The sequence below is a fragment of the Pyrus communis genome, chromosome 15, assembly GCF_963583255.1.
Source record: "Pyrus communis chromosome 15, drPyrComm1.1, whole genome shotgun sequence".
NCBI lineage: Eukaryota > Viridiplantae > Streptophyta > Magnoliopsida > Rosales > Rosaceae > Pyrus > Pyrus communis.
In genome coordinates, this window is record NC_084817.1 from 6398162 (window position 1) to 6507997 (window position 109836).

The 109836-nt window shown below is 37.4% G+C and overlaps 10 protein-coding genes and 2 pseudogenes across 13 annotated transcripts; 8 read left to right on the plus strand and 4 right to left on the minus strand.

The window, feature by feature from the left end:
* Positions 1 to 4172: 4172 nt before the first annotated feature.
* Positions 4173 to 5011, minus strand: LOC137716954 (uncharacterized). Its single transcript, XM_068456293.1, has 2 exons — positions 4682 to 5011; positions 4173 to 4592 (listed from the first exon to the last, which is right to left on the minus strand). The coding sequence occupies exons 1-2, from the start codon at positions 5009 to 5011 to the stop codon at positions 4173 to 4175; spliced, it is 750 nt and encodes a 249-aa protein (XP_068312394.1).
* A 5896-nt stretch (positions 5012 to 10907) lies between these two features.
* Positions 10908 to 13847, plus strand: LOC137716848 (putative disease resistance protein RGA3). The gene has a single exon (XM_068456215.1). It carries the CDS (start codon positions 10908 to 10910, stop codon positions 13845 to 13847), a length of 2940 nt encoding a protein of 979 aa, XP_068312316.1.
* A 5151-nt stretch (positions 13848 to 18998) lies between these two features.
* Positions 18999 to 24788, plus strand: LOC137718672 (putative disease resistance protein RGA3). Its single transcript, XM_068458220.1, has 2 exons — positions 18999 to 19638; positions 22357 to 24788. The coding sequence occupies exons 1-2, from the start codon at positions 19049 to 19051 to the stop codon at positions 24767 to 24769; spliced, it is 3003 nt and encodes a 1000-aa protein (XP_068314321.1). The 5' UTR covers positions 18999 to 19048; the 3' UTR covers positions 24770 to 24788.
* Positions 24789 to 25506: 718 nt separating this feature from the next.
* Positions 25507 to 28224, minus strand: LOC137716955 (protein ROOT INITIATION DEFECTIVE 3-like; annotated as a pseudogene).
* A 4942-nt stretch (positions 28225 to 33166) lies between these two features.
* On the plus strand, positions 33167 to 34819 carry LOC137717238 (ribosome-inactivating protein SNAIf-like). Its single transcript, XM_068456536.1, has one exon. The coding sequence runs from the start codon at positions 33167 to 33169 to the stop codon at positions 34817 to 34819; it is 1653 nt and encodes a 550-aa protein (XP_068312637.1).
* Positions 34820 to 50324: 15505 nt separating this feature from the next.
* Positions 50325 to 55246, plus strand: LOC137718070 (probable E3 ubiquitin-protein ligase RHG1A). 2 transcript variants are annotated; one of them, XM_068457582.1, is made up of 6 exons: positions 50325 to 50556; positions 51814 to 53641; positions 54059 to 54112; positions 54389 to 54487; positions 54593 to 54730; positions 54812 to 55246. In XM_068457582.1, exons 2-6 carry the CDS (start codon positions 51905 to 51907, stop codon positions 54941 to 54943), a joined length of 2160 nt encoding a protein of 719 aa, XP_068313683.1. In that variant the 5' UTR covers positions 50325 to 50556; positions 51814 to 51904; the 3' UTR covers positions 54944 to 55246. The 2 variants fall into 2 exon arrangements, with proteins under 2 accessions (XP_068313683.1, XP_068313684.1); XM_068457583.1 differs by having other exon boundaries at positions 54062 to 54112.
* A 6545-nt stretch (positions 55247 to 61791) lies between these two features.
* On the plus strand, positions 61792 to 64808 carry LOC137717851 (transcription factor SPATULA-like). Of its 3 annotated transcripts, none has more exons than XM_068457343.1 (6): positions 61792 to 62427; positions 62615 to 62716; positions 62812 to 62877; positions 63031 to 63096; positions 64093 to 64416; positions 64495 to 64808. In XM_068457343.1, exons 1-6 carry the CDS (start codon positions 61999 to 62001, stop codon positions 64576 to 64578), a joined length of 1071 nt encoding a protein of 356 aa, XP_068313444.1. In that variant the 5' UTR covers positions 61792 to 61998; the 3' UTR covers positions 64579 to 64808. The 3 variants fall into 3 exon arrangements, with proteins under 3 accessions (XP_068313444.1, XP_068313446.1, XP_068313445.1); XM_068457345.1 differs by having other exon boundaries at positions 63031 to 63090; XM_068457344.1 differs by having other exon boundaries at positions 62618 to 62716.
* Positions 64809 to 66722: 1914 nt separating this feature from the next.
* On the plus strand, positions 66723 to 68160 carry LOC137717292 (transcription factor bHLH95-like). Its single transcript, XM_068456598.1, has 3 exons — positions 66723 to 67028; positions 67505 to 67927; positions 68062 to 68160. Exons 1-3 carry the CDS (start codon positions 66723 to 66725, stop codon positions 68158 to 68160), a joined length of 828 nt encoding a protein of 275 aa, XP_068312699.1.
* Positions 68161 to 70662: 2502 nt separating this feature from the next.
* LOC137717850 (probable serine/threonine-protein kinase At1g01540) lies at positions 70663 to 73982 on the plus strand. The gene is made up of 7 exons (XM_068457342.1): positions 70663 to 71577; positions 71846 to 71950; positions 72128 to 72250; positions 72329 to 72499; positions 72608 to 72737; positions 72816 to 73025; positions 73463 to 73982. Exons 1-7 carry the CDS (start codon positions 70889 to 70891, stop codon positions 73616 to 73618), a joined length of 1584 nt encoding a protein of 527 aa, XP_068313443.1. The 5' UTR covers positions 70663 to 70888; the 3' UTR covers positions 73619 to 73982.
* Positions 73983 to 74816: 834 nt separating this feature from the next.
* Positions 74817 to 79949, minus strand: LOC137716956 (subtilisin-like protease SBT1.8; annotated as a pseudogene).
* Positions 79950 to 80208: 259 nt separating this feature from the next.
* LOC137718662 (subtilisin-like protease SBT3) lies at positions 80209 to 83055 on the plus strand. The gene has a single exon (XM_068458213.1). It carries the CDS (start codon positions 80315 to 80317, stop codon positions 82631 to 82633), a length of 2319 nt encoding a protein of 772 aa, XP_068314314.1. The 5' UTR covers positions 80209 to 80314; the 3' UTR covers positions 82634 to 83055.
* Positions 83056 to 91755: 8700 nt separating this feature from the next.
* Positions 91756 to 93226, minus strand: LOC137716728 (heat stress transcription factor B-4-like). Its single transcript, XM_068456107.1, has 2 exons — positions 92836 to 93226; positions 91756 to 92728 (listed from the first exon to the last, which is right to left on the minus strand). Exons 1-2 carry the CDS (start codon positions 93082 to 93084, stop codon positions 91823 to 91825), a joined length of 1155 nt encoding a protein of 384 aa, XP_068312208.1. The 5' UTR covers positions 93085 to 93226; the 3' UTR covers positions 91756 to 91822.
* Between the last annotated feature and the right edge of the window lie 16610 nt (positions 93227 to 109836).

Consider the following 109836-nt stretch of genomic DNA (forward strand, 5'->3'; position numbering starts at 1 on the left):
CTAATTTTTTTAATTTTCTTTGGATATTTTTTAGATATGTTAATTTCCCATCTACCACAAAAAAGCACTGCCATGGCATGCGATCTCTCCAGAGCCAAAATAATTGGTTTAAAGCCATTCCTCTGGTTTTACGGATCTGCAATCTGTGTGTCCTTTTGTGTCACATTTCGTCACCTTGTCTTGAGAAACTTTAATCGTCTCAGAAACTCATTTCCTTGCTATGTGGCAATCTTGCTTCCTCAACTCAAAAGCACTTATTCAAAAAGTACTTACTAAAACAACTCCCACCAGTTGGCCTAGGGGTGGGCATAGGCCGGGCCGAGCTCAAAATTGAAGGAACCGGACCGGACCTGTTTGTAAATAAAACGGGGCAGGGCGGGGCGGGTTTTGGGTTTTTCAAAATGGGATCCGGACCTAACCTGACCCTTTTGAAACGGGCCGGTCCTACGGGTCCATGCGGGTCCAAGTGTGGGTGCCTCAGCTTCCTAGCAAGTCCACGTCTCCTCCATCCTCGGATACCTCCTCGAGTCCTTCATCCACTTCACCATCACGATAAACTCGAACTCCATCACCGCCTTGTATGTACTTCCCATTGTGGATCCATACATATAAAATCATGGCACCCTTTATCCGAAATCAACAAAATCAATCACTTTGTCTCTAGTTCCTTTTCAAAATCAACAAAATGGATTTGGGTTTATACCCTTTGATTGCAAGATCCCTATACAGATAACAACATGCAAGAGACATTGTCCTTCAATTTTTCCTTAATCTAAACATTAGAAACAAAATCGAAGAAGGATAAGACTAAAGTCTAAACTCCACAACAAATTCAGAAAAAAGAAGGAAAAAAAAAAACCCCATCTCATATTTCCCACAATACGGTACCTACAGATTAATGAAAACCCAGATAGGCTAGATGCCCAATCTTGCATAAAATTAAGATATGAAAGGAGACATTGGAAGACTAAGAACAAAGAGCATGGTGGTCGACTTCGACTCGCATAGCGCTGACGATGGTGGTGTTTGACCATCTCGAGGTGCTGATGATATGGGTCTTCATTGAGGAGGAGAATCAAGAGATAGGTGGTGCGACGGTGGCGGCGGTTCTGAGTTTAATGTCGTCGAGGTCGAGGAGGAGAAGACGAGTAACAGGGATTCTGCGGGTGGGAGGAGACGAGAAAGAGTCTGAGTTACAGACTGGGGGATGGGATCTTAGATGATGGACTAAGAAACGGGCCGGTCTGGGGGCCCGTTCTCAATATTTGGACTCGGGCCCGAACCTTAATTGCCATTGCCCCGCCCCGCCCTGCCTCGTTTACTCTCCAAAAAAATTGGAACTGCCCTGACCCGCGATTCCACTACCCGTTTGCCCACCCCTAAGTTGGCCTCGCTTTCATGTGCAATATCATTTTCCCACATTTGATTCCCACCTTGGCCCATATGCCCACACCAGCTGATGAAATTGTGTTATTTGCAACCCCAGGGATCATGGGTTTTGTTCCCTTGGCATAATTTTGATTCCATAACTATATCATTTGAACCAAATATGAGTTAGGTCAGTTAGTTAATGTAGTGTCTCGTTCCTTTACACTCAAGTTCGTCTCTCTTGAGTAGTTTAGATTAATATATTCTTCAAAAAAAAAGAACATTTCCGAGGGAATTAGTATTACTATTATCTTTGATTTTGCACCTCAACCAACTCATTTATAATTAGTGTTTGAAATTTTTTCAGTGCAAGCCAATATTTTTATGGAAAGATCGGAAAAATGAGAAAATGATAAGGGAAAGGGGGTAAAGTCTAAACGTCACTCTATATCAGAGAAACTCTTAATTTTTGGTTAAAATGGATAAATTTCATGTATATTTTCGACATATCAGTAATATCGACAAACTGCCATATGATATTCCCTGAAGTTTCATTTTAATTTTTCACGTTTTTGAGCAAATTTCCACCATTTCCATCGAAAGCAACCGATATTGATATTTTCACAAATTTGCATATCGATATTTCTACCTATACCAATATTCTAAATATTGATGCATACTTGCCAACAACCACCGCAACTTGAAACTCACCGCATTACTCCACTAACTTGACGCAAATTTTGTTTATTGCAAGTGTGAAATTGCACAAGTTATTAGGGGGTATAGTCAATTTGGATTTCAGAGGATTTTAATGGATTTTTTAAAGTGATAGACGTGTGAATTTGTTTTTTATTAACATATTTTCAAAAGTAGAACCTTCAATTATATTGTTCACTTTTATCATAACACGTAAAATGATATATCACGTAACTTGTGTTTACGATACTTATAAAGAAAATCACCAATAGAAATGACACGGAAGTGGAGCTTAGCATATTTTCGTGGCCTCAAATTAGAATACAAAAACTATATGAGCAAGATAAAAAGCAAAAGCCAAAGCCTAAGCAACCACCTTTGAAAGGGCAAAAGAGAGAAGATAAGAGAATATAATCTCTGTTTACTACCCTTATGTTTTGTGGTTTTCAACATTTAGTACATCAAGTTTTTTTTATCTCAGAGTTATACCTAAAGTATAAATTTTGGGATAGTCTCATGCATCCGTTAGTCAAACTGTTAACTGTGACGTGGCGCCCATGTGGACAATAACTGGGAGCCATGTGAGTCCACGTGGAATTTTTTTTAGGGGTTCAAAAAAAAAATTTCCAGCCCAAAATTTTTTCCCCACAACCATGTACCTTACATTTTTTCCAGCCAAGATTTTTTGAAAAAAAAATCAAATTAAATAGGAAAAAAAACCAGAACTTTCTATTCCAAATCTGCAAATTCAATTCCAAACAAACTTTGAATTCTAAATATGCAAATTCATCATTTAAACTACCAACAAAGTTGAATTGTCAACAACTTTCAATTCACACCAAAGTTCAATATACACCCTCCAATTCACACAAAAGTATCAAAAGACCACAACTTCTACAACTAATGGGTCAAGGTGTTCTTCCAAAAACACTAAAGATCTGTCCAAAACACTAATGGGTCAACTTTAACAACTAATTGAACTCTGTCCAAAACACTAAAGATCTATCGAAAAGTTGTTTCCAAAAAAACTAAGGGCATGTTCAACTATAACAAAATGAACCCTTAAACAACCTAAAGCATTAAAGTAGCATCATGGAACCTTCCTCCTCCTTTTCTGACCTCTTGCAATAGACTTTGAAATGGTTTGAGAGGCTTGAATTGGCTGAGATGAAGGTTGTGGAGCTTCCTGAGTGCATGGTTGTGATGACTGAGAGAGTTGTGATGCCTTAGATGTTGAGGCCTAAGTAATGAACCCATATAGCATTAGCACTGACAGATACTACACTTCACAAATAACAAATTCACTTAAGAAATGAAAAATCAACAAAAAATATCAAAATTATACCTCATTTTTTCTTGCTTTTTCTTCATTTTCTAGCAGCTGAAGGAGGATGAGTGGTAGGGCATCTGGCCTTGTTGTGTCCCGAGGCCTTGCAAACACTACACTTCACAATTTTTTGCCTTCTTTTGTTTAACTTGAATTCATTTTCATCACCATCTCTATGTCTCATCTTTTTTGGTCTTTCCGGTTGCCTTTTAAAAGTTGGAGGAAGAATGCATTTGTTTTCAGATGGCTCCCAAAATTTCATGCCTTGGACGAGTTGAATCAAGTTTTCGTAAGCTTCAAAGTACTTCTCCTTCTTGTACCAAGAAGAAACAAATTCCTCAGGCTGTCTCCTTGCATAATAGATGGCCGAGCAACCATGTATGCAAGGAAAGCCTGTCAAATCCCATCTTCTGCATGAGCAAGTGCACCCATTCAAATCCACCACAAATACATTGCCTCTGCCTTTATCCACTTCAAATTTTTCTCCTCCAAACCATGTAGCTATAGTGTGTGAGCTTTTCAGTTTTTACTCCTCCAACTTCTTCTAGATTTTTGGGCAGATAGCTCATTTATCCTTCCTCATTGCATCTCTTCTCAACCATATCTTTCTCATCAATAAAAATCTTATAGTTTATAGTATGATAATAATAGGCTTGTCCCTAGACCTTAGGATAAAAGAATTGAAGCTCTCACAGAGGTTGTTTAAGAGATTGTCACACTGAGTGTGTGTCTCAAAGTGTGACCTACTCCAATGCAAGGCTGGTCTCTTCTCCAACCATTTCTAAGCTTCTTCATTCAGCCTATTCACCTCAACCATACTCTTCCTAAAATCAGCGATGGTTGTTGCCTTGGTAGCATTCCACAAGGCATCCCTTAATCCTTTCCCCTTAAACCCATTTGCCTTGTAGTTGGTGTATAAGTGCCTAACACATAACCGATGATTACAATTAGGCAGCACCTTCTCAAAAGTTGGTAGTAAACCCTTTTGTTTGTCAGAAATGAAAGTCCAAGCACGTTGTTTCACAATTCCCAAGTCAGCAGCTAGCAGTTCCAGAAACCAAACCCAACTTTCCTTGTTCTCGAGCCCTACTATAGCATATGCAATAACCCAAGTTTGATTATTTGCATCCCTTCCTCTGCAGACAGTAATTGGCCCTTGAACACTCCCTTCAAGTGACAACCATCCAACCCTACAAGCTGCCTACATCCATTCTTAAATCCATTTTTGCAAGCCCCCAAACAAATATAAATCCTCTGAAATATCACATGAGCATCATCATAGGGCAGCACCTTCATCTGAACTGTACTACCCGGGTTTGTCCTCCTAAGCTCATCACAGTACTCCCACAACTTTGTGTACTGATTTATGTTACTCCCCTCAAGGATTTTCAAACACTGTGTTCTCGCTCTGTAGGCTGTCTTGATGTGGATCTCAACCATTCTTTCCTCTTTCATTGTCTTCATAAATGTAGTGATGGGCATGCTTGGGTTGAGTCTGAATTTGTCCACATACCTTTTCACAAGCCATGCCACTTTGCAGTTAGGATTTTCCCTCCAAATCCTCCGACATTCATGTTTTCCAACATAAGTTTTCACTTGTATTGAATCTTCATTGTACATCTTGGAAGCATACAATCTTCATGGACAATTTTTCTTACACCTTGCACTAATCTTCCATTTCTCATTCCTTTTTAGCTTAATAGAAGGTGCACTATGCTTAATTAAGTGAGACCACACTGCCTTTCTCAACTATGCAGCATCTCTAAACTTCAATCCCTCTTCAAACTTTAGATCATCCCTGTCCGCTTCTTCATTAAACTCAGGGTAGATGACCTTCTCATCACATTCTAAACCTAAATCGTCAACATTATGTAGGCCATCTGAGTCTTGTCTCTCATCATCAAGGGGAACGTCTTCTACATCCCTTGCATTCATAACGTCTTCTGGATGTTGGTTCCCAACCCTTTCACCCCTTTCAGCATCTCTAACGACACTTTCTACAGTTGTATCATCTACTGCACGACGATCATCATCTTCCAAACTGTAGTCACTGTCCACAAACTCACTATCTGTAGTGTCATCCTCTGCATTTACTACCACAAACAATGCATTTTTGTTTAAAACCTAAACTTTGCAAAAATAATTGAATACTGAAATTAAATTTGTAAAAATAAATGTTTCAAAAATTTTACCTTCATTAGCTTCTACTTTGGTCCCTTCATTAACTTCTTCAGCTTCGTGACCTTCTTTAGTTTCATCACCTTCATCATCAGTATTGAGAGGACCATCTTCAGACTCATCTCCACTTCCTTGTCCTCCCTCAGTTGCTTCAGCCTCATGTTCATCTTCACCATTGTAGGCTATCTCATTCAAAAGACATAGCCGTTTTTCTAAGTCATTTGCACCTCCTTGTGCTCTACCCTTCTTCAATTTTGATCCACTTCCCTTTGTAATCGAAATCACCACCCTCAATTCCTCAATATATTCTATAATGACACCTTTTTTTAATATGGCACTCTCATCTAGATTCATCAAAAACTTATGTTTCAAGGCAGCTTGCTTCGGACTTAGATGTTCTAGGTACATTTATATTTCCCTAACCCTTGGAACATACTTGCACATTTCACCCACATCTTGGTCCCGTTCAATAAGCCTTGATCCCTCCCAATAAGACATCTTAGGAATCCTATAGTGATACAACATAAACCCATCATATCCTAACTCCTTAACCATTTCATCAATCTGGAAAAAAGACATGATGTCTTTGTTTACGTAATCAAACCAAGCCTCAAACCCTTCCATATATGCACTTTCAAACCACTTCCCATCGTGGTTAATTTTAAGGCTAAATAATTCGGGCATGGCTGCAAAGTCAAGGAGAAAGGTGAAAACAACATAAAATCTTGGAGGCACATGGGGAAAAAGGTGAAAACACTAGTAGGACCATGAGGAAAAATGTGAAAACACTAGTAGAACCATGAGGAAAAAGGTGAAAACACTAGTAGGACCATGAGGAAAAAAGGTGAAAACAAAACCATGGGGACCATGAATACAGTTCCACCTTTTTTCCTGAAACCATAGAAAAAAAGGTGAAAACAAAACCATGGGGACCATGATTGAAGACAAAACCACATGCACAACCCACTACAAAACACAATTCCAGAAACCATAGAAAAAAAACAAAAGCCTAAACCCATATTATCTACAGTTCAAAAAAGGTAGGTTACTTACAATAAAGTGGTGTTTCACCCACTTCGATCCTCCTTTTTTCCCAACCCATCGCCAGCGATGGCTTCACGACAATCTTTCCCAGAAACGTGTGCGCAACGTATGATGACGTGAGAGGTGGAGCGATGGTGAGGTCGAGTGACGGCCCGTGGGTAGGGTTTTGGACGGAGATGGAGGGTCGCGAATTTTCAATTTTGAATTTTTTTTGTCACTGAAACCCCTAAAAAAAAATTCCATGTGGACCCACGTGGCGCCCAGTCATTGTCCACATAGGTGACACGTCACAGTTAACGAGAGACTTAACAATTTGACTAACGGATGCATAAGATTGTCCCAAAATTTACACTTTAGGTATGACTTTGAGACGAAAAAAACTTGATGTACTAAATGTTGAAAACCACGAAACATGAGGGTAATAAACATAGATTTACCCAAAGAACAAATAGAACCAAAACAAACGTAAGAAAAGAAAGAAGAAGAGGCCCACGATTGAGATATGAACGGTAGGCAAGGAGGATTTATAAAAGAAGTCAGGGGAAGAAAGTGAGAACCTTGCTAGGATACTTAATTGGCTTAGTGTGTCGAAAATACAATTTGGTATACTAAGTGTCATAATATAAGTAGTTAATTTTTCTTTTTAAGTATTTAACTACTTATATTATTACACTTAATGTACAAGACATATTTCTAGCATACTGTAAAATTCCCTCTTAATGTCTCTTAAAGGAAAAACACTATAAAAGGGGTAAATTAGATCAACGAATAGAACTGATTACAAATATATACAACGATAAAAATCTAAGATCACTAAAGATGCATTACAATCAGACACGATTTGATGTCTATCAAGTTCTATTTTTTATTAAAAAAAAATGATTCTACATGTGTCTATTCTGCCAGATAACTTCGGTGTTCCACACTAGACTAGAGAATTGAATTTAATTACAATTTTATAGGAATCAAACTCATAAAATGACTATAAATTTTGAGAAAACACGTATAGACAAGTCCCATAATAAATTGATGGGAGTTTTAACGAAAAACTCACGATATTATTCACTTTAACGAAAAATCACATTTTTACTCTAAAAAGTCAATCCTAGTACTATCCACTTTACCCTTTATTTTGTCCTTATCATTAAAACTCAAAATTTTCAAGCTATTTTCATTAGTTTTTTTTAAATAGATTGGACTCAGCTTTATCAACTCACGCTACTATTACAATAATGTTATAAAAATCAAACTTAAAGTGCCACAAACTCAAGGTGTCTGATTTATATATATAAGAATCAAACCCTATAAGAAGACCTTTATAGAAATCAAACTCATAAAATGATAGATAAGTCCCACAATTAGTAGATTGGGCTCAACTTTATCAACTCACACTACTATTGCAATACTGTTATAGAAATCAAATTCAAGATGCCACAAACTCAAGATGTTTGATTTCTATATATAAGAATCAAACTAACTTAAATCATTATAGAAGACCTTCATATTATAATTAGTTTGAGACTACTCATGTAAAGGTTAAAATTGTTTTCTAACAACTAAAAGTGTATACGTTGGACAAAAACTTAAAATCGTTTATAGGTAGTAGAATTTTTAATAAAAAGTTTAAGAATTTTTGTTAAAAATTTATAATAAAAAAAAATAAAAAAAATCCACATAAGCAGCTTTTTTTCTTTTTTTTTTTGGTCGAATCCACATAAGCAGTTTAAACCAGACCTTATTTTCTTCAGATTGATAAAGCACCACCAAATCAGCCATCTACCAATTTGACCCTAAAATTGAACCGACAAAAGAAACTTTTTTTTTTAACAAACGAAATTATCTACACTAAAGAAAAAAGGTGGTAGACTTAGCCTCACGATAGACTATTAATAATGTGATTCAAATTCACATTTGACGAGAATTGAACCCAATACCTCACACTTAAAAATAAAGAAGAATATAAATAAACCATAATACTAAGTGACTAACCGTTGGAATAATTAGATGAGCCATAACATATGGTAAAATTCAAGTTGGTGCACTCTTGTTCCCTCATACCCAAAAGACTGATTTTTGTTTTTCCTTTTCTTCTACCAACTGTGAGAGTTAGGAATTACGAGCTCCACAAGTACTATGAATTCTGTCCGACACCAGAGACAGCACGGGCAGACCGTCTCAAGGAATTCTTGGAGAGGGTGGGCGAGTGGCACTGGCTTTGCACCCACTTTGAGACCGAAAAGTTCCAGGTAATATTTGTATTTTTAATTTTATCTCGACCCCATCTTACAAGGGTCTAGGAACAGCGGGAGGTTGGGGAGAAGTTCCCGGAGGTGGTGGTCTGAAGGAAAACCTATGCCAACTATGGCAACGAGGTCGCAGATGGGATTTATTTAAGTATCCTTCCATAACTTTGTATCTTATTTTTAAAGGCTTTAATTATGGTTTAAATTCCAATGGATGTAACTTTGTATTCTTTGTTTTTTTTTTTAGGCTTCAATGGTACAAAAGAAGGACGAGTACCTCGCCACTCTCTCCTAGCAGCATCCTGACGTGCCTATGGAGGAGCTGACATCTTTCTAGGTGCTGATGGACAGGGTTGGCCGAAGAATGGCAAGGAAATACGTTGCCTCGAGGTGGGTCGGGTCTGGGAAGTCGGCTCATGTTCTTCATCGAGCGCTCCACTGCAGCGACCGAGATTGACTCTCGACGTTAGCAGGTGAAGGAGAAGTTGGCATGTCAAAGGGAATTAGTCTGCTAGTATTTCATGATCGTATCCCAGAGCTTATCAGCTTCTGGCATCATGATTCCACCGCCGCCGCCCGAGCTTGTACAATCATCCCAGGAGCCTCCCCAGCATTTGTCCCACGAGCCCCCCGTGCAGCCGTCCGATGAGCCTCTCCAATAGTGATCAAGACCTCCCGTAGCTTACAACTCTTTATTTTTATTTTTATTTTAAATTTTGTATTCTATTTGAACGAACAATTTTTTTTTGGATTGCATATATTTAGTTTCAATTTGACCATAGCTACTTAGTAGTACGGTCTAATGGTATTACTCTTCATTAGTAAGTGAGAAGGCTTAGATTCTCGTCAAATACGAATTTGAACTATATTATTGCTAGCTCATTGTGAGATCAAGCGCACCCTATTTCCTTTAGGGTAGATAATGTTCGAAAATTATTTGACAATATAATTTTTTTTTTAATCTTGATATTTAATATTTTTATTTTCCAATTATATTTTTAATTAATTAATGCATATATATATATATATATATATATTTTTTTTTAAAATATCATATAAATTTACCGGAACAGTCATCTCTTAAATCACTTATTCCCAATGAACGATCTCGTTGGATTATCCCATAGTTTATTTTAATATAAAATGACAACCAAACAGAATCCGTCCATTGAGATCATCTCCATCGCGTAAATTTATTTTTATGTAACGAACCCTCGTCTAGTAAAAGAGTAGTTAGCCGACGGAATCTCATGTCCGTTGCATAAAACTCTGTGCAGCGACGAGCTTGGCCTACGAACTTTGACCGACGACCTACCGTCATGTGATGGCAATTTAGACGAACGGTGGACTATAAAAAATGAATGAAAAACAACGGTTGACAAGTCTGCTCAGCACTACTTGGTTGAACGTTGGAGTATACAGACAAGGCTTGTATATTATTTTATTCTGTGGTGTAAGATGATGAAATTTTAAAACTTTAAGGTGTAAATTGACAGGCAAAAGGATCAATGCATGGCTGTCATATAAGTTGTTCAAGAAGTGAGTGAGATGACATTGCAGCGACGCGTGGATAATGTTGCTAGTCTGTACTAAAATTCAAGCAAAAGTTTCTTGTTTACCAGCTGTAACCTCTCTAAAACGCCCTCCCATTCGCTTGTTTTTGTACTAAATAACAGATAAATATTTTTACACGCACAACGTTTGGGCCCATGGCTAGCATTCTATATTTTCTAGCTTAGCGCAGATCTTTAGGTTTTAAATTGACAAGAAAGAGAATATTTTGACATAAAAAATTGTGTTGTTGCTTTTTATACTGTTAGCGCACATCTTTAGGTTTTAATTCACAGGAAGGAGGGTTTTTTTAATGTTCAACTAATTAGCATCAATAAATGGTTGTCGGACAAGTTGTTTCCATTAGTATTAGCATTATTATTTGTCTAGCCGGCCCTTATTCTTAGCTCAAAATTTTGGCAAGAAGAAAATTCCTTACCACTTCTGAAATTCTTGGTTCAGATCTCTTGGTTTTCTTTGTTTCCGCTGCTAACAGAAAGATGGCTGAGGCACTCATTTCCGTGCTTCTCGAACAACTGGCTTCGGTAACTTACCAACACGTCGGAGAAGAGGTGAAGCTGGTTTTGAATGCGGAGAAAGATGTTAAAGAATTCGAGGCCAAACTTAAAGTGATTCGTGCTGTGCTTGAGGATGCGGAGCTGAGGCAAGTGAGGGACGCCAACGTCAGAAATTGGCTGGAGCAGCTAAAAGATGTGTCGCACAAGATGGACAATGTGCTGGATGAGTGGAACACTGAAATACTGAAACAACAAATTGAGAAACAAGAAGAGCACGGTGGAAGTACTTCTCTTGTTACTGAGAAGAAGATGATGCCGGTATGTTTCTCCATTCCCTCCTCTTGCTTTTGTTTCGGGCAAGTCCATCGGATAATTCTTCATCGTGACATTGCTCTTAAGATAAAAAATCTGAATGAAAATTTAGATGAGATTGCAAAGCAAAGAGAAACATATAACTTTCGATTCGCAGAGAGAATGATCAGTGAACACCCTGAGCGAGAGAAAACTTCTTCTTTTGTTGATGAATCTATCATATTTGGTAGAGAACAACAAAAGGATGTTGTGGTCAGCAAGTTGTTGAATGAGAGTAGTCAAGAAGAGAGGGGTCTCCTTGTCATCCCTATTGTCGGGATGGGAGGAATGGGAAAAACAACTCTGGCTCAACTGGCTTATAACGATGAAAATGTTAAAGCTTGTTTTGGAATGAGAATATGGGTTTGTGTTTCAGACCCTTTTGATGAGATGAAAATTGCTAAAGCCATCATTTCTGGTGCTAAAGCTATTAGCCCAAATTCAGATGAGTTGGAAGATTTCTTTCAATGTATGTCTGAATCCATTCAGGGAAAGAAGTTTCTCCTTGTCCTAGATGATGTGTGGACTGAAGACCAAAGAAAGTGGGAGAATTTGAAGTTGCCGTTAATACAAAGTGGCACGCGTGGCAGTAGAATATTGGTGACCACTCGAAAACATGAGGTTGCTGATATGATGGGAGCTCCCACTCACACGATCTATTTGGAGAGGTTGAGTGAACAAAATTGTTTGTCAATATTCAACCGCATGGCATTTTATAATAGGGATAAGGATGGTGTGTTGGAAGTCATTGGTGAAGAAATAGCAAAAAAGTGCAAGGGTTTGCCTCTTGCTGCAAAGACTTTAGGTAGTCTCATGCGTTACAAGAAAACAAGGAAAGAATGGCAAGAAGTTTTGAACAGTAAGATATGGGATCTCGAAGAGGTTGAGCAACAAGTTTTCCAACCACTATTATTGAGTTATTTTGATTTGGCACCTGCGGTCAAACGATGCCTTTTATATTGTGTTATCTTTCCAAAAGATCATCTGATCTATAAAGATTATTTGATTGAGTTGTGGATGTCACAAGGTTATCTCTATTCAAAAGGAAACATAGAGAAAGAAATAATTGGCCAAAGGTTTTTTGATAATATAGCAATGCGATCTTTCTTTCAAGACTTTGTAAAATACAGTGATGGAAATATCTGGAGGTGTAAAATGCATGATATTGTGCACGACTTTCTGCAGTATCTTACTCAACATGAATGCTTTACAATGGAGGTTAAGGGTGGGAACAATACAATAAAGCCCTTGGGTGATAAGATCCGCCATTTGACCTTAATGCTTGCACCTGAGGGTCCACTCTCATGTGTTTCGTTTTCCAGCTGCGATCTACATACTCTTGCAACTTTTGATTCAAAATTTAATGTTCTGGAGTCAACATTGATCTCGCAGTTGAAACATCTTAGGACATTGAATTTAAGTGGTAATTGTATTGAAGTGCTTCGGGAAGAGATAGGTGAATTGGTGCATCTGAGGTTTATTGATTTGTCCAACAATCCTTTGAAGAAGCTACCGAATACGGTGTGTAACTTATACAATTTGCAGACATTGCGCCTTAATATGTGTAGGGAACTTGAAAGTCTACCTCAGAGCATGGGAAAGTTGATTAAATTAAAGCATCTTTATGTTGAGAATTGTTTTCAGCTGAAGTATTTGCCGAAAGGGATTGAGAGATTAACAAATCTAAGAAGACTAGATGGGTGCCCTGTTGGCGGTGGTAAAGACGACGATGAAGCGTTCAAATTAGGAGATTTGAGAAACTTAGACCAACTTCGTGAACTTGGCATATATGTTTATGGGGAAGTGAAAGTTGCTGCGGGTGAGGGTGAGAAAGCATCACCCCTGGGGAACAAACAACAACTCTCAAATTTGGGTATAAGGGTTGTTGGTTGTGGAAGAAGTGCAGAAACATTGAATTTTTTACGACCGCATCCAAATTTGGAATCTTTAAATATTAGAGGACATAATGGAAGCATTGCCCCCAACTGGATCATGTCATTAAACAATTTGAGATTTCTTAATCTCAAAGAATGGAATGAATGTGAAGTTTTACCTCATTTGGGAAGATTGCCGTCCCTCGAAAGACTGGATCTTGGGAGTATGAAAGGAGTAAAAAAGGTTGGAGTTGAGTTTATGGGAATAGAAAAGGAAACGTCATCAGCATCATCATGCATTATATTCCCAAAATTGAACGCACTCACATTTACCGTAATGGAGGCGTGGGAAGAGTGGAAAGGAGTGGAAGTGTGGAAGGAAAAGGATTCTGATATTACCATAATGCCATGCCTTTCTTCTTTAGTGATTCACAACTGCCCTCAGCTAAAAACACTGCCAGACTTCTTGAGGAAAACACCACTTCAGAGACTTAAAATCATTTATAGTGATTATCTTGCACAAGGTTGCCGAAAAGGCAGAGGAAAGGAGTGGCCCAAGGTTTCTCACATCCCGAAGATCACAGTCTTCCCTGAATATTCTAATTCTGATGATGAGGGTGAAGGCATAGTCGAAGCAGAGGATGTTGTTGAGTTAACTGAGAGGCCTTCCACTTGTGGTGAGAGGGTGATGGCATAGTCGAAGCAGAGGATGCTGTTTAGTTGCATGAGAGGCCTTCCACTTCTGGTAATTAACCTCTTTTCTATTTATTTACCAGCTCACTCTATTCATTTTACATCGATGTTCTAATTTCTGGGTAGAGCTTTTATTATACTTGTCAAATTACAAGATTATTCCAACTAGACAAGTATAACTCTATATATAATGTTGCAATGGACTTGTAACTCCCAGTATCATGATTTGCAATGCTCTAGTTTTATTTTATTTTTAAAATCTCCAAAAACTATATGCAAGAAAGTAACAATTTATAATGTTGCAAGGGTAAAAAGACCATATTCTAGTTCCCCAGGTCGATTCCTCCTCTCCCAATATCGTGATTTGCAATGCTCTAGTTTTATTTTATTTTTGAAATCTCTGGATTTGAGACTATAAGGAAAACTTTAAACCGAAAATTATATGCAAGAAAGTAACAGTTTATAGTCAAAAAATTTTGCAAACCTTTGTTTGATTTAGCTACTAGCAGTTACAGGGTGTACAAACAATGCTACCTGAAATAAACCAAAACCACTACATTGGAGCTGAGTTGGGGCGGGTGCAAAAATCATCCAAAAGGAAGAGTGCAGAAACAGGTAATCTCAAAATTAATTGGGGTGTTTAGTTTATGCAGGCATGTTTCGTTGACCCTTTGAAGTTTTTTTTGTTAATCCTACCTGCCTGACTGTTATGAGCGCTACTAATGGGCGCAGGGCTCACGCATTTTCTCTTTAGAGGAAGTGAGATGGAAAGGGAGAGAAAGCTGCATGCATTACTAGAACCGGTGGTTGGCTGCTACATTTCAGATTTCATCGGAATGGTGTTTTCTTTTGCTTTCGGGCATAATGAAGATCGTCTGGACATAGGCCCATTAATTGTCTCTGTGTGTGCACAGTATAATGTAAAGAGCTCCAGACTTGTCTAAGACCTTCAGTATATTTCTCAGAAAATTGTTGTTATTCATTAGACCTGCAGAGTACGGTACAAATTTTATGTAAATACTAAACAAATTAGTAAAGTTTGGCAGATTGAACATAAACAACTGAGATAGTCGAATATAAACCCAAGGAAGGAAATAATTCAATTAGCATTGAGATAACCTTTTGCATGTTTGAACACGCAAAGAATGTTATGAATTCTAGCGTCCTAAACTTGAACCATGCCATCTTCCGATCCAGATATCAAATAATTCCCAAAAATGCCGTATGCTAAGCAAGTAACAACTTTGTTAAATGTGGGTTAAAAGAGTTTTACTCATTCAAAATATACTAAAATGAATATTACTTGATTCAGTTCATCAAAAGATTCCTATAGGAAAATAGAGAAACCTGTGATTCGAAAAACAATGAATGATATGGAACCCATACTTGCTGTTAAGTGGGCCCCCAACATTAAGTGCAGCAACGTATATCTTGCCATCTCTACCACCGGCAAAGAAGACATTTTCACCAGGATCTAGTGCAATCGCATCAATTATAGTAGGGAAAACAACATTTCTCAACAATCTCCCATAATTATATCCAACAGATATTTTTGCTTCTTTAAGGGTGTCTAAAAAAGATTTCATCACAAAGCCCAAAGGAAGCCACAAATGATGCCGAACAACTAAAGATTTCATCTTCTTCACCTTTCTATGTCTGTAAAGTCCTCCTGGTTTCATTCTAGTGTCTTTGCTGTTTTCTTTAGCTGTTCGGCCTCATTTGTGGCTTCCTTTGGGCCTTCCTTTGGGCTTTGTGATGAAATCTTTTTTAGACATCCTTAAAGAAGCAAAAATATCTGTTGGATATTATTAACTTGTTTAATTCGTGTCCTTGGTTTGATTAAAATTGTTTTCTGTCAACTAAAACGCTTATCTTCTGCAAATTATTATTTTTTATTAAAAAAAAAGGAGATAATTAGTGACAAAGCCATGATGGTATCTTTGAGCTCGAGGAGGTTTTGGGAGAATGGTCATCATCAAGCAAACTTACCAACTCAGAACATCAAATCTAGAACGTTTTATATTTTTTTTATTTATTTGGGAGCCGTAGTCTATAATTTTTCTTTGAGGTAGATCGGCTTTTGTGCCGAATGCACTGTTCCAAAAATAAGTAACAAAGTAAAAGTGGTATGTGTGGCCGGTCATGCAATAGTAGTTTTTAATTTTTTTAGCAATAGCAGTCCTTTTTTTAAAACTTATTTGGCTTAAAAACGACATCGTTTAACATAAAAAAAATCTTCTTCGCTAAATACCTAGTCATTGCACATCCATGGAGGCATAAACTACCTCTCCACCAACACTTGTTCAGATCGTCAGAGGGTTCTTGGAGGTCTTTCATATGCAAATGACAATCGATGAAAATGACAATTATACCGTTAGTGCAATTTAACAAAAACGCTTACAAACAGAAATTTACAAAAATTTTCTCCCATGTTTCAGTATAAATTTCTAGTTTATTTGGTTGTTTTAAGTTCCTAGAAAATCGCAGCAAATTGCCCTTCTCCCCATAACAAATGAGAGGTGGATTGTCTGGCCTTCTATTTCCATACTCTCCTCATGCCTTCCTATAATGTGTGGTTATCATTAAATTACGTTAATATTTTATATTAATTTTTTTATATAAATAATAAAACAAAAAGTAATAGAAATATAAAATGTTGACGTGACTTAAACATGATCACACAAACAAAAAAGCATATGAATAATATGAAAATAAGAGCGCTGACAATCCACCTCTTCGCAAATGATGCTCGAAAGTCAGACAAATCTGGGATTGTGTAATTTAAAAAAGTCAAATCAACTGTGGCATCCGTACATGTCTACTTTGTTTATCCTTTCAATTCTCTAAGTGATTTCCCCTCTTCTCTTCCCCAACTTCTGTCTAACCCCTGTGAAAATTATTGGAAAATACTATTGTGTTTTAATTATATATTTTGAACCAGTCTCTTCTACAACTAACACAATTTCTGATTATGTTACATCCACATCCGATCTTTTAAGGAGGAGTCTGCTAATTTGTAGTTGGAACGAGATTCATTTCAACACTCATATTAATAGCATAAATTAACATATCAACAATGGTTTTTTTTATTTAAGATTGTCTATGAGATTGACATAATTCTTCGCTTTGGTCCCTGTGATGTATAATCAATAGACGTAATCCCCGATTTTGTCCACATCAATTATTTTGATCATTTATTGAAAAAATTTCTCTAAATAAGGATAAAATAATAAAAATACTCTTACTTTTGTCAAATCATTTGGCCATTGTTTATTAAATAAAACGTATGTTTATCATTTTAGTCCTATTTAATACCGATCTTTCGCGGAATGACCAAAATGATTAAGGGTGGACAAACTCAGTAATCAGTTCTATTGATTTCAAATATCAGAGACCAAAATGATGAGTTATGTCTATCTCAGGAACCATTTTGATCAATACATTTGTCAATAATTGATATTGTGTCGCTATGACTATCGATATGGATCTCAATTCAGCTACAGTTGAATATAAAAAAACATTAGTTGTTTGTTAAATGCATTCATTAGTGATCAACTTTAGGTAGGGAGTCCTGTCAGGAGTTCAAATTCATTCGCATTATATTGGGAGGAAGTTGCATTTGTTAATTATCCTTCACAAGTCAAGTGGTGAATGCTTCTGACCTTAAATTTTGCAGGTAGACCTCTATGGAATACCGATTCACCTCTAATCTTTTTAATTTTCTTTGGATATTTTTTAGACATGTCAATTTCCCATCTACCACCAAAAAAAAAAAAAAAAAACCACTGCCATGGCATGCTATCTCTCCATAGCCAAAATAATTGGTTTAATGCCATTGCTCTGGTTTTACAAATCTGCAATCTGTGTGTCCTTTTGTGTCACATTTCGTCATATTGTCTTGAGAAACTTTAATTGTCTCAGAAACTCATTTCCTTCGTATGTGGCAATCATGCTCCCTCAGCTCAAAAGCACTTAAAAAAGGAAAACTAATTAAAATAGTTTGAAAACTTTGAATTTTAACGATAAGGATAAAATAAATGGTAAAGTGAATAGTACCAAGATTGACTTCTTAGTGTAAAAATGTAGTTTTTCATTAAAATGAATAACACCGGAAACTTTTCGTTAAAATTCTCTATTAAAAAAGTACTTATTGAAACAACTCCCACCAGTTGGCCTCTCTTTCATGTGCAATATCATTTTCCCACATTCGATTCCCACCCTGGCCCATGCCCACACCAGCTGATGAAATTGTGTTATTTGCAACCCTAGGGATCATGGGTTTTGTTCCCTTGGCATAATTTTGATTCAATAACTATAACATTAGAACCAAATGTGAGTTAGGTCAATTAGTTAGTGTAGTGTCTCTTTCCTTTACACTCAGGTTCATTTCTCTGGAGTAGTTTAGATTAATATATTCTTCAAAACAAAAGCATGTTTCCGAGGAAATTAGTATTACTATTATCTTTGATTTTGCACCTCAACCAACTCATTTATAATTAGTGTTTGAAATTTTTTCCGTGCAACTGAAATTTTTTATGGAAAGATCGGAAAAATGAGAAAATGATATGGAAATTGGGTGAAGTTTAAACTTCACTTTATATCAGATAAACTCTTAAATTTCGGCTAAAATGGATAGATTTCATCTATATTTCCGACATATCAGTAATATTGACAAACTGGCATATGATATTCTCTAAAGTTTTATTTTAATTTTTCACGTTTTTGAGTAAATTTTCACCATTTCCATCGGAAACAACCGATATTGATATTTTCACAAATTTGCTATCGATATTTTTACCAATACCAATATTTTAAACACTGATGCATACTTGCCAACAACCACTGCAACTTGAAACTCACCGCGTTACTCCACTAACTTGACGCAAATTTTGTTTATTGCAAGTGTGAAATTGCACAAGTCATTAAGGTTTGTGATGAAATTTTGATGCATAATTGAAACCTACGTATGGTCAAGTGTGAGATCATCTCCGTCGCGTAAATTTATTTCTATGTGACACACCTGCTGGTCGAGTAAAAGAGTAGTTAACCGACGGAATCTCATGTCCGTTGCATAAAACTGTGAGCGAGCTTGGCCTATGAACTTTGACCGACGACCTTCCATTTGGTGATACCATATACCATACCAATCCTCTTCTTCTCACTTCATATCTCTTGTTTTTCTGTGTATCCACTGCTAACCGAAACATGGCTGAGGCACTCATTTCGGTGCTTCTCGAACAACTGGCTTCCGTAACTTACCAACACGTCGGAGAAGAGGTGAAGCTGGTTTTGAATGCGGAGAAAGATGTTCAAGAATTCGAGGCCAAACTTAAAGTGATTCATGCTGTGCTTGAGGATGCGGAGCTGAGGCAAGTGAGGGACGCCAACGTCAAAAATTGGCTGGAGCAGCTGAAAGATGTATCGTACAAGATGAACAATGTGCTGGATGAGTGGAAGACTGAAATACTGAAACAACAAATTGAGAAACAAGAAGAGCACGGTGGAAGTACTTCTCATGTTACTAAGAAGAAGATGAAGTTGGTATGTTTCTCTATTCCTTCCTCTTGCTTTTGTTTCGGCCAAGTCCGTCGGATAATTCTTCATCGTGACATTGCTCTTAAGATCAAAAGTCTGAATGAAAATTTAGATGAGATTGCAAAGCAAAGAGAAACATATAACTTTCGATTCATAGAGAGAATGATCAGTGAACAACCTGAGCGAGAGAAAACTTCTTCTTTTGTTGATGAATCTATCATATTTGGTAGAGAACAACAAAAGGAAGTTTTGGTTAGCAAGTTGTTGAATGAGAGTAGTCAAGAAAAGAGGGGCCTCCTTGTCATCCCTACTGTCGGGATGGGAGGAATGAGGAATGGGGAATGGGGAATTTAGCGTATACCAAAAATGCCCCTCTAAAATCAACCAGAGCTGAACAAAGGTGCCATCAAAGCAATCTCCTTTCTTTTACCCAAAAAAAAAAAACTAATGAAAAGATCTTGAAAACTTCGAGTTTTAACGATAATAATAAAATAAAAGGTAAAATGAATAGTACCAAGATTGACTTTTTAATGTAAAAATGTGGTTTTTCGTTAAGGTAAATAGTATCGCCGGCTTTTCGTTAAAATTTTTCAAAAAAAAAACGTAATCTCTTTTTTTTTTTTTTTTTTTTTTGTAACCCTTTTACTTTTTATACGATCATTGTCAAATTTTTTCTCTTTAGTTTAGTTTAGTTGAGTTTTATTTATTTATTTATTTTCTCAGATTTGTAAAACGCTGAACACCTCCTCTTTCATAATTCTAGTCAAAGTCAGATATGCCCACTCCTCTGAAAACTCGGAAAGTGGTCCATTTTCCTTGCATACATTTCAATCGCAGCAACGGAAAGTAAAAGCCTTTATTGGCACTCATCAAACCATCCTCATAGCTCGTGGTATATACCTGATTAAACCCTAGCACATATCACAACCCTTCAAATGCTTTGCTTCACCATCGACACGTACTTTTAATTTCTATTATGACATCACATGTGTGATTGAGTTCAATCTCGTTCATATGCGCACTCTTGTAATAGTAATTTTTAAGTTTAAATTTATTCACATTTTTTCACATTACTACATTTTATAGCTTTATCACCTTCCGAGTGTCAACCAGCAAAGCTCGATTTGGAGTTCAAGTGGACATTCCGAATCGGGATGTGTCACTAACTCTCTCCACCAATGTTAAACAAAAATAAAAATCATAGGCGATTTAGTAATTACATGTAACATGTTATAGATATTATATTAAAATGTGATTGTATAAATCCTAAATACATTTGGTCACTAATTATTCTTTCCCTAGGATTGTATTTACTTGGAGGACAAATATTTCTCACCTCTTTACTATTATAAATAAAGACATTGTATAAGGAGAATAACATCTCATATATACAGAGAGATCCCTACACTTTCTCCACGCTCTCTCCCTTGGCAAATAAACTGGCCACAACACATCATGCATTTTGTTGTTTTTTACACTACCTTCACAACAATATAAACATAGCAAGCCTTAGTTAAAATTTAAAAATAAAATAAAAATAAGTAAATTTATTCTAACCTCTTTCAAGCACATTCTTAGTTGTACGGGTATGTACAGTTTGGTAGTATATGATACAAATAAGCTGACAACTGACAAGGTAAAAAGTATCAAAATTTAGGGCAAAGTGCTTTTCTGCACTCCATTTTTGGGGGTGTTAATCAAAATGGACCACGACCTAAAGTTTTTAAATTGCACCATTTTATGCCTTTTGTTGGTTTAACCATTATGTATGCCGTTAAATTATTGATGTAGCTTTTATAAAATCTATCTTGAGTTGACATGTCAAAGAAAAAATTGCAATTTAACGACATACACATAACGATTAAACTAACAGAAATCATAACATGATGCAATTTAATATCTTAGGATGTAAATTGACAGGAAAGATGATCAATAATGGTTGTTGAAGAAATAAGTGATGGATGACTCACCTCTACCCTACCATTATTATTTATCTAACAGCCCATCCTCTTATCTCAAAAGCATAAATAATTACATTTACATAATTTTCAGATTAAAGTTTAGGTGAAGAATTGTTTCTTCCACTTTACTCATAATTTTCAGGTGAGTGTAAGAAATAATTACATTACTCAGAATCCGACAATTGTTTCTTCCACGACACCCAACTTTAAATGTCTTTGTGTGAATTGTCTATGTAACTTTTGAGTTTGACATAAGATTCCTGCTTAAAAAGATAATAATTGTTCAACAAGTGAGTGTGAGATGACTCATCTCTACCCTACCATTATTATTTGTCTAGCCACCCCATATTCTCATCTCAAAATTTGGCCAGAAGAAAGGTGATACCATACCAAACCTCCACTTCTCACTTCAGATCTCTTGGTTTTCTCTGTTTCCATTGCTAACAGAAAGATGGCTGAGGCACTCATTTCTGGGCTGCTCGAAAAATTGGCTTCGGTAACTTACCAATACGTCGAAGAAGAGCTGAAGCTGGTTTTGAATGCGGAGAAAGATGTTAAAGAATTCGAGGCCAAACTTAAAGCGATTCGTGCTGTGCTTCAGGATGCGGAGCTAAGGCAAGTGAAGGAGGCCAGCGTCAGAAATTGGCTGGAGGAGCTGACAGAGGTGTCGTACAAGATGGACAATGTGCTGGATGAGTGGAACACTGAAATACTGAAACAAGAAGAGCACGGTGGAACTACTTCTCTTGTTACTGAGAAGAAGAAGAGGGCGGTATGTTTCTCTATTCCCTCCTCTTGCTTTTGTTTTGGCCAAGTCAGTCAGGTACTTCATCATCGTGAAATTGCTCTTAACATTAAAAGTCTGAATGAAAATTTAGATGTGATTGCTAAGCACAGAGGAGACTTTCAATTCAGAGAGAGAATGATTATTGAACAACCTGAGCGAGACGAAACTACTTCTTTTGTTGAAGCATCTATCATATTTGGCAGAGAACAACAAAAGGAAGATTTGGTTAGCAAGTTGTTGAATGAGAGTAGTCAAGAAGAGAGGGGCGTCCTTGTCATCCCCATTGTCGGGATGGGAGGAATGGGGAAGACAGCTTTGGCCCAACAGGCTTTTAACGATGAAAATGTTAAAGCCTGTTTTGAGATCAAAATATGGGTTTGTGTTTCGGACCCTTTTGATGAGATCAAAACTGCCAAAGCCATCGTTTCTGGTGCCAAAGGTGTCGGCCCAAATTCAGATACTTTACAAGATTTGTTTCAGTGTATGTTTGAATCCATTAAGGGAAAGAAGTTTCTCCTTGTCCTAGACGATGTGTGGACTGATGAACAAAGAAAGTGGGAGAAATTGAAGTTGCCGTTAACACAAAGCGGCGCCCATGGCAGTAGAATATTGGTGACCACTCGAAAAAAAGAGGTTGCTGATATGGTGGGAGATCCCACTCACACGATCTATTTGGAGAGGTTGAGCGAAGAAAATTGTTTGTCAATATTCAACCACATGGCATTTTATAAAAGGGATAAGGATGGTGTGTTGGAAGCCATTGGTAAAGAAATAGCAAAAAAGTGCAAGGGTTTGCCTCTTGCTGCAAAGACTCTAGGTAGTCTCATGCGTTACAAGAAAACAAGGAAAGAATGGCAAGAAGTTTTGAACAGTAAGATATGGGACCTTAAAGAGGTTGAGCAAAAAGTTTTCCGACCACTATTATTGAGTTATTTTGATTTGGCACCTGCGGTCAAACGATGCCTTTTATATTGTGTTATCTTTCCAAAAGATTATCTGATCTGTAAAGATTATTTGATTGAGTTGTGGATGTCACAAGATTATCTCTATTCGGAAGGAAACACAGAGAAAGAAATAATTGGCCAACAGTTTTTAAATACTTTAGCAATGCGATCTTTCTTCCAAGACTTTGAAGAAGACAATGATGGAAATATCAGGAGGTGTAACATGCAAGATATTGTGCACGACTTTCTGCAGTATCTTACTCAACATGAATGCTTTACAATGGAGGCTAAGGATGGTAACGATACAATAAAGCCCTTGAGTGATAATATCCGCCATTTGACCTTAATGCTTGCATCTGAGGGTCTACTCTCATGTGTTTCATTTTCCAACTGTGATCTACGTACTCTTGCAACTTTTGATTCAAAATTTAATGTTGTGGACTCAACTTTGATCTCGCAGTTGAAACATATTAGGACATTGAATTTGAGTGATAATTGTATTGAAGTGCTTCCGGAAGAGATAGGTGAATTGATGCATCTGAGGTTCATTGATTTGTCTGAAAATGATGGTTTGAAAAAGCTACCGAATGGGGTGTGTAATTTATACAATTTGCAGACGTTGCGCCTTAATTGGTGTAGGGAACTTGAAAGTCTACCTCAAAGCATGGGAAAGTTGATTAACTTAAAGCATCTTTATGTTGAGGGTTGCCGTCAACTGAAGTACTTGCCGAAAGGGATTGGGAGATTAACAAATCTAAGAAGACTAGATGTGTGCCCTATTGGCGGTGGTAAAGACGACGATGAAGCGTTCAAATTGGGAGATTTGAGAAACTTAGACCAACTTCAGGGGGAACTCGAAATATATATTGATGGGGATGTGGAAGTTGCTGTGGGTGAGGGTGAGAAAGCATCACCCCTGGGGAACAAACAACAACTCTCAGAATTGAATATAATTTTTGAAGATCGGGAAGATGACGAGGGAAGAAGAAGCAGTAGTAGTGCAGAAACACTGACTTTTTTACGGCCGCATCCAAATTTGGAATCTTTACAAATTGCAAGGCAAAATGGAAGCACTGCCCCCAACTGGATCATGTCATTAAACAATTTGAGATTTCTTCGCCTTGAGGAATGGAATGAATGTGAAGTTTTACCTCCTTTGGGAAAATTGTCGTCCCTCGAAACACTGTTCCTTTTTAATATGAAAGGAGTAAAAAAGGTTGGAGTTGAGTTTCTGGGAATAGAAAAGGAAACGTCATCAGCATCATCATGCATTACTCTATTCCCAAAACTTAAAGAACTCGAATTTCTTGACATGGAGGCGTGGGAAGAGTGGAAAGGAGTGGAAGAGTGGAAGGAAGAGGATTCTCATATTACCATAATGCCATGCCTTTCTTCTTTACAGATTGGGTACTGCCCTCAGCTAAAAACACTGCCAGACTTCTTGCTGAAAACACCACTTCAGAAACCTAACATTGTAGAGTGTAGGAGCCTTGCACCAGGTTACCAAAAAGGCAAAGGAAAGGAATGGCCCAAGATTTCTCACATTCCCAACATCGAAATCAGACCTCCACTTGATTCTGGTTTTGATGATGATGGTGAAGGCATAGTCGAGGTGGAGGATGTTGTTGAGTTACCTGAGAGGCCTTCCACTTCTGGTGAGAGGGGTAAAGGCATAGTCGAAGCAGAGGAAGCTGTTTAGTTGCATGAGAGGCCTTCAACTTTTGGTAATTAACCTCTTTTCTAATTATTTAGCAACTCACTCTATTCATTTTACTTGACAAATTACAATATTCCAACTAAACAAGGGCATATTATCATATTCCAGGTCCCAAGTGCAGACTTGTTTGAGGTCTTAAAAAACTCCAATTTTACTTCACGGATGCGTGGGAAGAGTGGAAAGTAGTGGAAGGAAGAGGATTCTCATATTACCATAATGCCATGCCTTTCTTCTTTAGAGTTCGATCACTGCCTTCGGCTAAAAACAGTGAAAGACTTCTTGCGGAAAACACCACTTCAGACACTTGTCATCAACAACTCTGGTGATCTTGCACAAGGTTGCCAAAAAGGCAGAGGAAAGGAGTGGCCCAAGATTTCGCACATCCCAACATCGAAATCATAGGCAGAGTCGAACCAGAGGATGCTGTTGAGTTACCTGAGAGGCCTTCCACTTCGGGTAATTAAGCTCTTTTCTATTTATTTACCAACTCACTCTATCCATTTTACATGAATGCGCTAATATTAGGGTTGAGGTTTTATTATACTTGCACAAGATCCCATGTTCCAACTAGACAAGTTATTATATAGAAGGTTGCAAGGGACTTGTAACTCGGTTTAAGACCATATTCCAGGTCCCGAGTTCAATTTTCCCGACTTGCAATACTCTAGTTTTATTTTATTTTTAAAATCTCCAGAAAGTATATGCAAGAAAGTAACAATTTATAACGTTGCAAGGGTAAAAAGACCATATTTCAAGTCCCCAGGTCGATTCCTCCTCTCCCAATATCGTGATTTGCAATGCTCTAGTTTTATTTTATTTTTAAAATCTCTGGATTTGAGACTATAAGCAACTTTAAATCGGAAATTACAGTTTATGGTCACAAATTGCCTGACTGTTGCCAGTGCTGCTAATGGACGCAGGAAAGGAAGTGAGATGGAAAGGGAGACAAAGCTGCATGCATTACTAGAACCGGTGGTTGGCTGCTGCATTACAGATTTCATCGGAATCGTCTTTTCCTTTGCTTTCGGGCAGAATGAAGATAGACATAGGCACATTAATTGTGTGTGTGTGTGTGTGTGTGTAGTATATTGCAAAGAGCTCCAGACTTGTTTGAGGTCTTCAATATAATTCTCAAAAAAATGTTGTCGAACGACTAGAATATTATTCACTGGACCTGCAGAGTACAGTGCAAATTTTAAGTAAATACTATACAAATTAGTAAAGTTTGGCAGATTGAACATAACAACTAAGATATTCGAATATAAACTGTATTATGAAACAATGGTACACTAATTAGCACTAAATTTGCTTTAATAGCATCAAATTTGCATAAACCCGGGGAAGGAAATGATTCAAATAGCATTGAGATAACCTTTTGCATGTTTGAACACACGGAGAATGTTATGAGTTCCAGCATCCCAAACTTGAACCATGCCATCTTCTGATCGAGAAATCAAATAATTCCCAGAAATGCCATATGCTAATCAAGTAACAGTTTTGTTGTTCAAAAGGTATAAAATTGTCACTTAAAAGAGTTTTACTCATTCAAAATATACTAAATGAATGTTCCTCGATTCAGTTCACCAGAATGCAAAGCCTGTCTATCATAACTAAATGAAGAATGCAGGATTCTTAAAACGTGCAACAATGTTTGGCAGTTATACTTTGAAATACAAAAATACAGAGTTAAAAATTAGAGAAGTCTTAACTGAAGAAAACTCATCTAAATACCAAATAAAACTACAAACTGGAATATCAGTAAGTTCATCAAAAAGGTCCTATAGGAAAAGAGAGAAACCTGTGATTCGAGAAACAATCGATGATATGGAACCCATACTTGCTGTTAAGTGGGCTCTAGCATTAAGTGCAGCAACGTATATCTTGACATCTCTACCACCGGCAAAGAAGACATTTTCATCAGGATCCAGTGCAACCGAATCAATTATAGTAGGGAAAACAATATTTCTCAACAATCTCCCACTTCATGCGCTCCAAACCTAAGAAATGTACATCCAAATCAAAACTATAATACACGTGCAATTTCAAGAATGCATTTCTTTTTTGTTTATTGGGGATGAAAAAGAATGCATCAGTACATAACATGCAAAAGACACGTAATAGATATTGAGGGACTTGCAAGGAATACATGCTACAAAAAACTGAGAAGATAAATCTCAACATTTAACAAAGTAAAAGATCAACAAGTCAAGACAAACAATCTATGTGTGGATGGTAACTTACACGTGCGATCCTGAGATGCTGACACAATAATGGCTTTGCATCCACCATATCCTACAACAACAACCGTTAAACAGAGTGTGCTCCGTAAAGTTATGCATGCACAGGTTGTTTTCCTGTTGACTTTGATTATCATCAAATAATATGTGAGATTCAACAGATAGAGATATGTTTTCAGTGCATAATTAAAAACAATATAAAGATACAAAAATATAAGATAAGAAGTGGTTACCCGAGACCAAATTCTAATGCCTCCATCCTCCGACCCCGAAATCAGCAGGGAGCCATCATCGGAGAATACCAAGCAACTAACACCTCTGTAGTGACTAGTGAGCATGCCATTTCTTAAGCAGTCTACCAGCATTAACCTAAATAAGTACCCAAAAAAAATAATAATAAGTTCATTAGCATTTCAGAGCTCAAAAGAAGATAAATTCAAAGAAATAAAGAAAAATGATTAAGAAAATTAACCTCCCACAAGTATATATTCCCCATTGAGCCTCCGCCAACAATGTACGAGCCTTCACTGTTTGCAGCGAGCGGATTAATCGATTCTTCTAGGAAGCTCTTGACATCAACTTGCTGCTGCACATCAAAACTCCCAAAATTCAATAAAATTGAAAAAAATTCCCAAATTCAATGAAAATGGAAGCTTTTTATCAATTAAGGCAATTCATCAAACATGTTGTGTGCATAAGAAAGGAGATGATCTTACATTGGACCAGGACCGGTACTGGATAGAGCTAGTGGAGGCATAAGGCTCGCGGAGCTAAGAGGAAGCGATAAACCGTTTGCCAACACAGATGAGGCCGTGAGGCGGAGAGGCGCAGATTTTGTAGCGGATTTGCTCGGCGCCTGTGCAGAGGTCCCAGCAGCCGATGAGGTTTCTCACAAGGGTTTTTATTGAGCGTTTTGGAATCTCGGACAGAGTAACGGATACCTTGGTATATTAACCCGCCACATATTATTGAATACATAATATATATTTAGGAGATTCCACATTTACTTAATTAAAATTTATTTTAATACATCCTGTATACTTTTTCATAAAATTTATCTACACACCCTACAGTAGTTGTTGAATTTGTAATATTTTATAGTAAACTAGTAACAATGCATCTTGTTACTTGTATTTGATAATTTAGAGAATGCATCTTGCACCCGAAATCATGAGTTCAATTCACCTTTTTTCCGATCATTTATGTTAGTCTCTTAAGATAAAGCTTATTAATTATATTTTCCTTCTAAAAGCTGAGGGAATACATTTAATGGCTTATTTTTGGTCAATAGTGTACTTAAAGTGTGTAAGAAAGAATTTATGTAATTTACTTTTTAGTCCGACTGTCTAAAACAAACTTCTCTATTGTTCTTCAATTTCGACTTTATTTGTTCAAACTCACTGCAGAATTAGCAACTTGTTTACAATTGTTGTAACATTTAATGGGGTTGGAGAATTTTTCACTGAAGGGAAACTTAACAGTTGGAATCACCACCATGGAGGATGAGAGGGATTTTGAATGTTGAAGAAGATAAATAATCTTGGATTATTTGGGATGTATTCAATATTGAGTAAAGTGCCGATTTGCTTCCTAAATTATCACCCAACTTTCAATTTCTCTCCTAAACTTTTTAATTGGAAAATTAAGGACTTAAACTAATTTTTTTGGCCGATTGCCCTCCTACCGTTAGTTTTTCATAGATTTCATCCAAATTAATGTTAACTCTTATCATGTGCAAACCACGTAAATCTCATTTGTGGACAAAAGCGTCACTTCACTAGACATTCAGACACAAAAGCTATAGAATCACACATATTTGCACAGGTTAATATTTTAGAAATCTAGGGTTTTCAATTATTTTAAAGAATGAATCGACCGAACTACCCACAAATGTTGTGCACATGCTTCCATTTAACAGAAATTCGGTTGGAATGAATGAAAAATTAACAGCAGGGGGCAAATCAGCCAAAAAATTTAGTTCAAGTCCTTAATTTTCCAATTAAAAAGTTCAGGGGGGAATTGAAAGTTGGATGATAGTTCAAGGAGCAAGTTGGCAATTTACTCTTTAACATTAAGTGAGGTGCTAATAAAAAATAAAAAATAAACTAACGAAAAGTTCAAAAAGACTTTAGTTTTAATGAAAAATGACAAATAAAGGGGTAGTAAATAGTACCATGGAAAAATAAAAATATGATTTTTCATTACAAATGAACAGTACCGAGAGTGTTTCATTAAAATTTCCCCAAAAAAAAAACAAAAGAAAAAAAAAGCCATAAAATGTTGATGGTACTGCTCTATGAAATTTTTGCTAGGGTTTTTAAATGGCCTGTGGTCAGACACAAAAGGCCGAGAAGGTCCTCAAAACGATGCCGTTGGCGATTGTTCGAAAATTTCTAATTGTTGTACCAATTGTGGATTAATTTTGTGATATTTTTTTCATTGTTCAAATTTTCATATATGATATTAACAAAAATAAAAAAGGTTTTTAATTGTCGTCTTTGTTGTAAACTTTCATAGTAATCCTAAATTAGATTTTATTCTAGTTATCATTTCCTATTACAACTTGTATTCCTTGGGGATGAAGAAATATATTCTCGCATTTTACTACTATAAATAAAGACACTATGTAGGAGGGATAACACATACATTCCCCTACAATTCTACAAACACATCTCTCTCACTCTCTCTTCTCCTTGCCACCGGCCACAAACACATATATGATATATTCTCTCACTTTGACTTGTGGACTTCCTCTTCTCTCTAAAAATTATAAGTAGCATCCTGAAACATATATGGGACCTAACACCCAATAAGATTATACCACATGTAAAATAAATGTAATCATAAATCTTCATTATGAATTAACATTAAAAAAATCAGAGAACATTAAGTTAAAAATAAATAAATTAAAGAGATGGAAAAGAAAATTTTATTAGCCTGATGCATCCAAATCAAACATTAGGAAGAAAAAAAAAACAAATCTAAGATAATGTGGAGTTAATTTTGTGTTTTATAGAAATGACTTTCAAGTTTCAGAGGGCAAAATGGGATTAAAATCGAGTTACTAGGGTAAAGTGGAGCGAACTTTGAGTTTCAAGGAATAAAGTGACGACTTTTGAGTTACAGTAAGCAAAATGAGATTAAAATTAAGTTTCAGATGATGTAGCTAAACATAAGCCTTGATTATATTCTTTATATCTTCTTTCCCGATTCACGACGTTTTCCATTCTAGTTAACTAAATTTGATTATATTCCTTATATCTTCTTTCCCAATTCACGATGTTTTCCATTCCAGTTAACTAAACGTGCTATAATAAAACCCAAACCCAAGTTTTAAGTTTTTTAACCCCTCCCCCACCCACCACCCAAAAAAATGCAGAAATCAAGACAACCTAAGCGGCCCCTGAACTCAAACCCCACCCCCACACCCCACCCCCACCCCCCCAAAAAAAAAAAAAAAAAAAAAAAAAAAAAAAAAAAAAAAAAAAACAACAACAACAACAAAAACCCCCCACCCACCCCAACCCTCTTGAATCCTGAATAATACTTGGTTGACCCCAAAAACATAAATAAACCAACAACAACAACAAAACCCCCCACCCACCCCAACCCTTTTGAATCCTGAATAATACTTGGTTGACCCCAAAAACATAAATAAACCAACAACAACAACAAAACCCCCCACCCACCCCAACCCTTTTGAATCCTGAATAATACTTGGTTGCTCAAAAGATGAGTATGAATTTTAACTAAAAATTGTTCGTTGCCAATTCATTGAATTTTATGTTTATGATCTAAACTGTTCATCGTATAAACCACCATATAAAGATAGTATTTACAAAAAATAAAGGGCAAAGTACAAAAAACTACCTCAACTATTGGGGTCACGACAGTTTCATACCTCATCTTTTAAAAGTGACAATGGCATACCGCATCTTACGAATTTGTGACAATGCCATACCTCCGTCAATTTTTCTGTTAGTTTTTCTGTTAAATGCTGACGTGGCAAGAGACGGGGACCACTTTATATTAAAAAATTAATAAAATATTATTAAAAACTAAAAAAAATATTTAATATTTTTTAAATATTAAAATAATAAATAAAAGTAAAATTAAAAAAAAAAGGATAAAGTACAAAAAACTACCTCAACTATTGGGGTCACGACAGTTTCATACCTCATCTTTTAAAATTGACAATGTCATACCGCATCTTACAAATTTGTGACAATGTCATACCTCCGTCAATTTTTCTGTTAGTTTTTTTGTTAAGTGCTCACGTGGCTTGATTCGGGACATACTTTCTATTAAAAAATTATTAAAAACTAAAAAACAATTATTTAATATTTTTTAAATATTAAAATAATAATAAAAAGCAGAGAAAAAAAAAACCATCAATTCGTCCCTCCCCTCCCCCTCCCCCTCCCCCTCTCTCTTCTCCCCATCTTCATTTTCTTCCCCCCACCCGCAAACCCAAAAAAATAAAAAAAATAAAAAAATTTTGAAAACCCAACAACCCCCCTGCAGAAGAACAAGAAGGAGAAGGAGGAGGAGGAAGAAGAAGAAGAAGAGGAAAAAAAGGAGGAAGGAAAAAAAAAAAATTCCCCCCTGTCGGCGCGGAAAAAGAAGAAGGGAGAAGAAGAAGGAGGAAGAAGAAGAAGAGGAAGAAAAGGAGGAGGAAGAAAAAATAAAAATAAAAATTTGAAAACCTATCAACACCCCCCTACGGAAGAAGAAGAAGAAGAAGGAGAAGGAGAAGGAAAAGGAGAAGGAAAAGGAGAAGGAGAAGGAGAAGAGGAAAAAAAGGAGGAAGGAAATTTTTTTTTTTTTTTTTTTTTTTAAAACCATCAACTCCCTGCGGAAGAAGAAGAAGAAGAAGAAGAAGAAGAAGAAGAAGAAGAAGAAGAAGAAGAGGAAAAAAAAAAAATTGAAAACCCATCAAACCCCAAATCCACCACTTTCATCCATTCTCCACATCCTCTTCCGCATCCATCCTCCACCTTCTCTGCTCACCCATCTTCCCGCCGACGAGATCTGGGTTTTTTTTTTTTTTTTTTTTCTGGGTTGCAGGAGGGAGAAGAGTGTGGGTGTGGGTGTTGGGAAATTGAGTGTGGGTGTGGGGGGGAAGACAAATTGGATTCTTTTTTTTTTTTTTTTTATTGGGATTTGCAGGTGGGCGAAGAAGATGAAGATGGGGAGAGGAGAGAGGAGGGAGGAGGGAGGAGGGGGGAGGGGAGGGACGAAATGAGGGTTTTTTTTTCTTCTGCTTTTTATTATTATTTTAATATTTAAAAATATTAAATAATTATTTTTTAGTTTTTAATAATTTTTTAATAGAAAGTAGGTCCCGAATTAAGCCACGTTAGCACTTAACAGAAAAACTAATAGAAAATTTGACGGAGGTATGACATTGTCACAAATTTGTAAGATGCGGTATGACATTGTCAATTTTAAAAGATGAGGTATGAAACTGTCGTGACCTCAATAGTTGAGGTAGTTTTTTGTACTTTACCCAAAAATAAATTAAAACTAAGGTCATTTAGTCATTGAACTGTATAAAGATGATAGAATTAGTAAAAGTATTACTAACCATCTATGTATTTGCTATAATAGATTAACTAAACAACTTTAATTTTAATTGATTTTTTTGTAGAGATTATCTTTACAGAGTGATTTATAATATGAACCGTTCTGAGCATAAATGCAAAACTTTGTGATTCGAACATGAAATTTTTTTAATAGAAATTCATATTCATCCTTAAGTAACTAAAGCATTGTTCTTGAATCCTCCTTCCCAACACCTAGCAATTTATTTCAATATCTTTATTAGGAAACTGCCCTCTATGACCATTCCTCTCGCTATGAACCCAATACTAATTCATTGGGCTTAAGTGTTAGGCTCAATTCCATTTAAAGGCTCCAAGACTTTAAGGTTTGGTAATGCATAACTTCCAACAAGAAGTAGGTACTAATTTTTCTTTACAACTGCCAACTCCAACTGCTCGCTTTATCACTCATTTACTTAATTGCATCCAACACATTTTGCAAATGCGAAAAATACTATTTGAACCAACTATAAAATCAGACGCATATTACCTTGCTGATCACCAACAGAAATACATTACGTACCTACATATATAGCAGAATGACGAGAGTGCTAGCAATATACATTACTCTCGCATTTAGCCTCTTTCTCTATGGCACCGAGTGCAACATCTCATTCTCCACAAATGGAGCTACAAGCAACTCATACAACAAGTTCATAAAAGCACTGCGAGCCCAACTCACAAATGGAGCGACCAGAATATATGATATACCTGTCCTGAACCCATCTGTGCCGGACTCACAACGCTTCCTCTTGGTTGATCTCTCTAACAATGGCAACAACACCATAACCGTGGCAATTGACGTGGTGAATGTTTCTGTTGTGGCTTATCGCACACGTGCAGCTAGATCTTACTTTCTTGCTGACGCTCCTGATGAAGCTTTGGACATTTTATTCAACGATACCAGAGGGTTTTTTCTTCCATTCACAAGCAACTACATTGATCTTGAGAAAGCCGCAGAGAAATCCAGGGACAAAATCCCATTGGGACTCACTCCACTACATAACGCCATCACCAGCTTGTGGAATCATGAGTCGGAAGAGGCTGCAGCGTCGCTACTTGTGATCATTCAAACAGTCTTTGAAGCAGCAAGGTTCAGGGTCATTGAGCAGCGAGTTCGCAACAGTATAAGCTCCAAAGCTAACTTTATACCAGACCATGCAATGCTGAGCTTGGAGAACAATTGGTTGGCTATCTCTTGGGAGACACAACATGCACTTAACGGAGTCTTCAGTAAGTCCATTCAACTTCGCTCTACCAACAACAATCTTTTCCTTGTAGACAGTGTTAGTTCAAGCATCATGGCCGGTGTCGCATTCTTATTCTACAACTGCCATGCTGTGACCTTTCCCAACATAATCAAAATGCCTGTTAACGTTGTGATGGGCAAGGAAATTGACAATGAAATATGTGCGGTACAAAACCGCACAACACGCATAAGCGGTCTAGAAGGATTGTGCATTGACGTGAAGAATGGTCTCGACAGCGATGGGAATCTAGTCCAAATTTGGCCATGTGGGCAACAGCGCAATCAGAAGTGGACATTCCAACCAGATGAGACGATCCGGTCAATGGAAAAATGCATGACTGCATATAGTACTTCTAGCCCTAAAAATTATGTCATGATATACAACTGTACTACGGCTGTTCCGGAAGCGACTAAGTGGGCATTATCTACCGATGGCACAATCACACATCGTCGCTCCGGACTTGTTCTCACTGCCCACGAAGCTACGCAGGGTACCACTCTAACTATAGCTACCAATAGCCATTCTCCTAGGCAAGGTTGGAGAGTGGGAGATGATGTGGAGCCCACAGTGACTTCCATTATTGGGTATAATGACATGTGCCTTACTGCCAACGACGATAAGAGTCGAGTATGGATGGAGTATTGTGTGCCCAGCAAGAATCAACAACAATGGGCACTCTATAGTGAAGGCACTATCCGAGTAAATAGCGATCGCACCCTATGTGTCACATCCAATGGTCACAACTCATCAAATGTAATCATCATACTGAAATGTGAATTAAGAAGGGGCAACCAGCGTTGGGTGTTCAAGACAGACGGTTCCATTTTAAACCCTAATGCTGAATTGGTTATGGATGTGAAAAACAACGATGTGTATCTGCGAGAGATCATTTTGTATCCATACCATGGGACACCCAACCAGCAATGGCTGCCGTTCTTCTAATTAAGCGGCCGGCTAGAATGACTACACTAAATATGTTCAGATGAACCCTAAATAAGTTTGGACGTTCTTCATCACACTATTTTGTCTTGTATCCACACATGGGTGTGTATTACTAAAATATTCAAATGAGACATTTCTGGGTTTTTCATTACACTACTTTGTCTTTGTATCTCTTACTTCAATTGTCTTCGTCGGGATATCCAATTAATTAAGTTTGTTTTTTATTTAATTATGATTCTTAAATTTCAAATTTTAGGGATTTTAATTTGATTGATTGACATTCTAGGTTGGTTTTAGATGAGAAAAATTAGTATAATTTTAATACTTAATTTCATATTGTGTCACATCCCGGCTCAGGGTCCACCACATCCCGGGTCCGATCCACCACCGTAGCACGATATTGTCCGCTTTGGGCCCCAACCACGCCCTTACGGTTTTGTTTCCGGGAACTCACACGAGAACTTCCTAGTGGGTCACCCATCATGGGATTGACCTCTCGCGCTACTCGCTTAACTTCGGAGTTTCGATGAACCCGAAGCCAGTGAACTCCCAAAAGGCCTCGTGCTAGGTAGAGATGGGAATATACATATAAGGATCACTCCCCTGGGCGATGTGGGATCTTACAATCCACCCCACTTAAGGGCCCAACGTCCTCGTCGGCACACCACGGCCAAGGTTAGGCTCTGATACCAAATTGACATATCCCGGCTCGGGCCCCCATCACATCCCGGGCTCGACTCCACCGCAGCACGATATTGTCCGCTTTGGGCCCCAACCACGCCTTCACGGTTTTGTTTCTGGGAGCTCGCACAAGAACTTCCCGGTGGGTCATCCATCATGGGAGTGCTCTCGCGCACTATTCGCTTAACTTCGGAGTTCCCATAGAACCCGAAGCCAGTGAGGTCCCAAAAGGCCTCGTGCTAGATAGAGATGAGAATATACATATAAGGCTTACAGGATCCTCACCCCTAGGCAATGTGGGATGTAACAATCCATCCCCCCTTAGGGGCCCAACGTTCTCGTCGGCACACTTCTTGCTAGGGATTAGCTCTGATACCAAATTGTCATATCCCGGCTCGGGGTCCACCACATCCCGGGCCCGCTCCACCACCGTAGCACGATATTGTCCGCTTTGGACCCTGACCACACCCTCACGGTTTTGTTTCTAGGAACTCACATGAGAACTTTCCAGTGGGTCACCCATCATGGGATTGCTCTCGCACGCTACTCGCTTAACTTCAGAGTTCCGATGAACCCGAAGCCAGTGAGGTCCCAAAAGGCCTCGTGCTAGGTAGAGATGAGAATATACATATAAGGCTTACAGGATCCTCACCCCTAGGCAATGTGGGATGTAACAATCCATCCCCCCTTAAGGGCCCAACGTTCTCGTCGGCACACTTCCTGCTAGGGATTAGCTCTGATACCAAATTGTCATATCCCGGCTCAGGGTCCATCGCATCCCGGGCCCGCTCCACCACCGTAGCACGATATTGTCCGCTTTGGGCCCTGACCACACCCTCACGGTTTTGTTTCTGGGAACTCACATGAGAACTTCCCAGTGGGTCACCCATCATGGGATTGCTCTCGCACGCTACTCGCTTAACTTCAGAGTTCCGATGAACCCGAAGCCAGTGAGCTCCCAAAAGGCCTCGTGCTAGGTAGAGATGAGAATATACATATAAGGATCACTCCCCTGGGCGATGTGGGATCTTACATATTGAGACAACACTTTCTAAACATTTCATAGAGAGATAAAAATTAATACATTTGGAAAATGATATCATTTGGTTTTTATTTTTGTAGTGTAAATTGCAAAAGTACTTTTTATCTTTGATAATTTTTCGCACTTCTCTCTCCTGCTCACTTCTTATTTTTTTAATGAAAATGTGATAATAGATTAGGCAAGCTAAGCTACGCATAGGACTTGGTTGTCAGACTACAATAGTCGAAACCTTACCCTCTAAACCGCACAATGTGGAAATAAAGAAACCAGACCCCAGGATTAGCCGTCAACTACAAGTAGGCTACTTTCTTCATGCTCAAAGTGATTAGAAAGGGCTAACTCCTTAATAGAACGACCCCTCATGTGAAGTCTAGTTATATTGTTTGGCTTCCCTTGTCAAATGTTATAAATTGTACCACACATACTATAGTTAGTTTTCGGGTTCAAATACTTCTTTGGGATCATGTTGCTGGAAATATTCATCTCAAAAGCTTAATTTTGCTACATCAAGGGTTCGTTTATACATATGCATTTCATGTCATTATTTCCAGTTCATTATGTCTAGTGGCTTTGTCTAGTCAAAACTTACAGCTACTTTCACGCGAGCTGGGCACACACTTTAAGATTACTCACGTAGGCTTCTTGACAGCTTTTTTCCCCAAGAGTGTTTTTCAACCCTAAATCTTTTCTGATTGCTTTTGCACATGACACGTGTTCCTTCCATGCCCTTTCTTGTCTGAAACAAAGCTTACTATAAAAGCTTCATCTAGTGTTTCTTTTTTAGTTAGCTAGGAGATTGATATTTTTCTAAGAATGATTGTTTCAACTGGGAGTTGCTTCTTTTGTTCTTACTTGAAAACCTTCGCCAAAAAATCACAATCATGCACTAAATACCCACATCATTGCATACTAGGGCAGCATGATTTTGATCTTTGTTTAAGCTTCTTCAGTTTCAAATCTTTGAGCTGACCTCTTTTTGGATTCGTGTTAGTTTCATCTTTTAAGTGTTTGACTGGTGAAACTAACTAGACGATCGAATCCAGATTTACATCAACTTTATCATAACATCATTTGCATAAGTTGATTGGATCTCGATGCCACAAAGTGAAAAGCTCAAGATAAGCTATCACTTCATGAAGATTGAAGGAGTTCATCTCGTGGAAGATAAGGTTGCACAAAGGTACAAGCTGCTCCATAAATTAGGATCTAGGAATTGAGCTTGTGTGGTTACTTTGTAAGAATCTTGATTTCACTAGTGGATTGGATTCAGTGGAGAGTCCCTGGTTTGTTAACCCAGAAGTGAGTTTTTCAGGCCAAAAACATCATGTGCAATTTATCATTTTTTCTAGTTTACTTATCTTACATTTACTTGTTATATACATAGAGTGGTCTCTGGGAGCTACTAGTATTGGGTGGATTCTCACCATGGATCGTGATCGTGTTGCAAGATCTTGCAACTCTCATCCTTTCTTTGATAGAACAAAATATGCCACATGGAGCGAGAAGTTTCAAATCTTTCTAGAAGCACAAGATCTAATTGTTGTGGATTATCTTACTTTTGAATGGAAGGCCTCATCGAGGACAATTGATGGTGAATTTGTGATAAAGGTCAAAAGTAAGTGGACTCAAGGGGAGATTAATTCCGCTATATCTAATAGAAAAGCACGGAATGCCATTGTTTCTGCCATCTCACCAACTCAATTTGCACAAATATGTTATTGCACTACAACAAAACAAGTATAAGACAAACTCCAAATTCTACATGACAACCAAGTGAAGGATCTTAAACTCCAAATAACTCTTTCAAAGTTTGAAGATTTAAGAATGTTGGAGTCTAAGACCTTATCGGTCTTTTATGAGAAAGTTGAAATGTTGACTAATGAGGCATTGGGGGTTAGGAAAACCTATTGATGAGACAACAATTGTCCAACCTTGCCCAAGAGATTTCAAGCAAAGAAGGCTACTATACAAGAATTTCAAGACTTAAATGAAATTAAACTTGGAAAGTTGGTTGGCAAACTCATCACCTATGAGATAGAGCGAGACTTGCATAAAGGTGAGTCCAAGAAGAGAAAATAGGTTGCTCTTCAAAGTATTGACAAATCTCAAACAATGAATGAATCATGTGTTCAATCCCCTGATGAAGATCTTGTCGTATTTGTTAAACAATTCCAAATGACTCTCAAAAAAAAAGGAAAAGATGTTAAAAAGGTTGGGGAATCATCAAACAATTCTCTCGGTCAACATCATGATAAGCTTACTTCTAGACGAAGTCAAATGAGGTTTGTTGATAGGAGGGACAAGTCTTCTTCAAGTGTACCTGGAGGTATTTGTTGGATCTATAAAAGAAGCCTCTACTAGTGAAAAAGATGATGTTTTGAATGTTTCTAAAGATGTAATGCATCATGATGTGTCTGATGTGTACGACTCTCTGTTTGAGGAGATTCATGTTTTAAAATTGGAAAATACGGAGCTGATCGAGAAGGTGTTTGAGCGGCAAAAAGAAATTGAGTCTCCATGTATCAAAACAAAGTTGAATGAGAAAGTTACTTTTCTTGAAACTAAACTTCATAGATTGAATGAAATGGCTCATGTTTGCATTGGTGAAGATGAAAGATTATTGCATCTCTTGATGCTCAGGTTCAGGAATTGATGATATCTCAAGTAAGACTACTATAACAAGTTCATGAGTTGAAGGTCAACAACGAAATGCTTCATGCAATCAACTTGAGGTTATCATCTAAGTTGAATGAGGCTGTGTACAAAGTGGATTATTTTACTCTTGATGCTAAAAAATTTAACAAAGTTCCATGTGTTAGAAGTCAATATGATGTCAAGAATGCTGTTGTTTTTGTGGAAAGTGGACCTAGGTGCTGAAAACTATTCTCAGAAAAGAAGAATGACATGAAATGTAAAGTTGATCGACTAGATATAGAAGTAAAAAGAATGGCTCAATTGGTTAATTCTTTAAACTTTGGCAATGTCAAGTCATATCTGAGTCATCCTCTAAGGGTTTCTGAAAAAGTCTGGTGACTCACTGTGCTTCTTATGCTTCTAAACCCAATGTTTGGTACTTTGATAGTGGATGCTCGTGTCATATGGCGGGTGACAAAGAGGCATTCCTGTCATTTGCACTTGCTAACAACAATATGATTGAGTTTAGGTTGCATAGCTTACATTACTGAAAAGGATATTATCAATATTCCTAAACTTCCCTAGCTTGAAAATGTTTGTTATGTGGCTGGGTTGACGACAAACCTTCTGAACATCAGCCAATTGTGTGATGATGTTGCTAATGAAGTTCGTTTCTCAAAGGGGTGTTGCAAAGTTGTTGGCAAAGATGGAAAGATTATGCTGGTTGTTCTAAGATCAAAGGGTAATCACTATTCTCTTATCATTCCCAAAGGTGGTGAGCATACAAATTGGAACAAAGAAACTGATATATCATGGGTTCTAAAGGGGCAGCCATATCTCTTATTCTCTCAATGTTTTTTGTGTGAATCATCCAACTTGGAAAAACATATGATGTCTTGCATGAAAACAATCTATGTTGTTAGTTGCATTGAAAAACAAAGGTATGTCCATCTCTGTCATGCAATTGCAAATTGTGACCTTGTTTTGTATCCTTGTGATATTCGGTTGTGGTTGTTGTATGTGTTGCATTACTTTGGTGTAAAACTATTGGCTATTTGCTTTCATTGTAATAATATGTATGAAATTGATTTTTGAAATAGCCCCATCTTTCATTGAAGCATAAATTATTTTGTAACTCAATTTCATTTCATTGGTGAGATTTATGGAAAGAAAAGCATGTGCTTTTAGTTTCGTTTGAGAAACAGCTAATTAACTATATCACAAGCATTTTGGACCATCAATGGCATGAAAATCTTCGATAGTCTGTTGCTCTTTGTGCCATCAACTGAATAGGTCAAACAACTATGCTTCCAATTTTCTTTACTGCATGTATAGTTTAATTAGTTATATGTAACTAGACAGCCTTCTCATCAGTCAACTCTGTTGTTCATGTTACACATCTCTTAACTGCCATACATGGGTGATATTTTTTGGATTAACCTTGAATAATATTTCCACTGTGATGTTAAAGGTTCTCTCTTGTTTGGTTGATAGTCTTTGAAAAATCATTCCTTCATTTAGCAAAAACTTATGTTGATTGTGGGGTTAAACTTACTTTGGTCTTGATTGGGTTGTAGTGATTCTACTTACTCCAAAAATTGAGTTGAAGTATCAATTCCAGTGCAAAACATCATCTGTTGTTGTCTTGCTTTCTTGCTCAATGCTTCACAAAAGAAAAATCATTAATTTGAGCATCATTACAATCACCTATGAGCAATCTTCTCAAAAGCTTATCCAAAAAGGGGAATCTAAATCATTCTTCCCTACAAACATGTTCTCACATGCAATGTCATGTTCAATCAAATCATTCCCACTTGTCATAAAAAGTTCAAAAGTGTTTTGAGGTGCTTCAAATACAACTTGCACCAACCATATCAAATGACTTGGATTTCTTACTTCCATATGTCATCTCAAAGTTCCATTTGGCTTTGGCTTCCCATTATGCATAGTTTTGTGTTTTGCTCCTTAACCCAATTTATGTTCCAAGTGTTGTTTCTTGAACTTGATGGATTATTAAAAGTTTGGTTAGTCTTAAAATTAACTTTGATCTTAGTGGAATGATGTTATGATTTAAAGTTGGCTACCTCTAATCTCATTCCCTTACATTGACACATCATGGTTGCCTTATGAACATGTGTTAATCCTTACTTTACTGTCCCTTTATGACTTTGAAGACTTTTATAGATATCACTGCATATCATATTTCCTTTCAAGTCTTTATTTAAGTTTAGTTCTTTTGCTTGGAAGGCAAGGTTGCACAAAGGTACAAGCTGCTCTGTATATTAAGATCTAGAAATTGAGCTTGTGTGGTTAGTTGTAAGAATCTTGATTTCACTAATGGATTGGACTCGATGGAGAGTCCCCAGTTTTTTAACCCAGAGGTGGGTTTTTCCGGCCAAAAACATCCCATGCATTTTATCGTTTTTCTAGTTTACTTATCTCACACTTTGTTTGTGTTGTATGTTCATTATTATTTGCAAAGAGCTAAGTCCATGCAACTAAGATTATCAAACTTAAAATATGCACTAAAATGGATCTTAGTTAAGGAATGTTTTAGTAAACTGAGCTTAAACTTGACTACTGCTGTCATGAGTAAACTAACATATCTGATCTTAGTTGATGAGTGTTGTTGACTAGGGGTGGGTTCGGTTCGGTTCGGTTCGGTTTTTGGCCAAAAGCGAAAACCAAATTGAAATTACTGTTTGGTTCGATTTTTCTTAGGTTTTTTTCAATTTTGGGTTTTTTCGATTCGGTTTCAATTTGGTTCGGTTTTTCCCATGATTTTTTTTTTTTTTTTAAATCTGAAGTTAGCCAAAGAAGACCCCAGAAGAGTGAAGGAGGAATTGTTGCCATCTTGGTCTGTCAGAGAGCGAAATCCCAATAAGGAACCGAGCTTGCTCTTCGTTCTTCATCGATTTCAATTGGTTTTCTTTTCTCACAGACAAATCATCAAACAATAATTATAAAGCAAATCTGAAGGAAATCTGCTACCAACAAATCATCAAACAATAATTATAAAGAAATATGTTCTTGCTTTGTTCCCGAGATCCCTCTTTTGCATCGGGAATAAAGATGGTGGATTGTGGCCAGCTTCTTCTCCTTGCTACCAAATTGAAAGATTATAATATGCAAAACCCCAACAAAATAATTAAAAGAAAAACTCATTTTAACTAAGCAAAATCACAATATAAATCATATTCGTTTTGATTCAAAAATTACCTGTGAAAGATATGAAAATCTGGATTAGAATCTTCCAATTTAGATGGGTTCCGATTCAAAGGGGGCGAGGGAAAATCATGGTTTGGAAGAAGGAATATGCGAGGAGGACAGGAGAAGATTGGAGAAAAAAGTGATTTGGAGGAACAAAGGAAGGAGAGAGAGACTAAGGAACAAAGGAAGTATAGATGAAGAAAGTAGCGAAGGGGGAGAGAGAGAGTGTAGAAGAAAAGTGAAAACTAAAATGGAAGTCGGCTAGGGTTTGTAAACTTTAGAAATTTCATAAAGCATAAAGATTAGAATACCTATAAATAACTTAGTTGTACAATTATAGCAACACAAAGCTAACAGCAAGTTGGTTTGAAGCAATTATCCGAACTAGAGGGAAGAGGTTCGAATCCTCAAGCCACCAGGTTTTGAGGTATTTGTATATGATTTTCATATATCGGTTCGGTTCGGTGCGGTCCGGTTTCTGGACCTCAAAAACCAAAACCGAACCAACCAGATTCGGTTCGGTTTTCGATCCGATTTTTTTCGTTTTTCGGTTTTTCCAACCCACTTCTGTTGCTGACTAGTCAGACAAACACATATATAGATTTGAAATTGCAAGTTATTCCACCTGGTACCAATTTCATCCCCACCCCGATCCCCTATCTCCCTTCCTTTTCCCCATTTCATATAGTAAACAAACAACCAATATCTACATAGCATAAAAACGATAATGTAATTTAATTTCACCAAAAGCAAACAATTGAGTTTTTCAATTCAGGAAAATTAAACAATTGGGTATCAAAATTTAAAAATAACAAATGAGTGATAAAGCACCTGGGTAAAGGAGAGAGCGTGACGAGCATTGAGAACAACATAGAGTTTGTTATCTTTCAATGAATGACTTTCACTTGTCATCAAAGCGAACTTTGGAACCTTGAGAATCAACTCTCCTTCTCTAAGATGATGAGCAACACCCATATTACCTTTCATTAAAATCCAAATTAAGATGAATTCCAAATTAAACAAATCTTCAACCAGAAGATCTTGGTCTTGCTTTTCTCCCTCAAAATTCCACTGTTATATTTCACTATGTTAACGAAAAACATCTATCGAAAATTTATTTAATGAGAAAACCACAATTTGAATTTGTAAATGAGAGTGAGACAATCTCACTTGCACACGGTGGTTTTCTGCTGTTTATCCAAAAACATACTCGTTGAAATCTAAAAAGCTCGGTTTTTTTCCTGATTTCCTTCAAAACGAACCAGAAAGCAACATGAATGGCCAATTCGTCAAAATTCGGCCAAAAACTTGCTGGACAATTCAAAAATTTTGAGATTTCACATTCTATTTGCTTTTGTATCATCTTATTCATAATTTCCAAATTTGCGATTAGATTGGGAACAACATATTACCAGGTGATGCATCTTAGCCCTTGGATGATATCGGACGGCCAGAAAAACTTTGGCACAATGCCGATCTGCACCAAAGAAAATTTGTTATCTTCTGACAAAATGTTTAGCAAAAGATTTTCAAAGAACTTTTAGCTGTGACCTAAAAATGCATTTGGAAACTGAATAAAAACTTCAGTTTACTTTTAATAAAAACACTTATAAACAGAAATTCACAAAAGACTGTAAATATTCTTCCGTGTTCCAGTATAAATTTCTAGTTAATTTGGTTTTAAGCGATATCGGAGGAGGCATGACAATTGGAGTCACATATGGCGTTGAGATAGTGCTGCATTAGCTGAGCGAATATGTTTTTGTTTGAAGTTCCCATAAAATTGGGACAAATTTCTCTTCTCCCCATTACAAATGATAAAGAAATTTTTAGTTGTGACGGGAACACGAATGGTACACCACGTGTTATTATATAAGTGAAATTTTTTTTTAATTTTTAAGTTATTAACCTTTTAATACACATATTCCACCTTTTAATATTGAAAAATCTCTTCAAATGATGCTCGAAAGTCAAACACATCGGGGATTGTGTAATCTAAAAGTCAAATCAACTGTGACCTCTATACATGTCTACTTTGTTTTTCCTTTCAAGTTCTAAAAAGCTTTCCCTTCTTCTCTTCCCCAATTTCTGTTTACCCATGTGGAAATTATTGAAATTTGCTATTGTGTTTTCTTTATATACTTTGAACGAGTCACTTTTACAACTAACACATGTTTTTTATAATGTTAGAGCCATATCAGATATTTTAAGAAGGATTTCAGAAAAATTGTAGTTGGAACGAGATACATTTTGACACCCGTATCAACAATCATATAATCATATAAAAAAAAACATAAATTGACATATTGATAGTTGGTATAGTGTCTGTAGAGCAAAAAATAATCCTTATTAAATTGACGAAGTCTACAAGATTTTCGTGTGCATTCCAACATTTCGGGAGGCTTGAGCAGCTTACTACAACATCGTCAAGCTCCCTTAGCCAATCGAATGCAGTCACATGTTAGGGCAAAGCCCTACACATGTGGCCGACCCTAGCTCTATAAGTACCCCATCTTTACCAATTTATAGTAAACTTTTGCTACACACTTAAGCCCTAAACTCTATAGAGAAACTGATTTAGGCATCGGAGATCTATTGACCAAACCCTCCAATCTCGTTGGGCACGTGAGGCTTCGCCCTTGATTAAAAGTGTTATTTGTTTTATATGTACAATTTTATCAAAACTGAAGACGGCGAAAATTTGCTGTGTCAATATGACAATCAATATAGATCTCGGTTCAGCTACAGTTGAATAAACAAAACAGGGGTTGTTTGGTAAATGCATTCATTATTGATCAAGTTTAGTTAGGAGTCCAGTCTATGAGTTGTGCAAGTTAAAAGCTGACAAATTGGTACCATAAATTAATCTGGATTCATTCATTTTGTATTGGGATGAAGTTGCGTTTGTTAATTAGCCCTCACAAGTCAATTTTGGTGATTGCTTCTGACCCAAAATTTTGCAAGTGGACTCTGTGGAATGCCGATTCATCTCTAATCTTTTTGATTTTTTTATTTTGATATTTTTCAGATATGTCAATTCCCCATCGACCACAAAAGCACTGGCATGCTCTCTCTCCTTAGTCAAATTATTTGGTTTAAACTTTAATGCCATTGCTTCGGTTTTTACAAATGTGCAATCTGTGTGTCCTTTTCGTGTCACATTTCATCATCTTGTCTTGAGGAAATTGAATTGTATCAGAAACTCATTTCCTTGCTATGTGGCAATCTTGCTCCCTCAGCTCAAAAGTACTTATTCAAAAAGTACTTATTAAAACAGCTCCCACCAGTTGGCCTCTCTTTCATGTGTTCATATACAAAAATTAGGGAAAAAGATATAAAGAGCTTTCTTCCATGTGTAATAGACCGGAACTGCCCTCGCCTACCTGCACTGACTTCCTTGCCTTACGAAAAGCATTTAAAAAGTTTAATTTTCCCTCCCCCCTACGCTGGCGAATGCCTCCTTTCTCTTCTCTGAAGTCTACAACAAACAAGTGGGAGAGGCAGGATTCGAACCTACGTAGAAAAACTTCAACAGATTTACATATCATTATCCCACATTCGATTCCCACTTTGGCCCATATGCCCACACAAGCTGATGAAATTGTGTTATTTGCAAACCCTAGTAGGGATCATGGGTTTTGTTCCCTAGGCATAAATTTGATTTCCTAACTATACCGTTAATCAAATGTGAGTTAAGCCAATTAGTTAGCATAGTGTGCTCATTCCTTTACACTCAAGTTCATCTCCTTTCCATAATTTAGAATAATATATAATACAAAACAAAAATACATCTTTGAGGAAATTAGGCCATCTCCAACCGAGAGTTGGCCAAAGGGCTGGTTTTAGCCCTCTGGCCCTCCAAGATATTAATATTTTAATGAACAGTACATGGCCATATTTGCCTCCGTCTCCAATCGAAGGCCAAAGGACCATAGGGCTCGTTTTAGCCCTGTCACAAAAAACCGTCTTCAACCAAGGGCCATAGGGCCAAACATAATTTATTATTTAAAAACTACAACTTAAATTCAAATCCAATAGCTAAGTGACGTCAGCTAGCCGTTGAATTTTTTTTGTTTAACTTTGTTTTATGTTACTTAATTTAATTTAATGTTGTATAATAGCTTAGGAAGTTATAGGAAAAAAATATAATTTAAAAAAAAATATGAAACAAATTTTGTGAAATAGAAGTTATAGGAAAAAAAATAGAATTTAAAATAAAATGAAACAAATTTGTGAAATAGAAGTTATAGGAAAAAATGGAAGTTAAAAAAAAATATGAAACAAATTTTGTAAAATAAAAGTTATAGGAAAAAAAAAATTAAAAATATATATGAAAAATAGAAGTTATAGGAAAAATTTTGTAAATAAAAAATAATAATAAAACTGTAAAAAAAATCAAAAAATCAAAAACCAAATGCAACGGCTAGCTGATGTCAGCTAGTCGTTGCATTTGAATTTTAGCTTAAGCATTCTTGTCGATTATAACCGACATGAATACATTTATATTAAATAATATAAATGTATTCGATTATAACCGACATAATTAATGTTTTTTCTGGCCAACCCTTTGGCCCTTTCAGATTCCGTGGGGCCCTCTTAGATTCCACGAGCCCTCTGGCCTAGCCCTCGGTTAGAGACGGTTTTCGGGCTATTTTCGACCCTCTTGATCCTTCGGTTGGAGATGGTTTTAGTATAACCCTTGGTTTTGCACATCAACCAAGTCATTCATAATGCACGTCTCACAAAACTATTAAACCCCCTTATAATTTAGTCCTACCAGCAAAAGAGTTGTCTGAATAACACTTAATACAGCAGCCCTACTAAAGTTTATCTAGTACTCCACGTACCTCTCAAGAAACTGAAGCAAGAAACATTTAACTGATTAATTGCAAATTTTAATTCCTATACATGCATACTTGCCAACAATCACCACAACTTGAATCTCACCGCATCACTCCACTAACTTGAAGCAAATTTTGTTTATTGCAAGTGTGAAATTGCACAAGTCATTAAGGTTTGTACTTGAATTTTGATGCATAATTGAAGCCTAATCATATTATTATAGACTATTCAAAAATATTCTTCTGGACTAAGCCAAATCCCCTTGGCGTGTACCCTAGCTAGGGTTTTTAGCCTTTTCCAAGTTTTCTCCCATCTCAAAAGCACCAAAATTTTCTAATATTCTCCTTGGCGGAGGAATCGTCAATCTTATCCCATTAGTAAATTAAGATATATATTATTAATAATTAATGATGGGTTTGGTTACATAAGCGAGTTCAAATGGGCGAGCTATTGTTTTTGTATATCATGAATACAGACACGTGAGCGTTACTATTCTACTTAAAATTTGATGTGCGAATCTATTTTTTATTAATACATCAATTATGTCATTCATTTTAATCATGACACGTGAAATGACACATCACGTGACTTGTGTTTTCGATGTTCATAAAAAATTACCAATAGAAACGACATGGAGGTGGAGCTTTAGCTTGTTTTCGTGGCCTCAAATTAAAATACAAAAACTGTATGAGCAAGATAAAAAGCAAAGCCGAAGCCGAAGCAACCACCTTTGAAGGGGCAAGAGTGAAGAGGAGACTAGAAAAACAAAAGAACAAATAGAACCAAAACAAACGTAAGAAAAGAAAGGAGAAGAGGCCCACGATTGAGATATGAACGGTAGGCGAGAAGGATTTATAAAAGAACAAGTTAGGGGAAGAAAGAGAGAACCTTGCTTGGACACTTAATTGGGACATTTATTGGTCTTTGTTTTCACACCTCTTTCTTCAGCTAAGTTTTACAATGCACATACATCAATATAAACACTCCTATTTTTTAATGTGTCGAAAACACAGATTGATATATCAAGTATCATATATAAGTAGTTAGAGTACTTGTATTATGATATTTGATGTATCGAAACGTATTCTCGGCACACTAAAAAGTCACCCCTCCTAGTGTCCCTTAAAGATAAAAGGCAATAAAAAAGATAAATTAATATGGACTAATAAAACTGATTACAAATTTTTAATCAAAAAGGTAAAAATCTGAGATCACTAAAGACGCATTAGCCATTGGGGTCATATATATAACACGATTTAATGTTTATCTAGTTCTATTTTTTATTTTAAAAAATTAAAAAAGATAATTGATTCTACGTGTACCTATTTTACCAAATAACTCAGGTGTACTATAATAGACTTGAAAATTGAGTTATAATTACAATTTTATAGGAATCAAACTCATAAAATTGACCAGAAATTATGAGGAAACGCAAATAGACAGGTCTCACAATTAATAGATTAGGCTCAAATTTATCAACTCACGCCACTATTACAATAATTTTATAGGGATCAAACTCAAGGTGCCACAAATTCGAGATGCTTAATTTTTATATATAAGAATCAAACTAACTTTTGTCATTGTGGAAGACCTTCAGATTAGTTTGAGACTACTCATGGAAAGGTTAAAAATGTTTTTTTGACAACTGAAAGCGTTTATACATTAGACAAAAACTTAAAATTGTTTATGGGCTGTAGAAATTTTAATAAAAAGTTATTGAATTTTTAATAAAAATTTAACAAAAAAGAAATATCTACATAAGCAGTTTAAACCAGCACTTCCTGTCTTGACATTGATCAAGCACCAAATCAGCTATCTACCCATTTGATTTGACCCTAAAATTGAACCGACAGAATAATTAGATGACCCATAACATATGGTAAAACTCAATTTGGGTGCACTATTATTGCCTCTTACCCAAAACACTGATTTTTGTTTTTCCTTTTTTGAGTTTTTTTTTTTTTTTTTTTTTTCCCACCAACTGTGAGAGATGAGAAACAGATTGTCTCCAAATAGTCGGTCAAAATTTATAATGCAAAAGCACCAAAAGCCATATCTTTAGGAAGGTGAGCAAAATCTAAACAAATCAAACAAACATATGAGACCCCACTGTATTGTAGCATGTTGCATGTCACGTGTACTCACACGAATTCTCTATTATTATTATTATTATTTTTTTTTTTAATTAGTAAAATTACAAATAAAGAGCTTTTTCTTCAATTTATTGCATCTCGAGTTCAAATCATTCTCGTATCTCTTCTTTGAACCCTTGGGAGGTGGTGTGGGGTGTCACAACTCACAACCGGAGCTGAAAGTTTCAGAGTCAGAAAGGGCTCCTCAAGAAAATGTAAAGGCAGAGAGAGGAGGACATAAAATGTGATAATATTGATAGGAGAGGAGGCAACAGCCAACAGGTGCTTGGCGTGAAAGAGCCACTTGTAGGGCTTGCAATTGGGAGACATTTCCTCCTCTCTTTTTATTTTCTTTATTTTCTTCTGAGCGAGATTACATATTTACTTAAAGTAAAAATACGATTTGAATGGTTCAAATTATTAACTTTTTGATTGTATTTTCTTTATACAAATAATATTGAAAATAGAGAACTCGAACTCAAGATGTTAGTGTAATAAAGAATGTTCTTAATTAATCGAGTTACAACTTACAACTTTGCTGCTTTACTTTTCTTATGTTTACAACACACTAAGATTACAATTACTCTGATTCTTGAGTTATGCGTTTATTAACACGTATAAAATTAAAAAAAATATATGTATCTTCTAATTACAATCCATAATGCAATACTTGAAAATGTTATACACGGTTTATGTAAAAATCAGGACAACCTGCGTGAGCCATTTTGGTAAGCGGCCCCCTCTACTCCAACACATCCCCCCTACCCTTTTGAACCCTCCTCCCCAACACCAAGTAGGTGGTGTTGTTAATTAGTTTTTAATCTAATTTAATTATGTTCTATAATATTCAATTAATTTCAATTTCTTTGTTCGGAAACTGCCCTCTATGACCATTCCTCTCTCTCTGTGGGTTGTTTCGTAAATTAAAGATTACTGTCCTCTTTAATCTCTATTTCTTTCTCTCCCTTTCTCCTTTCAATTTCATTCCATCCACCCAAAGGGCCAAGGCCTCTCCCTTTCCTCCCAACCCCCATTGCTCTCAGTGGGTTTTGTTTTCCATTTTTCTCACCTATTTATTTTTTTCTCCAGAAAAATAAACAAAAGAAGGGTCTTTTCATCACCCACCCGGATTATCTGGACCAGTTCTTTCGATTTTCTGCTCCGGATTGTTTTCATATATCGGTTTCGTCATCTGGGTATGTTTTGTTTTTCGATTTTGTTCGTTTACTTTTGTGGGTTTTCAATCGGTCGGTTGCTGATATGATTGGATTTGAAAAGACTTGGCTTTTGGATTCTGGGTTTTGTTGTGGTCTTGTTTGTGCTTGTTGTGTTTAATCTCTGCAGCTGGAAATATAAAGGTTGTACCTTTTCAGAACAAACCCAAGATTCTTACTTTGTTATTGGGTTTTTGTTCGTCTGTGTTGTTAACATTTGATGTCTGTTTGTTCTAGGTTGTCGTTTGTTGTTTGATTATGTGAATCACTTTTGATATCATCTGCTTCTGGAATTTGGAATGAGATTTTGGCTTTTGAGGTTTTCGGCCATCCATATTTGACCTTGTCAGTGGGTGAACCGATCTCTAAATTTTTACCAATGGGTTTGATAAGTCATTCTTTGATTATACAGATGATAATTCATTGTGTACCGTGCGTGTGGTCAGGTGCTTGTCCGACAGCTTGCACCTCTCGATTGTACTACGTTATTGTGCTCTAAAGTTTCATGTTTTCAGCTGGTGGGTACCTTAATTTATGTGAATTTGATTGCCTCGGAAGTGTTTCAGGAGTGGGTTTAGTTTTTCGATCATTCTTTGCTTTAGCTGTGGGAGTTGGTTTGGCTGGGGTTTTTTATATGTGGGAATGCCTGTGTTTGTGTGAATTGAAGGATGCTTGTTTTACCTGATATAGCTGCACATTCAGTCATTCACTCTTGTACTGCAGCAACATGATAATGAACATTTTATCTTGATGTTCACCTGCTTTCAGGCCAGGATAGCATGGGTGATTTTCCATTACCTTATCGCTAATCTAAGCTTAGCGTGTGTCTTCCTGTTTGGTCAAGTAGGTGTTCTGGTGTCATTGCAAATATGGATACTAGTCTTTGATTCAACTATCACCCGCTGTTCTCCCACAACACCTACCCAAGAGCTTAGAGTTAAAACATTTTGTTGAAGCATAAGTGAGGGGTTAAAAAAAGTAACATGAAGAAAGGCATTGCCAGTAGGCAACGCAACTCACACTCTAGCTTCTTCCTTCAGTTAGGCATTCAAGTTTTTCACACATGGAACACATAAATATCCGAGAACTCTTTGACCGGTGTTGAAAGTTTGCACTTCTCTTACCTATAAAAGAGAAGAAAAAGTTTGTTGCTCTTACTTTTACAGCATAATTTTGCACCTATAATTTACTTTAAAAATCTTCAAACTTCATAACCTTTCTTCTATTTTGTTTTGTCAGGTCTGCCAAAGTACAAATAATGTATTACTTATACTGAAGATTTCTTCAAGTTCTTTACATTTCTTTTACAAGAAGATTCATATTAGCGCTAATGCAAGGGCAGAGGGGTACTATTGGTTCCTTGCCTGAATTCCTAGAATTTGACCATGGAAGTGCATCAAACGATGCTGCTCTAGATCAGCAAATTTGCTGGAATAGCACACGGAATCCTGCAGAACGGATTCCAGACTATGTACAATCACCCAGTGATATGAATGTTGGGTTTGTGAATTCTATGGGACAGGAGCGACAACACTTGAGTAGATGGTGCCTAGGTGAACCTAGTTCTAGCAACTCACAGAGTGAGGTAAGTAGTGATGAGCGGAAACCAGATCTTGGATGGTCATCTTCAGTGGATCCTTGTGTAGAAGCTGCTTCAAGATTAGAGGAGCGACACTATGAACCAACTAATAACCTTTCACTGGACAACAATGTGAATACCATTTTTACACAAAGTTCCAGTTCTGATGCAATCCCACATAATCTGAACTTGAATGCAGGTTTTGCGGGTCATGGTGGTGATAATAGTCAAGTAATGGAATGTCCTAACACATTCAAGTATAACGTTTCTGAAAATGAGCAAATTCGACCTCCTAGCAGTTCTAATTCCTTTATGCTTCCTTCTGGAAGTGCTGGATTTTTAATGGGAGAGAATGATGGCAGATCGGGTAGTTCATTGGAGGGTCGTCGTGTATCTTGTAAAAGAAAGGCCATGGAGGGAAATATAGGGCAGTCTTCTTTAAGTGGAAGTTGCAGTTACTTTCAGCATACAGACAGTGGTGGAAGGACTTCTGTTCCCGCTCACTATAATGCAGTCAGCAGCCTAAGCATATCCACTCCATCAGAACAGGGGAATTCAAGACTTGGAGTAGTTGGGAGAGCACTTGCTTCTGACAGCCTTCCTGATTCAAATGCTGGAAGAAGCTCAGAAAGCACTCATAGGAACTTCCGTGTGAGGATAAACCCTTCAAATCAGCAAAATTCTATACACTCAAATAGGTTCTCGATGGGGAGGGCTGCTAGGCATTCTAGTATTTCCTCTTCGAATCATTCACCAAGTCTTCTTCCAGTTGATCATAATATGGACCTGAGACCAGCACCAGCGTTAGATAATATGAGTTCACAGAACCAGCCAGTTGTCATCCATGTTCCTGCTTTGCCGCAAAATGTGCAATCGTTGAGATGGAGTGGAGGGTCTAGCTCAAGAACTGGCAACTTATCAAATTCTGTGGTTTATGGAGACAGAGATGCTCCACAGCCTCCACCACGTGAGGAAGGGAGCTCAAGAAGCATGGCGAGACACATTTTGGATCATCCTATTTTCGTACCAGCAACTGAATTGAGAAATTCAGCTCGGCATCCTGCAGGTGCATCTAACAGAAATTTACCTGGTGGAAATGCAAGTATTCCTGGTAATGTTGCTTCAGCATCCCGGACTGGCACAAGTTCAGGTGTTAATCCAGCAGCTGCACCTACGTGGGTTCCTCCTCACAATTCTCATCCGCAATTTCCTCGAAGATTATCTGAATATGTTCGCCGATCGTTATTTTCTGCTTCTGGTAGTGAGCCTGGGAGTCAGGGCACTAATTATTTGCCTCTGCATTCGGGTCCTGCATCATCACCAGAGGTTGAGAGTTCATCTGGTACAGGTAACCAAGGTCATCATCGGTCTCACCCAAGGTCAGCATCTTGGATGGAGAGACATGGCGATGGTGGACTTGGACTTCCATATTCATTACGGACTTTGGCTGCTGCAGGGGGTGAAGGAAGTAGCAGGCTGGTATCTGAGGTGTGTTGTAGAACTCTCTCTCTGGCTGAGGGTTTTCTTTCAGAATATTTTTTTTTTATCCCATTATTTAAAGCATTTGGATGAATATCAGGGAGAACCCACATTTATGCGTAATCACCTATTGATGTGATACCATCAGATGTCTGAATATAATTATGACCACGATGATACAGGATATGCAATCACTTTTTCCTTTTAGTCAATCATGAATGTTCAAAAATAAGATAAATTTTTCAGTCCTCTAAATCATTTTGTTTCTAACCGTTTATGTGATTTTTTCATCTTCAACTAGTTACATCATAATTCTTGTTATTCAAGTTTTCTGTTACTCTAATACTGCTAAGTTTATATTATTTTGCTAGTTATGGGAAAAGAGATATTCATCTAAACCTTATGAAGTTTTTCTTCTCTCTTTAGCAGATTTGCAATGTCCTGGGTCTTATGCGTAGGGGCGAGAGCTTGCGATTTGAGGTTAGAATTTTATTTGCTTATATTGAAGCACCTCAGTATACTCACAGTTTTGAAAAAGAATCTGTTTTGATAAAGCACAAATGCCTTATTCTCGTCACGGGATTCTGGTTTTGGAAGTTTAAGGCATATATATCTTTTCCTTATATATTTGGGGACCCGGTGTTTCTGTTTTCATGTTTAAGAAATAAGAATATCATAACCAAAGGCTGTTATGAGATGTGAGAATTTTTTTTTTGAATTGTGGTCTGACATTTGGCTTGTACTTCTTTGTGTCAGGATGTTATGATTCTTGATCAGTCAGTCCTTTTTGGGGTGGCTGATATTCACGACCGACATAGAGATATGCGACTTGATGTTGATAATATGTCTTATGAGGTAATTGATTCACCCAACCTCCCGCTTCCTCAAAAGATACATAACAGTCTGCTCCCCTATTGGTAGAAATTAGATTATTAAGACATAAAAATCTAATTATTGTAGGAATTATTGGCTCTGGAAGAGCGTATCGGAAACGTGAACACTGGATTAAGTGAAGAAACCATATCAAAGCGCTTGAAACATAAGAAGTATATTGCAGTAGGATCTTCGGCAGATACAGAGCCATGCTGTGTGTGCCAGGTAATGACCGCATAATGCTCAATCTCTGTTACATTTTCATGTTTTTGCTTTGCTTGATTTATATATACTGTTAATATGCAGGAGGAATACAATGGTGGAGAAGATCTTGGAACGCTCGAATGCGGACATGATTTCCACAGCGAGTGCATAAAACAATGGCTGATGCACAAGAATTTGTGCCCCATCTGTAAAACTACAGCCCTGGCAACATGAGGTCGACGACGTCAAATGTTTTTGCAGGCTAGTTTTTCTTCAAATTAGGTAAAGAGGGTTGCGTATGGAATCAGTCTGCCTACATATGGGCTCACTGAGTCCCAATGCCTCGATGCTTTCACCTTTCCGTGTTGGTCGAGTTGAAGTTGGTCCAAAGCACTACTTCAAGCGCCGAGCGGAAAATTACTTTAATTATTTTTTATTTTATTTAGAAGGCCTCTTATTGGAGGCATCACATTTCGAAGTTGGAAAAGCAAAACTGGTACTGACTTTTCATTTTATCAATGAATGATTAGGCTTCTATGTTTTTTGTTATGGTTTGATCCTGTTTCTGCTGCAGATTCTTTGTTATACCTGTAGATTTCATGATCTCAAATTCCTTTTCGGAGGGCTTGATAGAAAACGTAACTAGTTCTAGGATTTTTGTTTCTCTGTTTCGGCTTTCTTTGCAATTCCATGGTGCTGCAGCAGAGGATTGATCAAGGTTTGTTTGTTTAATCTATGCAATGCAGACATGTCTTGGATCTTAATCTTTACTACTAGGCTCCCATTTTGTTAAAAAGGTAATTAGGCTCATCTTTTGGTCTTACGTGCAAACAGCTAAGGGCTTGTTTGAGACTGTACTTTTAGGAATCACTTCTGCTTGGAAGTGCTTTTGGTATAAGTGTTTTCAGTATTAGTGTCAAATTTTATTAACAATCCAAGGGTTTGAGACTATTTGAGTAGGAATCACTTATGCTCATTAGTGCTTTTAGTATATACATGTCCAGTTTCATTACAAAACCAAGTGCTTCTTGACAATGTACTTGGAAGTGACACAGTAAATGCTTCAGAAAGCGCTTTTACGACTAAAAAGTGATTTTAAGGTTTTTTGCTAGACGTGGTTAGAAGCACTATTAGTTGTCAGAAAGAGAAAGAGATCCTATTCGGATCTCTTCCACTAAGACCACCGGATCAAATGAATCGGGTCCTTGAAATTTGATCCAACGGCTAAAAATGGGAGCTCCTTTTAAAAGTTATAATAATTTTAGCCGTTGTATCAAAATTCAAGGATTCGGATCACTTGATCTGGTGGCCTTGGTGGAAGAGATCCAAAGAGGATCTATTTCCGTCAGAAAGTGCTTTAACCCTACAAGAAGCAATCCCAAACATGCCTTAATGTAGTCAAAGCGTAGTGGAAGTTTAGCCGTGAACTAGGTTTGCTGGTTCCCTTGTAAGTTGTTGGCTTTGCTGGCCCCTTTGTAACTTGTTGGATTTGTCGGTCCCTTTGTAATGATGAGCAGGTCTGGAATTAGATTGACGAATTAGATTGACACTTGGTTGGATTAATGTGTCATACTCATCGCAAATCATAATGAAACTTCACATCAATCGAGCAAGATCTTGAAAATCTCAAAGCTTTAATCAAGTTCATGAATCAAGATGTTAATATCATTTACAATTTCACATGCTGATATAATCATATTGATGCTGATATAATCACATTGATGTTTGATCGTGGTTGGGAACCTTTGGATCCAATTAAATTGCAGAACAAGAAACGTGGGGAATGTTCTTGTGCCCTAGAATTTTCTACCTTCCTTTTTCCTTGTGAGTTTCTCTTAGGTCACTTTTTAGGGCGTGCGTTGGCAAACCCCAGTGAATTTTTCTAAAAGAAGAGGGATTTGAAGTCGTGTGATGCAGAGGTTGTAGGTAGCAGTCAAGAACACGCCACTGAAAAGGGAGGGAGCCTCGGGATTTGCACCTTTTGGTGTCCCCTTATTAAATTCTACAGGCAAGGGTGACGTTTTTGGTTGGATAAGACGGTGGAGGAGTGCATGGTGTGTTTGACTTTAACCTTCCGACGTTGAACAATGCACTTTTTCTAGGGTTTATTACAAATTTTGCCCCTAAATTTTTGAAAATTTTCAAAGTGCCTGGAACATAGACGATATGCCATATGTTATTATACAAGTGGTGGTAAGAGCAACTCCACCCCTAAAGACTTTGCGCCAGCACCCAGCTCATTTATCTACTTCAGTGAACAGTAATAGACCCTAATGAACAGTAATAGGCCAAAGCATCTCCGCCCCAAAAAAAATGTGCTGGCACCCAGTCTAAAAATGCTCTGGCACAAACGATCTCCACCCCTACAAAATGCGCTGGCACCAGTCCGTTTAAAATATTAAATAATTTTTTTATAAAATAATAAAAAAAATAGTTTTAATTTCGGATAGGATTTTTAATCAATCTCGTCACGCCACGTGTCATTATCCGAACGTACTATTTTGTGAATAGATTTCTGCTAAGATTTTCAACCAATCACGTAGTGCCACGTGGCATTATCCAGAACCTCATCTTCTCTTTTTTTGTCCATATAAACCCTACATCCTTACATTCATCCTCACACTAAACTCAATCCTTTTTTTTAGCTCAGAATTCTTCTTTATCGTTTTCAAATCTTGAGTTCTTACAATGTCTTATTCAAGGAGAGCGTATAAACAGTTACAAGAGCAGCAAAAAAGGTTGTTGGCACAACAGGAAGAATTGGTCAATCTTGACCAAGGTGGAGGTGGAGATGAGGCCTTCGCAATGGAGGATGATGAGGATGATCACCATAGAAGGCGGAGGGCCTCACATTCCCGTCGTATCATGGAAGCTATGGGTCAGATAGCCAAACCCAGACGTGCGGCAAACATCGATAGAAGAAGGGAAAGACGAGGTAAAGATCTCTTGGAAGATTATTTTATTCCCAACAGCGTTTTCCCTGATCATGTTTTTAGACATCGTTTTAGAATGCAATGAAGTTTGTTCGATAAAATCATAAGTGATGTTTGCAACCATGATCCATATTTTGTGCAAAAAGATGATGATTTTCATGTTCTAGGTCTTCTTCCTGAGCAAAAAATTACGGCTGGCTTGCGAATGCTTGCATATGGAGCATCTGCAGATTAAGTGGATGAGATCGCAAGGATGGGAAAAACAACAGTTCTGGAGTCCCTGATGCGGTTTTGCTCTGCAATTGAATCCCTCTACACCAATGAGTACCTTTGGCAACCCACGCCAAGGGACATGCGAAGGCTTCTGAGGAAGGGTGAGATGCGAGGCTTCCCTGGCATGATTGGAAGCATCGACTACATGCACTGGACATGGAAAAACTGTCCAAGTGCGTGGCAAGGAGCTTATGGCGACAGAAAATGAGCCAAAAACATCATTTTGGAAGCAGTGGCTTCTTTTGATACATGGATTTGGCATGCTTTTTTTGGTGTTCCAAGAGCTCAGAATGACCTAAATGTCCTTGCCCAATCTCCAGTGTTTGACGAACTGCTACAAGGAAATGGGCCGAGATGCACATATTGGGTTAATGGTAATAAATACGAGGGACCATACTACCTTGCAGATGGTATTTACCCAAGGTGGTCAACATTTGTCAAAACAGTGCCACATCCGCAGAGTGAAAAAGAGAAACACTTCGCAAAGTGTCAAGAAGGGTGTAGGAAGGATGTCGAGCGTTGTTTTGGTATCCTGCAAGCTAGAATGTTTGATGTCGAAGCTCTTCGATCCATCATGATGACGTGTATTATTCTCCACAACATGATTGTTGAAGACGAGTATGATTATGATGTCGTCGATGAATACGAGCCGGATCCGATGAACTCAAGAACACAAATCTATTATGCTCATGACCGGATCGAAGATCCTGTGCAACACGAGCCGTTGGAACGGGATGAACGTTACAATGAATTGATCGTTCAGTGGTACACTTCATTGCAAGAGTCATACTGGCACATAACCCGCCAGAATGACTTGATTGACCATCAGTGGGGATTGCACGAAGGCGAAGATAATTAAAATAAGGCTTGTGGTTGAAGAATAAAGTGTATTGTTTTTTAAGTAATCTTATTTAGTGTGTTTTTTTTTTTTAAGTTTAAATGGTGAGGTTATGTAATTTTATTTGGTGTTTTTTTTTTTAAATGTTTATTTGGTGAGTTTATGTAATCTTATTCAAATATTTAAATAAAGTACAAAAATTACATAAGAAATTAAATAAAGTTCTAAAAATAAATAAGAAATTAAATAAAGTTCTAAAAATGTTAAGAAATTACATAACAAATTAAATAAAGTAGTACAAATAAATGCAAAATTATACAAAGTATGTGGAGTTAGGATATGTGGTGCTAGGATCTTGGTTGCTAGGATTTCTGTAGCTGGAACCCCCTTGACTTGTTTCGGCATCTCTTGCACGCCTCCTTCGCACGACATCTCTTTTTTTTGATGTCCAAAAATATTTTGAATTCAGAGACAGTCCTACTAGAGACTTGTTCATAGTGTCACGATCTGTTTGAGCCATCCTTTCTTCTCTAAGCATCTCATTCTCTCGATGAAGTGCTTCTCTAATTATCTCGTTCTCTCGATTAACTATTTCTCTTTGTCTCTCAGCCGCCGCATCACGAGCCTCAGTAGCTGCTATTATTGCTGCCATAGCAGTAGCTTTTTCCTTATCTCTAGCCTTTTCCCATGCCATGTTCAGTTCACCTTGACGAGCAAGTTCCTCCATATATTTAGTGTAGTCATTTTTGGAAGAGCTACCTTTTTTCTTTGATGCCTTTTTACCTTGAGGCCTGAGGGACTGACGAGTCGGTTGGGTCTCTGGCACTTCTTCAGGCGTCCCTTCCGTGTCTTCAAATGTGTTGGCTTCTTGTTCGGCTGTGTCTGCTTCTGGCGAACTGTGTAGACCCATACCGTGCATGACAATTTCTGGACCGGTTGCCACAATTTTGTATCTAGGGCAATCTTTGACAATTTGCCAACATTCCCATTTGTTGAATGATTTGTTACGGTTCTTTGCATTGTAGAATGCTTGTGCTTGTAGTGTCTATAAAAATGTGGGATAAGATAGTATTAAAAAATACGGGTGTAACACAAATAATTAAATTAAAATATTGATGTGGGTGTAACACAAATAAATAAATTAAAATATTGGGTGTAACACAAATAAATAAATTAAAATATTGATGGGCGTGGAATGCATATTACATAGAAATTACATAAGAAATTAAATAAATTAAAATATTGATGTGGGTGGAATGCATATAAATAAATAAAAATATTGTTACCTCATCCGCTAAACTTGTCCCACTAAGCAAATTACCAGAAGCATGAGAGATGGCGTTTTTCCAACAAGTAAAGGATGCGTTGAGTTTTTTCCAACGACCTTGAAGACCTTGTCTAGATCTGGCATCTTTTCCATGTACATCGCAAAACGATTTCGTAATTTTACTCCACATTTCTCGCTTATCCATCTCATTACCCGTAATCGGGTCATGAGTAATGCGAACCCAACATTCACACAACATAACATCTTCAATGAGCTTCCACGAAGCCATTTTTTTCTCTCAAAGTGTACAAAAGATTCAAATGTAGAAAGTGTAGAAAATATTGAAACGTGGTGTAAGGTGGAAGATGAGGGTTATGTATTTATAGAAAAAAAAATTAATTTTTAAAAAAATTTCTGTATTTTTTAAAAAAATTTCACAATTTTTAATTAATTTTTAATAAATTTTAATGTTGTAATTAATCTGGACCGTTGGATTTGAAAAATAATCAAATCCAACAGCCAATCAGCTGCCACGTGGCTAACGGTCAAAATTCTGACCGTTGGGCCTTTTTTTTTTTTTTTTGGTGAAAAAAACGTGGACCGTTGATCTGTGATCGGACGATCCATTTTAAAAGTCAAATTTAAATTTTTTCTACCGTTGGAAATCCAACGACTCTGAGAAGGGCCACGTAGCCCTCAGCTGTTCGAAGCCAAGTTGCGCTGAAACGTGGGGCCCGCCGCCTGCAGCGCTGTCTCCTACTCGCGCCCAGTCGCGAGTGTTGTGCACGCGCCAAAGTTTTGGACCGGCTTCTGGGTCTGTCCGAAATGGGCTGGCCTGCTGCCTGGCATGGGCTGGGTGCCAGGCTGTTTCACGGGCTGGAGCTTTTGGACAGGGTGTCGGGCTGTTAATTGGACAGGGTGCTGGGCAAAAAAAGCTCCGGTGGATCTGCTCTAAGGTTTTTATTATTATTATTTTTTTTTCAAGTATTCCTCCACTTGTATAATAACATACGGTGTATATGTCTGTGTTTTAGGTACACTGAAAAATCTTTCCCAAGTTAGTGACTTCAACTATAGAAGTAGCCACGTTTAGAGGTGGGGTATATCGTCCACTTTGGACCAACCAATTAGGTTTAGTTTTGTTTGCTTCCTACTTGAAACAACGTCGAGTTACGAGCCGAAGAGTTATTCATGTAGTTCGACTACATATTTGAACAACTAATTAGTTGCTTAAAAGCGAATTGATCTATTTAGAGATCTTTACATCCTTTGTTTTTGCAATTGTACTTTCTTGTGGTTTAATGAAATTAACACAATCGTCAACGGTTATCAGTATTGAAAAATGCTCGAACTTATAAATTAGTTGTGGCATTGCCCAACACACAAGCCCATTCACACCCAGCAAATTACTAAACTTGAATCATGTGTGTGTTCACTTATGTTAATTTTTGTGATTAGGCCTCATTGTCATCCTTTTAAATTGAGATTTTAATGTTTGAAAACTAAAGTGAAACAACTCAAAAAATTTGTGCTTAATTATGACCCGATATGGTAAATAACAGAAAACAAGGGCCGGCGGTCTGCAATATACATAAAATAATGGGAAACTCTACAAATTTATAAAAAAAATAAATGGAAATTTCTGCGAATGATGACGTAAACATGTGACTGAGCATTTGGCAATTAGCGCGGGAGAGTAATCAAATTGTGAGCTTTACAGGTTTAAACCTTCTTTTAAAAGAGTTTCATGGAAATTGGCAATCAAGGAAGCACAGCAGAATAAGAAGAGAGAGAAAGACAGAGGAGGGAGAGAGAGAGAGAGAGAGAGAGAGAGAGAGAGAGAGAGGCAGAGCAGCGAGGGCGAATTGGGAACGATGCTAACAACAAACTGAAAACCTCACCGTCTCCGGCTGAGCAGCGACAGCTCTGTGAAATTGTTCGATTTTTTCTTGGGTTCTGAAGGGTACGAAATTCAGCTATGGCGGATCTGTACGGATCAGCGCCGGACTCGGAAGAAATCTCGAACATTATCAGCGAGCTCCTTCACGGTCACGGCTCCTCCGCTTCCTCAGCCTATTCTAGCATGCCCTTTAAGCCCACTTACATGCACCTGCTGCATTCGTCAGTGCCGCTGCCACTCCAGGCGGCGACGCCGTCCGAGGTCTTGATTCCGGCGGCCAGGCATGAGGATCATCGGCGGTTTGCTCAATTGGTGGACCGGTCTGGCTCGGACCTGCGATTAGTGGGAGGAAATTCGAACTCTGCTCGTATGTTGGAATCGTCGTCCGGGTTCCACTTCTCCGATTCCGGTGGCTACTTCACGGCGGAGGTGAAAGAAGGTATGGAGTCTGATGGGAGGAGGATTTCGTCTGAGAATTATCTCGGCGACTTTAGCTGTGACAGTGAGGTACTTCCCATTTTTCTTCTTTTGAATTCTGTTTGGTTGCTGAGAAAATTAGGTGGAAAATTTGAAGGAACCACTAAAAAGAGAGGAAAAAAAAGAAAACTTTTGTTGTGTTAATTCTGTTTGTTTCCGTTTGTTCAACCTTAATTGCGTTGAAATTTGAAATCTTTGTGGGTTTTGGTGGAATTAGAAGGGTCTGGAGGAGGCTCCGGACGTGCAATTGAACTCAGCGCCTCCGCGGAGTTCATCGAAGAGGAGCAGAGCTGCCGACGTCCATAATATGTCGGAAAAGGTTGGATCTTTCTTCCTTGTGTGTGAAGGTTTTCGATTCGAGTATGTAGAAATTGGGATTTTGATTTCTGGGTTGTAAATTTGATTGGTTGACAGAGGAGGAGGAGTAGGATTAACGAAAAGATGAAAGCTTTGCTGAACCTGATTCCGAATTCTAACAAGGTACTCTTTTCCAAAAGTTTCTACAGCCTTTTGTGTGCTTTATTTTTCAAATAGTCGTATAGTCTTTTGTTCTTTTTTGTTTATGAGTAGACGAGGATTATGCGAGATTAGCTTCTTAATAACACGCGAGATTTGATCATGTGCTTTTGTTAGACGGATAAGGCTTCGATGCTGGATGAAGCAATCGAGTATTTGAAGCAGCTCCAGCTTCAGGTACAGGTAAGATGGTTTTCACTGTTTTCGGAATATAATTCTGATGACATTAAGACCATTTGCTTTTGATATCCCTTCAAAGATTAGCCATCTTGAGTATTATTAATCTTCAGCTATGCACTTGATGGTCTGTTTGTCTAAAATTTAGAATGGATTATATTGAGTGCTATTGTTGCTGCTTGGTCCGGCAATAAGATGCGTCACCTTTAAGACTGGGCTCTGAAGCATAACTGAGTAAACATGACTTATCAGAATTATAGAGTTTGTTGAATAGTTTAGAAATTAACGAAATACTACACTGCTCTTGGTGAAGCACTTATGTGAACCTGATTCATGCCGGACTGAACAAGCCCGACTAAACTGTGCTGCAGTACTTCTTAACAAACAGAAAATGGCCCAACATTTGCTTTGGGGGAAACATGGTAGACTTCAAAAAGTGTTAATCATAACGTTTTGAGTAAAAAAGATCGATAGCCTATATAAAGTGTCATATGGTATGCATTGTTATTTTAGCATTGTTCTGGCATGCTCGTTTAACAAACAAAAAGTGTTGCTTTGATTCATGGGAGAAGCCACTGAACTTAAATCTGACAAACAATTTTGGCTGCCTCAAAAGCTGTAGGACCTGCTTGTCTTTTGTGCATGTTCTGGCGTTATATTAAGTATGCTGTTTTTCCGTGGCTTAGACATCTTTGTCTTTTGGTCTTACCATGTGGTTTAGGAATGAAGGTCATCATGCGCCAGACTCAGTTAACATTAACCTTGCAAGCTGAACATAGTGACACCTATGTTCTGTGGCGATACACCATTTTATTTTCGACACAAATCATCAAATCCAAGGAGGGAAAAGTTGATTAATTGAATGTAACAGTATTTGGGTGTTCTCTGAATGATTTATGGCGTTCTATCTGTTGCCTTTAAGAGGGACATCATGTGCCCCATGCTTGTGTCTTGGGCATGAGTTAACGCTGATGTACTTTTCGCTTCTGATTATACTTGCAGATGTTAACGATGAGAAATGGATTGAGTTTGCATCCAATGTGCATACCAGGAGTCATGCAGCCTATGCAGTTGCCTCATATGGGATTGAGCTTTGAAGAAGGAAGTAATAAATTTCCAAAATCCAGCAAAGGAATAAGCCCTTTTTACGGGAGTGGAGAGAACTCAATGCAATCTGCTTTCAATTTATCCGCCGGATACATGATCTCAAATCCACCAATGGTCATACCCTCAGTTGCAAATGTCCCGACTTCAGAACCCATATTTGGTTTTGAACCATCGGTTCAAGCTCACTACAGACTCTTCAGTGTCCCCTCATCCTCTAAGGTAACTCTAGCATGAATTGCAGAAGTAACTTATCAGAATTTCGAGAACTAATGCAGATCATTTCCTTGCTCTGTGAAGGAACTCTTCAGTGACGGTGAACCACAATCAAAAGTAGATACCATTAGGACAGGGAAAAACTCTTCATCGGACGTTGATGTATGAGATTGCAACCTGTTTTCATACAGTTCTTTTTCTTCAACCAAGCAAGAGACTATCATCATCTTCGTTCATATACTTTGATTAGGTTATAAATTGTTAGTATTTTGCTAAGTGTAACAGGTTGACGCGATTGTCGTATTTCTACTGTTGATGCTTCTTAACTTGTATAAAAATACTCGGTACCAGTCTTGGTATTCTCCATTTATAAAGCCATGGTTTTTTTTCTAGCTTTAGATTGATGGCTCAACTGCTGTAGTTCATGATCAAAATAAACGTTTCTAGTATGCACCGAGATTTTTGGCCGCACATCAGCACTTCATTCATTTTGTGTATGCTATACACCGGAGCATAGTAAAATTGTCGCCAAAGCAAATCTCAATTATATACAGTGACTTTGAAGTATTAACAGGAATGCTATTGAAACGAGGACAAGAGAGATGAATGTTTCCTTTGCCCCCGTTTCGGTTTCAGAAGTTTCTTTTCTTTTGATACACATATTATAACGGCCGTTAAATGCATTTCACAATCATGTCACCCTCCAACTTCATTCAATTTACCAACATGCCATGATACACTTTGTTATTTTGGGGCGAAACAAAATTGACCATGGTAAGATAAACACACGTTTAGAAGGTGACTTACATGATCTAAGTTCAAATCGTTACATGAAAAGAAAAACCAAATTCATAATTGGAGCTTATTAGTTATCGAACAAGCATTTGTTGTCAATATTTTATCAAGAACATGTTGATATGATTGTTGCAGATAAATCATACCTACATATCATCAATAAATTTTCGATATATCAAAGAATTATGCATAAATTTTTTAAAAACAAGGTAAAGGTTTGAAGAACACTTTTTCTCTAAATAAGTACTTTCTTTGAGGGAGATTTCGAACTTGAGTGCATAAGAGAGAGCACGTATGAACTAACTAATGTAGCTACGTACGCTTACTTATGTGCGTTAAGAGTCTTGTTTTCTTGGTCACCTAGTGGCAGAGGCGGATGTGTGTATGGACTTCGGTGGTCTCGGGACCGCCCAGAAGTTCGAGGAAGCGCTTGTGAGAACCTCTGAGGACAACCCAACGGTCTAGGCATGTGGTGGAAGAGAGAAGACCACCATAGCTGTGCAGATGTTGTGCAACATAAGTTTTGAATCAAAAAGAAACACTACCATGACTTTGATGTTCTTGGACCTTGGTTCCAATGAAGAAGAAGGACTTTCTCTCTTCATTTCCCAGGTGACTAACTCCCCATTTTTTGTTTTCTTTTTTTAATCGTTTTCAAATCAAGTTGTGCCACCTATCATTTTAATTAAGAAAGGGATGGTGTATTACTCAACCCACACTTTTTATACCATATGTTTGACACCATTACTTCTTTTAAAATTCACTATAAATCTATACAACATCATGAAAAATATTTTGACAAACTCATAATCATTTGAACTTTCATCTCATACCATCAAATTCACTAAAATACTAAAGCAAAAATTATGATAATTTTTTTATGTTATATGTTAATAATAAACCTAATTAAAATAGTATTTTTAAATTCTCAATACAAATGTAGTTTTTTAATTGGAAATAGACACTTATTTATATGATATATAATAAATTTACTTAAATCCGCCTAATATCTGCCTATGCCCTGTCTAGGCACCACCCGACTAATACACAGTTTACCTTGATTATGACCCCCCAATGTATGATCCTTAATCCGCCACTGCCTAATGACCAAGATTTACGTACTGCTTTTGCGCTAAGTTAAATATTTAAGAGTGAGGGATGGTGTGATTCGGTAAAAAGAAGGCGCGAATGAGGGTGAAAGAGAAAAGGCAATATGGGGGGCCTCCGAGGCTTAAGAAATCGTTTTCGAAAAACGGCATATAACGGCATTCGTCTCATGATTGTATTTTCTTGTGTACGTAGAGAGATGGAGCGCCCATCCAAATAACGTCCTCAAAAGCCCGCCACCTTTCGTCGCCTTCCTCCTGTTTGTGGAAACGTCCCACTGAAGCTCTTAACCAAATCTTCTCTCTCTCTCTCTCTCTATATATATATATGTGTGTGTGTGTGTGTGTGTGTGTGTATATATATATATATATATATATATAAAGATTTAATTCGGACAAAATAACTTACCCATGTCTTGCTTAGAGAAAAAATCTATCTGGGCTTTTCCCAATTCAAGAACTTGCAGTGGTGGTGGTGATGCATTGTTGAAGCTGGAAAATGTGAGCTCTAGTTGCCCCACTCCTACAAATACAGTGGAGAAGAAAGAGGTGGTGGAGATCAAAGAAAGCAGTGACAAGGCTGGTGGTGGGCCTGGCAGCGGCGCCGGTGGTGAATCGGATCATGGTGTACACACTTGGACTGAGAGGGAAAGAAGAAAGAAGATGAGGAATATGTTCTCTAGCCTTCATGCTTTGCTTCCTCATCTTCCGGCTAAGGTAATAATATTCATATTCAACTCCAATATGTTTAACTAATTAGATTCATGAAACATTTCAAAGCTTAATTTATGAGACTTTCAAGCACTAAACCCAACTTACTCTTTGTAGCTAAGGTGCGTTCTTTTATTAGATGAACTATAATACTTTTGTTTGCTGGCGTGAGTTAGATCAATTGATTACGAATATCACATGCTAGTTACGAATGCAACGAATTTGACTACGAATGCAAGTCTAAATTTAGGGTCTCCATATTTATGTTATACTTGGGTTACTAATTTGAACATAATCTATTTATTGATTTAGCTCAAAATGTACTCTGTTCTGTTCTAAATTAGTTTCTAAGAGAGGTTAAGGAGTACTATTGATTAAGATTCAGTAATCATTCGAGCAGTAAATCCCGGAACGGGAACTGCAGAATTAAGAAGAAAAAGAAGATCAAAGCTAATATATGATATTTTTCGATGATTTTGCAGGCAGATAAGTCTACCATTGTTGATGAGTCAATAAGATACATCAAGTCTCTTGAACATACTCTCCAAACAACACATACACAAAGGCTTGACAAATTTTCTGCATTGCCAGCATCATATAGAGAGTTAACTTGTGATACAAGGGAAGCGTTTTTGGCTGATCATTTTCATCAGGGTCCACAAACATCAATCAACCTGGCATTGCCGGCTGCTCTTTCGCCACTGCCTGCTTCCTTCCAGACGTGGTTTTCCCCAAACGTTGTCATGAACATGTCCGGTAACGATGCTCAGATCAGCGTTTGTTCACCACCAAAGCTAGGGATGTTGACTACTTTGTTTTACATACTGGAGAAGCATAAGCTGGATGTAGTATCTGCTCACATCTCCTCAGATCGATGTCGTTGCATGTACATGATCCATGTTCATGTAAGTAGACTAAGAATCCATATATGAGCACTTAGCTTGCATGCTAATTCCATTAGCAAGCCAAATGATCAATTAATCATTAGTTAGTTAATCAGCTGTCTAATTACGCATTATTTTCGTTCTGGGCTGGTCAGGCAGGCGGAGCTTGTGATAATTTTCCGGAGGCATTGTCAGTGGAGGACAAATTCAAGCTAGCAGCAAGTGAAATGAACTTGTGGCTCTTGTCTCGTTGATTCGTTATATACTTGATAGTGTGATTACCACCTTGCTAGAATAGAACTTGAAGAAGCTAGGAAAATTCAGCTTTTATTAGAAGTGCTTTTAGGAAAAATGTTGTGTATGGTATATGTGTTTGCTGATGGCCTTTAAAATTGAGCTTTTCCTTCCATCTTAGCTACAACTAGAATTCTTCTCCTTCAGTTAACTCAAGTTGTTCTGGAGTCTTGCTGGTATTTCTAGGCCGAGAGCATGTAAGCCCAATGGGCTGTGGTTGTTCTGATTTGGGCTGTGCGCTATTTCTCTGCTTATTTTTTACTCAAAAGCACTTTTAGTTGAAGTAGAACGCAATAGAAACTTTACACAACTTCTCAATGTTTCCTGAAATTTTAAAAAATTTAGTGCTTTTAAACTCGTAAACACTTCTATTTTTAATTATCTGAAAGCGTTTTCACCTTTTTCGTGACTTGATTAAGTGCGGAGATTGTACTGAAGCCAATGTATACCATCATATTCGAAACTATTACTATACACGTCTCAATCCTTGAGGCAATGAGGATATTGAGGAGGTGATATGCCCCCCTAGTCACAAGGCTAGTACACTGTTTGGTCACATCATAACTTTTGTTTTATGTGTTTTTCCCTCTCAATTAAAAGGTGTCCCAAAAAAAGTGTGCACCGCCCTTTATTTTAAGGGAAAAAAAAAGGTGTCTCTCATTTACTTCCAAACCTAACTTTGATGTCCAAATGGAGCATGTAAAATATTGGCAAATGCTAACAATGATCTCGGAATATGACAACAAACCACCCGTTGTGCAAATGTGTTAGATTGTGACTCGTTTCAATCTACGGTACACTAATAGTTTTTGAACAATGTTTGGCTACTCAAAAGATGAGTAGGAGTTCTTACTCAAAGCTGTTTGTTGGTGATTCTAGAACTTCATTTTCATGATCCAAACCATTTATATTACAAATCACTCTATAAAGATCACATCTGGAAAAAAAAAATACAATTAAAATAAGGTCGTTTAGTTATCGAATTGTATAAAAACAAATGAACGGAATTGGTAAAAACATTACGAACCGTCTATATATTTGCTATAATAGATTGACTAAATGATTTTATTTTAATTTATTTTTTTTGCAGACATGATCTTTACAAAGTAATTCATAATATAAATAGTTCTAATTATAAGTACGACGCTATGTGATTAGAATTTTGAATAAAAATTTCTACTCATCATTGAGTAGTCAAGCATTGTTGGTAATTTTTTTGACAAATCTAAACGCTCAGCGATGATGTCGATGCACATAAACAAACTGAGAAGATTACAAACTTGAGAAACGTAATTGAAGAGTATAGCACAAGAGCAAGAGCTTTCGCCATCTAACAGCCCCTCTGGACTTCAAGCCCATTTTACACAAGTATCCAGTTCTTTGTGGACCCATATAAAACAGCCCATTTGATGTTAACCCTCTTAAGAATCTAAATCCCTAATCCCAATCAATCTCAATCCTAATCCTAATCACATTTATAATCTAACTTGGGATCAGTTAAATTATAATTAAGTATCCCACAAGAGTCAAACACAAAGTTCCATAACATTGCAAGAAGAAAATAATAAAACAATTAAAACAATAAACAATCATTTATGGCGTCCCACAATTTTAATATTTATTTACTTTTTCCTGGATCCAGTGGATTAGCCAATGATTTTCTTTTGTCTTAATGAGCGACAATGTTATAGTGAGTTAGATATTTAGTTATTAAGAAAAGAAAAAAAATTGGTAAAGATTAAACCGGCATTATCGTTTATATGTGAAGTAGTTTTTCACCACCGCACTAAAACGCCATCGATAAGCAGAAGTTTCTTAGTTGTTTCCTAAAATAATAAAAAAAAATGTAAAACCGAGACGAGAATCAAGTTCCCATTAACATAACCGGAATCTTTGAATAGAAAACTAGAGACACCATAGCCAATGAACAAAGAAAGTCAAGAGCCCACGGGCCACGACCATAATAACCATATTTAATTATAATTAAAATGTAGTAATTAATACTTTGAACTCTTATACTTTGAAGACTGTAATACTTGATCGCATATGTACGCAGAGATAATGTCTGTAAATCTTTAAATGGTGCCACGTGCACAAATCAATTGGGCGCCCAAAAACAAATTCGGATCCGCTTTGTGAACATATCGTGTGAATTGTGTGTTCATTGTATATCATACAGTCAGAAATTATTTTATTTAAAATTAAACAAACAGTACCTGACAAAAACTGAACAGACTAATCTTAAAATCCTTACAAGAATAATCCAAAGAAAATTCTTTTGGTCTAAGAACGACTGACATTAACATTTATTTGTTATTAAACATAGTTAACGTGTCAAAGCCACATTTATTGCTCTGCTGGGGACAGAGTATGTGTAGTTAATACGTGCGCATTTTACACGTTACATAGTCTGGACGAAATTAGATTTTACATTTGTAAATACATCAATAAAAGCATACAGTGGAAGAAGCAGCAGTAGCTACTGGAGCATTCTCATCATCCGATTCATGCTCTCTCTCCTCACTTTCTCTCTCATCCCCTACTCGCTCAAAGCTGAGCTCACCACCACCATAATTTCTCAATTTCCCCATTTGTGTAGTCCCCACCGTCACTCTCTCTCTCTCCTCTCTCTCTAAGCATTCTTCTTCTTCTTCTTTGAGGAAGGAGGAGTGAAATTTACAGTCTACGATGTCCGGGTACTCGTTTTTGAACGACCAGCTCTCGAAGAGGACCTCCATTTTCGGTTTGCATTTGTGGGTAGTTTTGGGAATATGCGTTGGAGCCGCCATTGTTCTCGTCCTCTTCCTCATCTCGCTCTGGTTCACTTCCCGCCGCAACAGCAGCAGCTCCTCGAAAGCCAAGACCTTTACACACAACTCCTCCGCCATCCCGAACGTCTCCAAAGAGATCCAAGAAATCCGAATCGACAACTTCCGGAACAACCCATCGCAGCCCGACCCGAAACCCATCAACCACCAGAGCCACCCTGACCCGGTTGCTGACTCGGACTCCGCCAGAGCCCAGCCCCTGCTTCTCAAGCAGGACGATCGCCACGACAGCCCGGCTGGGAGCGGTGGCCGACAGAGAATTCACATTGAGATTGGAAAGGACCACCAGATTTCGTACCCGGAGAAGGGTGGCGGCGGTGGGTCGTCGCATGGCAGCGGGGAGGCTCGGTCTGGGGACCAAGGGATGATCGCTGCGCCGGAGGTTTCGCATTTGGGGTGGGGACATTGGTACACTCTCAGAGAGCTTGAGGATTCCACTAATGGGTTTGCCGACGAGAATGTGATTGGTGAAGGCGGCTATGGGATTGTTTACCGCGGTGTTTTGGAGAATAATACGATTGTTGCTATAAAAAATCTGCTTAACAACAAGTATGTAGTTAAAGTTTTGCAAATTTGGTTATCAGTAATTGCTTAATTTCGTACTAATTATGGTTAATTTGAGATTATGATCATGTTTACTAAGAACCCAGTTGGGAAATTTGAGACCTTTAGCTTGGGGAGTTAGTTAATTTTGTTAGATTTTTCATTGATTTGGGGAAAATATACCTTTTTTTTTTATTTTTTTTCCCTAACCATGAGCTTTATATTGGGGAATTTGGCATGAGATGGCTTGATGATTTTACTTTGCTTGGTTCAGGGGGCAAGCCGAGAAGGAGTTTAAGGTTGAAGTTGAAGCGATTGGCCGTGTTCGCCATAAGAATTTAGTGAGGTTGCTTGGTTATTGTGCTGAAGGAGCTCATAGGTAATTTTGATCTTCATTTGCTACGTTGTGTATACTTTCGAGTTTCGATCTCTTGTTTAATGCATGACCTTCTCTTGATGGCTAATTTGTTAAGAATCTTTGTGATTATTTCTTCTTTTTGGATTACCTATTATCTTTTCCTTAAATGATTGTGCTAATGCAGTAGGGTTTTTGTAGGATGCTTGTATATGAGTATGTCGACAATGGAAATTTGGAACAATGGCTTCATGGAGATGTTGGGCCTAAAAGCCCTCTTACGTGGGAGAGTCGCATGAATATAGTACTCGGTGCAGCAAAAGGGTATTCCTCAAACTGAATGACCTCAGTTCTTTCAATTCTTTGTTGTTTATCATAACTAAAACTCTGTGAATGTTTTAGCTTGACATACTTGCATGAGGGTCTTGAGCCAAAGGTCGTTCACCGTGATATTAAGTCTAGCAACATCTTACTTGATAAGCAGTGGAATTCAAAAGTATCTGACTTTGGCTTAGCAAAGCTCCTTGGCTCAGAAAGGAGTTACGTGACAACTCGAGTGATGGGAACATTTGGGTGAGTTTAACCTCTCTACGTAACTGTTACTTGCTTACTATCTGGAGAATGGAGAGTTATAATCTTGTTTTGGCGCACTTAAATCACACATTTGATTTTGCTTTGTAGATATGTAGCTCCAGAATATGCCAGTACTGGCATGTTGAATGAAAGAAGTGATGTGTATAGTTTTGGAATTCTCATAATGGAGATAATTTCTGGGAGAAACCCAGTGGACTATAGCCGCGCTCAAGGAGAGGTTTGTTTTCATGATCTTCACTTGATAACGTTGTCTTCCAACCAGAAAAACTGGTACTGATTAGCGATCAAACTTCAGGTGAACCTAGTTGAATGGCTTAAAGCAATGGTTACAAATCGGAATGCTGAGGGAGTTTTGGATCCAAGGTTACCAGAGAAGCCTTCTTCCAGGGCACTGAAGCGTGCTCTTTTGGTTGCACTGCGTTGCGTGGACCCAAATGCTCAGAAGAGGCCTAAAATGGGGCATGTGGTACATATGCTTGAAGCCGATGATTTCCCTTTCCGAGATGTAAGTTGCATTCATTTCTTTACCTAATTAATCTAGCCAGCTGGATATCTGTTTTCTAGCTGGTTTATGATGCTACATCTTGTTTGAAACTGCTTTCAATGTGTTTCGTTATTTGTCTTCATAGACTTGCATTCTGCAAGTACCAAAAACCTTTTATCTGTTTCTTTAGCTAAAAGTACAAGCATTTCTACGTCATGAAGGATTGGCGTGATATTTTAGATTTCACATTAAATGCTAATTTAGTGGATGATGAGAAAACTTAAACCTAGCGTATTTCGTAAACATCTCAGTCACTTGTTGCGCTTTGCATGTTGGCAACTTATGTTACACTACATTAATATGAACTAATGGGTGTGTTGGCTTCACTTGAACTGTTTAAACATGAAAGCGCGTATTTGAGTTTCTCATCCACGATTATTTTGTGCAAATAATTTCAGGATCGCAGGGCTGGAAGAGAATATGGGCGCTCACCACATGACGCTGGAAGGGTGGACAAGCATGTGATTGAATCAGGTGATAGTAGCGGGTATGAGAGTGGTGCCCAAACTAACAAGCCATTATGGAGAAAGCAAGAAGTTGAAGAAGAGCATTAGCTCCTCACCAATCACCAGTTTTCATGTGTAAGGTGAATCGATGCACCTCGTTTTGCCCGTGTGCTTTTGTCTAGGTGACAAGTTAAATTAAGTTAGCTGTTATTTACTTCCCCTGTATAGCCCCATTCATGTCAATATGAGCTTGCACTTCGGTGGATTCTCCAGCACCAGCTCTGTTATGGTGATTCACTTATTGCGTAAGAGCCAGTCATAAGGAAATTTTCAGAAAAATAGTAAATTCCGAGTCTTCCATCGCAGTCTTATCGCCCGAGTTTGTTCCTTGACGGTCTTTCCTCTCTGTTAGGTAAGCTGTAACTTCTCATTGTTGAATCTTTGATAAAAGAACGAAAATGACCGAAGGTTTCACTAGGGCGTTTCAGTTAAGAGGCGAAATCAACGGCATCCGTGGCTTTCGCGGTAGGTTTAGGGTTTAGTTAGAAACACTCGGGCCCTACTGCATTCTGTCATAGGTTGACAGCTAAGGATGTCATATGTGTGCACAAAGGCATTTGAAACCTTTGGACCCCTCAAATTTTGCGGTTTTGCTGGTTTTGTTGTTAATGTAAAAGTTATTAGAGTGTCCTTCCTTCTGTTTCTTTGTTTCCGGACCTTCTGTTCTTTGCTTCGTTTTCTTTTAGGTCCCACACCAGACCTCACACCAAAAACATTTGTTGGTAGTTTCGAATTTTGTTTTCTTTCGCTTTTGGACTGAAAATATGTGGTCTTTGTTTACATGTCGCATAAACCACAAAAATGCAAGCTACTAAAAGAGAACAGCACATGAAAAGTAACTTGTCTGCCAAAAGATGGTCGCCTCTCACATTTACCTTGTAGTTGGGACTATATCTCCTTTTATGCATCTCTCATCACGTGAGTCCGATATGTCCCCGTTACACTCGAGATTAGTAGAAGTTGAGACTATATCTCCTCTTATGCATCTCTCATGATGTGAGTCAGATATGTCCCGTTACATCTGAGATTTTGCCCAAAACTAGACATTACTGTCTAGTACCGGTTCACTTTTGGGGCAAGGATCTGTAATATTTTTACAAGTTCATCTGCGATTCTTAAGTAAATTGTTAAGTACAAGATTGATTATACATATGCAAATGTCTTAAAGGAGAGAGACCATCTGACGTAAAAATTAGTTAATATTTGCCAATTTTATGAATTTTGAAGTTTTTTTTTTTTTGCATGGAGAGATCGCCGACACGGAAAAGCGGGAAAAACAGTGACTAAATTCAACGCTTATGACCCAAAAAACTGGGCAATTCTAAACCATGACGACTGCCCTCGAACTTCTAAAGTTGAAAACAACATTTGTTTGTTTCATGATTTAGGAACTAGTAATTTACGACCAACAGAGGGATTGATACTATGCGGTTAAGAGTGCTAAGCTCTACTGCAATCTTCATTCCTTTAGGAAGCTCCAAAAATGCAAAGTAACTAGATGCAGCATCTCCCACATTTGTCACAACCATAGTAAAGTTTTTCTCTTTCGGAGAGTTGTCCGTGTCGTTGAAAACGGCTATAAAAGAAGGGTAGTTTAGCTTAGTAGGTTGTGACCTGCAACTCCATTGATTTCGTCGGATAACAGCGCTTATCTGCTTAGTAGTGTACATCCATGTCGTAGATGAGTCCGGGACTCATGGCTATGTTCGGGTGAATGTGGCTTGCACCGAATTCTTTATGGTGCTTCAAGTATTGTCGAGGTTGTATGTTGTGGTCATGATCGTTGATCGAATGGAAGAAAGGCTCCATTTGCAGTAAACACCCTTTAGCAGAGCTACAACTTCTGCAACATGGGGTGCTACCATTGGTGCCCCTGACATTAGTTGGTAATCTGATGCCAACTTATAGTTGTTTACTTCATGAACAACTTGTTAGGTGCAACTGCAGCGAGCACATCAACCCCATGTGCAATTCGGGTGTAGAATGCTTGGAGTGACGGGGTCTAATGCTCTTGAAGAGAAGGCGCTATTTGTGGTGCTGACTTTGTCCCCATATTGTTGTGCACAAATTTAAGGGTTTAAACTTTAGTTGCATTGGCTCTTCTTCCATACTCTTTAATCAAAGAGCCTTTCGCCATTGATAGAACCAAATCAGGAATGGTGAAGTCTTCCGTGTATAAGTGTGGCGGACCTGACATGAAGATTGCAGCGTAAGCACCTGCGTTCTTTCCCTCTTTCAGTTGTCCATCAATGTTAACCCCCTTGGGATTATCACAGAAGACTGATTTTCTAGGCACTTCTTTATGATCTAATGCCCCATAATCGCATGTTGATTTGCTCTCAGTCTTTCCCGTAGTACAACGGTTTATCAGCAATGTAAATGCTTTCGAGGAAGTATGATCCTTCAATTGTGAAGCCGTTGTCTAGATTCAAGGTTGCACTGAAAGTACGATCAGGTATGCCAGCTCCTACTGTTGTGAGCCAGGGTGCTCCATTGTAGGTTGAGTTATCAGAAGGACCATTATTATTCCCAGCAGTGCATACGAAAACAGTTCCCTTCTCAACCGCTGAAAGAGAACCGATGGCAATTATAGCGTTCTAGTAAGGAAGTTGAAGCCAAGAGACTGTGACATACAATCAGAAATCGCCTGATCCATCCTGGCAAGCACATCACTAGCTGCACTCTTTTCTGAATCTGTTGCCCACACCGGACCTTGTACATGGCAACAAGTGCATGCGGCACAACCCTTGTTGTCGTGCCTTTGGCATATCAGAAATGACACATGGTTGCCTGCAGCTGTCGACGATGTGTGTGTTCCGTGACCAAAGAAGTCTCTCAGCGAATCAGAAATGATACATGGTTGCCTGCAGCTGTCGATGGTGTGTGTGTTCTGTGACCAAAGAAGTCTCCCGGCAAATCATAGTCATAATCTTTGGAAATCGGTAATACCTGCAGCTGGCCTTTGCTGAAAGATCGAGCACCAATGATCTTCTTATTGCAGAGAGACGGGGTGAATGCAGTTCCATTCTCACACTCGCCTTTCCATCCTATTGGCACTTCTGACATTCCCTTATCGCCAAAACTCTCACTCACTGGCCAAATTCCCGTATCAATAATTCCTATGATCACATCTTGGCCAACTGAGGTATTAGGCCGTAAGCCGAGGTTCTGTCTACGTCCAAGAAACTTGGGACTGTGAGTTGTGAACATCTTTCCAAAAGACTTGGGATACGTGGCAACATGAGCTGGGGATATCTCCAATCTAGACAGCTGAGGAGTAAGCCTGGCACTGAATCCATGCACGACATGGCTGTATCATGAGTACAGCAACATTTCACGGTCATCATTTTCTGCAGGAGGCGAAGACGACAATGATTTCAAGGTGGACTTGTGCCACGCCTCGTGCGTTGAGAAAGATTCGAACTCAACATTCGATACTGCATCGTTGATCTGCAGCAGCATTAACAACAGAAGTGTGATCGTGATGTAAGAGGGATTTTCGAGCGTTATAAGAAACCATTGTTGATATTTAATTACAAAACGTTATGTTCAAGGTCCGTGTTTAGAACTCAATTTTCTGGTCGATTTTGTCAATGTCAAAACAAAAAGCTTACTGGGTTTAATGGTTTATGTGGTTATTACTTAGAGAGATTGGACAGGCCTTGTCTGACTTGATAGCCTGCATTTTTATTCTGTTTTTTTTTTTTTTTTTTTTTTTTTTTTTTTGGGTTCTTTTCGTTGGTTTTTAATCTTTTGGAGCTATCTGTCAAAACCAATCTGCATGCCTTAATGTCAAAGGCGAGAGAAACTAAACTTACCTATTACATAGTTTGTACCAATTTTTCTTTAATAGTCTGGACTACTCAATGGTACGGAAAATGAACGGTTAAGATTAAATTGAAACAATACTATTTTTACTTATTTGCCAATCTAATGAATATAGAGTCGGACTGTAGTCCGGACTAATGAAAACTTACATACCCATTTGTGTATTCTCTCGCCTAAGTACAATAAGAAAGAGATAGACACTTAGGCATAGAAGTTTTTTTTTGTCGAAGCCACCCGAAAGTTTACTCATGATTTTGATTACTTTTGTGCACGCTATCGCTCGAATCTTTGTTCTCTTACCCTTGCAATTTTATTGTCATGGGTCCTAGTTCGAACTCAATTGGGCTAAAAATATAAGACCTATCTGAATGTTGAGCCTTATACCAAAATGGGTAGCTGATTTCTAAATGTTGAATTTGAAGAGGCCTAGTGGTAGTGGATCATACCAAAATATCTAGTGTGATGGGTTCACTTGGCAAGCCCAAATTAATTATGATTGGAAATTTAAATATTAGAAAACGATGGTCACATCATTTTTAACTTTTTCTACACTTTAGTTAAATTTTGTTCGTTGATTTTGTTTGATTTTGTTGGTATGAGTCAGAGATTTTCTTTATTAGTAACAATTCAAACTCTAATATTTTACTATAATTTTATCTAATTTATCTAATTCAATGACTAAAAATTAAGAGGATGTGTGAAAAACTTAAAAAAAATAAAAAATTGTGAAAGTACCTCCCCTTTATAACCCTTGCTTTGGGAGATAAGAATGGAGACCACATGCTACATATTGAGTTCTCTATTTTCAGTAATGAAAACATAAAGAAAGTTGCTTTGAGTGCTACCACCACGAGACATTGAGAGAGACATACCTCCAATTAGTCACGTTTTGGACTTATAATGCGACATTATGCGAGAAAATTAAACAACATCATATCACGTCATTTATTTATGATGTTACGAATTAAGTTCTCGAAACATTGGATGTCTACTTCTTACTTAGGGATTCCGTTTCTTGTAAGTAACGTTTTTGTATGTCGGTTTGATCTTCACATTGAAATGGGGCACAACCAGAACCAGTAGTTGACTCTGGGAATGGCCAAGATGATCATCAAAATGCACCGTCCAGTCATAAAAATTGCTTTTTATAGAATCTCCATGCTTGATTGGTTGTGTTTTTGCCCGTATAAAGGGAAGATGCTACAGTGGTCCATTGGAATTCTCTGCACTAAGCAACCATATTCCCTAGATATAATTAAGGCCCTTCTTTGATTTGGCCTCAGTGGAAACTGAAACATCTTTGGGTCACCCTCACCTTCGAGGGATGAAAGAAATTGAAAATTCAAGTCGTTTTCGATCCCAAATTTTACAAGTCAGCATACTTTTTATTTATCATAGAAGTGATCACATATAAGATAATGATGCATGATTGCATGTGGGTTCCTGCATTTTGAACATAATAATAGAGTAAACTAATACAGTTTAAGCTTAACCCAATATGGTAATAACAACATAATTTGTGCAATAATATGTGTCAAATCTGAGCTAGCACAATATAATTAGTCAAAATGATTGTATATATGTAAGTGGGCGGTTGGTCCAGGTCTCCTTGTAGCTTGTTGCAATCAAAAGTGATTAGGCCTTGGGTTGGACTACAAGTCCCGGAAAAAAAGAAAAAAACAAAAAAAAAACAACAACAACAACAGTTAGGACCAAGTGTGGTTGTTAGTAGGGTAGCTTATTGCTAATGATGTCACAAACAATCATTTGTCACGCTTTTAGCAATAGTTACACTAGAAAAATTCACTCTTACTCCGTGCCTATTGCCATTATTTTTGTAGTGGATGTAACTAAGTTGTGCAATTGAGGGTACATGGTAGGCTCAAATGCGACAATTGAATACAATACAGTCCAGCTCATGCTGATCCCAATTTGGGTGAAAGTGAAGTAATGTTTTTGTTATGTGTTCTAACTTTGAAAGAAAAAACCAAAATGCTCCTCAAATTTCTCTTCGAACATAAAGGTGATAGGGACATGGGTTCACTGTGTTTTCTTCCTTCCATTCCACTTGCATTTGGCACGCGTTGGGTACACCATTTTAACCATATGCCCTTGTTTTGTGGCGGTCCATACAATGACAAGATGGTCTCCTAGGCCTTGCCAAATGAACGGTCTTGATCTAGCGTGCTAAACGTTAAGAAGCATAATGATTAGAGTCCATAGGTTAGGGCGAAGGATCCTCTCCTGAGCAAAGGGTGAGGATCCTCATGACTAAGTCCATCGGGCCATTGAAATTTTATCTAATGGGTACAAACAGGGAGCTCCTCTAAAAGTTATAATAATTGTAGCCGTTGGATAAAATTTCAAAAGCCCGATGGGGTTGGTCAGGAGGATCATCACCCTTTGCTCAGGAGAGGATCCTGATCCCATAGGTTAGGGCGAAGGATGCTACGCTCATTCGTCGGTGTATGTGTTGATTGTTCACTGATGTACGTATTAAGAGGTTTATGAGTATTACCTCATACACATATGCACATTTAACTGTAGCCATCTTCTAGGTCAGGAGAATAAGCTTATAATTAATGCATCGACGAACAAGATAAGCTTGCACGTGTGTCGGCTCTAGATTAGGAAAGTATGTAATTAACTTTTGAGGTTAAGCAGTCCATATATTATCCATAACATGCATGGGCAATTGAGCACGAATAATAGATAGAGATGATGTATAACAAGGGTCCCCCACAACTTATATAATTGATCTCATATACACCAAGTTGAGATAATCAGATGGTGATGAGGAATATATCTATATATTTCATTGCTTCCCGTAACTCCTAAACGACCCTATACGTTTACAAACTTTACGAATCCATTTGTATTCTAATTTTTTCGCCTCCTCCCTTGTGCTCAACATCAATGTCTAGTTACTACCATGTTTTGTATTTCTGGCTTTCCATTACCACCATCTCACACCTTGCAATTGTCTCAACCTTTGCTCAATCCCAAAACTATATCATCCACATGGATTCATCAATGATGCCTAAAGCCTTTTCTGATCATCATTCATGGTACGTGGCAACATTACACTCCACATTAGGCAAGTTTACGCCTATCACCACCTGGACCTCCTCCTCCTCTGCCCTCTCTTCCAAACTCATTTATAGTTATACTCATGTCATGAATGGTTTCAGTGCGAGTCTCACTGCTTCCGAGCTTGAGGCCTTAAAAACCTCTCTAGGCTACATTTCTTCAGTGAAAGACTTGCCAGTAATGAAAGACACAACTCACACCTCTCAATTTCTTGGCCTCAACTCCAGATCCGGAGCGTGGCCGGTTTCGAATTACGGCAAAGATGTGATCATTGGGTTGGTGGACACGGGTGTTTGGCCAGAAAGTGAAAGCTTTAACGAAGATGGGATGTCAGAAATCCCACCAAGATGGAAAGGAGAATGTGAAAGTGGCACCCAATTCAATTCCTCATTGTGCAACAAAAAGTTGATTGGGGCAAAGTTCTTTAACAAAGGGCTCATTGCCCAAAATCCCAATCTGACCATTGGAGTGAATTCAACAAGGGATACTGAAGGGCATGGTACCCACACCTCGTCTACTGCCGCAGGAAATTACGTGGCAGGGGCATCTTTTTTTGGTTACACCCCAGGAGTTGCCAGCGGCATGGCTCCTAGGGCGCATGTGGCCATGTACAAGGCGCTTTGGGATGAGGGAGCATTGTCGTCGGATATAATTGCTGCTATTGAGCAAGCAATTATAGACGGTGTGGATGTTTTGTCTTTGTCATTTGGGTTAGATGGTGTTGCTTTGTATGAGGATCCTGTTGCCATAGCAACATTTTCTGCCTTGGAGAGAGGTGTTTTTGTGTCCACGTCTGCAGGAAATGAAGGACCTTTCTTTGCTACCTTGCACAATGGTATCCCTTGGGTTCTCACGGTTGCAGCTGGTACAATTGACCGGGAATTCGAAGGAACTGAGCATCTTGGAAATGGAAACTCTGTCACGGGGTCTACTCTCTATCCCGGAAATTCATCTTCAACCCAATTTCCGGTTGTTTTCTTTGATGCGTGTAACAATACGAAAACATTGAAGCAGGTAGGGAAGAAGATCGTCGTGTGCCAGGACAAAAATGATACGCTGAACGATCAAGTTTATAATGTACGCAGCGCAAATGTTGCCGGAGGTATCTTCATTACCAACAACACAGATTTGGAGTTGTTCATCCAAAGCTCTTATCCCGCAATCTTTCTTAGTCCAAAGGAAGGTGAAGTGATCAAAGGTTACATCAAGAGCAACTCACAGCCAAAAGCAAGCTTGGAGTTTCAAAAAACACTTCTTGGTGCTAAACCAGCACCGAGTGTTACTAGCTACTCGTCTAGAGGGCCGTCCCCTAGCTTCCCGTGGACCCTGAAGCCAGACATTGTGGCTCCAGGGTCGTTAGTCCTGGCTGCATGGCCTCAAAATACCTCCGCAGCCGTGGTGGGCAAGAAAGACTTGTTTAGTAATTTTAATCTACTGTCAGGGACATCCATGTCGTGCCCCCATGCAGCTGGAATAGCTGCGCTTCTGAAAGGTGCGCACCCCGAATGGAGCCCTGCTGCTATTAGATCCGCCATGATGACGACATCAGACATATTGGATAACACCGGTAGCCCCATAAAAGACATTGGCAACGCTAACCAACCAGCTAGTCCTCTAGCCATCGGAGCCGGGCATGTCAACCCTAACAAGGCCCTAGACCCCGGGCTCCTTTACGACGTGAATATTGACGACTACGTTAACCTTCTTTGTGCACTCAACTACACCAACAAGCAAATCCAAACCATCACTAAATCAGCCTCGAACAACTGTTCAACTCCTTCCTTAGATCTTAATTACCCCTCTTTCATAGCATTCTTCAATTCAAATGACTCGAATTCGAACGTACAATCTACTCATGAATTCCGGAGGACGGTGACCAACATAGGAAAGGGACTGTCGACCTACGTTGCGAGCGTGACACCATTGAAAGGGTTTGTGGTTGGAGTCGTTCCGAAGAAGTTGGAGTTCAAGGAGCAGGGTGAGAAGCTGAGGTTTGTGCTAAGTATAAAAGGACCAAGAGTAATGAAAGAGGCAGTGGTTTTTGGTTATCTGAGTTGGGTGGAGAGTGGTGGTCAACATGTGGTGAGAAGCCCCGTCGTGGCTTCAAGCCTCATCAGCTCAGAGATAGCGTCGCAACAAAGATAGCTTGCATGTTCTAGCAAGTATATATGTGATCATTCCCTTGCTAAATAAAAAATTATAGTTTCAAATATAGAATGTCAGGCTAACAGCAGGTTGGTGTCTGATTAATTAAAGCTGGCAGCCAGCGATTTCAGATCGTCGGTGATGGTTTTGTGTGGTTGTTAGTCTATATAGGATATAGCTTTGTTTATTCATGAACGTACCATTGGAACTAGAAAGACATTAGACTTTGTCACATTGAAACAAATAAACAATCAACTTTGATTGTTTATCTAAGTTGCATGCATGTGTTGTGTGCGATCGTCAAATTTAGATGAGGTGTTACTGTTATATTTCTGTTAAAACATCAATACCTATTTATTTATGTCATGTTGTAAGTTCCGAAATGTCAATCATGTCCCACATTATGACGAATGAATAATTAGTAGCAGACAATGTGAAAGTCGCACTCATGACTCGTACGTCTATCAGTTTTATCGACAAAAACTGAGAACAATTTACATGGTCCCAATCCATAAACGTACCCGTCAACAAAGCATGGCCAGATTCTATGACTTTTATATGAGAACTATTCTATCGTAAGGGTAATATGTTAGAGTGATCAATTTTTTTAGATTAAATTTTGTAAAATATATGACGTGGTTGATGATGATTGGATTATTATTTAAGTATTATTTTTGTTTATTTATTGTTTAAGTGTTGACTAACGTGCTCATTATTTATCATTGACAAATCATATAGTTTGTTGCAAATGACTCTCTACCACAGTGGTGGAGAGGAGTGAAGCTCTTGCATGACTGCGTGGGTTCAAACTCCGTCAATGACAAATCTAATTTCTAACTTAATGACAATATCGCTCAACTCAAAAAAAAAAAATCATATAATTTGTAAATTTAGTTTAAAATTTTAGTTTAAAAGTTTAGTTACCTAACATATAACTCATTCTTTAGATATATAATTTCAAAGTATTAATTATTTAGATAATTATGCATGTGTGATGTATGTGTTGGAAGTTAATTTAAAAAGCCTCTCGAACAAAAAAAATTTCTTTTATACAATTTTTCTTTTCATGTGGCAGCCATCCCATCTAGGGGTTGGCACGGGTCGGATCGGGCCTAAATTTGGAAAGGCCGAGTATTGCAAATCTGATTACTGGAACCGGACCGATTCGGGACGGATCCACGACTCCTTCTTTTCTTTTTCTTTTTTTTTTTTTTTTTTTTTTTTTTTTTTTCGGTTTTGATCGCCTCCCAGACTCACCATCCTCCAGATCTTCGACTCGGTCTTTGACATCAAGACCCATATCCGCTTGCCACGCCAAGAAGGGACGACACCTACAAATCCAAACCAAAAACCCAAAACCAAACCAAAATTGTTTTAAAACCTCAATTCTCAAACCAAACAAACAAAAAAAAAAAAAAAAAATTAGAAGGCTGGAGTTTAAAATTTTAGTTTAAAAGTTTAGTTACCTAACATATAACTCATTCTTTAGATATATAATTTCAAAGTATTAATTATTTAGATAATTATGCATGTGTGATGTATGTGTTGGAAGTTAATTTAAAAAGCCTCTCGAACAAAAAAAATTTCTTTTATACAATTTTTCTTTTCATGTGGCAGCCATCCCATCTAGGGGTTGGCACGGGTCGGGTCGGGCCTAAATTTGGAAAGGCCGAGTATTGCAAATCTGATTACTGGAACCGGACCGATTCGGGACGGATCCACGACTCCTTCTTTTCTTTTTCTTTTCTTTTCTTTTTTTTTTTTTTTCGGTTTTGATCGCCTCCCAGACTCACCATCCTCCAGATCTTCGACTCGGTCTTTGACATCAAGACCCATATCCGCTTGCCACGCCAAGGGACGACACCTACAAATCCAAACCAAAAACCCAAAACCAAACCAAAATTGTTTTAAAACCTCAATTCTCAAACCAAACAAACAAAAAAAAAAAAAAAAATTAAAAGGCTGGGGGAGAGACAAATCAAGAGGGAGGAGGTTGAGAATTGACAAATCCAAGGTGTGAGAAATCGGAGATAGAGGCGTTGGGAGAGAGAGAGGAAGGAGACTAAGGAGAGGAGAGTCTTCGAGAAAGTGTGAGACACTGTGGTGGAGGTCACGGTGGGTGTGGGTGTGGTGTGTTTGCTTCGGGAAGGAGAGTTGCAGATATGGGGGGGGGGGGGGGTGTGAAGAAACAAGTAGAGGAATGAGGGAGAATGATCGAGAGATTGGGGTTGTGTGTGTGTGTTCTCTGAGGGGAAAGAGCATCGAGATAAGAGAGAGGGAGACAAGGAGACAATGTTCTCGAGAGTGAGAACTGTCACGGGGAGCTTGGCAGACAGTATTGTTTTTAAATTGGGATGTTACACAAATGAGTCCCCGGGTACCCCTTTTTTTATACTTCTGGACCCGGCCCGCCCCTAAAATTCTAAATCCCCGTCCTGCCCCATTTCTCTTTTTAAAAATTAGGAACCGGCCCGTACCCGCCTTGACTCTCGATTCCTGTACCTGTTTGCCCACCCCTAATCCCATCCCTAAGAAAGAAGCTGGGAAAGACATGGTTGAGGTCGAACCCAGCATACGAAGAATAAAAAGATTAATGCTTCCTTAAAACAAAAATATTGGTACATAAACTAATTGCGATTGACGATTCCATTCTATATTGTTTATTTCAACAGAAGACCACATAAAAAATTTCGCGTATGTAACAAGAAAAATGGTGTCATGAGTTCATGACATCATTTTTCTTCTCATGCCCACTCTGCAATTTATTTCTGAGTTTTGGCAAGATATGTTTTATTTTAGCAAGATATGTTTTTTATGAAAGTTATAATTTGATTTCCTAAACTCTATTTTGTACTATAATGGACTTGCTTCTTGCTTTATATCAATATCATGTATATATAGTTCGTAAAAACATCGAAGTTCCCTTTAAGCAAAAGTTGGAAGGATAATGTTGGAAGTGGGTGCAGAATAGAACAACTTTATTAAGTGAAATTTTTTTTTCTATCTGAAATGACATGAAAATTTATGATCCTTGTATTTTTCTAGACAATTAACATTTTAGTTTAGGGAGATTCTTTCCGTTCTAAAGTTGGTGTAACATCTGTTATAGCTACTGGAGAATTTTACCCTTCAATAATTGGAGGTAGAATTTGGAGCCAAAGAAAGATCGGTACTTTAATATTTGTCTTTCACAGTAGACCAGCAAAAAAGAAACTCAAAAGATGGGAATTAGAAAGTGACACAACACATAATTAGAACCAAGCAAATTCACATGCAGAGGCCGATCCATAGAGGGACCAATGTGGTTACGGGATCTTTCGGACTCCAGAAAAACACCTATAAAGGTCCTCTGAGGACCCTTCAAATGTTTCGACAGGGGGACCGACCTGACGCTTAGGGTTATATAGGGGCTACGTTCGGGAAGTTGGTTTATTTTGTTAAATGACACATAGTTGGTCCAATCAAAATTCTTGTGCATGATGCATTATTTGTACTTAATGCAAAGAATGCGATCTAATTAAACTTGAAATACTGGTTTTTAGTACAATTACTTGTGCATGAACCTTTCTTTTGATTGAATAGTTCGGATTGTAGCTCCATGACATGCTGTGCTCACAAATCACTCTCTTAAAACATTGCAGCAAATCGTCGTCTTCGTCTGCATCCAGGTCTTCGTCAACGTCATCATTTTGTTAGATTGTTTCTTTGCAAGTTAGAACTTTCAGTGCCCAAATAGACAAATCTCAATAACCCCTTTTCTGTTACATAATATATTTTACTTTTATTATACACACATTATTATTTTAAAATTTTTTACGAATTTATATGTTAATGTGCTAACAGTAAACTGATGTAAATATGTGGGATATATTGATCCTCTATATGGATTGGAAGGATGGGGGATTTGTCAGGCCAGACTATGGATATCGAATCAAATGACCCATGATGGCCTGAAAATTTTTCTTCACGTTTTCAGGTCCACAAAACTGCATGTGTTAACATCATCTGCAAGGAAAAATACAAAACCCTAATAATACATGCAAAAATCTTGGAAAGTTTGATCCAACGTTTTTGTCTGTTATATATGACGATAAGACTCGGCAACTTCTTCCCTATTTTTAATTCCAGCTAGTCAACTGGATGATCGAACAATATCTCATCATCATGTGGCTGCTCTTTGAAGATGGAAATATAATGTGCGCGCGCTTGTTTTGTGCAAGATAATTAACAGTTAAAACAAACTGGAAAATATGGAAAAACGAAGGATGAGAATGGGCCAATGTTAGGGAGATGAAAGTGCAAAATTCTCAGGTGATGCCATCGCTGATAATGGTCGTGTACAACTTCATATGCTGTTTTAATAGTCTAACTGAGACGGACATTTTAATTGTTATTTAATTTTGCAGCGCTTTTTTTCACTCTTTGTATGTAATATAACTACAATTAGGGATTAGCACGGTCTGAATTGGATCTAATCCAAAGTTGTTACCAAACTAATATTGACAAAATGATTTTGCTTCGGTTCAATTTTAACGGAAACCACAAACGAAATCGAACCAAACCATGCTAACATTGAACGGTTCGGTTAAGTTTAGTTTAGGGTCCTTTTTTATCTAATTATTTACCCATTTATAACAAAAAAGAAAATTCATAGCTTGCTGCATTAATTTTCATTTTATAGGCACATTAGCATGCCATCTTAAAGTCCTGAAACTGCGTCCCTTCAGGGACATCCTACTACACTTGTAAAATAAGATAATATAAATGCGCATATAAACAACTAATCCCATTCAATTGAGGCCAGTTTCTATATCAACTGATAACCATTTTTGTTTTCAGTTTTTACTTTCACTTTATTTTGTAACTAAATTTAAAAATAAAAAAATAAAATAAAAAAACAATATTATCTATACTAAGGAAGATGCGGTGGCCTTAGCCTCACAATGAGCAAGAAATAATGTGGTTCAAACTCACTTTTGACGAGAATTGAACCTAAGACCTTTCACTTACAAATGAAAATGAATACCACTAAACTATAGCACTTAAGTGGTTTGTAACTAAAAATTAAAAATTCATTTGATAACTAATCTCGATGTTTTAGATTTCAGAAATAAAATAAAAATTGATTTCATAATCAAGCCAAATTGAAATCTCCTTAAACCAATTTCAGTTTTCAAATTTTGTTTCCATACTTTTGCTCCCCCTTTCTCATTTAACATTCTACGACGTCAAAAAAAAAATGCAACATATTCAAGTCTCATGCCCTTTCATTCTATGACTTCATATTAACATTTTCACGCCCAAAAAAAATTCACTTCAAAAGTTCAAGAAAAGAGGAACATTAAAAACATTTACCAAACAACTATTATTGTTGAGATGAACCTCACATTAATGGAAATAGGGATCTTGAATGGGTTTATAAATAAGTTAGGCAACTTCTCATATTGCTAATTGATTTTATAGATGGAACCTCAATTTCCTTCATGATATCAGAGCAAATTGTCATATGTGTGAAGCTCAATGACCACATGCGCTCTGTGTCACAACGTTTATGTTGTCCACTTATTAGGTTTGAAATTTCGCCACACATGAGGGGGAACATGTTGAGAATGAATAATACATTGATGGGATGACAGACCTTGTATGTACTTATAAGTATGTTAGGTACTCCTTATATTACCAATTGTTTCTATTGTGGAATCCCATTTTTCTTTAAACTGAAAACTGAAAAACGGAAAAACGAAAAATTGAATTGGTTGTCAAACCTGTCTTAGGATATAGCACATCCATCCAGCGCCGACTACTACCCTTGATCTGGAAGTTGGCCTTGTTTATTTAGCCCATGGGTCAACTAAAAATCCAAAATTATGATTTGGGCCTTTTTCATTTTTTGTCTGAATACTTGTTTTGGTTGGTTTTCAAAAAATGACAAGCCGTGGACTTCACAGCGCACGGCCTTTTCCTTCATTTCAAGTTTGGTGCTCACTTCCTCTTCATCCTTTTGAGTTTCGAGTTTGTCTATATTAGAAATTACATTAACTAAAATTTACAAAGAATAATTTTATGAAAACAAATAAAACAAATTCAAAAGAAAAATTGCTGCAATTTAAAAATACTGGGGTGAAATTTGCCAATTGTTTACTATTCTTAACAGAACAGCAATAGAGGTTTTAGAGAGAGAAACAAAGCACGAAAGAGAGGAAGAAGAGAGAACTTCAAGAGCTAGAGAGAGAAAATTGAATTGCATTAACGAGTAACTAATTAAAAATGGAGTAACACTACACTTATCACATTTTTTATATACTACATTTATATCACCTCTCTAATATAGATAGAACTCACCAACACATGTAAGCAGTACATGATGATATTTGTAAGTGTCAATAGCAACATTCTTATTTTAAATCTTTTGTTGCACACGTAGGCCAGTACTCTAATGAAGTCATGAAACTATTGAATTACATATGCATTTTGATTTTATATTTCAAAACATGAGTGCATCTATAAATGAAATGATGAATCTATGATCTATCTTATCTCGATTACTTCTTTTGTTTTATTCTTCTTATACATTGTCCTAATAACCAAAAAGAAATATACTTTAAAATGCTTTAAGTCTCCCTAACATACTTTACTATTTAAAAACCTTGCAATCGTGTGTACTTCTTAAAACCGCACTATTACATCACTATTAATCTTTAAATTGTCAGAAAAGTGTGATATACCAAAAGAGAGAACAAGAAGATGTCAACAAAGTGTATTCGGAAAAGACTTAAAACGTAGCAAACATGTCTTTTTAAAATCACATTTTCCTTTTCTCCCTTTTTACACTTTCAAGAACAACCCATTTCGTGGTCCATACAAAAATAATCACCCTAAAATTCCATAAAGCATCTTTTTACCCGGATGATCCGTATCCACTTTTGCAACCCATCACCCCACTTTTACTCTTTAACTCCTTACGATTGGATTGGAGTCCTTGGACCAGAAAAAGCATACGAAAAACTTCTATTTCTTCTTCTTCTTCTTATTTTATTACTTCTATACACAAAAATACTGCACGTCCACATACATACATACATACATATATATATATATATATATATATATATATCTTATATATTTCTAGTCACGTGCGACGACACGATAAGGGACAAAAGCTTGGACACAATGGAGACTTGCGTCGATCTAGGGTTAGGGTTTTTGCTACAAGACGAAAACCAAAACCATTTTACGAGTACGACAAAGATATTCCAAATTCTGATTCTATATTAATTTTCATCACCTTACCTCTCCAGAGACCCTTGAAATAGATCTCTGTCTACTCGCAGAGTTTTTAAATCACCCCAAAATTAATAAATTAACAAAAATAGGGTCAGAGAAAATTGCTGTATATGTAACCTGTGGCTGTGGAAATAAAGCTTTGGTCAAAGTTTTATGAAAGCCAAGAAAAGAAGGGGGTTTATTAGCAAATTCAAGAAAGTTTGTGTATGTATGGAAACCAAAGACTACTGGTCAAGAAGTGGGAGATTTAGGAAAGAAAGAGAGGGAGAAGGTGATGAGAGCATGCAATAAATGAAAGTAGTAGAATTAGGGTTTTAAGAAGTTTGATCAGAGATACTTAAAGTGGGAAAAGGCAAAGGTTTCTGGTCCAACGAAGGAGAAGAAGAAGCATAGAAGCATTGATAGAAACATTTCAAACCCTTATTTTTCAGTCAGTTTCTATTACATTTCGCTTTCATCGAAAAAACCACTCTTTTTGTTCTTGTTTTCTTTCTTTATATTTTTCATATTTTAAAAAACTGCAACATGTTCTCGTGTATTTGTACGTATGTATTTGTTTTTTTCCTGCGCGGAGTACTGACACAGTTTTCATACAAAAAGAGAAATAGAGATTATAACCTTGATCAAATGACATGATGGCTTTCTTTTCAGCAAATCATCGGATATATAGTAATCGTATACTTTTCTTTTTTCACGAAAATAGTCACGACTGATGAGATGATAATAATAATAAAATTATGGCACTGATCATCGTTTGTTTTTTAACAACAAATTGTCATGCAGGTTGCAGCCGTGTGTCAGCTGCTTTTTCAATTTTAACCATTATTTTTACATCTCTATTTTTTCTTCTACATTTTTTAATTTTATATTTTTTTATTGTTTTTAAGCCAACTATTTTCCGAAATTTCTAATTATACCCCTGAACTCTTAAGTACTAATGATCAAGTAGTAAATGCTCAAAAATCCGAAATTCAGGATATCCAGAAGTATAGGATATAGCAGAGCATAGTAGAAATTCCCAGTATTTCCGTTGTCACGTACGCTCACACTTGTGCGTGTGATCCATTAATGGGTCGACTGAGGAAATTTTCAAAGAACCAGACTGTAAATTCTCAGCTCCCTCTCTCTCAGTCTCTCTCTCTCTCTCTCTCTCTCTCTCTCTCTCTCTCAAACACACACCGAGGCATTAATGTAACTGAAACATTCAGGATTACAATCAGAAACTTCAGAGAAGAAGAAGAAAGAAAGGAAAAAACAGACCCGATAATCGAGATCAGCAAGAAATTGCACCACTGATATATATATATATATATATATATATATATATATATATATAGATCGAGCTAAACCAAAAACAAAAAAATCATGGCCATTTAAATTTGAATTTAACTCAAAATTTAAGAGATTTTCACTAAAGTTAATTATATATAATTACAATCAGAAACTTCAGAGAAGAAGAAGAAAGAAAGGAAAAAACAGACCCGATAATCGAGATCAGCAAGAAATTGCACCACTGATATATATATATATATATATATATATATATATATATATATATATATATATATATATATATAGATCGAGCTAAACCAAAAACAAAAAAATCATGGCCATTTAAATTTGAATTTAACTCAAAATTTAAGAGATTTTCACTAAAGTTAATTATATATATACAGAGAGATCAGAGTAGTAATAGTAGTACGCGAACAGACACCCACACGCACGCAAACACAAGACACTTTTGATCATCACTCCATCAGCAGTGTAGATCATCCTAAAAACTCATCTCATCTCATCAGACCCAAAATACAATCAAACGATAAAACTAAAACAAATTGATATTAAAATTAAACCTTTCAAAAGTTTCTAATGTGGGATTTGGTGATTAATAAGAGATAGAACTAATTAACATGTGGATGGAGGCATGAGCCGGAGACCCAAATCATCCTTCTCCAAAATCAAACGAGCCTTGCTGGCCTCCATCATGTTGTCCCCATGGTGATTATTTGAGCCGTACTCCTCTGGGTGCAATCGTTTCTTCGAGTGAAGCAGCGGCACCCCAAAAAGCTTAGTGTTCTTGCACCCATTGTTACTGCTCGGCGGCTGTTGGTGGTGATCTTCAAGAATCGTCACGGAGCTCTTCGACGTGGTGTTGCTCATCGGACTAGAAGAGTTCATGATGTCATGAGGGTTTTGTTTGGCATTAGGTGGAGGAGCAGCCGGATAGTACCCTTGAAGTTGGTTTAAATTACCATTAAGACCATTAGGTTTAGGAGGCTGTGGGTTGCAGAGAAGCATTGAAGAAGGGTAGGAGTTGCTCGGAGCCACCGGCTTGACGTGGTTCTGGACAAAGTAGATGATGTCGTTGTAGAGTTTTCTCATGTGTGTCAGCTCAGACATTAGCATGTTGTTGCTCCTCCGCAGCCTCTCGTTGTCCTCCGCCAAACCCGCCACCGTGGTATTATTATGGTTAATATTCATGAAGTTATTGTTGTTAGTGTTAATGTTTGTGTTAATACCTCCGGTTGGGGATAAGAGAGGAGGGGAGTCCGACTCGCACCAGTTGGGCTGCTCGTCCGAGTCGGAGGGCGAGATGCTGCCGCGACTCGGGAAGGAGAAGAAGCTAGGATGGTGGTGGTGGCCGTTCATGCCGAGGGGGGAGTGGTGGTGGTGGTGGTGGTGGTGGTTGAGACCCACCTGATGTGGCTGAGCTGTCTTTCTCCGGTGGATCTCGCAAAGCAAATGCTTCTCTCCTTTTTTGAAGAACTCGTTGGCAAACTCCCATCTGTCCGGTACAATCTTCCTAAAACCCTTAAAAAACCAAAAACAAAGGTGTCAGCGCAAACTAAATAAAAAACCACTAAAAACAGCAGATAAATATAGATATGTGAAGGAATTTTTTGAGATGAGAGGATTACGTAGGTGTTTAGCTGGCGGACGAAGCTGGAGAAGTTGTTGTGCTTGAAGTAGTTGGGGAGGAGGTCGCGGGCGAACTCGGGAGGGCGCCAGACGACGAAGGTGGTGTCGTCGTCGCCCCACGAGACGATATGGTCGGTGGCGGGGTCGTCGACGAGTTGGTAGGTTTTTGTCAGGAACGGCGCCGGGACGGACTTGTGGGAGTCCAGGGAGAGCAGTATGCTCTCGCAGTTGTCTATCATCAACGCCATTGAAAAAGCTTTCAAAACCTTAGGGAGAGAAAGAGGAGAATATCTGATGAGGAAATGAAGAGAGAGAGGGCGGAGCCGCGGAGGGAGGGAGAGAGAGAGAGAATGAATGTTTTTGTTGTGAGTGTGTGTCTGTGTGTGAAGATTGGGGGGATAAAAATGTTGGAGAGAAAAGGGGTGGTTTGTGGTGGTACTAGTAGTAGTAGTAGTACTGTGTTTAATTTGCTTTTTGTTTTTGTTTTTTCTGTTTCTTTTGCTTTAGGATTTTATTTATAATATTACTATTAATATAATAATAATTTAGAAATGATATATGTGATATTATAAAATTTTTGCTTCCCTCCTCGGTTACGTAGTGAGAGAGAATATGTGTCTGTCTGTCTAGGACTGTGAAATAAGGGCCTTTCAAGACAAACCCGTGATCCTCTTCCTTCTCTCTCCTCTCTCTCTCTCTCTAACTCTTTCTTTCTCTCTCATACACTGGCTTCGTACTGACAATCGATCCCGCGCACACCCACTTAAAAATCACGCACAAGGAGGAGGAGGAGGATGGTGCAGGAGTACACTGTATCCCTTGTCTTTGTGAATTGACTATACTGCCCCTCTCCCTCTCCGCCTTCCTTCGGTCTCATTGATTACTATATTAATTTTAGAGGTATTTCCATACATGTCAATGGTTGTATTTGCTTTTGCTAGGCCTCAGCTTGTGTAGTGCCTCCTATGGTAGTTCTGATGATTCTGCTTCTGCTGCCCATTCTGCTGCTTCTGCAATCTGCAAATCTGCTTTGTTGTTAGTGGTAGTACCATTTCATTTAATGCAACCCTAAGACAAATAGCATTGTTTGCATGTATGCACAGATATATATCCAATCCAAATACTTCTCAGCAATTTTTTCCGACCCAAAAGAAAAGACCACATTAATTTTGACATGGTACTTGCATTGTCTAATACAAGTGAGATCTTTAATGTAGGGTTTTCTCTAATGCAGGATAAACTTGGTGGGATGTGAGCTAATTGATGACACAATGCAGTTCATATACTACTTGTTTACATCTTGAAACTATTTTCTCAAATTTGTCTGGCATTAAGAACTTCTGCTTTAATATAACATAAAATTGATAGATCAATACAATACAACTGATATATTGACACGACTCAATTTCTCCATTTCCTACTCACTCCCACAAATTTTACACAATATTTTCCTTTGGTTGAAAACTTTCTTTTCTAATATTGTAACCTAAGAATTGTTAAACTCGCAATATGTTTGAGTCCCTAGCTTTTTTTTTTTTAAGTAGAAAAACCCTAGCTAGAAGAATTGATTCCCTCATGAGAAACAAATACAATTAATGCATTACAATGAAACGGGAAGATGTGTTAATACTCGTAAATCGCATGATCAATGAGGTATATGTTGGTCCTTAACCAATAATTTATTGGAGTTTTTTTTTTTTTTTTTTTTTTTTTTTTTTTTTTTTTTTTTTTTTTTTTTTTTTTTTTTTTTTTGCAAAGAACAATGAATGCATGGTTATTTGAAGAGAATCTTGGAGGAGAAGCTTTTCTTTTTGCAAACTACAAAGTCAATCTCACTTCAACATTGTTGTTTAGAAAAAGTAATAGTGAGGTAGATTTAATAATAAAAAAGAAAAAAAAATGTAATCTGTCAAGAGAAACATAAAACCTAGCATGACCATGATAGTAGGCAGAACAAACAAAACCTTCACCAACCAATACAAGATAAAAACAATGCCAACAAAAGAAAACCTATTGAAAGTGGTAGTGTGAAAGCCCTACATAATCACGATGATAATATGCAAAATAAAATTAGGAGGATAATCTAACCAAACAAGACCAGGAGAAGAGGAATCATGATTTGCAAGGGCACCAACAACTTGATTACCTTTTCTACGTATGTGAGAACACAGAAAATGCATTTGGGAAATTCTATGCAAGCAATTCCTCCACTACGCTTAAGTCAAGAACTAAAACAGAACCAACTTTCAACAAAATAAAATTCCAATCCCAAATTGAAGCTCATTTAATAATTTTAATTATTGCTATTACCTCCGCAACAGAGCTAAGAATCTTCATATGAGAACAAAAAGCTTCAAAAACTTGGCCTTTAAAATTCCGAAACACACCACCATAACTAGCACGACCGGAGGAGAAGCCTAGAAGGTATGTTGGTCAAGGAACATTATATTATTGGTTATAGGGCAATGCAAATGTTAAATAAAAGATAGAAGAAAGGAAAGGAAAGTTCACGTCAAACGAGTGTCCTCTTTTTAAATTTGTAAGTTTCCTTTTGTTGTTTAATTAGAGGCACCAAACCAAACAGTCTCCAATTTCTAATCCCCATCATTTTCTACTCTCTATCTCTCTCTTACTCTTACCCTTTCTCTCTCTAGCACATGTATATAAGGTAAGGGATACATCGAACTACGTGATGGGATTTAAAGCCTGTTTCTTCATGACGACATTTTCTTCCTCTTCCCTTCTTCTATTTCTATATGGTTAACCTTCTCTTCCATTTGCTTCTCTCTCTCTACCTTTCTTCTTCTTCGACTTCTTTTATTTTTCTTTCCATACCCTAATATTCCAAACTTCGAAATATAGGGCTAGAGCCAGACATGCTCTCTCTGGCCACTACCACCTTTTGCTCACTTACAACACCTCTCTCTCTCTCTCTCTCGCCCTGCCAGCCAGCTGCTTTTGACATCCACCATCAGCTGGCTTGGCTTCCTTGTTGACGTGTCCAGGTGATTGAATTATTGGCCCTAAAAGTTTCCATGAACAAACTCCAAAAAACAAAAATAATATTACAGCTTTTTCCTCATATCTTTCTCTCTCTTTTGTAATGGCCCAAGAAATATTCTTTTTCTTTTTACTCTCTATCTATCTCGCAAACTCTGTGAAAAGATAGTATGAAGAGGCATGTGTATATGTTTCATCTTTTTTTTTTTCTTTTATCCCATTGAGATTCAATAATAATGACATCTTCCACAACAAAGTGATTCACTTTTCACCTTACAAATACAAATAAAAGGCGGAAATCATAAACTAAAAATTAGCAATGAAATGTTGAATGTGTGGAGGGAGACCAAAAACTTGCTATCGATACTATTCTTAATTAATGTTCTTTCCCTTGGAGGTTTAAATTGAGTATTGAAGATAATTGTTACTTGGCTAGTTTTTTTTTTTTTTAGTTCAATTTTAGAGGCATTTCTTCATGAAGCAAACTTCTTCACTGACGGTATTACTATTATTACTTTTGGCCAATGGACTTACTTCTAGAATCACATTATTCTTATTGTTGCTTGAAATGATTTTATCTTTGATTTCATATGTGTAGTTATGACCCCTGTGCTAGTTTCTGAATGTGTGTGTGTGTGTATATATCTGCCTTTATTTTGTATAAAACTAACAAATTTATGCATGTTCCCATTTTATTTTATTTTTAATTTTGCTTTAGTACTTAGAAGTGTCACAATGTCATGTGACCATATTTGAAGAAGGTAGATTGGGTTGAGATAGATTGCATGAAAGTCATTTGTAATAAGTGGGCACTAAGGAATCCTATTATATAAAAGTAAGGAATGGATTTTATTTTGTGATGATAAGTGAAAGACTGACTGCAAGGAGTAGAGAGGGGTAGGGATTGTAGGGACACAATCAGGCCTTCCAGGTGCAAAGTGAAAACAATAGGAAAATGATGGCTAATTATTTCACAGAGATACTCACCTGATTATTTTGATCATGCCCTATGATTATAACTATTGGAAAAACAAAGTTAACTCATCAAACTGTCCCAGTTCAGTCCCCACAATTATAATTTCTCACTTTTACATTTTCTCGGCGCTTCCCTCATTTGAAATTCATACAACAAAAGATTAATGGTCACCTTATAATTAATTACTTAGATTTCAAGTTAAAAGGGAAAACCCTTGTGAATAGGGTTGCTTATACATTTCTGAGACTCTAAAATAAAATCGAACTCTAGCAACTATTGTATATCTCACTTAGAGAGTATGTCGGCAGTATTGTCGATTACATGTATAAATAAACACCACTACTCTTTTATCAATGTTCAAAATGAAGGAAATATTGTGTGTGTATATGTTTTTTTTTTCTTTTTCAAAAGACCAATTTGCATTTGTTTCACCGAACTATCTCGGATTAGATTAGCTTTATGAACTAAATTGGATTGACTTGACACAGACCAAGTAGTACAAGAATAATGAAGCATTTGTTGTAATGTCGGATTAAGTCATGAATTAAATTATTTTTGGGATCCAAATTTTAATTTAATTCATGTTATTAATATTTTGTTATTATTAAATCCACATTTTTTTTCTGACTCTCTCTCCCTCTCAACCTTTCCTTTTTCATCTCACCCTCGTCTCCGTTGAACTCTGCATCTCTCTCCTCTCTCTCTTAAATTCACTTCACAGTCTCCTTCCAAAGACAAATTAGTAAACTTGTTCACTCATATTTGCAGGTGCCATTTGGATTAGCCCACCAGCCAATCGATGAGCTTCGTGCAACTTCAAGGTCCTCGACTTTGGAACGATTGTTCTGCGTTTTGGTTTCAGTCGCACAACGATTTTGTTTCGAATTTTAAGGGTTGGAACGATTGGTGTGCATTTTTGCTTTTTGTTTCGAATTTTGCAAGGGTGCATTTTTTCTTTTCTGGATCTGGAAGGATTGTTGTGCAGGATCTGGGTTTCGCTGGATAGAGGACAGAAAGCAAGAGAGAAGATGCGAGCAGGAGAGGAGAGAGAAAACGAAGCGGAAGGAGGTCTTAGCAGTACCATGGATATTGTGTGGGGGGTGTCTCGCTAAGACCACCTAGCGAAAGTTTGTCAATGTGAGCCCCCTTTAGTCTCATTCATCTTAATCCCTGTATGTAAAAATATGGGATTAGACTAATAAGTAGTTCAGTCCAGAATGGTTAATGAGGTCAAACAAATACACTCTAAGTTTATAACCTGCAATGTTCGTGTTTCAAGAGTATACCTAAAGCAAGGGGAGTCCTACATACGCTTACTCTCTTTTTTCTTTATGGTTATGTGGTAATCTCCCGTTTTGGCAAGAATGGGCATGTGCCCATTAAAATTTAAAAAATACAATGAACGTTCATTTTATTAACAAAAATTTCAAATATCAAACAGAAAAATGCAGGAATGGGCAAGTGCATGCCCAGGACCAGTAAACATATATCATTATCATAAAAAATAAAAAAATAAAAAAAGATGAGAAGATAAAATATCCCTATTATATTTAGGTAAAAATTAAATCTGCATGTGATCTATTGGCACACACTGCAGAATAACTATGTGTGTGTGTATGCTTCTTTCTATTTAGAAAAATAAAATAAAATAAAAAATAGAAAATAAGATGAAACAATATCAGCTTCAATTCCCGATATTCAATTAAAATGGGAAATAGGGTTTTTCCATAGCATGAGATCAAAGAACTTCTAATACTTTCTTTCTTGGCCCTTCTCTCTCTCTGACTCTCTCTCCTTCCTTTCTTAATTCCCGACTCATCGCTCACGCATCTTAAACCTGCAGCTCTCTTCTGTGCAGCTTCTGCAGCGTTTCAGCGGCTGACATGGAGACAGTCCTTATTATTTTGAAGGTTCTGTGTAGGTATACCATTCTCGTGATTCTTGCTTTGTTTCTTTCCCTTGCATAACATATATTTATTACCACCACCCTTTTCACTGTTCGTGTTACATACTTATTTTCGGGAATATTACCCATGTACACATACCCACACCTAGCTTCCACCACCAACCCATCTAGGCATCTATCCACTACATTATTAATTAATTTTGACAAGTTAAATTAACCCCATTAATCCATTTATACCTTTTGATACATTTTGTGCAGTTAAAACACATCATGTGTTATATGTTTCATGCAATACATAACGAATTATAACTGAGAAATATACCTTAGTCAGCTAGGAAATCCCTAATGAAGTGTTTCTCGGCATTATGTTACTTAACCTAACCAGGATTTGCTGAATAAGTTAAATTAACACCATTAATCTATTTACCTCTCTACAAATTTCGTTAAGTTTAAAGCACATCATGTACAATATTTGTTTTATACAACACATAATGATGTGTTATTGAAACATACATGTTACTCAGCTTGGCATGTGACATGAGAAGTCCCTAATGAAGTTTTTCTCTCGACATTATGGAGGACCTATACGCATCCCCATTAATTCAAGCTTTATTTGTTGATTGAGTAATTAACTAAGCTAGCTAAAGGTAAAGTTATAAAGCAGTTTTAACCCTTGCTTGAATAATGTAAGACATATGAAACAGGGGATCAAGGGTTAGAATCGTTAGATGGGTCCACAGAGTATGGAAATCTAGAAAAACAAAGACTGATTTTTTTTCACAAGTTGTCAGCTCTCTCTCTCTCTCTCTCTCTCTCTCTCTCTCTCTCAGAGTGCTGAAGAGCAAGAAGATTCTATTCTAATTTCTAAAACGCAGTTAAAGTGAAACCAAACCCCACCTCCCCTCACATGACCACCGCCGATACCATACCAAAAAAAAACTATATTTATTCATTTGTACTTAAAAACAAGGATTTTTCTGCTTAATTAATGAGCCTTGTTATATCATCCGATACGAGAATTTCAAGGACAGACAACTTAAAACACAGAGCGAATACGGATAAACCCTACATATTATAAATGTGAATATTACTTTTAATTATTGAATTATTAGAGAAACTACACCCTAACTCTTTCTCCTCCTTTCTAAACTGGAAAAAAGAATCAAAACCTGTATTCTATGCGACAAAGGTACAAGGTTCTTTCTTCTGTCACTTCTCTCCTCGCACTCTTTTTTGTCGTTTTTACTGGCATCTTCGTTCTCTTACACAATAAAACCTTATTATACATAGCTAACTTTAATTTTGCGAATATTAGGGTTTTTTTTTTAATATAGGGTTCTTACGGCATGGATTGTATTGGGACAAAGTGCTATAGGGTTCGAATCCTGCAGGGACTGGGGGGCTATATCATGTATATTTATCTAATAAAAGACAGAAACAAACATAAAGGTCACGAGGGGATAATAGATGCCACGAGCAAATGGGCATGCATTTTTCAGATCAACAAATATCCGACAAGATATACCAGTTGGTTGTTTCTCAGACCCGGATTTTTGTCCAGTCGTATGATATTGACGTTTCTATCCTATCCTTGATTCTGGGCTTCCTGGTCTTGTTGTTCTAGATCGATCACATCCTTTATCTCCAGTCACACGAAGCAACCTGCTTCCATAAATGCATGCAGAAGATGTGAAAAGTCTCATCTAATTTATGAAGGATTTGAACTCCTTAAGTATAATGTACTGACGAAATAATTTAATTACCACTGCGAGGTGAAATTCTCTTGTTGTGAAATATTACTGCGTGGTTTTTCCAACATGGTAAAGATTTGTATTTTCTAAATTTTCCTTTAATGTTGCACTAAGGATGAAACCCTAGTGATAGAGCAATATATGATCTTATCCTCTACGAACCCTTTGAAGTTTCCTAAAGCTTGTTAGCGCTTTAGGTGGTACTGACTTTATTTGGTAAAGGAATCTCATGATTTCATCGTCACATTAATTTGGTTTGATTTGAATACTGTTTTCCTTTGTATCCCTACTCTTTATCTTTCAATTTTATACGATACCTTCAATTTGAATAGGCATGTCCTAATTAATCAGTTACAACTTGCTAAACCCCCACTATTTGCTTCTTATTTTGAATGACATGAATCAATTAGACGCAAAAGAGTTAGGCTTTGATGTCTTCTTCATTCTTAATTTGTGCGTGAGAAAATCATATCTAAATGGATCCCAAATGAAATATCAAAAAAAATACATTAATTAGGACTATGCAGGGACGAGGGACTTTCAAATCTCAAGAGATTAAGTCAAAGTTAGTTAGGAGTGGACTCTAAAACCTTACTAACATGAACACGGTTCCTTACATTTGGAAATCCTCGCCCCAATATAGCCTACGAAAAGAAGACTCATTGTCATTCTCGTATGTATAGTCAGTCCTCATACTCAGACACATGCAAAATTTTCTTGTTAAAATCACAAGTAAGAATTTTATACTCAAAATGGTGAAAGTTTATATGCACATGTCATACTGTGATTGTCTACAAAGAGAAATAAATTATTACATATGAGAAGCTAAATACTTTCATTAGATTTGTTCTTTTAAATGGGTCTTAATTAATATGAAATATTTGTGTACTACATATAAGTAATTAACACTTTAGAAATACTGTAGATTTAGTCTCCATGCAAAAGTAGATAAATTGTTCAAAAAATACGTTAAGAAATGTCCGACTTGCATGACCTTCCTTTTCTTTTTCAACGAATAAACAAGCCAATTTTAGCTCACTTTAGAATTACATAAAAAGGAGAGAACAACAAGATTTGTCTTTCCTCCATTTTCTTTCTCCCCTTCTTTCTTTTCTTCTTTTATCTTTTTTCCTTTTCTCTATTTTCCTTCTTTCTTTGTTAAAGACTTTTATTCATCTTGTACGTTAAAAATCGATCCTTCTATAAACGTGTATGTGAGATCTACATTATAGCTTAACACGCGGACAACATAATAGGGTGACGTGAAGCACGTATGACTATTTGGCTTCACACGTGGCACAACATACTTTGATACCATGAAGAAAGTTGGTATTCCATCATAAAACCAATTTACAATGTAGGGAATAACACAACTTACTTATAAGCTCATACAAGGTCTCTCCTCCTATCAATATGGTATTCATTCTCAACAAGGTCGAAGAACTTTATAAAATAGTCATACACAAAAAGAAATAAGAGTACTTCATAGTATATTCTACAAAATATATGTACTACAAATTAATTAATTATTAAAATCTTCCCAAAATATATGTACTACAAATTAATTAATTATTAAAATCTTCCCAACTTGAAGACAATAATATTGTTGATGATCACGATCGTCTACATGCATGATGTGATATTGGGGCCAAAGATTCCACTAATACCATACTTTTAATCGGTGCTATTTTGAAAACCATGGCCGACCATGGGACACCAAATTAAATAAGTTTAGTACAATCTCAATCTATGTATGACCTAAACATGATTAACCAAAAAAGTGAGTCACCGAATGTCAAAAAAGAAAAGAAAAAACAAGACATGCCAATAAGAAGGGGATTTGGAATGGTGGTTTTTGAAGAATTAGAAGAAGTAGGGGGGAACATAAAGGCTGTTGGATCACATGCACATCACATTCCTTTTTCTACTTCTCTCTGTTCTCTTCTTTTTATACTGTGGCTGATGAAACGTTCACAAAAGAAAAGTTTGTTTGAAAAATTAGGGTCCCAGCAGGCTTCAAGGCTGCTGCTGCTGCTGCAAATGAAATTTTTGCCAATACTACTACTACTTCTTCTTCCTCAATCCAAGGGATTCCGTGAGATGATGATATTTAGCTGATCTGGGACCCCCCATCATCCTCACCATCATTTCATGCATATACAGGGAAGGCCCACCTCTCACACCGTCTCACGTCCATTTTACTTGCACAAAAGTGCTTAAAGTGGCATTTTTTTCTGATGCCAGCCAATAATGCATGATATAAAAATCGCAAACCCTAACCCCCATCTCATCGAAATTCGGTGAAATATGATTATTTCCATATTACCCAAATGGTAATTCATGATCTTGTGTGGATTGCTCATCGATTGATTTATTAATTATTGTGAACCATCACAAAACCATGATCGTTTGCATATTGCTAGGTTGATAACTTGATCTGAACTGCTTCCATTGTAATTTGCATGGCCAATTTTCTTTAAATGAAATTATTTGTTTTCTCGCTTTATTACTTATTTCATATAATCTCATAATCATACAAATATTATTGCCACCTAATTATCCACTAAGAGAACCTTTTTTGGTTGCTCAATCATGTCATGTCAGACATAAAGTTTCTAAGTGATCTGATGCAAATCATTCAAATGAATACACAAAATTGAGTAGATGAAGTATTAACTTCACTAATATATGTGTTACATATCCTAACATGTTGTCATATTATGTCGAATGGTTGTCTAAAATTCTCCATTGTTAAAAAATACGGACATGATTTTTGCTCACTCGTTTTCTATTTTTACAATGAATTGAACAAAGTAAATAAAAATTAATGATTAAAATTAAAAAAAAACGGTGTGCAAAAGGTGAAAACAAAGGTGAGGATCGAAATCTAAAGCTATGGGGTCATGGCATGCACAAAATGCAGTTATTTCTTTAAAAAAGAAGTCTATTACTAGTGCACATTAATTAGTTAATTCTCCATGCAAAGAATCACGCAACAAGTCCAAGGTGTATTGAAGAAGATGAAGAAATTAGGTATATAAACTAGATGCTAAGATAAATTAAGATTTGAGCACTTAATTTAGAGCTTCTAAGTGAGATCTGTGTAAACAGAAAGAAGTGCAGAAAACTTACACAGAGAGAAAGTATATTCTTTTGTATTGAATGAATTGTTATACTGCTTTACAGTTATATGTTGTATATATCTAGTTACATTGCTTAGGTACTAAGCTATTACAAGACTCACAAGATCTTGACACTTGTCATAATCTCTACTCACATATCCTAAACAAACTTAACTACCTCACGCATATAATATCTAACATCCTCCCTCAATCTCAGGGTGAGGCTTGCCAAGTCTGAGATTGTAACAGTGCGTTTGAAATAAGGGAGTAGACAAACCCTTTGTTAGAACATCAGCAAACTGTTCATTCGAAGAAACAAAATGCACTTGCAGAAGCCTTTTAGCAACCCTCTCACGCACAAAGTGGACATCAATCTCAATATGTTTCGTCCGCTGATGCATAACTGGATTATAAGCAAGAGTTATTGCGGACATATTATCACAAAACAATGTAGTCGGACATGGAACATCAATCTTCATAAAGTGAAGAAGCTGTTTGATCCAATCAATTTCAGAAGTAGTGCTTGAGAGTGCCCTATATTCAACTTCGGTTGAGGACTGAGAGACTGTATTTTGTTTCTTCGAGGACCAAGAAATAGGATTAGGCCTTAAATACACCACTAAACCAGTTGTGGATCTCCTGTCATTGGGATCTCCAGCCCAGTCAGCATCACTAAATGCATGTAAATCTAATGCCCCTTGTGTGAACTAAATTCCAAGCTCCGCAGTACTTTTCAAATATCTGAGAATGCGTTTCACAGCAACATAATGAGAATCCATAGGACAATGCATGAACTGACACACCTGATGAACTGAGAAAGCTATATCAGGTCTAGTGAAAGTAAGGTACTGAAGAACACCTACAATACTTCTATATAAAGAAGGATTATTGAAAGGGTGACCATTATCCTTGAGTAACCTATTATATGGCAAACAAGGTGTGGAACAAGGTTTGGAATGAACCATATCTGCCTTGACCAGCAAGTTTGAAACATATTTGGATTGAAAAAGAAACAAGCCACTGGAAGTCTAAGTAATTTGAATCCCAAGAAAATAATGAAGTGGACCCAAATCTTTAATATCAAACTCCTTAGTCAAAGCTGTAATTACTGCAGTAATAGCCTTTGAAACACTGCCAGTAATTATAATGTCATCCACATACAGTAGAAGAATAATCACAAACTGTCCAGCATGCTTAACAAACAATGAAGGGTCTGAATATGTGGAAAGGAACCCCAGAGAAGGAAGAAATGATGTAAATCTCTCATTCCAAGCCCTTGGAGCTTGTTTTAAGCCATATAAGGACTTATGTAATCGACAAACATGTGTGGGGTGATTGGGATCACTAAAGCTTGGTGGTTGTGACATATAAACTTCCTCTTGAAGAATGCCATGAAGAAATGCATTCTTCACGTCAAGTTGATACAGAGACCAACCAAAATGGGATGCCAAAGCTAGAACCAACCTCACTGTGGTAGGTTTGACAACAGGGCTAAAGGTTTCCCCATAATCAATGCCTTCTTCTTGATTGAACCCTTTGGCAACAAGTCGTGCCTTATGCCGGGAAATAGATCCATCAGCATGTTTCTTGATTTTAAACACCCATTTGCAGCCTACCAAGTTCTTATTTTGAGGCAAGGGAACCAAAAACCAAGTATTTTGAGTTTTAAAAACTTGCAACTTTTCTTCCATAGCAGACAACCACAAAGGGGACTTGAGAGCGGACTTATATGTTGCAGGTTCAATCTGAGACATATCTATTAAGAAATCATCTTGTACAACTGAAAGATAGACTTTCTTCTTTGAAATACCATTTTTAGCTCGTGTTTGCATAGAGTGAGTATTCATAGAAGGAATGGGAAGGATAACCTGCAAATGATCAGGTTGAAACTCATACTGAATCGCAATACCATACTCACGATTACTCTCAGAAGCAGATTCACTACCGGATGGTCCAGATGGAATCTCAGGAGCCACATGGGATTGTTGATCTGTTGATGCAGTAATGGATTGTAAGGAAACATCATGGGAACCACTGTGATGATCTGAGCTGGATGACATAGTATCAGGCATAATAGTGGTGTTAGGGAATGGAAGTGTAACTAAATGATTCTCCCTATTAATGGATATAGATGGAGATGAGGAGATACAGACAGGTTTAGAAGTAGGATTGGTGGGGACAGAATTGTTTAAAGATAAGTTGGAATATGGAAACTCAGACTCATCAAATATCACATGTTTGGAAATGTAAAATTTTGCATGGAGAAAGTCATAACAAATGAACCCCTTGTATTTTGAAGCATAGCCTAAGAAAATACATTTGGTAGTTTTGGGTTGTAACTTGGTACTGTTGTGTGGTTTTAACAATGGAAAGACTGAACACCCAAAAATCCTGAGATGATGAATATCGGGAACAGCATTAAACAATAGCTCAAATGGGGACTTATTGTGAAATGTAGGTGATAGCATTCTATTGATAAGGTACACAGCAGTTTGGCATGCAAATGACCAAAAAATTGGAGGTAAGGCAGCTGTTTGTAACAAGGTAATAGCTGTTTCAATGATATGCCTATGTTTTCTCTCGGCTAAACCATTTTGCTCAAGGGTATAAGGGCAGGACAATTGATGTTTCACTCCTTTAGTCAACAAAAATTGTTGAAAAGATGTACTAAGGTATTCACCCCCACCATCACTCTGTAAGGTTTTAATTGAAGTGGCAAAATGATTTGAAACATAGTTATAAAAGCCAACAAAGGTGGAGAAAACATCACTTTTATTGATAATGGGAAATAGCCAACAGTGTCTTGTGCATTCATCAATGAATGTCACATAATACCTAAAACCATCTACAGAATTACAAGGAGATGGACCCCATACATCACTATGAACTACTTGAAAGGGATGAATTGACTTAGACATAGAATTAACAAATGGCAGTTTGCAAAACTTGCCTTCCAGACATATATGACATAGCACAGACAATGAATCAGGTAATACAGACAGATTACATTTCTTTAACATGACAGAGACCACTGAATTGGAGGGATGAACTAATCTATTATGTCAGAGACTAAAAGATACTTGATGTCCAAGATACGCAACATGAGACTTTGTAGTGACAACATTACTCCTAGTCGGAAGTGGAATGGGGTACAATTCATTACTGCAATGTCCTTGAAAGAGAATCCTCCATGTGGCCTTGTCCTGGATCCAAAAGCAAAAAGCATCATATATCAGCCAACAGTTATTGTCCAGACATAATCTATGTATAGATAATAGGTTCTGAGACAATCTAGGAACATATAGAACCGAATTAAGCTGCAAGGGTTTTAATGGAGTGTGTAGTGTGGAAGAACCAATATGAGATATTGATAAACCTGCACCACTTGCAATCTGAATCGTTTCATTAGTGGGATATGAGGAAGCCAGGAACAGATTACTCATATCAGTAGTCATGTGTGAAGATGCTCCTGAATCAGTGAGCTAGAACTGTTGAGGAGAAGCACTTGGTTCACTTGACTGAGTATTTGTAACATGCATAGCTGTAGGAGTTGAAGATGACACATTGGAATTCCTAAAATGACAATATTTAGCACTGTGATTCTTTTTCCCACAGATTTGACACCCCTCAGAAATTGCATTTTCAGAGTTTCGGAATTGGCAAGTAGGAGCCAAATGTCCAAACTTCCCACATATCTGACAAGATATACCAGAAAAACTTTGTTGCCTTGGTGGAGATGTACCAAGAATACCAGGAGCGTGATTCACAGTATAATTCTCATAGTTAGGCTTAGAGTTCCCAAACCGATTCTGAGAAACATATTGAAATTTCCCTTTGTTTTTGTTCTTGTTGTAGTTTTGATTGGAACCCAGAGGAGCCTCTGTATGCATGACCATTTGGGGAGGTTTTAGTCTTTAAAGAGTCACCATAAGATTTTGAGTTAATGCTATTATTTCTGGCAACCATTGCAGACAAGAAAGGGGTAATAGGAACATTTTCAACCATTGCTTCCTCAGCAAGTAACTGAGATCTAAGATCTTTCATGGAAATAACATTCTCTCGACCCCTAATAATTGATCGCAGGGTATTATACTCAGAGGAGAGACCATTCAATGTTAAGATGACAATATCATCATCATCGAAGTGAACCCCAGCAGCAGCAAGATGATCACGAGCTTCTTTAAAATACATTGATATCGAATCAGTGCCCTTCTTAATGTTTTGCAATTCTGACTTCATCTGAAAAATCGTGGCCTGAGTAATAATCGAAAACTGTTCCTTGAGATGAACCCACAAGTCATAAGCACTAGCACTGCTAATTGCACACGAAATAGCAGAAGGAGATAAGGTCGCTGTAATCAATTGCATCAGCGCCCGATCATGCATTTTCCAAATCTTGAACTCATCAGTGTCAGCAGAAATAGAGGAATCCGCAGAACTAGTCACAACAAAACGAGCGGGACAAGGATGCGACCCATCCACAAAACCCATGAAACCATGGCCTTCAAGGAGCAATTCGATCTGAAAATTCCAAGTGAGATAATTGGAATCATCAAGTTTAACAGTCACAGAAGATGAAATTGTTGATATAAGAGACGTTATAGGAGACTGAAGAATCTTTAGCTGATCAGAAGTCACCATTGTAGCAAAACAGGAGAAAACCCAGATGAAAATGTCTCTGAAAACTTGTGACAAAGAGTTGGTGTGCAGAAAAGAAAACGCACCCAATGGAGGAAGCAGAGAACGATCAAGATCCCAAGAAGAAGAGAAATGACCGTCAATGGAGATAGATGAGCGGAAGCAGAAGAACCAAGATCAAAAAACCTTCAAGCACGAAGCTTTTCAGGCGAAAGATACCATGTAAACAGAAAGAAGTGCAGAAAACTTACACAGAGAGAAAGTATATTCTTTTGTATTGAATGAATTGTTATACTGCTTTACAGTTATATGTTGTATATATCTAGTTACATTGCTTAGGTACTAAGCTATTACAAGACTTACAAGATCTTGACACTTGTCATAATCTCTACTCACATATCCTAAACAAACTTAACTACCTCACGCATATAATATCTAACAATCTGAAGAGCTTATGGACAAGGACGTGAAGTTAAGGTGGGTTTCTATTTCTAGGACCACCATCTTAGTAGCTACTGTTGTTAAAAGATGAACCACAATTGAACAACCTATGTCCAAGTGAAACTCTCAATTTTGGCTTTTATTTACAGAAGGTGAAGTTGTCTCACGTCCTTCCAAACAACAATCATGGAATATGCGTACAAATATATGAGATAATTGCCTAATATTGCTTGTGGAACTTTGAACTGTAAAGTGTTCTATTTGGATGACTTATATAGAATTAGACATTGTCTTTTCCTTTTGTTTTTTTTTTTGGGGGGCCATGCATACACTCATATATTATTTGACATATGTTGCATTCAACAATAATATGGAGGAAGAAAGAAGGAGGAGAAGAAGCAGAAGTGTTTCTTACGCACGAATCCTGAAACAGGAGATTGCAAAAGACCATATGGAGATATGCGAAGCCTCCACCCTCCTCTTTTCTCTTCTGCAATCACCAAAACTAGGCATTGGTTTTGGCGGATATGGATAATGCAAATATCTATTAATAAACATTCATTCTTGTGTATTATTATAATATAGACTTCAATTTCCTTGGGTATATCGTACTGATAGTGCATGTTGGTTTCAACGGATCTGGTTTATCTAATAATGATGCTTAATTGTTAAACCCTACTACTTTCTTCCTTAATTATTACCTTCTTCGAATTCTTTGGAGACTTTTTTTATACCTAATGTTCGATAAATTATGTGGGATAGTTGTGAGAGGTGAGTACCCAGTCAATCAACACAATGTAATTGGTCGATTGGCCACTCATATTTGACAAATTAAATCTGTCCCTCGTTGGAGAATTTCTAACGATATTATACCGCCCCTTTTTTTCTACATTACTTTTCCTTTATACAAACAAGGTTCAACTTGATTATTTGTGATTTGAGTATAAGCCTATAGCTAGTTACACCACTTTTCTAAACATCACTCTCTTAATGTAATGGCTTGTATTTAAAACATCACTCTCTTAATGCTGTGATTAATTAACATACAAGCTATTTGATTACGGCTACTTTTTCACATTTATATTACGAACATGGAGATCATGAAAAAAGTAAACTTAAAGAAAGAAAGACCCTCAAAGCTGGAAGCATGACGATCAGAAAAGCTC

Bases quoted from the DNA above. Each gene is read 5' to 3' on its own strand.
- LOC137717850 (XM_068457342.1), top strand. From the start codon at position 70,889: ATGTCCGGGTACTCGTTTTTGAACGACCAGCTCTCGAAGAGGACCTCC. The intron at 72,251-72,328 runs GTATTCCTCAAA...TGAATGTTTTAG, and splicing joins GTACTCGGTGCAGCAAAAGG to CTTGACATACTTGCATGAGG. The intron at 73,026-73,462 runs GTAAGTTGCATT...AAATAATTTCAG, and splicing joins ATGATTTCCCTTTCCGAGAT to GATCGCAGGGCTGGAAGAGA.
- LOC137718662 (XM_068458213.1), top strand. From the start codon at position 80,315: ATGTCTAGTTACTACCATGTTTTGTATTTCTGGCTTTCCATTACCACC.
- LOC137718672 (XM_068458220.1), top strand. From the start codon at position 19,049: ATGGCTGAGGCACTCATTTCGGTGCTTCTCGAACAACTGGCTTCCGTA. The intron at 19,639-22,356 runs GTTGTTGAATGA...AGATTTGGTTAG, and splicing joins AAGGAAGTTTTGGTTAGCAA to CAAGTTGTTGAATGAGAGTA.
- LOC137717292 (XM_068456598.1), top strand. From the start codon at position 66,723: ATGTCTTGCTTAGAGAAAAAATCTATCTGGGCTTTTCCCAATTCAAGA. The intron at 67,029-67,504 runs GTAATAATATTC...ATGATTTTGCAG, and splicing joins TTCCTCATCTTCCGGCTAAG to GCAGATAAGTCTACCATTGT. The intron at 67,928-68,061 runs GTAAGTAGACTA...TGGGCTGGTCAG, and splicing joins TGTACATGATCCATGTTCAT to GCAGGCGGAGCTTGTGATAA.
- LOC137716954 (XM_068456293.1), bottom strand. From the start codon at position 5,011: ATGTACAATGAAGATTCAATACAAGTGAAAACTTATGTTGGAAAACAT. The intron at 4,593-4,681 runs GTGCTGCCCTAT...GAATGGATGTAG, and splicing joins GTAGTACAGTTCAGATGAAG to GCAGCTTGTAGGGTTGGATG.
- LOC137716728 (XM_068456107.1), bottom strand. From the start codon at position 93,084: ATGGCGTTGATGATAGACAACTGCGAGAGCATACTGCTCTCCCTGGAC. The intron at 92,729-92,835 runs GTAATCCTCTCA...TGGTTTTTTAAG, and splicing joins TCCGCCAGCTAAACACCTAC to GGTTTTAGGAAGATTGTACC.
- LOC137717851 (XM_068457343.1), top strand. From the start codon at position 61,999: ATGGCGGATCTGTACGGATCAGCGCCGGACTCGGAAGAAATCTCGAAC. The intron at 62,428-62,614 runs GTACTTCCCATT...TGGTGGAATTAG, and splicing joins ACTTTAGCTGTGACAGTGAG to AAGGGTCTGGAGGAGGCTCC. The intron at 62,717-62,811 runs GTTGGATCTTTC...ATTGGTTGACAG, and splicing joins TCCATAATATGTCGGAAAAG to AGGAGGAGGAGTAGGATTAA.
- LOC137716848 (XM_068456215.1), top strand. From the start codon at position 10,908: ATGGCTGAGGCACTCATTTCCGTGCTTCTCGAACAACTGGCTTCGGTA.
- LOC137718070 (XM_068457582.1), top strand. From the start codon at position 51,905: ATGCAAGGGCAGAGGGGTACTATTGGTTCCTTGCCTGAATTCCTAGAA. The intron at 53,642-54,058 runs GTGTGTTGTAGA...TTCTCTCTTTAG, and splicing joins GTAGCAGGCTGGTATCTGAG to CAGATTTGCAATGTCCTGGG. The intron at 54,488-54,592 runs GTAATTGATTCA...TAATTATTGTAG, and splicing joins TTGATAATATGTCTTATGAG to GAATTATTGGCTCTGGAAGA.
- LOC137717238 (XM_068456536.1), top strand. From the start codon at position 33,167: ATGACGAGAGTGCTAGCAATATACATTACTCTCGCATTTAGCCTCTTT.